This window comes from Pseudophryne corroboree, chromosome 4 (assembly GCF_028390025.1).
Source record: "Pseudophryne corroboree isolate aPseCor3 chromosome 4, aPseCor3.hap2, whole genome shotgun sequence".
Taxonomy (NCBI): domain Eukaryota; kingdom Metazoa; phylum Chordata; class Amphibia; order Anura; family Myobatrachidae; genus Pseudophryne; species Pseudophryne corroboree.
In genome coordinates, this window is record NC_086447.1 from 181915757 (window position 1) to 182036211 (window position 120455).

At 47.7% G+C, this 120455-nt stretch overlaps 1 protein-coding gene across 1 annotated transcript; it reads right to left on the minus strand.

Annotated features, from left to right (window-relative positions):
• Positions 1-3152: 3152 nt before the first annotated feature.
• On the minus strand, positions 3153-111068 carry LOC134911229 (uncharacterized). Its single transcript, XM_063919533.1, has 11 exons — positions 110996-111068; positions 83133-83321; positions 74666-74818; positions 73791-73939; positions 72830-72970; positions 69477-69616; positions 56784-56894; positions 30287-30422; positions 26755-26861; positions 22131-22246; positions 3153-3752 (listed from the first exon to the last, which is right to left on the minus strand). The coding sequence occupies exons 2-11, from the start codon at positions 83304-83306 to the stop codon at positions 3744-3746; spliced, it is 1236 nt and encodes a 411-aa protein (XP_063775603.1). The 5' UTR covers positions 83307-83321; positions 110996-111068; the 3' UTR covers positions 3153-3743.
• Positions 111069-120455: the final 9387 nt, after the last annotated feature.

Below are 120455 nucleotides of genomic sequence, written 5' to 3' on the forward strand. Positions count from 1 at the left end.
CGCCTGTTCCTCCCTTGGTCCCTGTCGAACTCGTCCATCCTCCGGTTCATTCGGGAGAGAGTCGCCGTCACCTCCGCCAGCTTTTGGTTGAGCGTTTCCATAGACTCTGAACTTGGTGAGGCTTGTGCTTGTTGGAGGACCGTTCCTCCTTGGGTTGGTCCATCAGATTTCCTGAGCGGTGTGGTTTCCCCATAGCTATCTTCTTCGCTCCACTCCAAAGACGCGTCTTTCTCTACATTATTACTCTGATTCCTCCCCAGGATCTGCAGCATCGTTTCTTTGAATTCGGAGAAGGAGCTTTCTGGTTGTCGTCGTCTCTCCATGCGCATTTGGGAACGAATCGTCTCTCCTCTCGCCCCTTCCACAAACAGGTCTGTTAATGTTTTATCTATCCCTTCAATCTCTCGTTCATCTAGAGCCCGTATAGTCTTTGCAGCTTCTTGTAGGGCCAGCGCAAAATCGCGCAATGATTCATCGGGTCTTTGTTTCCTCGCATAAAGGCGGCTCTTTAATTCCGCTACGGTCTGGCAATCGAATATGGTGACTAGTTTCTTGAAGATGCATTCGACGGTCTTCTTTTCGCTGTCTTCCCATGCCTTCACTTCTCGGAGTGCCGAATCCGTCAATTGACCCATCACGATCTCTATTTTCTGTTCCTCAGTTAGCGAGTACAGGCGGAACATGGAGTACATCTTATCTTTGAATTCTTTAAACGTACTTGAACCCGGCACTTGTTTTCCTGCGAACGTTGGTAACCATGGCGCTCCAAAATAGTATGGCATAGTCAACGGTGATGCCGCCATAGTGGTCGTGTTTCCCTGTGCGGGTGGCGGTGGTAGCATGGGAGCAGCAGGAACCTGTGGATCCGTCATCTCGTTCGTATCCTGTTCGCGGACGCCAAATGTAATAGGTGGTTAAGTGTACCTGTAGTCTCCCGCCTGTCCAGTTGCGGCCTCTCTGGTCGTTCGGTTCTTGCTGGTTGCGACGTTGGGCGGAATCTGCTTGGGAAGGCTGCGGAGGACCTGGGCAGAAGGAACGGGGATACCCCAGTATAGACAACACCCCCCTTAAAGGTGAAAGGACCACTACGGTGGGATACAATAACAAGATTTATTGTAGAAGCGATTACTCTCCATTCAGGGAAAACTAAGTCTGCAGTAGTAAACCTAGCACATTTTGGTTAAGGTCATCACCATTGCTCACATATGATTCACTAAAACAATACGAATATAGCACAACAATGACACAAATGCATTTCAGAACTTTAACATCCTAAAAGAACCTTTTAGCAAAGCAAGTTTCATGGATATACCGGCAGTACGTTGAACACACCACTAGGTGGCACTATGACTCAATAAAAGGGTCTCTGACCGAAAGGTCCATATAATCCGGAGAAGTTCATGTGTGGTTGCCCGGTAATGTCACTGGAGGTACATTTATTCCCTGACGGGGCTTGACTAATCCTGCTCACGGTGTGCAGGGCTATTGTCCATGGGAATGGCAGCCTGGAGAAATACGGGCGACTACCTCCACTGGGAGCAAATTGAACAGGGTCAGTAGTCTCGCTGGGTGTACTCCCCCTAAGTATAACATGAGAGGGGATGCAGGTCAATGGCGCTGTTCCTTTAGGGCCGGCCCGTTTTCCTGGGAGATAGTCGCGGGGGTCGCTGATAGGTGGCGCTTTGAGCCCACCCGGTCCACGTTGTCAGGCCTGTGGTGGCCCAGAGGACTCCCTCCTTAATGGTGCTGCGGTGTGCTGAGGGTGTAAATTATGCGGGGGAGGAAAGCAGTTGCAACCGGTCAGGGCTGGGGTAAGTGCGGCCGACAGTCTCTGTACCCCTGTCAGGTGCTTCGCACTGGCAGAGTGATGGGGGAGAGGTTACTGTAAGTCACTTTTTAAAGTACCTGGTTCGGTGGCTTCTCTCTGTTCCCTTGTTTGTAGTTACTCCCGGCCGGCGCAGGATCGTCCCCTGCAGTGGCGCTCGATCTGCTCACTCGGCGTCTGGCTCTCCGTCTATGCGACGATGCTTCTCCTCTCTTGTCGCTTCCGCCAGCACTCTCGGCTACCCAGTCTCCTCGTTACCCGGGATCTGTAGCGCGCGTCGCTCCTCTCCCGCTTGTCTCTTCACCTCAGCGGCGGGGCGCACACCCTGCCTCGTCAGCCGCGGCTCTCCTTCCCGCTCTCTGCCGCCGAGTCTTTTTACAGGCTCCGTCCCGCCCCCCTGTTCTCCCGCTTGCTGGGCTGCCAATCCCCTTCGGTCTCCAGATCACTGTCCAGACCGCCCTAGTTGCCTAGCAACCGGGCAGCAGCTGCAATGGTAGTTAAGAGTGTCCCGGATAGACAGATGCCAGGTATCACACATACAGGCGCGTACGTTCATGCCTGATGCCGGGAGGCAAGTTAGAGTTTGGTACCCCCACCCCTTTAAAGGAAGGAAAAACAAATATGGTGTGTGTGCCTACTTTTCAAAAAGCATTTCAGGGAGATTGTGAAAGTAACACCTATCAGTGCGGACATGTTCTGCTACAACTGAGAGGCGTGTCATGAAAATGACTTACATCCAAACATAAATGAGCCCCAAAGTTAGTATACTGTATACACATATACTGTAAGTGGCCATGAGAAACCTTATTTAAAATGCAAGTAGCCAAAGGGATGAAAGTACCTTATAACCAATACAGGGAAATGGCACTGATGATCCCATATGAATTATTTTCCCTCCAAAGAATGTAACAGCTATATAATGGGGGTAAGGTGCAATAAGGGAGATTGCTGGTCTATTCAGGGAGCCAGGGAGATTGCTACTATTTCAGGGAGTCTCCTGCAGAATGAGGGAGGGTAGGCAATTACTGTATGAGCCTGTGTCAGATGGATGGTTTGCACCCAGCATGGGGTGAGTGTAAGTGGCAATGCTGATGGCTACAGTCGAGTAAACAGGTGGATTGATGCATATGTATTATGCCGCAAGGACACTCGGAGGCGGATGGATACTGGCATTAGGAGAATATAGTAAATCTGACAGCACGGGCATTTGCATGTCAGCACTTTGCATCCAACTTAGAATGAGGTCCATAGTATGTTTTTCTCATTGGATTAGGTAAACGTAGCAAACGCTGCAGTGAAATTACTGTAGTCTTTAACGAGTTTATAGTTTAGTATTTTAATAGAACATATATAACAATATTATTTCATCACGGTTCCAAAGTCAGCATTTAAACAGCTGTAATGCAGTGAGTATAGATTGCTCAGAGGTTATACACTGTAACTGATATTACAAGCAGAGGTACAGTTCCTGTATAGTAACATGGGAACACCCCACTTATCATTTGTCAGCACCTCTGTACTGACCCCGGTCAGTGTAACGGCATACCCCCTAGTACTGGGGAGTTTTAGTCTCTGATAAGGAATACAGGCCTAGATTTATAAAGCCTTGGACAGTGATATAATGCACGGGTATAAAGCACCAGCCAATCAGCTCCTAACTGCCATGTTACAAGCTGGGTTTGAAAATGACAGTTAGGAGCTGATTGGTTGGGACTTTATCACCATGCAATTTATCACTATCCAGGGCTTCATAAATCTGGGCCATACTGTATTACACCAGGTAAGAATGTGTCTGACAGATGTATCACAAATCTTCATATCTGTCCAAGTTTTGCTCTTTGTCATGTCGTCATGGTGATAAAATGTAGAGATTTTGTAAAATCCAGAACCTCATCTCCGTTCAGTTTAGCAGCATTATTCAGGATTTCTGTGGATAATATAAAATACCATTATAATGACAGCATCAGATGTGAAATATTCTTACTGTCAATCAGTCTGCATCTTGTTGGGAGTTGTTGAATTGCAGCTCCCATAGGCCTTGATTCAGAGGCAGGGGTGGAACACCAGAGGCAACGGAGATGCTTGACTCCAGGGTCCAAGCCCTGAAGGGGCACCTGCATGTACAGCAGCACCTGTGTGGTTCACAGCAGGATCCAAGTGTTACCGTTGCTCTTCTAATGGAGCTCTGCAGCACACCTGCTGTTGCTGCAGAGTTAATCGGCTCTGTCCCAGGAGTCCTGCTAACACCAACAATAGGGCACAAGGTGGCACCCATCTGGTACCGCTCAGCCTGCTCTGCAGCAAGTGACAGTGTAACCGCTGCTGCTGTTGGACTCCGAGATTAGACTCACTAATGAATGCTGATTCTGCATGCTGCAGATGGCTGGATCTTGTGATTCTGACCCACCATCACGCCAGAACTACAGCAGGCTTTAATAGTAACATTCCCAAAGGTTCTGCTTTTTTACACAGTCCTCAAAATATACAAGACGTTAACAAATCCCCCTGCTAGACTTATTGTGTCTGCAGGGCCGTAACTAGGTGTGCGTAGGGGGCACAGCACATAGCGCTGCAGGGTAGGGGGCGCTCTTTTTGGTACTTGTCAATTATGTATTTAATTACTGTCACTCGCAGCTTCCCCCCTTTTTGATGCTCCTGGCCACCTCTGTCTCCTACCCTGACCCTTTCTGCCACTAATACCTATACATTTCAAGATGCTGACATACATAGGATTCGAACCCATTGACTGTGGCATTGCAGTCAATCTATTCATTGAGTTATTTGTCCTTGCATAGAAAGGTAGATAAGCCTAAGCTAGCGAATTCTAACTATTTAAAGCTAACCTTGTAGTTTTTGAAAAAATTATCAGCATTGCAGCTGAGAAGATCTATATAGTGTGTGGCTGCAAGAGATTGGATGTGATGCTACACACTACATACTGTAGATCTGCTCAATTGCAATGCTGATTATTTTTTTACAAATAATCAGTCCAGTCTCCTAAACTGGCGCCGGACCGCAAGCCAATCAGGGCTCGTGGTCCGGCAGCAGCGGCTCCTGATTGGCTGCCTGTCCGCGAGCTCTGATTGGCTCACGAACCGGCTTAGCACACGCCGCCACCGCCACTGACGTACTCAGGGGGGACTCGCAGGCAGGAGAGGAGAGGCACCAGTGTCTGCAAGGTGGCGGCCCTGCAGTACGGCGTACCTGCTGGGATTTTCTTACAGGTATGCCGTACCGCCCTACCGCCATACTTGCAGCACTGGCTATATAAATAACTGGTAATAGGTAATAAATGTCTGTAGAACTGACAGGGGCCCTGCTGTATGGCTGTGATGTTCACTGTATTATATGGAGGTCACTGTGAAGTCCTCTGTATTTTATGGCTTTCATTGATGCTCAGTGTATTATATGTCAGTCACAGTCATGGTCTCTATATTATATGATAGTCACTGATGCTCTGTGCATTATATGGTAGTTATGGCAATGCTCTCTGTATTATATGGTTGTCAATAATGTTTTCTGTATTATATAGAGATCATGTGATGCTCTCTGTATTATATGGAGGTCACTGTAATGGTCTCTGTTTAGCATGGTGGTCACTGGGACCAAGCAGCAATACTTACTTTTGACTCTTGAGACAGTGGAGCTTTCATGCTTCATTTTAGACACAACAGAATCCCAGAATGAATGCAGCAAGCACTGGTATATTAATGTAATAAGACTAAACATGGGTTTGCCCTTAACTTATATACAGTACATTTAAGTGTTGTCAAAGTCGAAAAATATTGTAATGCATATGCCTTGTACTAACACCATGCACATGCCCGCTGCGCGTGCACTCACTCTGCCGTGTGTGCGCATATCCGCAATTTGCGTAACGGAGCTTTTCACGGCCATGCGCCCTAGCGCGTGGTATGCACATTTACGGTAGGGTTTGTGAACGCATAAAGGGTTATTAGAACATTACATATTTATCCCTTATAGTGTACATTGTAGATATAGTTCCCCTAGACCATGTCAGCGAGTATTAATAGTTTAAACAGTTCATGGACTAAGAGATTCGCCTTTGCATGATAGGAAGGGTCAGATAAAGGTTGGAAGGTGATGTCTAGTATCCAGCTGTAGGGTATTTTGAGGGTAACATTCCGGTGTTAGTTAGAGAAAGATCGCTTGTTCCTGAGTATAGTTATGTACAAAAGTAGAATATGAACATTAACTGTATTTACAGTATATTATGTATGCGGCGGGAATCCAGAGGATACCACCCACAAGAGCAGTTGGGGAAAGCCACCCTTTCAAATCCACCTATGACCTCTTCTGTAATGTAAAGACACATCCCTGTGTCCAATGGACAATGAGATTACAGTGACCATTGTATTGTGTATGCATGTTGTGTATAAAAAGCCCATTGTTGCCTGGCCGGTCAGAAGACTCTGAACGCTTTCTATCTGACTAGCGGAGGACCAGCCTGGGTTGCGCTTGCGAACATTCTCACGTATGTACATTCTCTGTAGCCATTATTCTGTTTAGATTTATCTTGTTAGCCTGTAGTGTATGATTTGTACTGTTTACCTTTTGGAATCAACCCACGGTGGCCTTAGAACCCTGTGGTTTCAACTACAAATCTGTGTTGTGTCTTCACTTTCCTGCAAGGGTTTAAAGTGTATTTATCTGTATAAGGTGTATAGGTGTTGATAAGGTGTACGCACTGCGGGTACTTTATACCGTCAGTGCTACTTAAGGTTTAAGAGATAACATTGTTGCAGTACTTTGCTGCTAAGGGTTTAAAGTATAATCAAATCATTACAGTATATCATTAACAAGGTTTAAAGGTTATCAATTGTGTGTGCGCTCGCTGTGTGTTCTCTGTACACTCAGCGCGGCGTGTGTACGCCAAGTACGTACCACGTGCAGGACTCTGTACGCAAATAGCGTACAAAGTGCGTAGCACGTGTATTCCGCCTAGCGGCCATAGCGGATCCACGGTAATAGTGTATCTAGAGGTATAGCTTTGCGGTCTAAGATAATATCGGCATTATCAATTGGGCGCTCGTCCGGGATCTTTCTCATACCCGCAGCCTAGCAGAGTTTTCGCAGACTTTATCTATCAGCAAAGGGCGGAAAGGTATCCCCTGTAAACCTTCTCTTGGTCGGTGGATACACTAGTGCTGATTAGATAAGCGTCTGCCCTGCATGGTTTGAAGGGAGGCTGGAGGGATCCGTAAGGTAAGAACGCAAAAGCTATTTTTAAAATCTGTAAATTTCTGTTTGGCGCCAAATGCGCACGCAACACACGCATACACCTGTATTTTGTACTTTGCATATCTGCTCGCATTCTTGCCGTAAGCATTGATTACTAGATTCATTTTGACCTGTACTGAGAAAATTTGTTGCTATTTAGTTAAAATATAGAGTTAATAGTTAAGGAAATAAGTGTAAGATGCACACGCAACCTGGCCTAGTTGTAAAGGTTTATACAGTAGAAACTGTGTGTAGTGTTAAGTAAGCGATTATAGTTAAATATCGCTTACATTTATAGAAGTGTGGGATTTGTAGTACTGCGGATGTACGGCCTTTGTACACGTGTCTCGTACAGTGTAGGGACTGCGTACGCAACGTAAAGGCATACGCACGTGGCGTGTTTACGCAACATGCGTAAAAGTACGCCCGCTAAATACAAATCACACAATAGCATTGTTTTAGTTTAAGCGCGAGACGGTAGCCACGCGATAATAGCACAAATTTGTTCAGTTTCCAAAATTTAGTTTAAAAAACTTTTTTTCTGTATTACCTCTGGGGAAAGCTATCAGTTAACAGGAAAGGATTTTTCTGATCAGAAAACTATAGAATGTTAGTGTGGGCTGAATAGGGTGTGAATATATTGAACCCCGCTTGGTGATCTTGGTGAATCTTGGTGAAGCTTGGTGAAGCACGGTCTAGGTGAATACGTGCAACGGAGTGTGATAAAGTTTTCGTGGTATTACGCTCCGGCTGTTTTGGAGCACAGTGTGGAGACTCCAGTGATCCTACCACTTATAGATAGCAAGTGTCTATGAGCGGTATGATTGGACCGCACGGTTGTGTGGGCAATACACGGCGCAACGTGATACGAAGTTTTGCATATTTGTGCGTAAATCTCGTCATCATAAGCGTTCTGTGAAGCACATACACGCGTGATTTGTGTAAAGTAAAGGTTTAGGGAGTTTTCGCTGGTCTCTCAGGAAAATCTCCAGAGGCAGATATTCACTGGGTACCTAAAGGCCCAGGGGATATAGGTCGAAGTAGGGCCTGCAACGGCTACACGTGTCTGCTAAAAGGCGGATCCGTGCTACTCGGAGCAGAAGAAGTTAGTGGAAGAACTTTGAGGACTTCCACCGGTAGACTACTGTGTTTGGTGCATTTTAGGAAGTTTTCCCGTGTTAAAAAGGTCCACAATGGAAGCCAAGTGCACAACACAGGGACGTTCAGCAGTCAGGGTTCAGACTGCAGATTTCAGACCCAGGGGGTCAGCTCGGTTAGTAATGTGGGGGAAGTATGGTCCCCACACAGACCTTTTGTGATAAATGGACACGAATGACTGTGGGGGATAAAGCACCATTTCCTGGGATAGGTAGTTTTGACTCAGAGGTATTGCATAATCTAAGGCTTAGGATCTGTCTGATAAAATCTCAAAAACAAAGGATTAGACACACAAACTGTTTAAATTTATGGCAGCAAGAGGGTGATATGCAGAGGGAACTAGCTTACACAGCCGGTTCCAACCCTAGCAGGAAACTGATGGCAACCGCAACACCACCACCGTATATTACAGGGGAGAAAGTGGCTACAGACAATGACATACTGATATATGCTAAGAGTAAAATTGATAAATGTAGTAATGATAATAAGAGTGAACTTAATAAATGTATTAATGCTAACCCGTGCAAGTTGTATCCCATCTTAAACTTCCCTCAGGAATACGAGCAAGAAGCTGAACCCAGCACGATATCGGCACTTTCTCCAGCATCCACCATACAGGACACCCAGGTGGGCACGGCCTAACCGGTAAGAGCAGTAGTAAAGCCCCCTAGCAGAGGGATAAGTGAGGTCGTGTCCACAGGTAAGTACGGTACAGTGCATTTTGCAGACAATTGCACCTCACATTGTAGAAGCAACCCAGAATGATGTAATTGAACTAAATCCTGTCAGGGTGATCGCAGTCCCCAATGGGAAGACTGACGCTCAGGGAATCCCTCCAGTCAGAAACATTGCTATGCATTGTCCTTGGTCCCGGGCAGAATTGAGGACAATTATGTCTGAATTTCCCGATCCCAGAAAAGATCTAGTCGCATGCCAGAGGTTTATTAAAGAATTAGGTAATGCCACCGAACCCACAAACAAAGATTGGCGGACAGTGCTACGGGCATGTTTGCCCTCCAATATTGACCCTGTGAAATTCATTGCTGATTGTAAATTAGATGCAGAAGTACCTCTCACTGATGAATACACTCAGGAGAATGTACAACAGATCAATCTGCAGTTAGGAGTATATTTCCCAACGGTTGTCAAGTGGAATAAAATCTTCTCCATTAGACAAAAAGAAGGTGAAACTGCTTCTGAATATTTCCATCGAGCACTGCAGGAAATGGCTAGATACACTGGGGTCAAGGACATTAAGGAAAATGTACATCATAGAGAGGTAGCTGTGTCCGTATTAATGGACGGTTTGAAAGAAACGTTGAGAACAAGGGTACAAACCACTCAACCTAACTGGAGAGGTATCTCGGTGACTGCATTAAGAGAGTCTGCTATCGAGCATGACTGTAATATCCAAAGAACCAGAGAGGCACAGGGAGAGCGGTTGATGGTGATGAGCATCCAAGCACTGGAAGCATCAACTCGACCAAAACCCCAGGCCCCTGGCACATGGAGGAAGCCAAGAGTTTGTTATCTGTGTAAAAGGGAAGGGCATTATGCCAGCAACTGTAACAGCACACATAAATTCAGACCCCCTAGACAAGAACACGAGCAAAGTTATGATACACGTAATTGGGATCAGGGATCACATAGGAAAAATTTTGGCCCGCACCCATAGTCTGCAGCCAGTGAAGTTGATTGCTAGCCTTGGTAGTAAACCTGAGGTCACAGTTGATGTAGCTGGTAGATCATGCCTTGTAGATGCAGGGGTGGCCAGGTAAACTCTGTGATTTATCTTTAAAGTTTCCTCTTCATCTCTGACGTTCACCGACAGATTTACAGCTCAAACGTCACATATCTACTCTGTCTTTTCAGAGGTCTGCCCAACCCCAGTATATCTCACCAGCATCATTGTGCCTGGCCATGCACAGAGGGTGGAGAGTGGAAATACTGGTGAAGGGAGAATGTGCAGAGATACCGATAGACATGATGGTGTGGCAGCCTGATGGTGAACGCAAATCTGACAAATTTTCTTTTTATTATTCTCTCTCTTTTTTTTCATTTTCTACGGATGGTTTATTTCACACAACAGTTAAACACATGGTAATGCAAGATTTATGTTCCCTACAGAAAGGTCGCTGACTCGGAGAGAACATCGTATCACTGGAGTGTCTGTTCCAGGAAGGTTGAGAGGCAGCACTGTTGAGACGGCACCTGAGCATGGAGAACAACAAGACTAGAGGCGGTTGTCGTACCAGTTTTTCTTTTTCCTTTTTATTATTTTCTCCATTACCCTCCTTTCCTCCCCCTTCCTTGCTCCTTTTTCTCTCCCCTTAACAAGATGGATTTACCCCAAGAGACTGCATTCCGGGTTTTTCTGTTGACCCTGTTGTTGACCAGAGCAGTCGGTTTCGGTGAGAGTACCAGAGAGTTTGAGAAAGGATCTGGAATGGGTTCTGATGGCAAGGACGGATTTGTGGAATTCCAAGGGCAACACATCCATCTAGCAAAGGTGAGTATCAGAAAACGATCTAGTAGTCAAGAAACTAGGAGGCACTGTGAAGGGTTATTGGCTGAGGAAAATTGTATTTGTAGAAACTGTGAAAACATAGTTGAGGACGGGTGCATCCAGAGATGTCAGTCCAGCCTTAATATTAACATGGACCGTCATCCATTGAGCGATTATCACTCATTAGTGGGTAAGGTTTTAAACCAAACAGAATGCTGGGTGTGCTCACAAGTACCTCAAGGTCAGAGCAAGTCAGGACTAGTACCGTATCCTTTAACATTAGATGAGGTACTTGAATTAAGGGGTGGGAGACCGGTGGACAAGAAATGTAATATTTCTAGGCCCCCTAGTTTGAAGCTCCACCAATATCATGTGGATAGATCCTTAGTATGTTTCAACATTTCCAATTCCCGAAAGCCGGGAAATTGGGAAGTGACATGGAATAACCAAACCATGGCATTTTCACACAGAGCCGACAGAATGCCCGTAGACACAGAACTTATACGCCAAATAGCCGACGGTGGAAGGTATTTTCGGTACAGGTATACTCTAGGAAGTAGGACCATGCGGGTTGGAGAAGTATCACCAGGGTACTGTGCGCATATCATACAGCCTGATATGTGTACTGAACAGATGAGAGAGTTAGGGATAGGATTTTTCACTTGGAAGGTTTGCAATATGGTAATGTCATATTCTGTCCCATATGTTCTCCCCGATGATGCTTATTTCATATGCGGGAGGAAGGCGTATAAGTGGCTTGCCCCAAACTCAGAGGGATTGTGTTACATTGGAAGAGTGTTGCCAGAAGTTATGACCATAACCCATAATAAGATGAAAGATGTTCACCGCAATGCTCAAGCTCCTTACACTCACACTCACTATGAACACATCGTTAAGAGACACCTTATAGATAGGACAGAGCACGCAGCCTCTGATTTGATCCACGAATCCACCGGGATTCAATTCCTGCTCGCGTTAGATATCACCCGTACCACCGGAGGAATTATAAATTTCAGGTATATTCATGCGCTAGCGAACCTGATAGATAATATCACCGAGATGTATGATGACACCTTCAGGTATACAGGGAGGGAGTTGCAAGCTTACAAAATGGAACTGATCCAGCACAGGATGGTTCTAAATTATATCACAGCGGTGACAGGCGGGTACTGTGTCACCTTGGCAACTCAGTATGGTGTGAAGTGCTGCACGTACATTACAAACAGCACTGATGATCCAACCGAGGTCATAGATCAAAAGATGGACGATATTTTGCAATTGAAGTGGGAGTTCCGGAGGAGACACAACCTTACCCTTACTGCTGTGAGTAATAAACTGACCGGCTGGGTCTCATGGTTGTACCCACGCAATTGGTTCTCAGGATTAGGAGAATGGGCTCAAAATGTTATCGTGAGTGTAGGAAAGTTTCTCCTTTGCATCCTGGGAGTTGTCATAATGAACTACAAGAAAGAAAGGCGCCTCCTTGAGCCTATGTTGAAAATGCTGCCTGCCGCTCCCAGAGGATTAGGGTATTAGCAATCCCTAAGCAAGTGGAAAAACAAAATCTAAACAAGAGAGCGCAGGCAGACTCCGCTGAAATATCACAATTTTAATATACACAGTGATCACATAATATGGTATACATAATTAATACTAGATTAAAGCCAATAAAAATCAATAAAAATACGCACTAAAACTTCATATAATTCCACACAATTTAGTGCACTGATAACCTGATATGATGATGATGTATGGATTAATATGTCCTGAAAGTTGGCAGCTGATGTTTAGATGCTGAAAGTCTGGATATTATCCATATAGCAGACTGATATTTGAAATTGCTTTGTTCAGGTTAAAGTCAGATGAATACAAAACAAGTGCACTGTTGATTATAGATTAGACCTCTATTAATTACCCCAAGTCGACACCGCACCAGTTCTGCTCTGTTTAATGTAGCAGCATATCGGGGTGATATCGCTTACCACTTCCTCGGTGTACATGTAACACTGACAGGTGCTCGGGTGCCGCTAGCTCCGGCGGCTGAGTCCGATGCTCTCTCCTTACTGCAGCGTATCAGACCAGTGATCGCTCGCCACGTTGTCATAATGATTGGTTTGATATTTAGATGTGTTCGAGTTTTAACGCGGCGCAAGCGCGGTACCAAGGTGATGAGTTTGAGGAGCAGGGGCATTGTTGCAACAACTGATTTAATTTATGACCCATCAATAGAGACAATGTTGTGATAAGACGTGATTCCACGGTCCGTTTCTTTCACCCGTTTCTCCTTTGTTTTCCCTCAAGCAAAAATACATCCAGTCGGAAAAGACTTTTGAGGAACAATACCCATTCGGAAAAGACTTTTGATGAACAATACATCCATCCAGAAAAGACTTTGATTAACACTTTCAGCAAAGATACACCCATCCGGACAAGACTTCAACCAACACCCAAGAACGATTGAACAAATGTTATGTGAAAGTATTTGTGATATGTGTCTTATCTTCATCTCTACAACCTTCAGGTAGTGTCACACATAGTCAAAAGGATATATATATATATATATATACACATATTAGCATTCACATGTGTTCCCCCTCCATGTATTATCAACTAAATGTGCACCCCATTTGTTGGAACAAGAAGCCGAAACGAGCTCGGTAGTGTTTGTTGGCCCACTTACAGACCCTTGATACGGGATAAGAAGGATTTAATGTATACTTCGCAATACCTCGAAGCTTATCTAGAACATGTACGGCACAATGATACATGCCCCTCAGACATGGATTTCATACATAAATGCTTTTACTATCCCACTAGGTCATACATTTCCCGCCTACTCCTCTCATCTTACCATCCAATTATTTTATAGATATTGTATTGTATATTTTTCTGTTTAATGATTAGATAATGGCAGTTATTGTTGACTGCCAAAGGGTGGACTGTCAAAGTCGAAAAATATTGTAATGCATATGCCTTGTACTAACACCATGCACATGCCCGCTGCGCATGCACTCACTCTGCCGTGTGTGCGCATATCCGCAATTTGCGTAACGGAGCTTTTCACGGCCATGCGCCCTAGCGCGTGGTATGCGCATTTATGGTAGGGTTTGTGAACGCATAGAGGGTTATTAGAACATTACATATTTAACCCTTATAGTGTACATTGTAGATATAGTTCCCCTAGACCATGTCAGCGAGTATTAATAGTTTAAACAGTTCATGGACTAAAAGATTCGCCTTTGCATGATAGGAAGGGTCAGATAAAGGCTGGAAGGTGATGTCTAGTATCCAGCTGTAGGGTATTTTGAGGGTAACATTCCGGTGTTAGTTAGAGAAAGATCGCTTGTTCCTGAGTATGGTTATGTACAAAAGTAGAATATGAACATTAACTGTATTTACAGTATATTATGTATGCGGCGGGAATCCAGAGGATACCACCCACAAGAGCAGTTGGGGAAAGACATCGCCCACCCTTTCAAATCCACCTATGACCTCTTCTGTAATGTAAAGACACATCCCTGTGTCCAATGGACAATGAGATTACAGTGACCATTGCATTGTGTATGCATGTTGTGTATAAAAAGCCCATTGTTGCCTGGCCAGTCAGAAGACTCTGAACGCTTTCTATCTGACTAGCGGAGGACCAGCCTGGGTTGCGCTTGCGAACATTCTCACGTATGTACATTCTCTGTAGCCATTATTCTGTTTAGATTTATCTTGTTAGCCTGTAGTGTATGATGTGTACTGTTTACCTTTTGGAATCAATCCACGGTGGCCTTAGAACCCTGTGGTTTCAACTACAAATCTGTGTTGTGTCTTCACTTTCCTGCAAGGGTTTAAAGCGTATTTATCTGTATAAGGTGTATAGGTATTGATAAGGTGTACGCACTGCGGGTACTTTATACCGTCAGTGCTACTTAAGGTTTAAGAGATAACATCGTTGCAGTACTTTGCTGATAAGGGTTTAAAGTATAATCAAATCATTACAGTATATCATTAACAAGGTTTAAAGGTTATCAATTGTGTGTGCGCTCGCTGTGTGTTCTCTGTACACTCAGCGCGGCGTGTGTACGCCAAGTACGTACCACGTGCAGGACTCTGTACGCAAATAGCGTACAAAGTGCGTAGCACGTGTATTCCGCCTAGCGGCCATAGCGGCTCCACAGTAATAGTGTATCTAGTGGTATAGCTTTGCGGTCTAAGATAATATCGGCATTATCAGTGTGTAAAATGTTCACAACTATATTAAAGCAAGCCAAGGGTGACTACTATATATTATGTTGGAAGGGGGTGGGTGAGTTAGGCACCGAGTCTTGGGTAACAGAAAGCGTATCTTCACCCCTTATTAATGTATGTACCTTGTCACAAAGGTCCTAGGGGTGTGGTATGGCTGACCGATGGTCTCCTGACCGCCGTCAGCATACCGATTCCGGGGTCCCAGCAGAGGGGAGGGGCGAGTGCAGCAAGCCCCTTGTGGGCTCGCTACGCTGCGGGCTTGGTGGTGACCTGCGGTTGCTACAGGTTCTATTCCCACTACATGGGTGCCGTGGACACCCACGATTGGAAATAGTCCCTGTTGGTCTGCATGCCGACTGTCGGGATAGTGAGGGGGCGGGATTTTGGGGGAGGTCATGTGACCATCGGTCTGCTGACCGCCGGTCACATGAATACCACCCAGATCCTAGAATCTATTACACATTGTCACCCAAAATGTCCAATTTCACAGAAAGACAGATCTACTCATGTTCCGTCTTACTTAAAGTTGGATGGACATACTGTATGTAGAAATCTGTACATTCACATCGGTGCATGCACTGTTTTCAAAAACTCACCATTCCAGCTACTTGGGTAGAGGTGGGAGGCTGCCGCTGGCCATGCTGCCTGGTCCTTGCCATCTTGTTCCCACCACCAGCCGAGTCCCGGCACCTGCACAATGTAGAATGACAGGCACCGGGACTGGCGCATGCGCAGTAGCGCGATGGTACTGCGCATGCTGCAGCCCATAGAAGCCAGTTAGGGCTGCCCAAAAGGCAGGGAGTGGCTTCCCACAGGAAGCCAGCTCTCCCTGCTAATCACAGCCCGGTATGGCAGTCCGAGAGAAGAAAACACCTCCCAGTGGAACTGCCTTTCCTGCAGGTGACAGCACAGTAGCGGTAGGTAATCAGACTCTCTATCTATACTACAGCCCTATACAGTACAGTAGAGCTAAGCAATCGGCCCTTCTATCTGTACTACAGCCCTGGCTAGAATAGTAACACTAGGTAATTGGCCCATCTATCTGTACTACATCCTTATATAGGACAGTAGTGCTAAACAATCGGCCCATCTATCTGTACTACAGCCCTATACAGGACAGTAGTGCTAGGCAATCAGCCCTTCTATTTGTACTACAGTCCTATACAGGACAGTAGCGCTAGGCAATCGGTCCCTCTATCTGTACTACAGCCCTGTATAGAATAGTAATGCTAGGCAATCGGTCCCTCTATCTGTACTACAGCCCTGTATAGAATAGTAATGCTAGGCAATCGGTCCCTGTATCTGTACTACAGCCCTGTATAGAATAGTAATGCTAGGCAATTGGCCCCACTATCTGTACTACAGCCCTGTATAGAATAGTAATGCTAGGCAATCGGCCCCTTTATCTGTACTACGGCCCTGTATAGAATAGTAATGCTAGGCAATCGGTCCCTGTATCTGTACTACAGCCCTGTATAGAATAGTAATGCTAGGCAATCGGTCCCTCTATCTGTACTACAGCCCTGTATAGAATAGTAATGCTAGGCAATCGGTCCCTCTATCTGTACTACAGCCCTGTATAGAATAGTAATGCTAGGCAATTGGCCCCACTATCTGTACTACAGCCCTGTATAGAATAGTAATGCTAGGCAATCGGCCCCTTTATCTGTACTACGGCCCTGTATAGAATAGTAATGCTAGGCAATCGGTCCCGCTATCTGTACTACAGCCAGTGGCGTAAGTTCGCCCCAGTCGCCCGGAGGCATGATAAAATGTTGGTGCCCCCCTTTCCCCCCCACACACACATATATGCCATATGTAGATATCTGGTACTCAGGCTGAACAGTAGCAGCGTACTCAGATGCCTTTCACAATAGTAGTATAGACATACACACACCTTTCACTTACACACAAACATGCCTTTTTCACTTAAAACACACACACCTCTTCCACTTACACAAACATGCCTTTTTCACTAACTCACACGCCTCTTTCACTTGCACACACAGTTCTTCTACTTATACACACACACACACGCCTTTTTCACTTACACACATGCCTTTTTCAGTTACACACACATGCCTTTTTCACTTACACGTGCCTTTTTCACTTACACACACGTGCCTGTTTCACTTACACACGCACACACACCTTTTTCACTTACACACACGCCGCTTTCACTTAAACACACACACGCTTTTTTCACTTACACACACAATTACACACACATGCCACTTTCACTTACACACACGTCACTTTCACTTACACACACAATTACACACACATGCCACTTTCAGTTACACACACGCCACTTTCACTTACACACAATTACACACACGTCACTTTCACTTACACACAAACACACGTGCCACTTTCACTTACACACAATTACACACACACATGTCACTTTCACTTACACATGCACAATTACACACGCATGCCTCTTTCACTTACACACAATTACACACACACGTCACTTTCACTTACACACACAATTACACACACATGCCACTTTCAGTTACACACACATGCCATTTTCACTTACACACACGTCACTTTCACTTACACACAAACACACGTGCCACTTTCACTTACACACAATTACACACACATGTCACTTTCACATGCACAATTACAAACACGCATGCCTCTTTCACTTACACACACACAATTACACACACACCACTTTCACTTACACACACACAATTACACACACACCACTTTCACTTACACACACACCACTTTCACACAATTACACACACACATCACTTTCACACACACAAATACACACACATGCCTATTTCATTTATACACAGAAATTACACACACACGACACTTTCACTTACACACGCACAATTACACACACACGCCACATTCACATACACACAATTACTCACACACACACGCCTCTTTTACTTAAACACACAACTTTCCTTGAAAAAACACAGACATACACACCTCACTTAAAACCATTCACACACATAAACACAGTGTTGCCAACATTTATTAAAGATACCCCGGTAATCACCCCCCCCCCCTCCCTGTTTTGTTCATATGTTTGTAAATCCAGTCAAAAGGACACAGAGACATGTGAGTTCACTGCTGTGCTGTTTTATTCCATCACCAACTCCAGGCACACTGGACCACCCACTTCCCAGCATCCCCCTGGTCCCAGGGACCATCACTGAAGATTCAGGCTTACACATATTACTAACAAAGTGTCTACAAATATTAAGCATTCTAATACACTAACATCACATCCTCTTTTCTTTAAAGATAAGCCCTGTACGCTTCAATGCAACAATTAACAATGTCATATTAAGAACATCATCTAACACGTTTCAATGAGTCTCTCAGGTCTGCGTATTTCCCTTTTGGGTCTTTCATACACAGTCTGTGTTTCATCTACCATGTTGGACCTTTCTAGAATCGTGGTTTGTTCACCATTATGAGGATCATCATACATGTCAGATGAAGGGTATTCTTCAGTCATGTTGTCTTCATTATGGTTAGGTTGAGATCTTAAACCCACCCGATTTCTTCTTACTTCCGTTCCACGCTCTGTATGTATAGTATAAGATCTTGGTGCTACTTGTGCTTGCACAATACCTTTCTGCACCCAAATACCTTTCTCGTGATCTCTGAGACGGACTTGGTGACCTGATTTTAGATCAGATAAGCTTTTTGCTCGCCTGTCATGGAACAGTTTCTGTTTCGCCTGTTGACGTTCCTTACTCAGTCTGACCAACGCTGAGTGATGTGTATTAAGCAGTTCATCATGTATCGGGAGATTTGCTCTTATCCTCTTTCCCATCAGCATTTGTGCAGGAGAAAGTCCATTCTGTAAACATCGATTTGCAGTCATCTTCTATTTGTGATGTCACCATAAAAACTTTCTATAGCAAGCTTAGTTTCTCACAGGAACTTAATCCTAAAATCGGTTGCACATTTTTATCCACAATCAGTAGAGATGTTTTAAACTGTTGTCCCTTATATTTCAGTGTCACTAAGCATGTACCTTTCACAGGAATTTCCTCCCCAGTGTACCCTGTAACTTTCACTTTGGCTGGATGAATTTTAGGTTTTACTCTAAAAGTCTTATAGTCTTGAAACAATATTAAATTCACCTGCGCGCCAGTATCAAGCTTAAAGGGAATGACAATCTCATTCACAGTTAAAGGGACAATCCATTCTTTCTTAACTGCACTGCAAAGTTCAATGCAATCCACAAAGAATTCCTCTGTTTGTTTAATAGCATGCACTTTGGTTTCACTTTTAATTTTACAGCATTTGGCAAAGTGATTAAGTCTACCACATTTCATGCAGGTTTTACCATAAGCAGGGCACATTTTGTGAGCATTTCTACATCTACTACACATTTCCTTGTTAGACTGTGGCTTAGACTGCTTCATTCTTGAGAATGGAGGTTTGCTTGGCTCTGTTTTCTGCACCATATGTGCGTGCTGCAGGGACGTGTGGTGAGCTAAATGGCTGAGGAGGCACTGACTAACCCCAGAGCCAGATTTACATGCAATATATGAGCCAAAGGGTACATCTGGGCATTATACAAAGGTGCAGCATTATAAACTCCTGGAAATCTGGTGAGTTTTGATTAGAGATGTGTGGAAAGGATACACAGGTGAGGCACTGCCTCACCTGCCATTGACTTTTTACTCCAGAGTTTGGGCTATAAAAATTATTAGAATAATACAAAGAAGATATTTCAAACAAATTATCAGTATTTTTCATATATTTTATTCAGTCAAAACTCTGGTTTAACCGTAAGTATGACAGGAAAGGCTCTGCCTCACCTGCCTCACCCCACCGCACGTCACTGGCGTGCTGTACATCAGCTTCCTTGTGTAACTTTTTGGCTTGAAATCTAGTTATTTCTGCAGATCTGCACATAGTCACTGCCTTTTCTAGTGTTAGGTCTTGCTCTCTCAGCAGTCTCTCTCTGAGTCCATTATCAGGTATTCCACAGACAATACGATCTCTAATCAGTGAATCCTTTAAATCACTAAACTCACAGGTTTTACTGAGTGATTGCAGCTCTGTAACATACTGATCAAATCCATCTCCAGACTTCTGATCACATGTGAAAAACTTATATCTTTCATATGTCACATTTTTCCTTGGCACAAAGTAATCTTCAAACTTTTGCATTATAGAAGATAGCACCATATTCTGCCCCTCATCAAACTGAAAACTATTATAAATGTCTAGCAAATCCTCTCCTATCACATGGAGGAAAATTGATGCCTTAGTTTTGTCAGCCTCTGTATCAGCTCCACATGCAGCAAGATATATATTAAACCTTTGCTTAAATCTTTTCCAGTTTTCAGACAAGTTACCAGACATCAGCATGCCGGTTGGAGAAGCCAGTTTATCCATGGTTACTCACTGTTTGAAGAGAGGAGCACACGGCAGGCTTTGCAGACACTGAGTATCACAGCCTGACAGACTGCTGCAGGATTCTTTCACACTCTGAGAGCACTAGCGGTCCAAGTTAAACTTCTTATGACACCATGTTTTGTTCATATGTTTGTAAATCCAGTCATAAGGACACAGAGACATGTGAGTTCACTGCTGTGCTGTTTTATTCCATCACCAACTCCAGGCACACTGTACACTGGGCCACCCACTTCCCAGCATCCCCCTGGTCCCAGGGACCATCACTGAAGATTCAGGCTTACACATATTACTAAGGGAGTGTCTACAAATATTAAGCATTCTAATACACTAACATCACACTCCCCACACACACAGACATACACCACACACACACACACACACACACACACACACACACACACACACACACACACACAATGTAGCAGCTGGAGGCAGGTGGTGCCAGTGTCTACCTGTTGCTATCACCAGGACGGAGGAAGAGAGAGCTTCAGATGGCCCAGCTCAATTGGAAGTCTCTGTGAGCAGCTGTGCGCTGGAGCACCCCCTAGCTGCAGCCAGCTGCCAGCTCGTCTCTCTGCATATGAGGTGGCAGCTGCTGCTGCCGTATCATGACACTGACACGCTCCTCTGTCCAGTCAGATGCGGGGATGGATTGTCGGGCAGTGGGAGGCAATGGTGAAGAGCCCAATGCAGGTCAGGAGCCCGGCGGCAGCCGACTCCATTGCCTCCCACAGTTCCGCCTCTGACTACAGCCCTATATAGGACAATAGTGCTAGGCAATCAGCAAATACCATAATAATTACAGTATAAAGAGCAATACTTTGGGAGAAAAGCTGAGAAGTTAAACAAATAAGAGTTGGTGCCTAAACTCCAGGGGGCATATTTACTAAAGTTTCTAAAAATGAAAAGTGGTTGTGTTCCCATAGCAGCCAATCAGATTGTACAGTAGGTATGTGAAGCGTTAAAATACCACCCACCAGTCGGAATCCCGCCGGTCACAATTTTGACGTCAGAATCCCGACAGGCAATGAACCAGAATACCGGCGACACAGGCTATTCTCCCTCTGTGGGTGTTCACGACACCCATAGAGGGAGAACTTAACCTGTGGCAAGCGCAGTGAGCCACCATGCCCGCAAGGGGCTTCCTAGCGCTCACCCCATTGCCGCCATTCTGGCGGATGGGATCCCGCTATCGAGGTCATGACAGCCGGCATCCAGTCCGCCGGGGAATCGTATGTATTCTGTATGTATCGTTTCTCTATTGCACTCTAGAAAATGATAGACAGAATCTGATTGATTTCTATAGTATATGAAAAATCTCCACTTGTCTGTTGTAGAAACTTTAGTAATCTGCCCCTAAGCCAGTGGTTCCCAAACTTTTTTGAATCACAGTGCCCTAGTGTATCAGAATTTATTTCACGGCACCCGTTTTTATGCCACTATTAGGTTAAATTTTGTGGTGAAGGATAAGATTTACTTCTGTTTGTCCACATATGTTATGATTGACAACCATACATTCATTTACATTGACCATAAATAATTTGAATTGGTGCTGGACCACCAATCCAAGGCACCCCTGCAAATGTCCCGAGGCACCCCATGGTGCCTAGGCACACAGTTTGAGAACCACTGCCCTAAGCAATGCTTTAAGGTGATGTTTAAACCTTTCCAATATAGGAATTGTTTTAGTTTTTTTGTTATGATGTAAATAACTTCCATTGAATTAATACTTAATTATAACAAATGCACCTTCTTTTTTCTCTTCTTTTTCAAGACCTTCAGTTTTCCACTCTGCTTTAAGATGGCTTTAAATGTAAATGGTGATATCTGGGCTGTGACTTTTATTTTCAATCGTGGTAACTTTCCTGTGGATAGGATCCAATGTCAGATGAGAATAGAGAGGCCAAGTAAGCCTGCAATTTGCCGTTCAGACAATAATTGTCAGCCTGACATCACAAAGGCACATTATATGATTATGTAATATAGTATGCACAGTTTAATTTACTAAACTCTAAAATGTATTTGCTTGGACTATTGCAAATTTGCATATATTGTGACATGTGCAAAAAAAAAAAAAAAAGGGGGGGAGGGTACTATTTACCCAGGCCTAGGCTTGCTGTAGAGACCTGGGCAGGGACAGATTATAGGCTAGTGGAAGGGGCAGTTGCCCAGGGGCCCCCACACTGCTGCAAACGGTACCGGAACCTGGCCCACTCTGCACCACTCTGGACGACTCCTGGCAGCAGCGCAGATCAGTAATGCACAAAGGGACTCCTGTCCCTGATGTTTTCGCTTTTGTTTCGAGACGGAGACAACTTTGTCTCCGTTTCTCAGTGGGTGTCCATGGCTGATGATCGGAGCTCCGCTCCCTCGCTGATATAATGGTGTGATTCGCAAGTGAGGGGCCTAATACTGTGAAGTGCCCGCCCCCATCACAAGCCTGCAACAGTGTGTGCTCTTGGTTGCTGCTGTGTATGGAGAGAGAGTACACATGAAAAGGTGCATATGTCTTTAGCTAGGCGACAGTGTGTTATTTGATTTATTTGTTACTAGCACATGTGCAGACTCTACATGTACACATTTACACACAAATTCTACAGTTGTTTCTTTTGTAAGCTTAATATGATAATCTACTTAGGATCAGTATATTGTGCACGTGCAGTACTGGTCCTGTACGGTACACTGTGCATGCGCCTGACACGCACTGCGCATATGCAGCACACGGTCCTGCGCTATTGGCTGTAGTTAGCCTGCAGACCAGGGACGTGCGGTGAGGTAAATGGCTCAGGAGGCACTGGCTAGTACTAGAGCCACATTTACATGCAATATATAAGCCAAAGGGTTCATGTGGGCATTATATACAGGTGCAGCAGTATATACTGCTGAACATTTGATGAGTTTTGATCAGAGAGGTGCGGAAAAGGTAGGAGCCTCACCTGCCATAGACTTTTTACTTCAGAGTTTTGATTATAAAAATGATTAGAAGAATACAAAGAAGATATTTCTAATATACTCTTTGTATTTTTCATACCTATGTATATATATATATATATATATATATATATATATATATAAAAAAGGCAAATACATTACCACTGGCTCATCATAAAATCTCCTGAACCATAAGGACTAGGAACTTGAAATTTGGACAGTAGCTTGCTTTTGTGACGTAGGCACACACTAACAAGATATTTTTCAAAATTCCACCCACAAAGGGGTTAAAAGGGGTGAGATAATTCCCCGCTCACAGAGGAGAGTTAAGGCAGCCCACCCAGTCGGGGCTAATAAGAGTGCATGGTGCTACCAAGTCGCGGAGGGGAAAGGACACAATGCTCTGTTCCTGGGCTTACTTGCAGTGGCAGTTGCAGAGCATTCCATTATTCAAATGGGGGAGCCACACTAACTGCCACCCCTAAACACTGTCAAACATCGCTGAGTATGGCTTCCCTATTTGAGTAATGGACTGCTCTAAAACTGCCACTGGCAAGGAAGTGCAGCCTTATGGTTTAGGAGATTTTGTGATGAGTCAGTGGTAATTGCCTTTTATATATATATATATATATATATATTTCAGATATAAGTACTTAACCAACCTATTTCCAATCAGGAGAGGATAGTGTCTCAATTAAGTCTAATTAGTTTACCAGTATGTCCTTCAAAAGTAAAGTTATACTCACAGAAATACTTTAAATTCCGTAGCGAAGCATGGGTATTCAGCTAATACTTTATATAGTCAAAACTCTGACTTATACATTAATATGACAGGAAAGGCTCTGCCTCACCTCACCGCACATCACTGCTGCAGACATCAATTGATTGACAGTATGTAGCCATATGGGGATGGTTCTTTTGTGGGAGTGCTCAAGCCAGGGTCTCCATCTTACGACAGAGATTTCCTGACCTTACTGTCGCAGCAGAGGATCACACATACATGCATGTGGTGTATACTTATACCAGACGCCTCCTTCTGCAACAAGCAAATCCCAGTTATGATGCAACACTCAAAATGCTGTTTGCCCGTGGTGGAGTACTACATCATGTCCATGAGGAGTTAATTCTCAGCAGTGTCACGGACATGATGTTATATGATGTGGCGCTGACGGTCAGCGGTCAGTCCGGAGACGAAGAAATGGGCAAAGTATTGGCTGCGGTGGGGGGTGGCATCAATTTATTGGTGGGTGCCCTCACAACTAACTTGCCATGGGACCCCTGCAAGCCTTTAACCGGCCGTGCTCCAGGTCTTGCTGAGAGGCCGGGTCCTCTGAACACCCCCACCACCACCCCCTTATCTGCATCAGCCTCCCAGGTCAGTGGATAGTGGATAGTATGTCAGGACATAGTGGATACATAGACGATGAACATCTAGTGAGGAAGATTAGCCTTGCAGCTGCATTCAGAATGGATTATAGTGGTGAGAGTCTCTTTTTGGTAATAATAATTAATAATCAATGTGGGAGATAATGAGAGCATGGATTAGAGTTTTAGCAGTGTCTTGTGTAAGGTATGGACGTATTTTGTATATGTTTCTTAGATGAATGTAACATGATTTTGAGACACATCTAATGTGGGGAACAAAGGACAGTTCAGAGTCAAGGATGACACCTAGACAGCGGGCTTGTGGGGTAGGGCTGATTGTTTAGTTATCAACAGTGATAGAGTTATTAGGATGGTAACTATTATTGGCCGGTGGAAATATAATTAATTCTGTTTTGGAAATATTCAGTTTGAGGTGATTAAATGACATACAAGATGAAACGGCAGATAGGCATTCTGTGACGGGGACCAATACAGATGGTGACAAATCTGGGGAGGATAGGTAGATTTCAGTATCATCTGCATACAGATGATACTGAAATCCGAGAGAGCTGATAAGTTTGTCAAGGATGTGATATAGATTGAGAAAAGCAGAGGACCTAAGACTGAGCCTTACGGTACTCCAACTGATAGAGGTAGAGAAAAGGAGATGGAATCAGAGAAGCAGACACTGAAAGAGAGATTAGATACTTAGGTTGAGAACCAAGAAAGTTATGTGACCGGAAGACCTAGGGCAGGGGTCTTCAACCTTTAAGACAGTGTGGGCCACATAAAAAAATGAAACGAAGCCGAGGGCCACTAAGCTATACTGCGGTATTTAGAATCTAAATTTTAATTTATGATTGTAATGAGACCTTTTCTAGACTCATAAGACCATAAAAAAGACTTCAAAAGATAATTATTGTAATTTAATGAATGAAACATGGTCTACTTTACCTTTGTTATTATAATAAGTTCATATCAGTGGGAAACTTGGCATTGTTTTTGCTTGGCCAGCTTGTCGATGTTGGCATCAATGTTAGAAGTCGCTATGCGCAGAGTATTCTCAAGATGTTGGTCTGTAAGCACTGAACTGGACTCATACGGCAGTATCACTGGACTGGTGGGTATAATGTGGGCATGCTTTCACAATATTGCTGCTGTCTGTCTGTGATGGGGGGAGGGAGGGTATGATAGCGCCTATGTCAAGACATAGGTGCTATCATACCCTCCCTCCTCCCCATCACAGACAGAAAGCAGCATTGTCAAAGCATGCTCCCTGCCATCTCTGCTCTTAATACTTAATACACCCCCTGCTGGGTCCCCCGCCACGCCCCCTGCCCTCAATACTAATTTATTCACTGCCATGCTCAGGCTGCCGCACCCCCGTCCCCGCCGCTCCCGCACGCCGGGTTCCTGCACTGCCCCCTGCCCTCAACACTTATACACTTTTATTCTCCTGCCGCAGCCCCCCCCCCCCGCGCCGGGTCCCCGCCGCACACAGCCATGCTCAGGCTGCATACATGCTGCCGCACCCCCTCCGCTCCCGCCCGCCGGGTTCCCGCACTGCCCCCTGCTCTCAATGGTAACTTGCCGCACCCCCCCCAGCCGGGTCCCCGCCGCTCTCACCCACCTATTCAACACTGCAGGAGGAGGGAGACACAGGGAGGGAGACACAGTAAGGGTGACCAGACCACTGACCAGCCTAAGAGGAGCTACTCCCCTTCTTCACAGGCAACCAGTGACAGTGCGGGGGAGTCACATGACTCCGGGAAAGGGAAAAAAAAATTTTATTTTTTTTTGTGTTCATATGTGCGCTGCGGGCGGGCGCGTCGGCGGGCCATGGAAACCATAGCAGCGGGCCACCTGTGGCCCGCGGGCCACGGGTTGAAGACCCCTGACCTAGGGATTGTAGTGTTTGTATGAGAAGAGAGTTGTCAACTGTATTTCGCATTTGATTTTCATGTCTGCCTCTGTAAATTTGTTTTATTTATTTTATTGTTTGGTTGTAGTATTAAAATTTCAATAAAAAATGACTCAGCTTAAAAACAGACAGTACTTTGCATATTGTAAACAGCACCTTGATTTCTGTCAGTCAGGGCCTCCAGGATGTCAGCGGCTGGCAGTTCTCCCAGGCAGTTATCATCAATGTCCAGTTCAGAAAGCTGCTCAGAGTAGCGGATGAGGCTGAAATAACAACATTCAAAAACACTGTTGGGCAATAAAGCTATAATCATTGTTCTATCATCCTTCTATTCTCAGCTAGGGATAATTGTAATACATCTCAGATAATGAAAGGGTTCATCCATCAAATGTACTGTGTTGCTAGAGACTGTGGGCCTTAATCTTTTCAGGGAGTTCCACCAGGGCAAACGTTACTCCCACTAATACCCCTTTAATACACAAGCACAATGTTGTGAAATGTAATAACCTGGGAATAACCAGGTTATCACCTATGTATGAATAGGGACAAGTACAGAAAACCACAGTATAAGCCCGTGCTTAGTGCCCCGGGTCCGAGCCAGGTTGAAGCCGGGGTGTTATGTTTATGTCTGAAAGGAGCATAAAATGTTGCTTTAGCTCAGGTAATATTATGCAAATAATTAACCATCAGAAAACACTAAACTGTCCACTTAAAAAAAACTGCATGTGGTTGGCTGCAATCACCATAGAGCACAGTATTTTTTATAGTCATGGACATTTGTCTCTATGAAATCATGCAGAAATCATGCAGTTTATACAAAATGTCTTTCTCTTTCAGTTCATGTGACAAGTTTTTAAAAAAGTGCACAACTGCAGTGCTGTTACTAGCCAAAGAGGAGACAGAGGGAGTCTGCGCTGTTGCACAAGCAGAGACTTTAGGATAGATATTTTATTAGGAATATCTATCTAATTCCCTGCTGGGCGCTACAATTTGTATATTGATAGGCAAATTTGGGGGGGGTCCCATTGCTCAAAAACACCCCTTCTCTTGACAAGTGACTCATAATATGATTATTAGAGTTGCAACTACTACATCATGCAGTTTAAGGGACAGGACAGAGCTGCTGCACATGCCCAGTGGTAGCAGCTTCTTCTACGTAGTTTGCTGTGTGTGTGGATCTGAGCGCTCAATCAGTGCACTGAACCAGAAAGCAGCTGCCTTGAAAAAGACACAGGAGCCTTACCATGAGGTTGGAGAATGTGCTTATATAATGCAGTACTGGTTCTATTATCTATGTGTTCTATTATTTATGTATTATATTATGTTTATCCTTTTCCTGATCACTTATTTATATTAGTTTAATGTTTAATAAAGCCTATACTATAGACTATCTATAATGTTAAATATTAATACTGTATTCCAGTGTATAAAAGGACCAATGTTTACATTAATGTCCTAGATTCTTCTACCGATCCACCAGACTCTCGCACTTGCTCCAGTGTTCCACAGAGTGGGAGACTGTGGACTGCAGGCCTTATTCAGAGATGGATGCTGCTGCATCCCGCAGCACAGTTTGCCTATATCAGCAAACTACATATACGCAGCATCTGCATTGCGCCTGCATGGCCTCAAACATTGCGGCTGCATCCTGGCTGGTGTTCGCGGGGCGGCAACGCGGCATTGGGTGGGGGCATGACAGGCCGAACCCAGGGCGTGCTGGGAGAGTTTCTGGGGCCGCTCTGATTAAAAAAAGTGATGGCGCACCACAGGGGTCAACCAGAGTTCAATGCGTCCGCAATGTAATTGCAGATGCATTGTGAAGTGGTGTCACACATGCTGGGCAGCCCCCAACATGTGAGGAGATGGACGCAGATCTTGCTGTGTATGCAATGATCTGCGTCCATCTCTGAATAAGGTCCAGGATTTGTGAACCCCCCTCTAGAAATCCTGCGTTTGCCACTGATATTGCTCATATGTTACTATATAACTGAGGATTGATTGATTGATTTTGATATATTCCCCATGTTGTGCTAAAACCAATTTTCTTCCAGTCTCTGCCAGTTATCAATCGAATATACTAAGTAAATACATGAGAGAAAGAAAAGATGCTTTTGGATAAAAAGCGATTTTATTCACTCAAAACGGTATATATATAATCTTACATCAGAGTAAGCAATAGGAAGCATGTAACTCTCCAAAACTCTTATCTGTGCACTTGTGATTTCCTGCCTAGACTACTGTAACCTTCTCCTTTCTGACCTGCCTCTGCACTTCTATCATTAATGCAGCTGCCCATCTCATCTACTTCTCTTACCACTCTGTGTTGGCCTCACCTCTCAACCACCTGCTTTCTTAACTCCCTATCCACCTCAAAGTACATTTCAAGATTCTGATACTTACATATAAAGGTCTCAATGACTCCACTCGCTCCTACATATCCAACCTCATTTTTGGACATATTCCCGATTCTCATACTCACATACTGTATAAAGGTCTCAATGACTTCACTCGCTCATACACCTCCAACCTCATTTTTGTACATATTCCCTCCTGATCTCCTTGCTCATACACCTCACGCTGCCTCACCTCTGCTCTGTTGACCTTGTCTTACTCCAAGTTTTCTCTTGTGCTGCCCCACTGCTCTGGAACTCAATCCTTAGCCCTGTCAGACTCTTTTAAAGCACACTTTCAAACGAGCCCCTAAAAGGTGCCCATACACTTAAACGAGGTATCACATGTGCTCCGTCGCAAGCGATACCCCTTCAATCCCCCATCAGCCGCCGGCAGCTCCTGGACTCATGATATTGTTTGTGAGTCCACGTCACCTCACTCAATGTTAAAGCACATCATCGAAAGCGATAGGGCCAGATCTTACCTGCTGCAGGTAAGATCTGAAAACCCTGCTTACGACCCCCGGGAGCATACCTCAGATTGTAATCGTAAGTGGACCACACACAATGTGGTCCATTTACTCGTTTTACATCGGCCCGATGCGTTGATATCATTCTAAATGGTACGATATCGCTCTAGTGCAGGGGTAGCCAACCCTAGCCCTCTAGAGCTACTAACAGTTCACGTTTTCTCGACCTTCTAGCAGGAGCACAGGTGTACTCATTACTCACGGACACATTTAAAAGATCCACAGATGGAGCTAATTACTCCACTTGTGATTCTGTGAGGAAACCTGGAAAACGTGAACTGTTGGTAGCTCTCGAGGACCAGGGATGGCTACCCCTGCTCTAGTGTATGTGGACCTTTAGACTCGCCTCTACATAAAGAACTTATCAACCACCTAATGCACTCACAGTTACTGCTTTCCCTCTTAAATTATAAGCCTTCACGGACAGGGACCTCGTTCTCTGCTCCTACTACTATCTCTGCCATAAGCATGCCTTAATTTTCCTTCCACTGCCTCACACTTGCGGCTCTGATCGCTGCTTTCTGTCCACTACTCTAAAAGCAAGTTACTATTATATGTATATTTGTTCATACATGTATGTGTATACATATATATATATATATATATATATATATATGTGTGTGTGTATACATATACATGTGTACAGTATATGTATACATATATGTATGTGTATACATATATGTATGTACATACAAAAAAAATTATATATATATATATATATATATATATATATCTACTAATATACTTCTGATTATGCATTTACTGTACCTGCTCAGTAACTGGGAGAACTCCAGCACCCCGGTCTCTCGTTCCTTCCCCTTTGCATCAATCCCATTATCACCCAGATGTAGCTTGCTCACCCAAGGCCCGGGAAGTGGCGCAGGTTTATTCTTTTTCTTTCTTCCTGAGAAGAGGCAAAAATGTCTGAGACTATTATTATTATTGCATTTTATTTATATATAGCGCCACATGGGTTCCATAGCACATACATAGGGATGGATCATACAGCAAAATTACATAGTATATGGGTGATCAGACTGGAGAGATATAGATCAAGTTTACGACTTTACGTAAATATAACGCGCAGTTTAGAGAGGGCCGTTCTCGCAAGAGCTTACATTCTAGAGAAACTAAGGGTAGTACACATTAAACTGTATATCATCTGATCACTCAGATCAGACTGACATATCGTACATATCGTCCAATGTGTACCCACTAAAGCACCCTGCCGCCCTCTGATTTGATGTTCAGCATATCAGAAGGGATGATCCCGCACCCAACACAATACAGCTGAATGCGGCCATGAACGATATAGTTCACAATACCATTGAATGTGTACAGCTGACAGCAGAGGTGTAGCAAGGTGCCATGGTGCCTGAAATAAGGGTATGTTTCGGCACCCCCTCTCCTGTACTTGAATGGGTGCTTGTTACATTTGAAAAATGTAGCATTTCTTTTTTTTTTTAACAAAAATCCTAAATTGGTGACAGGGCCGGTTCTAAACCTTGTGGATCTCAGGAAGAAAAGTTTACTTTGGGCGCCCCATGTTTAAAATAGCGGCAGTGCGCTCTGAAAGCGTGCTACAAAAATGTGGCTTCATGGGGAATAGACATGGCCACAGAATAGTATCAATTAAGATTACACCACCCAGTATTGTATTATTCACATTACACTACACGGTATTGCCGTTATTCACATTACACCACAGTAGTGTCCGTTATTCACATTACACCACATCGTATTGCCGGTACCAGTGGCGTGCGGTGAGGTCAGTGGCTGGTGAGGCACTACAGCCATAATGTACGCCGCATCCTGCCGATGACCCCTACTGCCGCTGAGCCAATGCCCGCTGCCACCGCCAATGGCTTACAAACTCGCCCACCATCAACTGACCCAGCCCTCCGACACTAATTTGCATCTCAGTCCGATGCTGCTAATGCCCGCTGCCTGCCTGCTCATCATACTTGTTGTATATTGTACATTTTTATAGAAAAAAAAAAAAAAAATAGTGTTTGGGACTGGGAAGGGAGTGGGAGGAGGGCATGAATGCAATTTTTTTTGTCCAGGGCTTCCATTAACTTAATGGAGGAGGGTCTGAATGGGTTAAAAAAAAATGTAAAAAAAAAAATGCGTGAGGTCCCCCCTCCTAAGTATAACCTTTGAGCCGGTCCTGCTTGTTTAAATACTGGGGGGGAAATTGGACAGGGATTCCCGTATTTAGACAACCAGCACCGGGCTCTTAGTCCGGTCCTGGTTCCAAAAATACGGGGAACAAAAGATGTAGGGGTCCCCCGTATTTTTAAAACCAGCACCGGGCTCCACTAGCCAGGGACATAATGCCACACACACACCCCTACCTGCTGCTGCACACACACACACACACACACACACACACACACGCACGCACGCACGCACACACACACACACACACACACACACACACCCCTACCTGTTGCTGCACACACACACCCTCCCCCCTACCTGCTGCTGGACACCCTCCCCTCCCCCCCCCCCCCCCCCACACACACACCTGCTGCTGCTGGACACACACACACACACACACACACACTACCTCTGCTGCTGCTGGACGACACCCCCCCCCCCCCACCCACCCCTATCGGCTGCTGCTGGACGCACACACGACACACACAAACACTACCTCTGCTGCTGCTGGACACCCCCCCCCCCCATAATGACACACACACACACCCCTACCTGCTGCTGCACACACACACACACACACACACACACACACACACCCCTACCTGCTGCTGCACACACACCCCCTCCTCCCTACCTGCTGCTGCTGCCCCCCCCCCCCACACACACACACACACACACACACCTGCTGCTGCTGGACACACACACACACACTACCTCTGCTGTTGCTGCTGCTGGACGACCCCTACCGGCTGCTGCTGGACACACACAACCACTACCTCTGCTGCTGCTGCTGGACCCCCCCCCCCCCCCCCACACACACACACACACACACTCACCTGCTGCTGCTGGACACACACACACACACACACACACACACACTACCTCTGCTGCTGTTGGTCGACCCCCACCCCTCCCTACCTGCTGCTGCTGGACACACACACAACACACACAACCACTACCGCTGCTGGACACCCCCCCCCACACACACACACACACACTCCTGCTGCTGCTGGACACACACACACACACTACCGCTGCTGCTGCTGCTGGACGACCCCCCCCCCCCCCTACCTGCTGCTGCTGGACACACACACACACACAACACACACAAACAGTACCTCTGCTGCTGCTGGGGAGAGCCGCTCCGGTCAGCGGGAGGGTGGAGGAGGGGGAGAGCCGCACATCACGGCGCTTTGGTCAGCAGGAAGACGGAGGAGGTCGGGGGAGAGCCGCACTCCCGCCTACCTCCAGCGACACTCACCGCCGGGACCCGCCACCTCCAGCGCCGCATGTGTGGGATTGGACAGCAGATCCAGCACTGGATCCGCTGTCCAATCACAGGTGCCTCGCTGACATGGGGGTGGTGTCCCTGTCAGCGAGGCACTTGTAGAAGTGCCGCTTTGCCTATCTTTTTGAATGGGCTTTTACAGCCCAAGTTTGGTCCCGCCCCCCAGCTCAGTCCCGTTTCCATTATGTTTGGGAGGCACTGATAGCAGTGCCTCCCAAACACATTTAAACCAGGAAAAATAAGATTTTACTCACCGGTAAATCTATTTCTCGTAGTCCGTAGTGGATGCTGGGAACTCCGTAAGGACCATGGGGAATAGCGGCTCTGCAGGAGACTGGGCACAACTAAAAAAAGCTTTAGGACTACCTGGTGTGCACTGGCTCCTCCCTCTATGACCCTCCTCCAGACCTCAGTTAGGATACTGTGCCCGGAAGAGCTGACACAATAAGGAAAGGATTTGGAATCCCGGGTAAGACTCATACCAGCCACACCAATCACACCGTATAACTCGTGATATTATACCCAGTTAACAGTATGAAATATAACTGAGCCTCACTAACAGATGGCTCATAACAATAACCCTTTAGTTAGGCAATAACTATATACAAGTATTGCAGACAATCCGCACGTGGGATGGGCGCCCAGCATCCACTACGGACTACGAGAAATAGATTTACCGGTGAGTAAAATCTTATTTGGCTGACGTCCTAGTGGATGCTGGGAACTCCGTAAGGACCATGGGGATTATACCAAAGCTCCCAAACGGGCGGGAGAGTGCGGATGACTTTGCAGCACCGAATGAGCAAACTCAAGGTCCTCCTCAGCCAGGGTATCAAACTTGTAGACTCTTGCAAAAATGTTTGAACCCGACCAAGTAACAGCTCGGCAAGTTGTAAAGCCGAGACCCCTCGGGCAGCCGCCCAAGAAGAGCCCACTTTCCTCGTGGAATGGGCCTTTACAGATTTAGGGTGCGGCAGTCCAGCCGCAGAATGTGCAAGTTGAATCGTGCTACAGATCCAGCGAGCAATAGTCTGCTTAGAAGCAGGAGCACCCAGCTTGTTGGGTGCATACAGGATAAATAGCGAGTCAGTTTTCCTGACTCCAGCCGTCCTGGAAACATATATTTTCAGGGCCCTGACTACGTCCAGTAAATTGGAGTCCTCCAAGTCCCACGTAGCCGCAGGCACCACAATAGGTTGGTTCACATGAAAAGCTGAAACCACCGTAGGAAGGAATTGGGAACGAGTCCTCAATTCCGCCCTATCCATATGAAAATCAGATAAGGGCTTTTGCATGACAAAGCCGCCAATTCTGATACACGCCTGGCCGACGCCAAAGCCAACAGCATGACCACTTTCCACGTGAGGTATTTTAGCTCTACGGATTTAAGTGGCTCAACCCAATGCGACTTCAGGAAATCCAACACCACGTTGAGATCCCACGGTGCCACTAGAGGCACAAACGGGGGCTGAATATGCAACACTCCCTTAACAAAAGTCTGAACTTCAGGCAGTGAAGCCAGTTCTTTTTGGAAGAAAATGTACAGAGCCGAAATCTGGACCTTAATGGGACCCAATTTTAGGCCCATAGTCACTCCTGACTGTAGGAAGTGCAGAAATCGACCCAGTTGAAATTCCTCCGTTGGGGCCTTCCTGGCCTCACACCAAGCAACATATTTTCGCCATATGCGGTGATAATATTTTGCGATCACATCTTTCCTAGCCTTAATCAGCGTAGGAATGACTTCCTCCAGAATGCCTTTTTCCTTTAGGATCCGGTGTTCAACCGCCATGCCGTCAAACGCAGCGGCGATAAGTCTTGGAACAGGCAGGGCCCCTGCTGCAGCAGGTCCTGTCTGAGCGGCAGAGGCCATGGGTCCTCTGATATCATTTCTTGAAGTTCTGGGTACCAAGCTCTTCTTGGCCAATCCGGAACCACGAGTATAGTTCTTACTCCTCTCCTTCTTAGTATTCTCAGTACCTTGGGTATGAGAGGCAGAGGAGGGAACACATACACCGACTGGTACACCCACGGTGTTACCAGAGCGTCCACAGCTATCGCCTGAGGGTTTGACCTGGCGCAATATCTTTTTAGCTTTTTGTTGAGGCGGGACGCCATCATGTCCACCTGTAGCCTTTCCCAATGGTGTACAATAATTTTGAAGACTTCTGGATGAAGTCCCCACTCTCCCGGGTGGAGGTCGTGTTGTCCACATCGGGAATGAACACTGCTGACAGTGCTAACACATGATTTTCCGCCCATCGGAAAATCCTTGTGGCTTCTGCCATCGCCATCCTGCTTCTTGTGCCGCCCTGCTGGTTTACATGGGCGACCGCCGTGATGTTGTCTGACTGGATCAGCACCGGCTGGTGTTGAAGCAGGGGTCTAGCCTGACTTAGGGCATTGTGAATGGCCCTTAGTCCCAGAATATTTATGTGTAGGGAAGTCTCCTGACTTGACCATGGTCCTTGGAAGTTTCTTCCCTGTGTGACTGCCCCCCAGCCTCGAAGGCTGGCATCCGTGGTCACCAGGACAAGTCCTGTATGCCGAATCTGCGGCCCTCTAGAAGATGAGCACTCTGCAGCCACCACAACAGCGACACCCTGGCCCTTGGAGACAGGGTTATCAGCCGATGCATCTGAAGATGCGACCCGGACCACTTGTCCAACAGATCCCACTGGAAGATCCTTGCATGGAACCTGCCGAATGGAATTTCTTCGTAAGAAGCTACCATCTTTCCCAGGACTCGCGTGCATTGATGCACCGACACCTGTATTTGTATTAGGAGGTCTCTGACTAGAGATGACAACTCCTTGGCCTTCTCCTCCGGGAGAAACCCTTTTTCCCGTTCTGTGTCCAGAACCATACCCAGGAACAGTAGACGCTTCGTAGGAACCAGCTGCGACTTTGGACTATTCAGAATCCAGCCGTGCTGTTGTAGCACTTCCCGAGATAGTGGTACTCCGACGAACAACTGCTCCCTGGACCTCGCCTTTATAAGGAGATCGTCCAAGTACGGGATAATTATAACTTCCTTTTTTCGAAGGAGTATCATCATTTCGGCCATTACCTTGGTTAATACCCTCGGTGCCGGGGACAAACCAACGGCAACGTCTGGCATTGGTAATGACAGTCCTGTACCACAATTTTGAGGTACTCCTGGTGAGGAGGGTAAATGGGGACATGCAGGTAAGCATCCTTGATGTCCAGTGATACCATGTAATCCCCTTCGTCCAGGCTTGCAATAACCGCCCTGAGCGATTCCATTTTGAACTTGAACCTTCGTATATAAGTGTTCAAGGATTTCAATTTTAGAATGGGTCTCACCGAACCGTCTGGTTTCGGTACCACAAACATTGTGGAATAGTAACCCCGACCTTGTTCCTTGTTGAAGGAAGGGTACCTTGATTATCACCTGCTGGAAGTACAGCTTGTGAATTGCCGCCAGTACTACCTCTCCTCGAGGGCAGCAGGCAAGGCTGATTTGAGGTAACGGCGAGGGGGAGTCGCCTCGAACTCCAGCTTGTATCCCTATGATACTACTTGCAGAACCCAGGGATCCACCTGTGAGCGAGCCCACTGGTCGCTGAAGTTCCCGAGATGCGCCCCCACCGCACCTGGCTCCACCTGTGTAGCCCCAGCGTCATGCGGTGGACTCAGAGGAAGCGGGGGGAAATTTTTGATCCTGGGAACTGGCTGTCTGGTGCAGCTTTTTCCCTCTTCCCTTGTCTCTGTGCAGAAAGGAAGCACCTTTGACCCGCTTGCTTTTCTGAAGCCGAAAGGACTGTACCTTATAATACGGTGCTTTCTTAGGCTGTGAGGAAACTTGAGGTAAATTTTTTCCTTCCCAGCTGTTGCTGTGGATACGAGGTCCCAGAGACCATCCCCAAACAATTCCTCACCCTTATAAGGCAGAATCTTCATGTGCCTTCTAAAGTCAGCATCGCTTGTCCACAGCCGGGTCTCTAATACCCTCCTGGCAGAATGGACATTGCATTAATTTTGGATGCCAGCCGGCAAATATCCCTCTGTGCATCCCTCATATATAAGACGACGTCTTTAATATGCTCTTATGGTTAGCAAAATAGTATCCCTGTCCTGACAGGGTAATAGACCACGCTGCAGCAGCACTATCCATGCTGAGGCAATTGCAGGTCTCAGTATAGTACCTGAGTGTGTATATACAGACTTCAGGATAGCCTCCTGCTTTTTATCAGCAGGCTCCTTCAAAGTGGCCGTATCCTAAGACGGCAGTGCCACCTTTTTTGACAAACGTGTGAGCGCCTTATCCACCCTAGGGGATATCTTCCAACGTGACCTATCCTCTGGCGGGAAAGGGTACGCCATCAGTAACTTTTTAGAAATTACCAGTTTCTTATCGGGGGAACCCACGCTTCTTCAAACACTTCATTCACTCATCTGATGGGGGAACAAAACACTGGCTGCTTTTTCTCCCCAAACATAAAACCCCTTTTTTTTTTGGTACCTGGGTTAATGTCAAAAATGTGTAACACATTTTTCATTGCCGAGATCATGCAACGGATGTTCCTAGCGGATTGTGTATATGTCTCAACCTCGTCGACACTGGAGTCAGACTCCGTGTCGACATCTGTGACTGCCATCTGAGGTAGCGGGCGTTTTTGAGCCCCTGATGGCCTTTGAGACGCCTGGGCAGGCGCGGGCTGAGAAGCCGGCTGTCCCACAGCTGTTACGTCATCCAGCCTTTTATGTAAGGAGTTGACACTGTCGGTTAATACCTTCCACCTATCCATCCACTTTGGTGTCGGCCCCACAGGGGGAGACATCACATTTATCGGCATCTGCTCCGCCTCCACATAAGCCTCCTCATCAACCATGTCGACACAGCCGTACCGACACACCGCACACACACAGGGAATGCTCTGACTGAGGACAGGACCCCACAAAGTCCTTTGGGGAGACAGAGAGAGAGTATGCCAGCACACACCAGAGCGCTATATAATGCAGGGATTCACACTACCCACAGTGATTTTTCCCTTATAGCTGCTATAATACACAGATTTGCGCCTAAATTTAGTGCCCCCCCTCTCTTTTTAACCCTTTGAGCCTGAAAACTACAGGGGAGAGCCTGGGGAGCTGTCTTCCAGCTGCACTGTTAAGAGAAAATGGCGCCAGTGTGCTGAGGGAGATAGCCCCGCCCCTTTTTCGGCGGACTTTCTCCCGCTTTTTTATGGATCCTGGCAGGGGTATTTTTCACATATATAGCCTCTAGGACTATATATTGTGATTATTTTGCCAGCCAAGGTGTTAATATTGCTGCTCAGGGCGCCCCCCCCCCCCCCCCCCCAGCGCCCTGCACCCATCAGTGACCGGAGTGTGAGGTGTGCATGAGGAGCAATGGCGCACAGCTGCAGTGCTGTGCGCTACCTTGTTGAAGACCGAAGTCTTCTGCCGCCGATTTTCAGGACCATCTTCATGCTTCTGGCTCTGTAAGGGGGACGGCGGCGCGGCTCCGGGACCGGACGATCGAGGTCGGGCCCTGTGTTCGATCCCTCTGGAGCTAATGGTGTCCAGTAGCCTAAGAAGCCCAAGCTAGCTGCAAGCAGGTAGGTTTGCTTCTTCTCCCCTTAGTCCCTCGTAGCAGTGAGTCTGTTGCCAGCAGATCTCACTGAAAATAAAAAACCTAAAATAAACTTTCTTTTTCTAGGAGCTCAGGAGAGCCCCTAGTGTGCATCCAGCCCAGCCGGGCACAAGATTCTAACTGAGGTCTGGAGGAGGGTCATAGAGGGAGGAGCCAGTGCACACCAGGTAGTCCTAAAGCTTTTTTTAGTTGTGACCAGTCTCCTGCGGAGCCGCTATTCCCCATGGTCCTTACGGAGTTCCCAGCATCCACTAGGACGTCAGAGAAATTATTAGAATTACATAAAGAATAAACTTATGACACAGAATATGTGTCATAAGTATCTTCTTTATATTATTTTAATGATTAATCACAGGGGAGGCACTGCCTCCCCTGACTGCACGTCCCTGGCCGGTACTCACATTACCCTATAGTATTGCCGTTATTCCCATTACACCACAGTAGTGTCCGTTATTCACATTACACCACACAGTAGTACCCCTTATATACCACACAGTAGAGCCCCAATTACACGTTACACCACAGTAGAGCCGCATATACGTGTTACTCTGCAGCTTCATATGCAGAGAGAGGTGCTGCAGCATCAGCTGGGGCAGACAGATGTGCTGCATCACCAATGTAGAGAGGGGTGCTGCAACAGCCGGATCAGAGAGAGGTGCTGAACCAGCTGGGGCAGTACGATGTGCTGCAGCAGCCAGGGCAGAGAGAGGTGCTGCAGAAGCTGGGTCAGAATGAGGTACTGCAGCAGCTGGGGCAGAGAGTGGTGTAACAGGACAAAAGTAACCCTGCTGCACAGCTACAAGCAGACAGCGAGACATATAAAGAGGGCAGCAAAACTCCGGCATGTGCTGGCTGTCAGTGTCTCCTGCTGCCGCCTCTGACCTGCCCTGTTCCCTACCTACTGTAGTCACTGAGTTCGAGTCAGTGTGTGCCCCTATGCTTGTCCTCCTCCTGCTCTGCGGCTGCCAGTACAGCGGGCCGCGGTATAGTGGGTGGAGGAAGAGTGCAGGCGGTGGCGCGCCCACAAACTTTTCTGGCACCCGGAGCCATCCTTGCTACACCCATGGCCGACGGACATCTCGTCCCATCGGTCGAGTCGTTGGCCGGATTACATGTTGTAGTGAGTATCCGGTCTAAGGGTGGTACATTAAGGGAAAGGCAATTGCATTGACTGGAACTTTGGGGATTGCAGAAGCTGGAGAATTAGGGAGGATTGTAGGCTTGGGGGAATAAAATAAGATTTTACTCACCGGTAAATCTATTTCTCGTAGTCCGTAGTGGATGCTGGGACTCCGTAAGGACCATGGGGAATAGCGGCTCCGCAGGAGACTGGGCACAACTAAAAGAAAGATTTTGGTCTATCTGGTGTGCACTGGCTCCTCCCTCTATGACCCTCCTCCAGACTTCAGTTAGGATACTGTGCCCGGAAGAGCTGACACACTAAGGAAGGATTTTGAATCCCGGGTAAGACTCATACCAGCCACACCAATCACACCATATAACTCGTGATACTATACCCAGTTAACAGTATGAACAATAACTGAGCCTCTCAACAGATGGCTCAACAATAACCCTTTAGTTAAACAATAACTATATACAAGTATTGCAGACAATCCGCACTTGGGATGGGCGCCCAGCATCCACTACGGACTACGAGAAATAGATTTACCGGTGAGTAAAATTTTATTTTCTCTGACGTCCTAAGTGGATGCTGGGACTCCGTAAGGACCATGGGGATTATACCAAAGCTCCCAAACGGGCGGGAGAGTGCGGATGACTCTGCAGCACCGAATGGGCAAACTCTAGGTCCTCCTCAGCCAGGGTGTCAAACTTGTAGAATTTAGCAAATGTGTTTGACCCCGACCAAGTAGCTGCTCGGCAAAGTTGTAGAGCCGAGACCCCTCGGGCAGCCGCCCAAGAAGAGCCCACCTTCCTCGTGGAATGGGCTTTCACTGATTTAGGATGCGGCAGTCCAGCCGCAGAATGTGCAAGCTGAATCGTACTACAGATCCAGCGAGCAATAGTCTGCTTTGAAGCAGGAGCACCCAGCTTGTTGGGTGCATACAGGATAAACAACGAGTCAGTTTTCCTGACACTAGCTGTCCTGGAAACATACATTTTCAGGGCCCTGACTACATCCAACAACTTGGAAGCCTCCAAGTCTTTAGTAGCCGCAGGCACCACGATAGGTTGGTTCAAATGAAAAGCTGATACCACCTTAGGGAGAAACTGGGGACAAGTCCTCAATTCTGCCCTATCCATATGGAAAATTAGATAAGGGCTTTTACATGACAAAGCCGCCAATTCTGACACACGCCTGGCCGAAGCCAAGGCCAACAGCATGACCACTTTCCACGTGAGATATTTTAATTCCACGGTTTTAAGTGGCTCAAACCAATGTGACTTTAGGAAATCCAACACCACGTTGAGATCCCAAGGTGCCACTGGAGGCACAAAAGGGGGCTGAATATGCAGCACTCCCTTAACAAAAGTCTGAACTTCAGGTAGTGAAGCCAGTTCTCTCTGGAAGAAAATCGATAGAGCCGAAATCTGGACCTTAATGGAACCCAATTTTAGGCCCATAGTCACCCCTGACTGTAGGAAGTGCAGAAAACGGCCCAGCTGAAATTCCTCCGTTGGGGCCTTCCTGGCCTCACACCACGCAACATATTTTCGCCAAATGCGGTGATAATGGTTTGCGGTCACTTCTTTCCTAGCTTTAATCAGCGTAGGAATGACTTCCTCCGGAATGCCCTTTTCCTTCAGGATCCGGTGTTCAACCGCCATGCCGTCAAACGCAGCCGCGGTAAGTCTTGGAACAGACAGGGCCCCTGCTGCAGCAGGTCCTGTCTGAGTGGCAGAGGCCATGGGTCCTCTGAGATCATTTCTTGAAGTTCCGGGTACCAAGCTCTTCTTGGCCAGTCCGGAACAATGAGTATAGTTCTTACTCCTCTTCTCCTTATTATCCTCAGTACCTTGGGTATGAGAGGAAGAGGAGGGAACACATAAACCGACCGGTACACCCACGGTGTCACTAGAGCGTCCACAGCTATCGCCTGAGGGTCTCTTGACCTGGCGCAATATCTTTCTAGCTTTTTGTTTAGGCGGGACGCCATCATGTCCACCTGTGGCCTTTCCCAACGGTTTACAATCAGTTGGAAGACTTCTGGATGAAGTCCCCACTCTCCCAGGTGGAGGTCGTGCCTGCTGAGGAAGTCTGCTTCCCAGTTGTCCACTCCCAGAATGAACACTGCTGACAGTGCTAACACGTGATTTTCCGCCCATCGGAGAATCCTTGTGGCTTCTGCCATCGCCGTACTGCTTCTTGTGCCGCCCTGTCGGTTTACATGGGCGACTGCCGTGATGTTGTCTGACTGGATCAGTACCGGCTGGTTTTGAAGCAGGGGTTTTGCCTGACTTAGGGCATTGAAAATGGCCCTCAGTTCCAGAATATTTATGTGTAGGGAAGTCTCCTGACTTGACCATAGTCCTTGGAAGTTTCTTCCCTGTGTGACTGCCCCCCAGCCTCGAAGGCTGGCATCCGTGGTCACCAGGACCCAGTCCTGTATGCCGAATCTGCGGCCCTCTTGAAGATGAGCACTCTGCAGCCACCACAGCAGAGACACCCTGGTCCTTGGAGACAGGGTTATCAGCCGATGCATCTGAAGATGCGATGTCCACTTGTCCAACAGGTCCCACTGAAAAGTTCTTGCATGGAACCTGCCGAATGGAATTGCTTCGTAGGAAGCTACCATTTTTCCCAGGACTCGCGTGCAGTGATGCACCGACACCTGTTTTGGTTTTAGGAGGCCTCTGACTAGAGGTGACAGCTCCTTGGCCTTCTCCTCCGGGAGGAACACTTTTTTCTGTTCTGTGTCCAGAACCATCCCCAGGAACAGTAGACGTGTTGTAGGGACCAGCTGTGACTTTGGAATATTTAGAATCCAACCGTGCTGTTGTAGCTCCTCCCGAGATAGTGCTACCCCGACCAACAACTGCTCCCTGGACCTCGCCTTTATCAGGAGATCGTCCAAGTACGGGATAATTAAAACTCCCTTTTTTCGAAGGAGTATCATCATTTCGGCCATTACCTTGGTAAATACCCTCGGTGCCGTGGATAGACCAAACGGCAACGTCTGGAATTGGTAATGACAATCCTGTACCACAAATCTGAGGTACTCCTGGTGAGGATGGTAAATGGGGACATGCAGGTAAGCATCCTTGATGTCCAGTGATACCATGTAATCCCCCTCGTCCAGGCTTGCAATAACCGCCCTGAGCGATTCCATCTTGAACTTGAATTTTTTTATATATGTGTTCAAGGATTTCAAATTTAAAATGGGTCTCACCGAACCGTCCGGTTTCGGTACCACAAACACAAACCGTTCTTGTTGAAGGAGGGGCACCTTGACTATCACCTGCTGGGAATACAGCTTGTGAATTGCCTCTAGCACTGCCTCCCTGCCTGAGGGAGTTGTTGGCAAGGCAGATTTGAGGAAACGGCGGGGGGGAAGACGTCTCGAATTCCAGCTTGTACCCCTGAGATACTACTTGAAGGATCCAGGGATCCACCCGTGAGCGAGCCCACTGATTGCTGAAGTTTTTGAGACGGGCCCCCACCGTACCTGGCTCCGCCTGTGGAGCCCCAGCGTCATGCGGTGGACTTGGAGGAAGCGGGGGAGGACTTTTGCTCCTGGGAACTGGCTGTAGGCTGCAGCTTTTTCCCCTCTACCTCTGCCTCTGGGCAGAAAGGACGCACCTTTAACCCGCTTGCCCTTATGGGGCCGAAAGGACTGTATCTGATAATACGGTGCTTTCTTTGGCTGTGAGGGAACATGGGGTAAAAATGCTGACTTCCCAGCTGTTGCTGTGGAAACGAGGTCCGAGAGACCATCCCCGAACAACTCCTCACCCTTATAAGGCAAAACTTCCATGTGCCTTTTAGAATCTGCATCACCTGTCCACTGCCGAGTCCATAACCCTCTCCTGGCAGAAATGGACATTGCACTTATTTTAGATGCCAGCCGGCAAATATCCCTCTGTGCATCTCTCATGTATAAGACTGCGTCTTTAATATGCTCTACGGTTAGCAATATAGTGTCCCTGTCTAGGGTATCAATATTTTCCGACAGGGAATCTGACCACGCAGCTGCAGCACTGCACATCCATGCTGAAGCAATAGCTGGTCTCAGTATAATACCTGTGTGTGTATATACAGACTTCAGGATAGCCTCCTGCTTCCTATCAGCAGGCTCCTTTAGGGCGGCCGTATCCGGAGACGGTAGTGCCACCTTCTTTGACAAGCGTGTGAGCGCTTTATCCACCCTAGGGGATGTTTCCCAACGTGACCTATCCTCTGGCGGGAAAGGGTACGTCATTAGTAACCTTTTAGAAATTACCAGTTTCTTATCGGGGGAAGCCCACGCTTCTTCACACACTTCATTTAATTCCTCAGATGGAGGAAAAACTACTGGTAGTTTTTGCTCTCCAAACATAATACCCTTTTTTGTGGTTCCTGGGGTAACATCAGAAATGTGCAACACATTTTTCAATGCCTCAATCATGTAACGTGTGGCCCTATTGGAAATTACATTAGTCTCATCGTCGTCGACACTGGAGTCAGTATCCGTGTCGACATCTGTGTCTGCCATCTGAGGTAGCGGGCGTTTTAGAGCCCCTGATGGCTTTTGAGACGTCTGGGCAGGCACAGGCTGAGAAGCCGGCTGTCCTATATTTGGTATGTCGTCAAACCTTTTATGTAAGGAGTCGACACCGTCGCGTAATTCCTTCCACATAACCATCCACTCAGGTGTCGACCCCGCAGGGGCTGACATCACATTTATCGGCATCTGCTCCGCCTCCACATAAGCCTCCTCATCAAACATGTCGACACAGCCGTACCGACACACCGCACACACACAGGGAATGCTCTGACAGAGGACAGGACCCCACAAAGCCCTTTGGGGAGACAGAGAGAGAGTATGCCAGCACACACCAGAGCGCTATATAACACAGGGATGAACACTATAACTGAGTGATTTTCCCTTATAGCTGCTTATACTGCTGCGCCTAAATTTAGTGCCCCCTCTCTCTTTTTTACCCTTTGTAGTCTTGAAACTGCAGGGGAGAGCCTGGGAGCGATCCTTCCAGCAGAGCTGTGAGGGAAAAATGGTGCCAGTGTGCTGAGGGAGATAGCCCCGCCCCTTTTTCGGCTGACTTTCTCCCGCTTTTTTATGGATCCTGGCAGGGGTATTTTTCACATATATAGCCTCTAGGACTATATATTGTGATTTTTTGCCAGCCAAGGTATTAATATTGCTGCTTAGGGCGCCCCCCCCCCCCCCCCCCCAGCGCCTTGCACCCATCAGTGACCGGAGTGTGAGGTGTGCATGAGGAGCAATGGCGCACAGCTGCAGTGGTGAAGACCGAAGTCTTCTGCCGCCGATTTTCTCTTCTTGCTTCTGGCTCTGTAAGGGGGACGGCGGCGCGGCTCCGGGACCGGACGATCGAGGTCGGGCCCTGTGTTCGATCCCTCTGGAGCTAATGGTGTCCAGTAGCCTAAGAAGCCCAAACTAGCTGTAAGCAGGTAGGTTCGCTTCTTCTCCCCTTAGTCCCTCGTAGCAGTGAGTCTGTTGCCAGCAGATCTCACTGAAAATAAAAAACCTAAAATATACTTTCTTTTCTAGGAGCTCAGGAGAGCCCCTAGTGTGCATCCAGCTCAGCCGGGCACAAGATTCTAACTGAAGTCTGGAGGAGGGTCATAGAGGGAGGAGCCAGTGCACACCAGCTAGACCTAAAGCTTTCTTTTAGTTGTGCCCAGTCTCCTGCGGAGCCGCTATTCCCCATGGTCCTTACGGAGTCCCAGCATCCACTTAGGACGTCAGAGAAATGAGTGTGAAGGGCGCTTGTGAAGGCTGAGTGATAGAGGATGGGAGACATTCCATGGAATCATAGTAGACGAGGCAGTCACTGGCTTCCCTTTTTTAATGTGTATACAGCTGTACTATCTGCCACATCATTATCAAACTACAGGGACAGAGTATAAAAGTACAAAGCACAGAACTAGGACGCAGAGTAATTTACCTGTATATTTGGGATGTAGTTATGATCCCGGCGGTAGGGATTCTGGCGGTCACGGTCAGCATATCGATGCCGGGATCCTCTGACCGCTAGAATGCCGGCAGGGAGAACAGAATCTGTGGGGAGCGCAGCGAGTCACCAAGCCCGCAGCGTGGCGATTACAGCGAGTCCGCAAGGGGCTTCATTGCACTCATCCCCCTGCCGGCATTCAGGCAGACGGGATCCCGGCGTCGGTATGCTGACTGCTGGAATCCCGACCGCCGGTCAGCCGATCCCAACCCCACATTATTTATGCCATATTGCAGCCGTTTTTGTGAAAATGTCTTCATTGATAGATGAAGAGCTCAACTCTAAAGATCAAGATAGCAATAATTACAGAGGTTTCTAAATATTGTATGCAGATGGTACGAGCTGGACATATCAGGACATCTGTAGCTAAATTTGGGGTCAACCATACTTGTCTACAGTACACTTGATTCTTGAACCTGCTCTGTGAAAGTCCCGAGGGGAGATACAGCTAGTTGCTGATGATGCTCTTATCAGTAGGCTCCGCCCCATCACACTGTAATGGCATGGGTCTATGAAGTGGGGGGAATGCCCAAATAATTTGCCACATATTGACTCCACCACCTCCTCATAGACTTGTGAATCGTGGCATTATGCTCCCCGTCCTGCCCATTTCCAGTATGGGTCAGCCAGCATAGGCGTGTGCAGCACATTTTATTAGGGGGTGCACGACTGGAGCGGCATGTCTAGCCCCACCTACTGGGCGTGCCTAGCACCATATATTAGCAGTCAATGTAAACTAAATACTACAGAAAAAAAGAAAGATATGGCACACTCAGAGTCTCATATCCACCACCAGACAACATTTCAGGACAACGTCCTCTTTTCAAGACAGAACATGTGCCTTACCTTAAAGTAGGCTTGCAATTCTTGTGCCTTCTAGTCTGCCATGCGTGAATGAGCCCCAACGGCGTCCCGTGGAGATAACATGACACGTCCACAAGAATATTATAATAGACAGACAGATAGATATAGATATATATAGCCATAAATAACTGGCACTCAGAGACAGCAAAATGAATTAAAAGCAATATGTAATATCCATTCTTGACATGGATATTACTAGAGATGAGCGCCGGAAATTTTTCGGGTTTTGTGTTTTGGTTTTGGGTTCGGTTCCGCGGCCGTGTTTTGGGTTCGACCGCGTTTTGGCAAAACCTCACCGAATTTTTTTTGTCGGATTCGGGTGTGTTTTGGATTCGGGTGTTTTTTTCAAAAAACCCTAAAAAACAGCTTAAATCATAGAATTTGGGGGTCATTTTGATCCCAAAGTATTATTAACCTCAAAAACCATAATTTACACTCATTTTCAGTCTATTCTGAATACCTCACACCTCACAATATTATTTTTAGTCCTAAAATTTGCACCGAGGTCGCTGTGTGAGTAAGATAAGCGACCCTAGTGGCCGACACAAACACCGGGCCCATCTAGGAGTGGCACTGCAGTGTCACGCAGGATGTCCCTTCCAAAAAACCCTCCCCAAACAGCACATGACGCAAAGAAAAAAAGAGGCGCAATGAGGTAGCTGACTGTGTGAGTAAGATAAGCGACCCTAGTGGCCGACACAAACACCGGGCCCATCTAGGAGTGGCACTGCAGTGTCACGCAGGATGGCCCTTCCAAAAAACCCTCCCCAAACAGCACATGACGCAAAGAAAAAAAGAGGCGCAATGAGGTAGCTGACTGTGTGAGTAAGATAAGCGACCCTAGTGGCCGACACAAACACCGGGCCCATCTAGGAGTGGCACTGCAGTGTCACGCAGGATGGCCCTTCCAAAAAACCCTCCCCAAACAGCACATGACGCAAAGAAAAAGAAAAGAAAAAAGAGGTGCAAGATGGAATTGTCCTTGGGCCCTCCCACCCACCCTTATGTTGTATAAACAGGACATGCACACTTTAACCAACCCATCATTTCAGTGACAGGGTCTGCCACACGACTGTGACTGATATGACGGGTTGGTTTGGACCCCCCCCAAAAAAAAAGCAATTAATCTCTCCTTGCACAAACTGGCTCTACAGAGGCAAGATGTCCACCTCATCATCATCCTCCGATATATCACCGTGTACATCCCCCTCCTCACAGATTATCAATTCGTCCCCACTGGAATCCACCATCTCAGCTCCCTGTGTACTTTGTGGAGGCAATTGCTGCTGGTCAATGTCTCCGCGGAGGAATTGATTATAATTCATTTTAATGAACATCATCTTCTCCACATTTTCTGGATGTAACCTCGTACGCCGATTGCTGACAAGGTGAGCGGCGGCACTAAACACTCTTTCGGAGTACACACTTGTGGGAGGGCAACTTAGGTAGAATAAAGCCAGTTTGTGCAAGGGCCTCCAAATTGCCTCTTTTTCCTGCCAGTATAAGTACGGACTGTGTGACGTGCCTACTTGGATGCGGTCACTCATATAATCCTCCACCATTCTTTCAATGTTGGGAGAATCATATGCAGTGACAGTAGACGACATGTCCGTAATCGTTGTCAGGTCCTTCAGTCCGGACCAGATGTCAGCATCAGCAGTCGCTCCAGACTGCCCTGCATCACCGCCAGCGGGTGGGCTCGGAATTCTGAGCCTTTTCCTCGCACCCCCAGTTGCGGGAGAATGTGAAGGAGGAGATGTTGACAGGTCGCGTTCCGCTTGACTTGACAATTTTCTCACCAGCTGGTCTTTCAACCCCAGCAGACTTGTGTCTGCCGGAAAGAGAGATCCAAGGTAGGCTTTAAATCTAGGATCGAGCATGGTGGCCAAAATGTAGTGCTCTGATTTCAACAGATTGACCACCCGTGAATCCTTGTTAAGCGAATTAAGGGCTCCATCCACAAGTCCCACATGCCTAGCGGAATCGCTCCGTGTTAGCTCCTCCTTCAATGTCTCCAGCTTCTTCTGCAAAAGCCTGATGAGGGGAATGACCTGACTCAGGCTGGCAGTGTCTGAACTGACTTCACGTGTGGCAAGTTCAAAGGGCATCAGAACCTTGCACAACGTTGAAATCATTCTCCACTGCGCTTGAGACAGGTGCATTCCACCTCCTATATCGTGCTCAATTGTATAGGCTTGAATGGCCTTTTGCTGCTCCTCCAACCTCTGAAGCATATAGAGGGTTGAATTCCACCTCGTTACCACTTCTTGCTTCAGATGATGGCAGGGCAGGTTCAGTAGTTTTTGGTGGTGCTCCAGTCTTCTGTACGTGGTGCCTGTACGCCGAAAGTGTCCCGCAATTCTTCTGGCCACCGACAGCATCTCTTGCAAGCCCCTGTCGTTTTTTAAAAAATTCTGCACCACCAAATTCAAGGTATGTGCAAAACATGGGACGTGCTGGAATTTGCCCATATTTAATGCACACACAATATTGCTGGCGTTGTCCGATGCCACAAATCCACAGGAGAGTCCAATTGGGGTAAGCCATTCCGCGATGATCTTCCTCAGTTGCCGTAAGAGGTTTTCAGCTGTGTGCGTATTCTGGAAACCGGTGATACAAAGCGTAGCCTGCCTAGGAAAGAGTTGGCGTTTGCGAGATGCTGCTACTGGTGCCGCCGCTGCTGTTCTTGCGGCGGGAGTCCATACATCTACCCAGTGGGCTGTCACAGTCATATAGTCCTGACCCTGCCCTGCTCCACTTGTCCACATGTCCGTGGTTAAGTGGACATTGGGTACAGCTGCATTTTTTAGGACACTGGTGACTCTATTTCTGAGGTCTGTGTACATTTTCGGTATCGCCTGCCTAGAGAAATGGAACCTAGATGGTATTTGGTACCGGGGACACAGTACCTCCAACAAGTCTCTAGTTGGCTCTGCAGTAATGATGGATACCGGAACCACGTTTCTCACCACCCAGGATGCCAAGGCCTCAGTTATCCGCTTTGCTGTAGGATGACTGCTGTGATATTTCATCTTCCTCGCAAAGGACTGTTGGACAGTCAATTGCTTGGTGGAAGTAGTAAAAGTGGTCTTACGACTTCCCCTCTGGGATGACCATCGACTCCCAGCAGCAACAACAGCAGCGCCAGCAGCAGTAGGCGTTACACGCAAGGATGCATCGGAGGAATCCCAGGCAGGAGAGGAATCGTCAGAATTGCCAGTGACATGGCCTGCAGGACTATTGGCATTCCTGGGGAAGGAGGAATCTGACACTGAGGGAGTTGGTGGGGTGGTTTGCGTGAGCTTGGTTACAAGAGGAAAGGATTTACTGGTCAGTGGACTGCTTCCGCTGTCACCCAAAGTTTTTGAACTTGTCACTGACTTATTATGAATGCGCTGCAGGTGACGTATAAGGGAGGATGTTCCGAGGTGGTTAACGTCCTTACCCCTACTTATTACAGCTTGACAAAGGGAACACACGGCTTGACACCTGTTGTCCGCATTTCTGTTGAAATAGTTCCACACCGAAGAGCTGATTTTTTTGGTATTTTCACCAGGCATGTCAACGGCCATATTCCTCCCACGGACAACAGGTGTCTCCCCGGGTGCCTGACTTAAACAAACCACCTCACCATCAGAATCCTCCTGGTCAATTTCCTCCCCAGCGCCAGCAACACCCATATCCTCCTCATCCTGGTGTACTTCAACACTGACATCTTCAATCTGACTATCAGGAACTGGACTGCGGGTGCTCCTTCCAGCACTTGCAGGGGGCGTGCAAATGGTGGAAGGCGCATGCTCTTCACGTCCAGTGTTGGGAAGGTCAGGCATCGCAACCGACACAATTGGACTCTCCTTGTGGATTTGGGATTTCGAAGAACGCACAGTTCTTTGCGGTGCTACTGCTTTTGCCAGCTTGAGTCTTTTCATTTTTCTAGCGAGAGGCTGAGTGCCTCCATCCTCATGTGAAGCTGAACCACTAGCCATGAACATAGGCCAGGGCCTCAGCCGTTCCTTGCCACTCCGTGTGGTAAATGGCATATTGGCAAGTTTACGCTTCTCCTCCGACAATTTTATTTTAGGTTTTGGAGTCCTTTTTTTACTGATATTTGGTGTTTTGGATTTGACATGCTCTGTACTATGACATTGGGCATCGGCCTTGGCAGACGACGTTGCTGGCATTTCATCGTCTCGGCCATGACTAGTGGCAGCAGCTTCAGCACGAGGTGGAAGTGGATCTTGATCTTTCCCTAATTTTGGAACCTCAACATTTTTGTTCTCCATATTTTAATAGGCACAACTAAAAGGCACCTCAGGTAAACAATGGAGATGGATGGATACTAGTATACAATTATGGATGGACTGCCGAGTGCCGACACAGAGGTAGCTACAGCCGTGGACTATTGTACTGTACTGTGTCTGCTGCTAATATAGACTGGATGATAATGAGATGTAGTATGTATGTATAAAGAAGAAAGAAAAAAAAACCACGGGTAGGTGGTATACAATTATGGACGGACTGCCGAGTGCCGACACAGAGGTAGCTACAGCCGTGGACTACCGTACTGTGTCTGCTGCTAATATAGACTGGTTGATAATGAGATGTAGTATGTATGTATAAAGAAGAAAGAAAAAAAAACCACGGGTAGGTGGTATACAATTATGGATGGACTGCCGAGTGCCGACACAGAGGTAGCTACAGCCGTGGACTACCGTACTGTACTGTGTCTGCTGCTAATATAGACTGGATGATAATGAGATGTAGTATGTATAAAGAAGAAAGAAAAAAAAAACCACGGGTAGGTGGTATACAATTATGGATGGACTGCCGAGTGCCGACACAGAGGTAGCTACAGCCGTGAACTACCGTACTGTGTCTGCTGCTAATATAGACTGGTTGATAAAGAGATGTAGTATGTATGTATAAAGAAGAAAGAAAAAAAAACACGGGTAGGTGGTATACAATTATGGACGGACTGCCGAGTGCCGACACAGAGGTAGCTACAGCCGTGGACTACCATACTGTACTGTGTCTGCTGCTAATATAGACTGGATGATAATGAGATGTAGTATGTATGTATAAAGAAGAAAGAAAAAAAACCACGGGTAGGTGGTATACAATTATGGATGGACTGCCGAGTGCCGACACAGAGGTAGCTACAGCCGTGGACTACCGTACTGTACTGTGTCTGCTGCTAATATAGACTGGATGATAATGAGATGTAGTATGTATGTATAAAGAAGAAAGAAAAAAAACCACGGGTAGGTGGTATACAATTATGGATGGACTGCCGAGTGCCGACACAGAGGTAGCTACAGCCGTGGACTACTGTACTGTGTCTGCTGCTAATATAGACTGGTTGATAAAGAGATGTAGTATGTATGTATAAAGAAGAAAGAAAAAAAAACCACGGGTAGGTGGTATACAATTATGGACGGACTGCCGAGTGCCGACACAGAGGTAGCTACAGCCGTGGACTACCGTACTGTGTCTGCTGCTAATATAGACTGGTTGATAAAGAGATGTAGTATGTATGTATAAAGAAGAAAGAAAAAAAACCACGGGTAGGTGGTATACAATTATGGATGGACTGCCGAGTGCCGACACAGAGGTAGCTACAGCCGTGGACTACCGTACTGTGTCTGCTGCTAATATAGACTGGTTGATAAAGAGATGTAGTATGTATGTATAAAGAAGAAAGAAAAAAAACCCACGGGTAGGTGGTATACAATTATGGATGGACTGCCGAGTGCCGACACAGAGGTAGCTACAGCCGTGGACTACCGTACTGTACTGTGTCTGCTGCTAATATAGACTGGATGATAATGAGATGTAGTATGTATAAAGAAGAAAGAAAAAAAAACCACGGGTAGGTGGTATACAATTATGGATGGACTGCCGAGTGCCGACACAGAGGTAGCTACAGCCGTGGACTACCGTACTGTGTCTGCTGCTAATATAGACTGGTTGATAATGAGATGTAGTATGTATAAAGAAGAAAGAAAAAAAAAACCACGGGTAGGTGGTATACAATTATGGACGGACTGCCGAGTGCCGACACAGAGGTAGCTACAGCCGTGGACTACCGTACTGTACTGTGTCTGCTGCTAATATAGACTGGATGATAATGAGATGTAGTATGTATAAAGAAGAAAGAAAAAAAAAACCACGGGTAGGTGGTATACAATTATGGATGGACTGCCGAGTGCCGACACAGAGGTAGCTACAGCCGTGAACTACCGTACTGTGTCTGCTGAGACTGGATGATAAATAATGATATAAAAAATATATATATATATCACTACTGCAGCCGGACAGGTATATATTATATAATGACGGACCTGCTGGACACTGTCTGTCAGCAGAATGAGTTTTTTATTTTATAGAATAAAAAAACACCACACAAGTCACACGACGTGTGTTTAACTTTTACAGGCAGACATTCACAATACAATATAGTATACTATATACTGGTGGTCAGGTCACTGGTCAGTCACACTGGCAGTGGCACTCCTGCAGAAAAAAAGTGTGCACTGTTTAATTTTAATATGTACTCCTGGCTCCTGCTATAACCTAACTGCTCCCCAGTTTCCCCCACAATTAAGCTGTGTGAGCACAGTCAGATATTATACATAGATGATGCAGCAGCACACTGGGCTGAGTACAGATATGGTATGTGACTGAGTCACTGTGTATCGTTTTTTCAGGCAGAGAACGGATTATATTAAATAATATAAAACTGCACTGGTGGTCACTGGTCAGTCACTAGTATAACTAACTAATACTATCAGCAAAATTCTGCACTCTCTGTCTGAGTACTCCTCCTAAGCTCCAGTAAATGAAGTGTCACTGTCTCACTCTGTCACTAGTATAACTAACTAATACTATCAGCAAAATTCTGCACTCTCTGTCTGAGTACTCCTCCTAAGCTCCAGTAAATGAAGTGTCACTGTCTCACTCTCACTCTCCTATCTATTTCTTCTCTAAACGGAGAGGACGCCAGCCACGTCCTCTCACTATCAATCTCAATGCACGTGTAAAATGGCGGCGACGCGCGGCTCCTTATATAGAATCCGAGTCTCGCGATAGAATCCGAGCCTCGCGAGAATCCGACAGCGTCATGATGACGTTCGGGCGCGCTCGGGTTAACCGAGCAAGGCGGGAAGATCCGAGTCGCTCGGATCCGTGTAAAAAAAGCTGAAGTTCGGGCGGGTTCGGATTCCGAGGAACCGAACCCGCTCATCACTAGATATTACATATTGCTTTTGAATCATTTTGCTGTCTCTGAGTGCCAGTTATTTATGGAGAGATAGATAGATAGATAGATAGATAGATAGATAGATAGATAGATAGATAGATAGATAGATAGATAGATAGACACACATACATATACATACATAGTAATAATAAACCTTTATTTTATTGTGCCAAATTTTATCCCAACCAACACCCCTGCCTGGCCTGAACTGTGCCCTGGTGCACACAGAGACTGAGAGACAGTGAGTGAGTCTCTCACTCACATTCTGAAAGGCAGGCTCAGGCAGGATGATGGCCGGGACGACTACTGTCCTCCTCTCCGAGTCCTCTAGCGGTCGAAAACGTCCGGGCCGGGCGGCAGAGCAGGGCACCCACTTGAAATTAGCACGGGCGGGAGCGCAGCCACTCAGCCAGGGCGGAAAGGAAGGGAGAGAGGGCGCGCGGTGTGATGTGCTGACGTCACACTCACACCCGCGAGGCAGTCGGCTTATGACAGTGGCGGTGGGTGGGCTGGGCTGTGTGCGGCCAGCCCACCCATCCAGGAAGAAGCCGCACAGCTGACAGCCAGCTGTGTGTGAGTGTGACCGGTGGGCGTTGGTAGCGCAGCGGGACTCGGGAGGGGGTGAATCAATGCTGTTAGGGCACCGCTGAGCGATGCAGCCAGGAGGAGGTTATCCGATCATCACTGTATCAGTGTGCTACTGCAGCAGCACACAGGCAGCGATGATCGGCGTGACGTGCTGGGGGGGGGACATAAGGGGGTGCCTGTGCGCACCAGGCACCCCCCGTACGCACGCCTATGCCAGCCAGATTTATAAATATTGCGCCCAAGAATGTGGGCAACAAAGTATACAATTTACGGTGCATCCTATAACACACCAAATGCAGCATATAGAATTAAAGGGACAGACTATACAATAAGAAGAAGTGAGCATGGAGCATGGGAAACAGGCAACAGAATTATACCCCTTTTCCACTAAAATGCACGGACGCACCCGGGATTTTGTATACAGGTCCAACCTGGATGCAACCTGGCATAGACCCCTTTCAGAGTAGCGGCTGGACCCATCAGTGATGTCACTGGACACGTGAGCAGCCCGGCGCTTGGAGATGACATCATCTCCTAGCACCGGCTCTCCCTATGCTGCAAACCTGTTTACACTGCGCCACGACCCAGGTCCTTCCCGGGACCAAACCTGCAATGTAGCTGGGGTTGTATAACTTGTATTCCCTAGTCACTGGACTGGGGTTAACCCTTTTCTATTGAGCTCCTCCCTGGTTATAGCAGCAGTAACGTGGGATTTAGCAGTGGAAAAAGGGTATGAGAGGCCCAGACAGAGGCTTATGCAAAGCTGGATACAAACCTAATTTTGTCTTGTTTCAGAAAAATTGCCCCTTTAGTTCAAATGTTATTTTGATTCTGAAATACTGTTCATTCCAAATTAGTTATTGATTACATAAGAGAGTAGAAAGTGTCAGGACACGCGACCAGCGTCGGCATCCTAAATACTCACCAGTGTCTCTTCAGGTGCAGTCCGTAGGATCCACTGACAGGAGGGCTCCGGCATCTGGCAACCTATGATGATCCTCTGCAGGGTTCCCGGGGACTCCAGTGTTTGTTGTGCCTACTAGTTTCCAAACATTCCATGTTTTCCATCTGATCACCACTTTACCAACCTAAGTCTTAGTCCAACCTGCCAGTTACCCTACAGCCAATCACAGCCCAGCAAGGGGTTTAAAGGAAGTCTAGCTGTAGCATTCTGGGCCTGTGCAACTAGTTACATTGTATGTGTGACAAGTGAACCTGCATTTTTTCTTCTGTGCAGTTACCAGGTCCAGTATCATCTCTTCAGCCGGTAGCCAGTCCAGTTCAGCTGTATTCCTCAGCCAATAACCAGTACAGTCCAACAGTATCTCTTCAGTGTGTACCCAGTCTGGTTCTGCTGTATTCCCCAGCCGGTAACTAGTACAGTCCAGAAGCATCTCTTTAGCTGGTAGCCAGTCCGGTTCAGCTGTATACTTCAGCCAGTAGCCAGTTTGGTCCAGCAGCGTCTCTTCAGCCAGTAGCCAGTATGGTTCATCTGTATTCCTCAGCCAGTAGCCAGTCCGGTCCAGCAGCATCTCTTCAGCAGGTAGCCAGTCCAGTTCAGCTGTATTCCTCAGCTGGTAACCAGTCCGGTCTAGCAGCATCTCTTCAGCCGATAGCCAGTCCAGCTGTATTCCTCTAGCCAGTCCGATCCAGCAGCATCTCTTCAGCCGTTAGGCAGTCCGGTCCAGCAGTGTCTCTTCAGCCGGTAGCCAGTCCAGTCCAGCTGTATTCTGCAGCAGGTAGCCAGTCCAGTTCAGCTATAATTCCTCAGTCGGCAGCCAGTCCAGAATAGAGCCACTTGGTCGTTCATTACCTGAAATATATACCAATGGCAGTTCTCACTGCTACCCAAGTCCCGTGCAAAATAGCTATATACAGCCTCATCGGTTGCAGCTGCTGGACACCAGTCATCACCTGAAGCAGGTAACACTGTTCATGAAACCGTGACAGAAAGTGTGTGCTGTCTGTTAAATATTTCACATTTTTATTTAGTAATACTCTTATTAAATTGGTATTCATGTACACATAGGGCGGTATTCAATTCTTTTCACCCCCTTCCACACCCATTCTGTTTCTGCTGATGGGTGTGGTATAATCATTTCAGCTCGCTACCCCCCGGGGTAGCGAGGGCTCTCAACCCTTTGCGCAGCTAAACCTGATTACTATGGGCGCAATATGTGCGATAACTGGGATCACTTTAGAAAGGAGATTGGGCGTGATATAAAATTTGAATACCACCCATAGGGTTTAATTTACAATTAGAAGCAAATCTAAAAGGAGCAAATCTGCTCCTAGACACAGCACTGTAGGACACGACAGTGTGAAAGAAACGTACCCTTTTTTTTGCTACTTCTCTTTTCAATACTTCTGGCAGCTGGTACTGCAGATCCATCTGTGGTGCTTGGCTGCCCAGAGACCGCTGTGTGGATGCCAACTTGGTCTTGTGCTGCCCAAGGGAACCAGGACAAAATTACCGTTAAGTGTAAGTGTAACGAATTGTGTAATTGTTTTGACCTACTTTTGTCAAGGGTGTGGATTATAATGTATTATTATTATTATTATTATTATTATTATTTTTTAACAGTTTCTTATATAGCACAGCATATTCCGTTGCACTTTTCAATTAGAACAGTAATAGAACAAAACTGGGTAAAAACAGACAGACATAAAGGTAGGAAGGCCCTGCTCGCAAGCTTACAATCTATAGGGAAATAGGCATTGATACACAAGGATAGATGCTACCTATTGCATAATGGTCCACCAGATTGCTAGGTTCTTAATGGGTTATATGATATGATCACCCAGCAATGTTGGCCAAGTGTCAGGAGGGTGTGAGAGTAAAGAATGACAAGATATGTGATGTTATGTGTACTGTACAGAGAGGATGTAATTAGATAGGGAAGCACTGAAGGTTATGTGGGTGGGTCTGGAATTTGATAGGCTTGTCTGAAGAGGTGAGTTTTCAGGGAACGTTTAAAGGTTTGGAGACTAGAGGCGAGTCTTATTGTGCCTGGGAGGGCATTCCACAGAGTGGGTGGAGCCCGGATAAAGTCCTGTAATTTTGAGTGTGAACAAGTAATGCGTGTAGATGAGAGACGCAGGTCTTGTGCAGAGCGGAGAGGTCCGGTAGGGAGATATTTTGAGATGAGTGAAGTGATGTACGTTGGTGTAGTTTGGTTAATAGCCTTGTATGTCAGTAAAAGTATTTTATATTTAATACGGTAGAATACCGGTAACCAATGGAGGGACTGACAGAGCGGGTCAGCGGGTTAATGGGAGACATGCATTTAGTCGACAGGGTAAAAAGGTCGACATACAAAAGGTAGACAGAAGAAAAAGTTGATGGGGTCAAAAGGTCAACATGGAAATAGTCGACACAATAAAAACGTTTTGGGGGGTGTTTTGTCACTTTTCTGCCACAAACAAGCCCCATTAGTGTACCACGTCCCCTCACATGTCTCGCCATGCTTCGAGCAAGGTGCCTCGCTCAACTACCGCTGAACACAGGTTATTATTCCCAGTCGTAGTCCACGTGGATGGTAAACTATGAGAGAGTTGAAAAAAGCAAAGAAGAAAAAAACATTGTGTCGATCATATGTGTGTCTACCATTGCCATGTTGACCTTTTGAACTGTCGACCATTTGACCCTGTCGACCTAATGCATGTCTACCATTAGTGGTAGACCTATTGACTGTAGACCTTTTTAGTGTAGCTCTATAGACTGGATACTTTTTGTCACTGGGCCTAATTCAGAGTGAGGGGGGGAGGGTAGATATAACATTTGCAGAGAGAGTTAGATTTGGGTGGGTTATTTTGTTTCTGTGCAGGGTAAATACTGGCTGCTTTATTTTTACACTGCAATTAAGATTTCAGTTTGAACACACCACACCCAAATCTAACTCTCTCTGCACATGTTATATCTGGCCCCCTGCAGTGCACATGGGGGGTAATTCCAAGTTGATCGCAGCAGGACATTTTTTAGCAGTTGGGCAAAACCATGTGCACTGTAGGGGAGGCAGATATAACATTTGCAGAGAGAGTTAGATTTGGGTGGGTTATTTTGTTTCTGTGCAGGGTAAATACTGGCTGCTTTATTTTTACACTGCAATTTAGATTGCAGATTGAACACACCACACCCAAATCTAACTATCTCTGCACATGTTATATCCATAGCCAGATTAAGGGGGGGTCACAGGGCATACAGTACCCCAGGCCCCCCTTTGTTAAGGGCCCCCCCAGACAGAGCACACAGAAATCGCTAGCTTTCCCTCTCACGCAGTAGCAGAACCAGACAGCCAGATTGCAAGGAGGGCAGTATGCATTGCAGGCAGAGTATCAGGTTTTATGAGCTACCGATTAAGCTTTCCGACCAGAGGAGAGATAGGAGGGTGGAGAGAGCTGTAAGTGACACAGAGATCCCATCTTCTCCTCCTCCCTGCCTGGGTGTCTGGGTCCTATGCAGTGGTGCAAGTAGAAAAAATGTCTTACGGGTACTGTGTGCGCGCGCCGAAGGCGCGCGCGCAAAAAAATGGGTGTGGCCAAATGCCACATGGGGCGTGGCCAATGAAAATGGGGGCGTGATACACATATGGGGGAGGGGCAGATACACGTATGACCCCAATAGTGTCAGATACACGTTGCACCACAGTGCTAGATATACATTGCCCCACAGTGCCAGATACATATAACCCCACAGTGCCAGATACACATTGCCCCACAGTGCCAGATACACAAATGTCCCCAGAGTGCCAGATACACAAATGTCCCCAGAGTGTCAGATACACATTGCCTCACAGTGCCAGATACACATTGCCCCACAGTGCCAGATGCACATTGCCCCACAGTGCCAGATACACAAATGTCCCCAGAGTGCCAGATACACATTGCCCCACAGTGCCAGATACACATTGCCCCACAGTGCCAGATACACAAATGTCCCCAGAGTGCCAGATACACATTGCCCCACAGTGCCAGATGCAAATTGCCCCACAGTGCCAGATGCACATTGCCCCACAGTGCCAGATACACATTGCCCCACAGTGCCAGATACAGAAATGCCCCCAGAGTGCCATACATTGCCTCACAGTGTCAGATACACATTGCCCCACAGTGCTAGATACACAAATGCCCCCACTGTGTCAGATATACATTGCCCCCCGTGCCAGATACAGAAATGCCCCTACAGTGCCAGATATGCCCCCAGTGCCAGATATCCCCCAGTGCCAGGTATATATGCCCCCCTGTGCTAGATATGCCCCCAGTGCCAGATATCCCCCAGTGCCAGGTATACATGCCCCCCCAGTGCCAGATATCCCCCAGTGCCAGGTATACATGCCCCCCCAGTGCCAGATATCCCCCAGTGCCAGGTATACATGCCCCCCCAGTGCCAGATATCCCCCAGTGCCAGGTATAACATGCCCCCCCAGTGCCAGATATCCCCCAGTGCCAGGTATAACATGCCCCCCCAGTGCCAGATATCCCCCAGTGCCAGGTATACATGCCCCCCTGTGCCAGATATCCCCCAGTGCCAGGTATATATGCCTCCCTGTGCCAGATATGCCCCCAGTGCCAGGTATACATGCCCCCCTGTGCCAGATATCCCCCAGTGCCAGGTATATATGCCCCCCTGTGCCAGATATGCCCCCAGTGCCAGGTATATATGCCCCCCTGTGCCAGATATGCCCCCAGTGCCAGGTATACATGCCCCCCTGTGCCAGATATCCCCCAGTGCCAGGTATATATGCCCCCCTGTGCCAGATATGCCCCCAGTGCCAGGTATATATGCCCCCCTGTGCCAGATATGCCCCCAGTGCCAGGTATACATGCCCCCCCAGTGCCAGGTATAACATGCCCCCCTCCCCTACTCACCGCTGCCGTCGCTGTCCTCCTGTCTGTCATGTGAGGGAAGGAGAGTGCAGCCTGCGCCTCTCGTTCCCCTCAGTCTTCGGCGGGTGTCTCAGTTTAATTCAGCGCCGATCCGTGAGCCAATCAGAGCTCGCGGGTGCGAGCTCTGATTGGCTCACGGATCGGCGCTGAAGTAAACTGAAACACCCACCGGAGACTGAGGGGAACGAGAGGCGCAGGCTGCACTCTCCTGCCCTCACATCAGAGGCGTGTGCGGCGGTGCGGCGTGGGGGAGGGAGGGAAGGAAGAGGAGCGGCGGCCCGTCGGTGTGGGTACGGCGTACCCACGGCTAAATTCTTACGGGTACGCCGTACCCACCCGTACCCGCCCACTTGCACCACTGGTCCTATGTAACCTGGCATTATTCAACTATTAGTTTAAATCTAATATACCCCATTGGATTAAATTTAATATACACTATCCACACATCCATTCCTAACATGATTCAGTCCTGGAGGGATAACATGCTATATTAAGTTATGATTGCAATCACCTGTGTTGAAAAACCATTCATATCTATGAAATTGTTCAACACAGGTGACAGCAATCATATATTAAGAAGGAAGTCCAGGAAAAAAGCATTTTATCCCTCCTGGAATGGGTCATGTTGGGGAGTATGCACAATCTAAAATACACTCCCCCGCCTTCCACCGGGGCCCCCTTGTCTTAAGTGCCCCGGGCACCCCCAAGGCTTAATCCGGCCCTGGTTATATCTGCCACCCCTGCAGTGCACATGGTTTTGCCCAACTGCTAAAAAAATTCCTGCTGCGATCAACTCAGAATTACCCCCATGGTTTTGCCCAACTGCTAACAAATTTGCTGCTGTGATCAACTCTGAATTAGGCCCATTGGGCTGCTAACTACAACACGATGCACTACAGTGCACTATTTATCTGCAAAATGAAATGTATCATAACAAAGTAAAATTTTCAAAGTAATACGTTTTTGTTCAAACATCATTAACGCACTAGCACGTGAGCTGATTTGTCTGTGTGGAAGATGTACATACCTTGGAGTGATATAGTGGAGAGATATAAAGTGCCAGCCAATCAGCTAACTGCCATGTTACAGGCTGTGTTTGAAAAATGACAATAAGGAGCGGATTGGTTGGTACTTTATCTCTCTCCACTTTATCGCTCTTCAAGGCTTAGTACATATGCCCCTATGTGAGCTGATGTCTTCTCCTAACTGTTTAAGAATAAATAGTCCACAGCAGTTTGCACAATTCTAGCCTACCACTGCCATAACACACCTTAATAGGACATATACAGTGCATCCGGAAAGTATTCACAGCGCTTCACTTTTTCCACATTTTGTTATGTTACAGCCTTATTCCAAAATGGAATAAATTCATTTTTTCCCCTCAAAATTCTACACACAATACCCCATAATGACAATGTGAAAAAAAAATTTTTTAGATTTTTGCAAATTTATTAAAAATAAAAAACTAAGAAATCACATGTACATAAGTATTCACAGCCTTTGCTCAATACTTTGTTGACGAACCTTTGGCAGCAATTACAGCCTCAAGTCTTTTTGAATATGATGCCACAAGCTTGGCACACCTATCTTTGGGCAGTTTCACCCATTCCTCTTTGCAACACCTCTCAAGCTCCATCAGGTTGGATAGGAAATGTCAGTGAGTGCACAGCCATTTTCAGATCTCTCCAGAGATGTTCAATCGGATTCAAGTCTGGGCTCTGGCTGGGCCACTCAAGGACATTCACAGAGTTGTCCTGAAGCCACTCCTTTGATATCTTGGCTGTGTGGTTAGGGTCGTTGTCCTGCTGAAAGATGAACTGTTACCCCAGTCTGAGGTCAAGAGCGCTCTGGAGCAGGTTTTCATCCAGGATATCTCTGCACATTGCTGCATTCATCTTTCCCTATATCCTGACTCGTATTCCAGTTCCTGCCACTGAAAACATGACGCCTGGCATTCACACCAAAGAGTTCAATCTGTGTCTCATCAGACCAGAGAACTTTGTTTCTCATGGTCTGAGAGTCCTTCAGGTGCATTTTGGCAAACTCCAGGTGGGCTGCCATGTGCTTTACTAAGGAGTGTCTTCTGTCTGGCCACTCTACCTTACAGGCCTGATTGGTGGATTGCTGCAGAGATGGTTGTCTTTCTGGAAGGTTCTCCTCTCTCCAAGAGAAAAATGCTGTAGCTCTGACAGAGTGACTATCGGGTTCTTGGTGACCTCCCTCACTAGGACCCGTCTCCCCGATCGCTCAGTTTAGACGGCCGGCCAGCTCTAGGAAGAGTCCTAGTGGTTCCGAACTTCTTCCATTTACGGATGATGGAGGCCAGTGTACTCATTGGGACCTTCAAAGCAGCAGATATTTTTCTGCACCCTTTCCCAGATTTGTGCCTCGAGACAATCCTGCCTCGGAGGTATACAGGCAATTCCTTTGACTTCATTCTTGGTTTATGCTCAGACATGCACTGTTAAGTGTGGGAACTTACAGGGGCGAAGGGGGCAGCAATGGCGCCGCAGCGGGATAAGGAGGAGGGGTGCTGGGCGGCCCGAAGGCGTGAACGCTGGGGGAGGGGGGGGTTTGCCGCAGGGCGGCGGGACCCCCTCCCCTTTTCATCACCTGCAGGGAGCCCTGGGACAGTAAAAGGTGCGGCCCAGAGGCGGGAGGGGGCGAGGGGGGAGATGCAGATAAAAGCAGCAGCCGGGGGGGGAGGGAGTTAATAGCTCCATTTTCCCCACACATAAGAGGCAAGAGCGGTGGAGAAGAATACAGCGGAGGCCGGTGCCGTGACCAGCCCGGCCAGAGAAGACGTCTCCACAGCATCACTCAGGAACAGTGAGATGAACCATGTGTTTAATATGCAGAATGTGAATGTTATGCCGTTGTATAATAGCAATACACAAAGTGTGAGGGGTTGTACTGAAAAGGGGCAGAGCCAGGGGTTGCACCAAAACAGCGCGAGCAGCACAAATGGCGGGGGGGCCACCTTAAACGAGGTAGCGAACACACAAAGGGAGGGTAACAGCGCCGCAGATAATCAGGCGGGCAAGCGGGGCAATAACAGCGCGTCCGAGTCAGATGACGACGAGTCATGCAAGGTATTGAAAGAGCAACTGCGGTTGGCCAGGGCCAATCACAAGAAGAAAAAGTTGTCAGCCCCAGGGACAGATACAGCGTGGAGTAAGCTAGGTCAGACCGGAGCAGCTAAGCCAGTTTTCTAACAGCAGGGAGGCGCACTGGATCACGAGCTAGGCGCATTGGCAGGGCATTTGCCTAAAGAAATTAGGAAGGAAATTGTGAAGGGGGATTTCATCGACATATGCTCCCTTACAGAGGAAGGTCTCAGGGACAAGGAGAGGGGCATCGAGAAGGGAGTAGGGTGTGGGGAATCCTACAAGACAATTGACAATTGGATGACCGGGATGTTCGCATACTCTGGTTGCTACGTAGAAGCTTACCCAAATATGGCAATGAACATGATGAAATACATCAATCTTGTTTATTCAGTGTACAAGGATTATGGGGGAACTGTGTGGCGCAGATACGACGAGTCCTTCAGGTTAAGAGCGCAAGGGCAGCAACCCATCAAGTTTGGGACAAAGGATATCGAGCTGTGGCTCAAGGCGCAGGCAAGAGGGGCTAGCGATAAAGAAGCGACAGCGCAAAGGCAGGGGACAGGGAGGCCTAGCACTCATAGACAGGATATGCTCAAATGCTGCGCCTTCAATGATACCCGATGCACACGGGCTTTTTTGCAAATTCAAGCACGCATGCACGCACTGCAGCGGAAGTCACCCGGCAAAAGACTGCTTTAGAAAAAAAGGCAGACAGTGAGAGAGAGGGGAAAAGGTATCCGGAGCGCTTGTGCCTGTCAAAAGCAAGTAGCCCAGTGAGGCTGGAGGGTATGCAGGCATGGCTAGCCAGGTACCCCAAGCGTTTAGAAGCCCAGCGGTTGCAGGAGGGTTTTAGAGTAGGGTTCAAGATCCCAATAAAATGGGACGTCCTTCCGGGCAACCGCAATAGGAACCTTCATTCCATCAGGGAGCAGCCGCAGGTGGCGCAACAGAAAATTGGAAAAGATTTAGAGATGGGCAGGATGGCCGGGCCATTCGCGGCCCCCCCAATAGAAAATTTGGTAGTGTCACCGCTGGGGTTAGTTCCCAAGAAAGCACCGGGAAAATTCAGACTTATTCAACACCTATCTTTCCCGGAGGGGGCATCAGTTAATGATGCCCTGGACGTGGAACAGTGCTCGGTGCAATATCAGTCGTTTGACCATGCGATAAAAATAGTTAGGAGGCAAGGGAAAGGGGCCTTGTTGGCGAAGCTGGACATCGAGTCAGCGTTCAGGCTACTCCCCCTGCATCCGGACAGTTTTTACCTTATGGGTTTCCAGTTTCAGGGCCAATATTTCATAGACAAATGTTTGCCTTTGGGATGCGCAATATCTTGCGCGTTATTCGAAATTTTCAGGTCCTTCTTGCACTGGTGCTTGAAAGCACGGACAGGCTGTAGGGCAGTGGCGCACTACCTGTACGAATTCTTGCTGGCAGGTCCAGCTCAGTCTGGGCATTGCGCGCAGTTGCTGCAAGAGCTTACAAAGATGCTGAATGAGTTCGGAGTCCCCATCGCGGGGGAGAAAACTGAGGGCCCAAAACAGGTCATCTCTTACCTAGGTATAGAGATCGACACAGAGAAGATGGAGTGCCGGTTGCCAACAGAAAAAATCGAAAAGTTGGAGCGAGAGATCAGTGCATGCGCCCAAGCAAAGTCAGTTACCTTGGGCCAGTTGCAGTCATTGCTAGGGTCGCTGAATTTTGCTTGTCGCGTAATCCCTATGGGGCGGATTTTCAAGCGACGTATGGAAAGGGCAACAGCGGGAGTGAGGAAGAAACATCACTTCATCAGCATCAGCAGGGAATTGAAGGAAGATTTGTTAGTATGGCAGGATTTCGTGAAACAGTTTAATGGGGTGCGCATGTGGCCGAGCAAGATATCGCCAAACCATGCACTGCAGCTGTTCACAGACGCAGCAGGAGCCATAGGCTTCGGAGCGTACTTGCAGGGAGAGTGGTGCGCAGAAGAATGGCCGCAAAGGTGGAAGGACAGCGGTTTGACTAAGAACTTGGCAGCTTTGGAGTTGTTTCCTATAGTGGTAGCCGTAGAGGTTTGGGGCCGCAGGCTAGAGAATAAGTTCATACAGTTTTGGTGCGACAATATGGGCGTGGTACAGGCCATAAACAGCCATTCTGCCTCGTCCGCACCGGTGATTAGGTTGCTGAGGACCTGAGGTGGTTGGTAGCGGCATGCTTGAGGCACAACATCACATTCAGGGCAAAGCATGTACCAGGAGTCGAGAACGTTATCGCGGACGCGCTGTCACGTCAGAAATGGGAGGTGTTTACTGTTTAGGGCAGCAGCGCCGTTCACGCGGGGCCAAGGTTTAACATGCCCTTCTCATCTTTGGCAGATAGCCGAGCCTGTTTGAACGAGCTGGTGGAAAGGTCCCTGGCGCCAAAGACCTGGAAAGCGTACGTGGCAGCATGGGAGAAATGGCAGCAGTTCCAGGGGAATGTAAGCTCAGAGGGCCAGACGCCCCTGCAGCAATTGTTGGAATTCTTAGGCAAGAGTAAGGAGGAGGGAGCATCAAGGGCAGTGGCAAACACCAGGCTGGCAGGGGTATCTTTCTTTTCAAAGTTGCTAGGGAAAGAGGACCTAACTAAGGCATTCGTAGTGCGCACAGTGATGAAGGGATGGGCCAGAGCGGAGATACGGAGACCGGACTCCCGGGAGCCAGTAACCATAGAGAGGCTTAAGAGCATTATTCACATGGTGGCGAAAGTATGTAACGGAGAGTACGAGGAAAAACTGTTTAAAGCAGCGTTTATCATGGCGTTTAGCGGAGCATTTAGGGTTGGGGAGCTAGTAGCGCAGTCAAAAATGGCCGCCGGAACAGGCCTGTTGGTAAAAAACGTAGTGGCCTCGCAGGGCGCGGTCTTGTGCAAAATTCACAAGTCAAAAACAGACCAGATAGGTAAGGGAAGATGGGTCCAGTTGGGCAGGCACCCGGACACAACAGCCTGTCCAATTGAGGCGGTACAAACATTTTTGGAGGTCAGGCCAAAAGGGGGCGAGAATTTCCTCATTCATGTGGATCGGGCGGCACTTACCAGGTTCCAGTTCACAGCCATATTTAAAAAGTGCATCGAGGAGTTAGGCTTGAACCTGAGGAAGTTCGGAACCCACTCATTTGGGATCGGCGCGGCGACATCCGCCGCCAGCCAGGGATGCTCAGCCGAAGAGATAAAGGGGAAAGGGGGGTGGAAGTCAAACAGTTACAAATCTTACGTCAGGCCGGTGGCCAGGGCACCGCCGCAATAAAGGGAATTGACGACTGTCCTAACACCTCCCCCCCCCCCCCCCCCCGCTTCCTCTATTCTTCGCAGGGATCGCCGGGAAGCGGTGTTGGATCTTCGGCCATTCATACATATTCTGGGCAGCGGCGCGGGCCGCAAAAAGGCCATGCGGGCGCCAGCTGGGGATGAGGCGAGAAGAGGCAGCAGTTTTTTGGCTGGGCAACAGGGGCATGGTAGGGGAGCAGGCCAGGGAGGCCTGGCTCAAGGCCGAGCAGGCATTGGGAAAGCCCGACGTTTTGGTGTTGCACCTTGGAGGAAACGAGATCGGGAAAACAAAGTCGCTAGACCTGTTCAGGCAGGCCAGGGAGGACATCGCCTGGATAAAAGGGCGGTGGAGCAACGTGCGCATAGTCTGGTCAAAAATCATCCCGCGACTAGCCTGGAGGGGGGCTAGGTCAGGGCACGGAATAGACAGAGCCAGGAAGAAAGTCAATGCGGCCATCGGTAAAGTGGTCACAGCCAACGGGGGAAGCGTTATACACCACAATGACCTTGCAGGGAGATGTGAGGGGTTTTACAGGCACGACGGGGTGCACCTGTCGGACATAGGCCTCGATATCTTCAACAATGCGTTGCAGGATGCGTTGGAGGGTTTGCGGTGGTAGCGCAGGGTGGGGCTTCGGTCCGCAGGTCGCTGGGACCTTGTGTGGCGGGGAAGGAGCGGTGCACAAGGCATGGTAAGGGGGGGATTGTCAGAATGCCTCGCATAAGTCACCAATTAGTAGGCCGTACGCCTGGTTCCAGCTAAATGCGGCAGGGGCCATACGGGTTGCGCGCCGTGGTAGGGTGTTATGCGCATGGTAGCTGGTCCCCCAGCGCAGGGGGCGTGGTCCGTCAGCCCGCAAGGGCGGGCCGGGTACGCCTCAGGCGGGGAGGAGGCGTGGCTGTCGCCGGTAAGGCGGCGTAAGGCACGCCCCAGTCGTTTCTCTAAACAGCGGGAGAGCCGTGCACCGCTTCCTCTCCTTTTTTACCCTGCAATGGTGTGTTTTTTGGTATTAGGTGGAAATAAAGCTGTGACCATTTATTCTTTGCACAAAATTACCAGTCTCGTCTCCAGTTATTTGATAAGAGCAAGCCGGCGGGGCGCCGGAAGGTCACCCTCTCCATCCTTATATAGACAGCTGTGTGCCTTTCCAAATCATTGAGTTGATCGCAGCAGCAAGAAAGTTAGCAATTGGGCAAAACCATGTGCACTGCAGGTGTGGCAGATATAACAGTTGCAGAGAGAGTTAGATTTGGGTGGGTTATTTTATTTCTGTGCAGGGTCAATACTGGCTGCTTTATTTTTACACTGCAATTTAGATTGCAGATTGAACACACCACACCCAAATCTAACTCTCTCTGCAAATGTTATATCTGCCCCCCCTGCAGTGCACATGGTTTTGCCCAATTGCTAAAAAATTTCCTGCTGCGATCAACTTGGAATTACCCCCCATGTCCATTCAACTGAATTTACCACAAGTGGACTCCAATTAAGCTGTAGTAACATCTCAAAGATGATCAGTGGAGACAGGATGCACCTGAGCTCAATATTGAGCTTCATGGCAAAGGCTGTGAATACTTATGTACATGTGATTTCTTAAATTTGCAAAAATGTCAAAAAAACTTTTTTCATTTTGTCATTATGGGGTATTGGCTGTAGAATTTTGAGGGAAAAAATGTATTTATTCCATTTTGGAATAAGGCTGTAACATAAAATGTGGAAAAAGTGAAGAGCTGTGAATACTTTCCGGATGCACTGTATCATACTTGCCTACCTGACCCTCTCCATGAGGGAGAAAATACTCTGTTCCTGGACTTTACTGGTAATGTATATGTATGATTGCCATCACCTGTGGTGAAACACCTTTCTTACCAATTAACTAGCTCACCACAGGTGATGGCAATCATACATTACCAGAAAAGTCCAGGAACAGAGCATTTTCTCCCTCATGGAGAGGGTCAGGTAGGCAAGTATGCACTGTATGTTATTGTCATTCATCAGAAAATGCAAAAAAATAAAAAAACAAAACCTGGGTCCAACATCTAATAAGCCTGTACTGTACAGTTCTTGTAAATGTATGCTGTATGTTGGCGGATGTTGCATCTTTGCCATCCACTGTGTCATGCAGAAAGGAGTGATGGCCATCGATTATTGATGATTCAAAATTATCAATGGTTTTTGGCAGTTGTTGAATATAACCAATGATGGTAGCTGTATGCCCGATAGTATTTTTTCCTGTCATTTTCAAGGCTGCTATTGCTAAACAGGGCTGGTAGGCTGTCAGCCAGCAGCCCTGCGCCTCCAACTCATATTAAACTGTGTGTAAGAGCAAGGAATGGGATGTCCCGCCTCTTTCACAGGCTGAGCTGTCAGTCACAGCTCAGCCCCACCCACGGCTCTCACACAGAAGCCAGAATCCGCGCATGTGCATCGACAACGTTGGTAAAACCATGATAGCAGTGCACAGAATAGTTACCTGCCATCAATGGTTTGTGTCACAATTGCCATTGATGGTAACAACCGATGGAGGTATTAACAGTGGCCATCCCTAATAGGAAGTGTTTGTTAAACAGGAAGTGCCTCTGCAGCCATTCTCTCAGAGACAATACTTCTGCAGTGATTTGCACACAGACCACTTTATAGCCTCTTAAAAAAACAACTGATAATACAAAAATATTATCTCTCAATTGTAATAAAACACAGAGGGCGTGCTTCACTCTGGGTGAGGGAAAGGAATCTTGCCATGTACCTTCTAGAATCTGATGGGCTAAGCTTGTTGTCTCCTCAGCTGACTGTACTGCAGACAGTCCCTGAGCGTATTCCGCAATAGCCGTAATAAGAGCCACTGCCCCAGAGCACTGCAAGAAGTTTCCAGTGAGGTACAGTTCACTGCAAGAGAGAAAGTTATTATTAGAAACAAGGAGACAATCTGCAGAGTCAGCTGTACTACCAGCGGTTCATCCTATGGCAGCACTGCTGCTGCGAGAAATGGAATCCGCGGGAAAGGGTGACCTGTATCTTCTCAGTAAGAGGAGGAAGAAGTGGGGCATTTGTGACTGGGTATTTTCCAGGTGAATAGTTAGGGACAAACAAGAGGGACAGGCAGGGCCGGTGCTAGGGTGTTCGGCGCCCCCCTGCAAACTATAAATTTGCGCCCTCCCATATTCAACAAAGGGTCAGTGCACGCCGGGAAAAGGTATGTGGTCTCACAAGTAAGGGGCATGGCCACACTATAGTACCCCCATTTAAAATTATGCCACACAGTAGCACAATCTTATTAATCTTATACATAATGTCCCACCCGTAGTAGTAGCGTCCTTATATGTTATGCACCCCAGTAGTAGTAGTATCCTTATACATAATGCTCCCCCAGTAGTAGAAGCATCCTTATCTGTAATGCCCCCCCAGTAGTAGTAGCAGCAGCGTCCTAATACGTAGTGCACCCCCAGTAGCAGAAGCGTCTTTATAAGTAACTCCCCCCCTAGTAGTAGTAGCGTTCTTATACGTAATGCCCCCCCAGTAGTAGTAGCGTCCTTATACATAATGCCCCCAAGTAGTAGTAGCTTCCTTATACGTAATGCCCCCCCAGTAATAGTAGCGTCCTTATACGTAATGCCCCCCCCCCAGTAGTAGTAGCGTCCTTATACGCAATGCCCACCAGTAGTAGCATCCTTAAACGTAGTGCACCCCCAGTAGCAGAAGCATCCTTATAAGTAATTCCCCCCTAGTAGCAGTAGCGTCCTTATACGTAATGCCCCTCCAGTAGTAGTAGCGTTCTTATACATAATGCCCCCAAGTAGTAGTAGCTTCCTTATACTTAATGCCCCCCCCAGTAATAGTAGCATCCTTATACGTAATGCCCCCCCAGTAGTAGTAGTAGCGTCCTTATACATAATGCCCCCTAGTAGTAGCTTCTTTATACGTAATGCCCCCTCCCAGTAGTAGTAGCATCGTTAGACGTAATGCCCCCCCCCAGCAGTAGTAGCTTCTTTATACGTAATGCCCCCCAGCAGTAGTAGTAGCGTCCTTATACGTAATTCCCCCTCCCCCAGTAGTAGCGTCCTTATACGTAATGCCACCTCCCCCAGTAGTAGCGTCCTTATATGTAATGCCCCTTCCCCCAGTAGTAGCGTCCTTATACGTAATGCCCCCCCAGTAGTAGTAGCGTACTTACATGTAATGCCCCCCCAGTAGTAGCGTCCTTACATGTAATGCCCCCCCCCCAGTAGTAGTAGCATCCTTACATGTAATGGCCCCCCTGTAGTAGCGTCCATAATGAGTGCACACACAGACATAACTCACACACACAATTCACACATGTATATACACACATACATCCCCACCATATATACACACACACATTTCTACTTCACCCTCCACTTACCTAAGTCTGGCTGTCCCTCGCTCTACAGCATTTGGGTCAGTTTAGCTCCGCCTCTTCCGGTCCGTTTAGCTCCTCCCCCTTCCATCCCGTGTAGTTCCGCCCCCTCCTCTGATCCTACACAGCCGCTGTCACAGGTGATTGGGGGGGGGGGGGGGGGGGGGAAGGAGGCTTTTCATGCTGCCAGCGCTGCTACCTGTCATACAGTGACAGACACAGCAGCTGGCAGCAGCAGTAGGGGGGACAGGACGATGCAGCAGGGAAGGGATGCAGAGCAGGGAGAGCGCCTCTGTCCCAGTGCCTCCCTGCACTGCATCCCTTCGCTGAGCGGGTAGTGCTGGGCCTGGAGACAAGCACCCTGAGCACAGGTAGGAGTCCTGCGGCTCTCATTACAATAATAGTTTTAGACCAGAATAACGTCAGGAGTCCATATTTTGAGCTTAATAACCCACTTTCCTGTTACAATTTCACGTTTTGAGACATTTTAAAAGTACATTAACAGTGTCTTAGTCAGAATTGTTGGCAGTTTTTCAATCTTAAATAGTAAAACAATAAAACATTGGCCTTGTTATTAAAAATATATTTTTTCATATATTAATAACTTCTCAAATCTTTGTGGTCTATTCATGAAGCAGTGAAAAGAGTGAAGAAGTGAGCCAGTGGAGAAGTTGCCCATGGTAACCAAACAGCATTGAGGTAACATTTATAAAGTGCATTCTATAAAATTATACCTAGCAGCTGATTGGTTGCACTGGCTCACTTCTCCACACTTTTTACTGCTTCATGAATAGACCCCAACGTACTAACCTTTGGAGAGAGATAAAGTGGACTGAGATGAACTAGCAGCCAATCAGCTCCTAACTGCCATGTTACAGGCTGTTTAAAAAAAATGACAGTCAGGAGCTGGTTGGCTGGTACTTTGGGGCAGATTTATTATAGTGGCACATATCGTGCCGCTTTAGCACTTGCTGCTTTGCCTCATTACCGAAGCAAAGCAGGAAGCTACACTAACAAGATATATTAACATCCTGTCTGCCGAAGCGGGGTAGTGAAAACCCCCCACAGTGCATCAGCTTAGTGCTGATGGGCTGTGTCTCTCACCCCCGGCTGGTTCCACTGGGCATGCGCGAAATCTCACTACTCTCGAGAGATGTCACATGCAGCCCAGAGCCGGCAGCGACTGCAGCCAGGGACAGTGATGTCCATGGTGTGGTGTATGAGCTGCAGGTGTCGGAACAGTCAGTGCAACTGACTGTTTAAACATTGTCCCGCATATCATGCTATCTTGTAGATAGCAGCGCCGGTATAGACAGGGGCGCATGGCACCTCTGTCATACAGCGCACACCACCAGAGTCATACATGGGCGAGAAGCCGTATCAGCGCATGCCAAGTCTCCCCCATATTGGAGGATTATACATCTACCTAACTATCTCCATCCAGTTTCTCTCTCTCTCTCTCCAAGCTTAGTACATAGACCCCGTCGGAAAAAATCGGCCCCAATTGAATAGGTCGGAACCCCTTCCGACCTATTTCTGTCGGAAGCTGCCGTCTTTCCGACAAGACGGCTGCTTCCGACAGTTATTGAATACACCCCTTAGTCTGTAAGTTGCTGGGAGTGCATATCCCATTAATGTTATTTATGCCTATTCCTACAAACTAAAATTACTTCAGTATAAATCATCTTTCCGCAAAGGTGAACAACAAAATTAGGATAAAGTACCTGACTGCCGACTCTGCCAAAAGTTTCCCCAGTATGGTTCCACTGGCAGGCCCAAGATTACAGTAACACATGCTAAGAGAGACCAGCTTCATGTTTCCTTCCAGTGCATGAACAAGGCGTTGGATCCCTTCATCTTGGAACCTAAAGAAAGGGGTGTTCTGTTTATATAGACAATGATATCCAGTGCTGCAAGTATGGCGGTATGGGGCAGTACTGTGTACCGGTAATAAATTGGCAGCCGGTACGCAGTACTGCCGGGCCACCACCTTGCAGCCACTGTGTCGGGGAGAGGAGAGCGCAGCATCCGCCTCTCCTCTCCCTCTCCTGCCTGCCCAGTCAGTCCGGTCTCTCTCCCTCCGGCGGCACCGGCAGCCAATCAGGGGCTGCCGGACTGCGAGCTCTGGTTGGCTCACGGACCGGCGCCTGATTTGAGATACACTACGCCACCACTGCAGGAGACTGGGCTGAGGGCAGGAGAGGCACGTGGTACCCTCTCCTCTCCCCGACACAGTGACACTGCAGAGCCGGTCCCAGGCAGCAGCAACGGTTTCACTGTGGGGGCATATCTGGCACCGTGGGGGCATATTTGTATCTGGCACAGTGAGGGCATATATGGCGCTGTGGGGGCATATTTGTAGCTGGCTTTGCACTACTGGAGGCATATGTGTATCTTGCACTATTGGGGGCATGTGTGTATCTGGCACTGCACTATTGGTGACATATGTGTATCTGGCACTACTGAAGGCATATGTGTATCTGGAACTGCATTATTGTGGTCATATATGTATCACACCCCACATATGTGTATCTCACCCCCCATTTTCATTGGCCACACCCCATGTGGCATGCGGCCACACCTATTTTTTTGGCGCGTGCACAAAGTACCACTAAGAAATGTTTCTACTTGCACCACTGGTGATATCACCCAGAATCCTTAATGTACTGTAGGTAAGTGTCTTACTCGTTGTAATCCAAGATAACAGACGTCAACTGGCTGTATCTCATTGCTTTCCCCAGCCTCTCTGCCGACCAGACATCTATCCCACAGTCAATAGCTTCCAGTCTCATGAACGGATAAGAGGTTCTCCCACTCAGCTCCAGCAATATGGCCTATATGTAGAGGAGACAATTCCCAGCTGGCTTCAATCAATGAGGAACTAAAAGCGTTACATTTATAGTAGAACTGTATAACATTTGCAGTTGAGCACAATATTGTTCTCTGGTATCAGTATTTGGACAAATGCAGCCATATTTACTATTAGTAACTGGCTGCTACTGCTTTCCTGTCTCTCTGCTTTTAGGTACTGCTGCATTCCAGTAATGATGAGGTGTGAGGTGTCACTAGATGTCAGGGGCTATTGACAGATTGACAACCCTTATGAAACACTGATGTCACAGAAATGTCGATAAAGAAAATAATAGAGTTTAAAGCATTTTCGCAATCAAAACAATAAAATATTTACTAGAGTTGTATCTGATATTTACAAGGTTAGCTTTCATCTCAACGAGTCTTCTCTAACAGTCCAGGGTCAGTGAGCAGGGTACAGGTTCCTGGCCTGCATGGGCTCAGATATTAGCACCAAGCTCAGTGTGTTAGATATACTGTATACATCTGTACTGAGGATGGAATGTACAAAGCTTAAAAGGTGTACGTCACAGTGCCAAAACAGCATTGCACCCACCGTTGTGTCTCTTATGACAGTTGTTCTACCATCGATTGCAATAGATTGTCTGCTTTCTGAGACAATCATTTTGTTAGCATTTTTAATAAAAGAATGAAGATGGATGCAGTTCACACATTTGTGTGTATGGGTGTGAATTTATAGTCAAACTTACAAGACTGGCAACGTCCTGGTTACTGAGGGAGATTCCCCATATGCATAAGTCTGTCCCAAGCATGTAACGTTCATCACGGATTGTCATCAATAGCGGCCTTAGTAATATCGGAGCAGAACTAGCCGAGGAACTCTCAGGACAGGACAGTATGATCTGCAAGAACACAGAGTCCAGTATTACCCTTTCTACACCGTAATACTGTAAGCAGCTGATCTTTACAATTCTGTTCTTTAAACTAGGTAAAATGTATTCACAAGGAATGAGAAAAGTGCTGGTATATGGCAAAGAAATGGTCTTTATTTTTTATATTTTATATAAAAAACAATAATAAAGATGTGAAAAGATCTCTGGGTTTCACAATTTATGTATGAGCATTAGCCGGCCAGCTTGCTTATTATTACAGTCATAAAAGGTTACCATGACTAAATTTGACAAATATTAAGATCACTGGAAATTATCCAGCAGAGACAGTATTAAATCTCTGTCTTTTGATTAGAAACAATTAAAAGCAAACATATATTAAGCAGAAAAAATTTAGATATTTCAGCATGGGGCAAATAGCAGCGAGAATTAATATGATTATTGCTGATAGACGTGAGTAATGGAAAGTTTTTTTTGTAGTAATGTAGTTGCAACGCTCTGAGAATTAATTAAGCATTTAGCAGCATGCACATGAGGAGAAAATAAGAATTTACTTACCGATAATTCTATTTCTCGGAGTCCGTAGTGGATGCTGGGGTTCCTGAAAGGACCATGGGGAATAGCGGCTCCGCAGGAGACAGGGCACAAAAAGTAAAGCTTTAGGATCAGGTGGTGTGCACTGGCTCCTCCCCCTATGACCCTCCTCCAAGCCTCAGTTAGGATACTGTGCCCGGACGAGCGTACACAATAAGGAAGGATTTTGAATCCCGGGTAAGACTCATACCAGCCACACCAATCACACTGTACAACCTGTGATCTGAACCCAGTTAACAGTATGATAACAGCGGAGCCTCTGAAAAGATGGCTCACAACAATAATAACCCGATTTTTGTAACTATGTACAAGTATTGCAGATAATCCGCACTTGGGATGGGCGCCCAGCATCCACTACGGACTCCGAGAAATAGAATTATCGGTAAGTAAATTCTTATTTTCTCTATCGTCCTAGTGGATGCTGGGGTTCCTGAAAGGACCATGGGGATAATACCAAAGCTCCCAAACGGGCGGGAGAGTGCGGATGACTCTGCAGCACCGAATGAGAGAACTCCAGGTCCTCCTTAGCCAGGGTATCAAATTTGTAGGATTTTACCAACGTGTTTGCCCCTGACTAAATAGCCGCTCGGCAAAGTTGTAAAGCCGAGACCCCTCGGGCAGCCGCCCAAGATAAGCCCACCTTCCTTGTGGAATGGGCATTTACATATTTTGGCTGTGGCAGGCCTGCCACAGAATGTGCAAGCTGAATTGTATTACACATCCAACTAGCAATAGTCTGCTTAGAAGCAAGAGCACCCAGTTTGTTGGGTGCATACAGGATAACAGCAAGTCAGTTTTCCTGACTCCAGCCGTCCTGGAACCTATATTTACAGGGCCCTGACAACATCTAGCAACCTGGAGTCCTCCAAGTCCCTAGTAGGCGCAAGGCACCAAAATAAGCTGGTTCAGGTGAAACACTGACACCACCTTAGGGAGAGAACTGGGGACGAGTCCGCAGCTCTGCCCTGTCCAAATGGACAACCAGATATGGGCTTTTTTGAGAAAAAAACCACCAATTTGACACTCGCCTGGTCCAGGCCAGGGCCAAGAGCATGGTCACTTTTCATGTGAGATGCTTCAAATCCACAGATTTGACTGGTTTTAAACCAATGTGATTTGAGGAATCCCAGAACTACGTTGAGATCCCACAGTGCCACTGGAGGCACAAAAGGGGGTTGTATATGCAATACTCCCTTGACAAACTTCTGGACTTCAGGAACTGAAGCCACTTCTTTCTGGAAGAAAATCGACAGGGCCGAAATTTGAACCTTAATGGACCCCAATTTGAGGCCCATAGACACTCCTGTTTGCAGGAAATGCAGGAATCGACCGAGTTGAAATTTCTTCATGGGGCCTTTCTGGCCTCACACCACGCAACATATTTTTGCCACATGTGGTGATAATGTTGTGCGGTCACCTCCTTTCTGGCTTTGACCAGGGTAGGAATGACCTCTTCCGGAATGCCTTTTTCCCTTAGGATCCGGCGTTCCACCGCCATGCCGTCAAACGCAGCTGCGGTAAGTCTTGGAACAGACATGGTACTTGCTGAAACAAGTCCCTTCTTAGCGGCAGAGGCCATAAGTCCTCTGTGAGCATCTCTTGAAGTTCCGGGTACCAAGTCCTTCTTGGCCAATCCGGAGCCATGAGTATAGTTCTTACTCCTCTACGTCTTATAAGTCTCAGTACCTTAGGTATGAGAAGCAGAGGATGGAACACATACACCGACTGGTACATCCATGGTGTTACCAGAACGTCCACAGCTATTGCCTGAGGGTCTCTTAACCTGGCGCAATACCTGTCCCGTTTTTTGTTCAGACGGGACGCCATCATGTCCACCTTTGGTATTTCCCAACGGTTTACAATCATGTGGAAAACTTCCCGATGAAGTTTCCACTCTGCCGGGTGGAGGTCGTGCCTGCTGAGGAAGTCTGCTTCCCAGTTTCCATTCCCGGAATGAAACACTGCTGACAGTGCTATCACATGATTTTCCGCCCAGCGAAAAGTCCTTGCAGTTTTTGCCATTGCCCTCCTGCTTCTTGTGCCGCCCTGTCTATTTACGTGGGCGACTGCCGTGATGTTTTTCCCACTGGATCAATACCGGCTGACCTTGAAGCAGAGGTCTTGCTAAGCTTAGAGTATTATAAATTTACCCTTAGCTCCAGTATATTTATGTGGAGAAAAGTCTCCAGACTTGATCACACTCCCTGGAAATTTTTTCCTTGTGTGACTGCTCCCCAGCCTCTCGGGCTGGCCTCCGTGGTCACCAGCATCCAATCCTGAATGCCGAATCTGTGGCCCTCTAGAAGATGAGCACTCTGTAACCACCACAGGAGAGACACCCTTGTCCTTGGATATAGGGTTATCCGCTGATGCATCTGAAGATGCGATCCGGACCATTTGTCCAGCAGATCCCACTGAAAAATTCTTGCGTGAAATCTGCCGAATGGAATTGCTTCGTAGGAAGTCACCATCTTTACCAGGACCCTTGTGCAATGATGCACTAATTTTAGGAGGTTCCTGACTAGCTCGGATAACTCCCTGGCTTTCTCTTCCGGGAGAAACACCTTTTTCTGGACTGTGTCCAGAATCATCCCTAGGCACAGCAGACTTGTCGTCGGGATCAGCTGCGATTTTGGAATATTTAGAATCCACCCGTGCTGTTGTAGCAGTATCCGAGATAGTGCTACTCCGACCTCCAACTGTTCCCTGGACTTTGCCCTTATCAGGAGATCGTCCAAGTAAGGGATAATTAAGACGCCTTTTCTTCGAAGAAGAATCATCATTTCGGCCATTACCTTGGTAAAGACCCGGGGTGCCGTGGACAATCCAAACGGCAGCGTCTGAAACTGATAGTGACAGTTCTGTACCACGAACCTGAGGTACCCTTAGTGAGAAGGGCAAATTTTGGACATGGAGGTAAGCATCCCTGATGTCTCGGGACACTATATAGTCCCCTTCTTCCTGGTTCGTTATCACTGCTCTGAGTGACTCCATCTTGATTTGAACCTTTGTAAGTGTTCAAATTTTTTTAGATTTAGAATAGGTCTCACCTAGCCTTCTGGCTTCAGTACCACAATATAATGTGGAATAATACCCCTTTTCTTGTTGTAGGAGGGGTAATTTGATTATCACCTGCTGGGAATACAGCTTGTGAATTGTTTCCCATACTGCCTCCTTGTCGGAGGGAGACCTTGGTAAACCAGACTTCAGGAGCCTGCGAAGGGGAAACGTCTCGACATTCCAATCTGTACCCCTGGGATACTACATGTAGGATCCAGGGGTCCTGTACGGTCCCAGCGTCATGCTGAGAGCTTGGCAGAAGCGGTGGAACGCTTCTGTTCCTGGGAATGGGCTGCCTGCTGCAGTCTTCTTCCCTTTCCTCTATCCCTGGGCAGATATGACTCTTATAGGGACGAAAGGACTGAGGCTGAAAAGACGGTGTCTTTTTCTGCAGAGATGTGACTTAGGGTAAAAACGGTGGATTTTCCAGCAGTTGCCGTGGCCACCAGGTCCGATGGACCGACCCCAAATAACTCCTCTTCCTTTATACGGCAATACACCTTTGTGCCGTTTGGAATCTGCATCACCTGACCACTGTCGTGTCCATAAACATCTTCTGGCAGATATGGACATCGCACTTACTCTTGATGCCAGAGTGCAAATATCCCTCTGTGCATCTCGCATATATAGAAAATGCATCCTTTAAATGCTCTATAGTCAATAAAATACTGTCCCTGTCAAGGGTATCAATATTTTTAGTCAGGGACTCCGACCAAGCCACCCCAGCTCTGCACATCCAGGCTGAGGCGATCGCTGGTCGCAGTATAACACCAGTATGTGTGTATATACTTTTTATGATATTTTCCAGCCTCCTGTCAGCTGGCTCCTTGAGGACGGCCCTATCTATAGACGGTACCGCCACTTGTTTTGATAAGCGTGTGAGCGCCTTATCCACCCTAAGGGGTGTTTCCCAACGCGCCCTAACTTCTGGCGGGAAAGGGTATACCGCCCATAATTTTCTATCGGGGGGAACCCACGCATCATCACACACTTCATTTAATTTATCTGATTCAGGAAAAACTACGGTAGTTTTTTCACATCCCACATAATACCCTCTTTTGTGGTACTTGTAGTATCAGAAATATGTAACACCTCCTTCATTGCCCTTAACGTGTGGCCCTAATAAGGAATACGTTTGTTTATTCACCGTCGACACTGGATTCAGTGTCCGTGTCTGTGTCTGTGTCGACCGACTAAAGTAAACGGGCGTTTTAAAACCCCTGACGGTGTTTCTGAGACGTCTGGACCGGTACTAATTGTTTGTCGGCCGTCTCATGTCGTCAACCGACCTTGCAGCGTGTTGACATTATCACGTAATTCCCTAAATAAGCCATCCATTCCGGTGTCGACTCCCTAGAGAGTGACATCACCATTACAGGCAATTGCTCCGCCTCCTCACCAACATCGTCCTCATACATGTCGACACACACGTACCGACACACAGCACACACACAGGGAATGCTCTGATAGAGGACAGGACCCACTAGCCCTTTGGAGAGACAGAGGGAGAGTTTGCCAGCACACACCAAAAACGCTATAATTATATAGGGACAACCTTATATAAGTGTTTTCCCTTATAGCATCTTTTATATATTTCTAACGCCAAATTAGTGCCCCCCCTCTCTGTTTTAACCCTGTTTCTGTAGTGCAGTGCAGGGGAGAGCCTGGGAGCCTTCCCTCCAGCCTTTCTGTGAGGGAAAATGGCGCTGTGTGCTGAGGAGATAGGCCCCGCCCCTTTTTCGGTGGGCTCGTCTCCCGCTCTTTAATGGATTCTGGCAGGGGTTAAATATCTCCATATAGCCCCCGGAGGCTATATGTGAGGTATTTTTAGCCAAAAAAGGTTTTCATTTGCCTCCCAGGGCGCCCCCCTCCCAGCGCCCTGCACCCTCAGTGACTGCCGTGTGAAGTGTGCTGAGAGGAAAATGGCGCACAGCTGCAGTGCTGTGCGCTACCTTAAGAAGACTGAGGAGTCTTCTGCCGCCGATTCTGGACCTCTTCTTGTTTCAGCATCTGCAAGGGGGCCGGCGGCGAGGCTCCGGTGACCATCCAGGCTGTACCTGTGATCGTCCCTCTGGAGCTAATGTCCAGTAGCCAAGAAGCCAATCCATCCTGCACGCAGGTGAGTTCACTTCTTCTCCCCTAAGTCCCTCGTTGCAGTGATCCTGTTGCCAGCAGGACTCACTGTAAAATAAAAAACCTAAGCTAAACTTTTCTAAGCAGCTCTTTAGGAGAGCCACCTAGATTGCACCCTTCTCGGCCGGGCACAAAAATCTAACTGAGGCTTGGAGGAGGGTCATAGGGGGAGGAGCCAGTGCACACCACCTGATCCTAAAGCTTTACTTTTTGTGCCCTGTCTCCTGCGGAGCCGCTATTCCCCATGGTCCTTTCAGGAACCCCAGCATCCACTAGGACGATAGAGAAATACATTTGTACAAAAGAGGAGGGGCCTTGGTAAAAGGGGGCATGGCTTCGCGGGAATGCTGCGAACGCCTGCCACACCTCCCGTTTTCGTCACTTAGGAGGTATGCCCAGCGCACAGTGTCTATTCACCGCTGCACTGCAATCTTACCGCATGTCACTGGAGCAGGGGCAGATCTCTTTTCTGTTTTGTTTCAAAATACTTTGCCTAGTGCTATCATGGCAGCTTACAATAAAGGCTATAAAATGCCTAGTGGCCAGCACTGTGTAGATATTCCCCTCTGTATCTGGGAGCAGACAACTGCAATGTAATTGTGTGCTGAGCATATATGCTGGGTTAGGGACTTGCAGAGAATTGGGGTCACTTGACGATGGGCTTAAATGTTTTGACCATACCCCTCTATTTTATCTGCTACATACACACAGATTTGCAGCATATTATTGTTAGCGCTGATAGCAAATGTCTTTCTAATTTGTATTTATGGCATTAATATTGCCACGCAGCTAGTACCATGTACATACAATATGGGTAAACTGAGCTCGGGCATATTTATTTACTGTAACATTTCACTATTACTGTATTAGGGACTTGCGGTGAGGTAAATGGCTCAGGAGGCACTAGCTAGTACCTGAGCCAGATTTACACACAATATATGAGCAAAGGGTTCATGTGGGCAATATACTCAGGTGTAACAGTGTAAACTCTTAGAAATTTGGTTAGTTTTGATGAGAGATGTGTGGAAAAGATAGACAGGGGAGGCACTGCCTCACCTGCCATAGAATATTTTACTCCAGGGTTTTGACTATAAAAATGATTAGAATTATACAAAGAAGTTATTTCTAACATATTATTTATATTTTTCATATACTCTACATAGTCAAGACTCTGGCACAAATGTTAGTATGACAGGAAACGCTCTGCCTCACCTCACCGCACGTCACTGTACTGTATGTACCCATATTCCAGTCCTTTGAACTACACACGCACAGAAATTAATACAGGGACATAGAATCTCCTCAAGACCGTCCTCTCCTCCCTTGGATACCAGCCCAATTCATTGTCCTATCTAAGCTGGATTGGAAAGTCAGGGGAGAATGACTGTTTGGACCAATAGCTCCCTTTAGGTCTGCATAGTAACACGGGGTGCACAATGGCTTTTGCTAAGGCTATGTATGCAGTTTAATAGTGTTCCCCTAGTAAACAGTTAAAACAGGGCCCAAGGTTTCTGTCAGAAGCCCTGAAGGGTTTGGTACGGGATCCTGGCGCTTAGAATGCCGGTGGTCATATGACCAATAGCGGCATCCCGACGCTCAGAATCCTGACACCAAGTGGGTAAGTATATTAACCCTCTCCCCACCCTAACCCTCCCTTCTTGCAGCCTAACCCTAACAACCCTCCTCGCAGCCTAACGCTTATCCTTCCTACACGCAGTCTAACCCAAACCCTTCCCTCCAACAGCCTAAACCTAACCCTCCCCATCATACTTGCATTCGGGATCCCGGCATCAGAATTTCTGATGGGTGTCGGGATTCCGGCACTGATCTTCTGCCCGCCGGCATTCTAAGCGTTGGGATGCCCACTACATCCTGCCCTGAATCCTAACAAGCCCAGATCCAATAATCGCCTGGAAGGAGTTGGTGTAGCTCCCTGACAGAACTGCGCATATATCTGTCTGCAGCCTAGGTGTATCCATTCCTGGCCCCTCAGAGAGGTGGGCAATTCTCCCGCAACGTCGCTGCCCCATGCAGCCCCCCTCAGCCTCCCATTAAAAGAGTACAAGTGGGCAGTCCGAAGGGGCCCAATGACGCGATTCGTGCTGAATTGCATCATCAAACCCCCGCCCCCTGTTATGCAATGCATATATTATCATCATTATATAGCAGGGGCGTGGTCACAATGACGTGAGCACCATGTGGCCTCCTGTCCTGAGCCATGCCCACGTTCCACACCCTATGCTACATCATGCCTGCCCGCTCGCCACCTGCGTTGCCGAGCTGGCTGCCATCTCCCGGAGGAGGCAGCTGAATGTCAGCAACCCTGATTTAGAACAAAAATTCTACAATACTGTAAATCAAGCGGAAAATGTCTAATGTTGAAACCACAGTAAGATATGGTCATCATATTCACTTAATAGCAAGGCCAAAGTCCAGCCACCATTTGTGTGTGTTTGCAGTCAGATGATGTGGGGTTTTCACATATAAAAAAATTTCAGTACTGGATTTGTGTCTTGTTTTTTGTTTAACCCAAACTTACCCTAAGGTAGCGGGAGCCATTTTGGATACTCTTTTTGAGGGCACGAGTGATGGTGGAGCTGGCAGAGGACTGGCACTGGGCACAGTGATTCTCATATGTTTTCATAAACTTCTTCAGCACTGATGTATCTATTACTTTAACTCCTTTTCCCTTCTTCTTGCTTTTCAGAGGCATGTCATCTATACCATTCTGCAATGGATCAGACATACAACATTTACACACATACCATAGTAAGCATGGCCCACATGGAGTATTTATGGCAGCAGAGGGCAACATGATATTTTTTAGGGGCTTCACAAGTGGATCTTCTTCCCACAAGGCAGCTACACCTCTGAACTTATGGGCCCTACACACTTGGCGATTTGGCCTATGTAACAGACCAAAGATCTTATCGTTGGCTGATTTTTCAACAGCGATTTCTAGCATACACACTGGATGATATCTATTGCCAATTTGGACGATATGACATTACATACATCGATATCGTCCAAATTGGCTTGCATGCATAAATAATGATCGTCCAACGATGAACGATTGCGGGCACATGCATCGTTCATCATTGTTGCATACACACTGAACAATATGAACAATTTATGGTTTATTTTTGAACTATATCGTTCATATCTTTTAAAGGTATCGCCAAGTGTGTAGAGCCCATTAGTTGCAATGTAAGGATAGATAGAAGCTTTGTGATGTATCTCTGATTTGGTGTAAAAGTCACTACTTGGTATAGAACTATAACTTATCAGCTGTATCTGCTGATATGAATTTTTCAAAGTAAAAAGCAAGGTTATTTTTGTTTCAAAAGAACACTTAATTTGGGTGCTGTATTATAAAAACTATTAATATGTTAGTAATAATATTTACCCTCAGCTGCTGTATCATCATAGAGAATGGCTGCCAACTGTACAAATTAAGAGTAAAAGCCAGAACATAATAGTACTTTAAGAGGCAAGAGAAAGAAAAATTACTAAAAATAAAGATTTATTCAATCTCTTACAAGTAACACAAAAACATAATTGGTATAATTATAATAAAGAGTTAGATTTGGGTGGATTATATTGTTTCTGTGCAGGGTAAATACTGGCTGCTTTATTTTTCAGGTTGATCACACCCCACCCAAATCTAACTTTCTCTGCACATGTTACATCTGCCCCCCCCCCCCCCCCCCCCTGCAGTGCACATGATTTTGCCCAACTGCTAACAAATTTGCTGCTGCGATCAACTCTGAATTACCCCCCATGTGCACTGCAGGTGGGGCAGATATAATATTTGCAGAGAGAGTTAGATTTGGGTGGGTTATTTTGTTTCTGTGCAGGGTAAATACTGGCTGCTTTATTTTTACACTGCAATTTAGATTTCAGTTTGAACTCACCCCACCCAAATCTAACTCTCTCTGCACATGTTATATCTGCCTCACCTGCAGTGCATATGGTTTTGCCCAACTGCTAACAAATTTGCTGCTGCGATCAACTCTGAATTAGGCCCAATGGGAGCCAGCGAGCAAGAGCTGCACTGGTTGGGAGCTACTCCTACAGTCAGGGCCGGTTCGACCCCTTTTTGCTCCCCGGGCAGGACATAGGGGCGTGGCTTCATACAGGGGGTGTGGTCAGTTACGCCCCCTGTACAGTAGTAGCGCCGCTGAAATGCTGAGCGGTGCGCGATGACGTCATCGCGCACTGCACAGCAAAGGTCCTCTCCACGAAGGGAAACTAGACGCGTAGCGTCTAGTTCCCTTCACAGGGGGACACAGCCGGGGGACACAGCGGGCAGCGGAGGGCACAGCAGTAGCGGATCTGGCCATGGTGCGGCGCCCTCCGGAAGGTGGCGCCCCGGGCAAAAGTCCTGCTTGCCCGTGGCAAGATCCGCTACTGCCTACAGTACAAAAGCATCGCTGCTGTGCGATGCTTTTGTACTTATACGACGGGGTAGAGCCTGACATGCGGGGCGGACTATCCCTGTGCTGGGGCGTCCCCACGCATGTCAGGGAAGCTGATCGTAGATGTGCTAGATTTAGCACATCTACGATCAGGTCGGAATCACCCCCAATGTACATATACAAACAAAACAATATTAAAATGAAATATAAAAAAGTTACTAAAATGAATCAATATGGTTCTATAATGACTCAGGTACTTATATCATGGCTTGTTCCACTCTGCAATGATGCACAATGTATTGCTGAGATTTGTAGTACAGCAGCAGTAATGATGTAACAAAGTTACAGCTGGATATTTCAGTTCTCCCTTCGAAGTGTAGCAAGCACTACTGTAGATGGTATATGTGCTGGAGTTCTGGACTCCAAATGTATCCCTCTTTGCCCTCTGAAACTCCTTCAGATGTGTCTTCATACATCTAGCCTCAATACGCCATGCAGTACGAGATGCCTGGCGTGAGTGATCCGCAAGGTTCTGTGCAGCTCTGCTAACGCTGGGTGTTGTTTTTTTTTTTTTTGCTGAAAATCAGGAGACTGTGCTGATTAATTTGATATATGACATTTGTGTATTGTCTGTGACTGAGGGTCAGATTTATTAAGCTCGGTGAAGTGATAAAGTGGAAGGTGATAAAGTACCAGCCAATCAGATCCTAACTGTCATGTCACAGGCTGGGTTTGAAAAATGACAGTTAGGAGCTGACTGGCTGGTGCTTTATCACCTTCCAATTTATCACTTCACCAAGCTTAATAAATGTGCCCCTGAGTATGTAAATGGAGTAGAACAAAACTCATATTGAAAGAAAAAAAAAAAAGCTACAGCTGTTACATTGTAACACTTTGTTTACAGATTCAGAAACTCTGTTTCTAACAGATATACAAGTGTCATAAATCAAATGAATCAGTCTCCTCATGCGTTATTGTCACATTGCTTTGAAACTAAGAAGCATTTTCGGCAACAAAAAGATGCCAGATGCTAGAAGATTCTCATGCAACCTGGCATGCCTAGAGGTTTTTTTTGGTGTGACTGCAACAAAGTATGAGAACACAACTCAACATAGCTGGATAGTTAGAGAGAGTGAGATGAAGATAGATATGAGGGGTGTGCAATAAGTTTCTGGATGAACAAAAGTATTACAGTATATTTACAAATAAAGTGAACATTACAATTTTTTTTAAGTATTTGCCAAAGGAGTCTATGCGAAGTTGCATGCGCTCAAAACACTTGGTGAAGCAGCTGGACCAATCTGAAGCAGGTATTTTTTCTACATATTCTTCATATTATCTCACAATTATTTTTTATTTTTGTCCACCTATTATCTACAGATGATGGGGACGGCCATGGGGACCAGGTTCGCCCCCAGTTATGCTAACCTCTACATGGGTGACCTTGAGGATTCACTTGTGTGGGGGAGTGGCTGGGAGGGGAACCTGGTCTTCTATGGCCGTTACATTGATGACCTTTTTATTATTTGGGATGGGGATCTATCCAGTATTTCTTCTTTTATCTCGCATCTTAATAGCAACACTTATAATTTATCTTTCACTACTGATCACAGTAGGGAGCGTATAAACTTCCTGGATGTGACCCTTGAGATTGTGGACAACCAAATCATTACATCAAATTATACTAAATTAGTTAGCACACTTTCATATTTACACTATGAGAGGGCTAATTTTGCCCTTTGAAAACGTAATATTCCCAAGGGGCAGATGATGCCACTCAGACGTAATTGTTCCAACAATGACACCTTCTCCCGGCAGGCGAATTAACTAATGGACTCCCTAAGACGGAGAAAATATCCCGAGCGTCTCCTTCAACAGGCCTTTGGTGAGGTGTATCACATGGACAGGACCAAACTTCTCACTCCCAGAACTAAAGATAAAACTACTGGGGATGAAAAGGAAAATAGCATGAATGGTGAGAGACAATTAGCCTTTGTCTGTAAATATAATAACTCAGCCCAAGAGATCCGATCTATCATTTCTAAGACAGGACCACACTCTCAACCAAATACTTCCTTCCAAACCTCTAGTGGTTTTTAAGAAGAATCAGTCTCTAAAAATCATACTAGCCCCTACCTATTTGGATCCTACAGAGCAAAAAAAGGAGATACCCACAGGATGTATGTGGCTGTCGACCAAACCCAATGGGTGCTTTAATTGCCTGAAAACCTGATGCATTACGTGTACACATATGCCTAAAAAAACATGTTCCCTGACTATACCTGGGAATAATGAACAATATAAACTGAAAATATTTATGAACTGTGGCACCAACTATGTAATCTATCTCCTAACTTGCGGTAGCGGCCTTAATTATGTGGGGAGAACCACAAGATATTAAAATTTGGCTCCCTGCACCCAGATGGGTTGAATGAGACGATTGAGTTAAACACAATACGATAATATAGATCTGGGGTACTGCGTGATATATATCTCTCTCCCCCCCCCTTCCTCTGTTGCTCTCTTTAAGAACTTGTGTTCCTCTTCCTAAATTTGATGTACACATTTAGTAAAACAGAAACAACATTAAAATAAAATATAAGATTATATGTATTAATCTCTATCTTGTAGTAATATGATGGAAGACAGTTATAGTACTCAATCAGATCTTTGGAGTATGATTTCTATTTGTATGTATAATCTCCCAATTTGGAGAATGAAAAAGATGGTTCTCTGCATACTAAAAAAATTCCTCCATCTGTGTGCAGGACATATTGGATAGTTGAGGACTGTGAGAATATATCTAATCTTTTATAATCTCCTATATCATCATTTTTCTATTATTTTTTATTTATTATATTTTTTAACTAATGATGCTTCAGATGTGTGGTTTACTGGAGCATATGTAATTAAAGCCAGCCATGGAATATAATATGTGCTCTAAATCTAGCATATGCATATGTCTCTCTATTTACCATTCACTAGTATGTTTTGTAACAATTTATGTTAAATACAATTGAATTAACTAGAAATCACATATGTCTCATTGATTGAGGTCTTTTGAGTATCTCTGTATCAATATGGCTGGACCATTTATCTATGTGTTTCGTTTAAATACAAATTATACTAAAGTGAATAATATTGGTGCTTGTCATCCAATCTCCTATAAAGATATATGTCCCCACTTACTATTGTGCTCTCTAATGATGCATTTATAATTACTCTTCCATTGCACAATCAGTGCTGCGTCCCATAGTTTTTGGAACACAGCACCTACTTCCTGATTTCCACTCGTGCGCTCCATTGAACGATATGACCTTTCCGGGTCTGTGAGCCGCATAACACGCCTGCGGGATCACGTGATCAGAGCCGGTCACGTGGTCCCGGGCGGGATATTACAAAACTCGAGATACTGGGTCCATTGGCTATCAAATATCATGTGATCGGTCGCGATCACATGACATTAATTCCAGATCGTATTCTTACACTTTTATAGTGTTTATAGAACTCGTTTTTATAAATAAAGGTGATTCTAATGTATATTTTTAGACTGATTTCCTTCTGCTGTGACTAAATATTGGATTTGTGAAATAGATATTAATGTGTGTTAGTAGGGCTAACAGATGTTCTTAACTAATCCTTAATTATTAAGGGTATATATAGTCTGCTAGCTGGACATTGGACTTATGCTCCTGAGGAAGCTGGCACCCATCAGACCAGCGAAACGCGTTGGTATTTACCCTGTAGGACCACAAGTACCAGCACCCACATCCACCTCCTGGCGATATTTGGACTCATTAGCATCCACTGGATCAAATTCTGACACAAGTTTTCTACAGACCCGGACTCATCCCCATCTGCCATCTGGTCCCTATTTGCATGGGATACCTAGGGGACTCTTATCCGGAATCAAGTCTGGTAAAATGCTCTTACATCTACTAAACTTGTGGGCAAATGTGGAATAGTGTCCTAGCCAGGAACTGTGGACATTTTATTTGAAAGGGTTAACCTTTGTGGCATCCTACAGATTTTATCCAATTGTTTGTGTTTTATTCTTGAGGGATAGGAAAAATCTCTCTTTGATGAATGCTCATTAAAAGATATTTTTTTACATTTTACTTATTGAGTTTTGAATCACAGCCGGCGCCAGTACTCCTTTTCTCTTCATGTTTTCTACATGCTGGATGAAAGGTCTCCACTGCAGCTTCCAGTGACGTAAAATGAAACCCACGCATCTTGTGCTTGATTGTGGGAACACAAAGAATTTGCAGGAGGTCAGGTCTGAACTGTACAGTGGATGACCAAGCTCCCAGATTCATTCATGGGCCAAAAATTCCAACACTTTGCAGGTCTTGTGAGCAGGTGCATTGTCGGGTTGGACAGCACCTGAAAAGAGCACACAGCACTTGCGGCAGGCAGTGGCATACCAGTCCCCAGTGATCGTGCGCTGCTGAACGAGTGGTGAGGTAGCAACATGACCAGACTTGGCAACAAAACCAACCACCAATTGCTTGGTTACACTGCGCACACTTCTGTGGTGGTGCAACTACAACTGGGGTCTACTGGACCAACTGTTGTTTGGTCTCGGGGTTGAAACTGTAGATCCAGGATTTATCGCCACTGATGACCTCCCAGACAGAATTTGAACGACTGCCATCAAACCTGGCCACCATGTTCCAGGGTCCATCTCCCATGCCAAAATTCTGCAAACCACTCAGTGCAGCTGTTCAAAACTCTCCTGCTGTTGCAGACCACTCTTGTAAGTCGTAGAAGATCATGGCTCTCCAGTGGCTTCTGTTGAGCTCCATAAAGAGTTTGTAAAGAAAGTGAACATGGTAACTTCTTCAGTGTGCAATGCTGCTTATGTACGGGTATGTCCCTCGACATTTCACAAGAACTTTAGTCAGAGATTACAGTTCACAACCAGACAATTAGATTGTGTCTTCTCTACCTATTCACTGCACATCTGAAAATGTACTGGACTCCCCTGGTAGATAGATAGACTTGCAGACATATGAGAGTCTCACAGATGTCCCAGGAGAATGAGCAGATATGGAGTACCCACATTTTTTTAAAGATGGTTTCCTGGGACATCCTCCTTCCACCTACACTAGACTGAGGCAGAGTCCTCCCCCTACCACCTACAATACATTGGGGCAGAGTCCTCCCCCTTCCACCTACATTAGATTGGGACAGAGTCCTCCACCTACACTAGACTGGGACAGAGTCCTCCTCCTCCACCTACACTAGACTGGGACAAAGTCCTCCCCCTTCCACCTACACTAGACTGAGACAGAGTCCTCCCCCTTCCACATACACTAGACTGGGACAGAGTCCTCCCCCCTACCATCTACACTAGACTGGGATAAAGTCCCCCCCCTTCCATCTACACTAGACTGGGACAGAGTTCTCCCCCCTTACACCTACACAAAACTGTGACAGAGTACTCCTCCTTCCACCTACACTAGACTGGGACAGAGTGCTCCCCCTTCCACCTACACTAGATTGTGACAGAGTCCCCCCCCCCCCCCCCCTTCCTTCCATCTATACTAGACTGGGACAGAGTCCTCCCCCTACCACCTACACTAGACTGAGACAGAGTTCTCCCCCTACCATCTACACTAGACTGGGACAGAGTCCTCCCCCTTCCACCTACACTAAACTGGGACAGAGTACTCCTCCTTCCACCTACACTAGACTGGGACACAGTACTCCCCCCTTCCGTCTAGACTAGACTGGGACAGAGTACTCCCCCTACCACCTACACTAGACTGAGATAGAGTCCTCCCCCTACCACCTACACTAGATTGGGACAGAGTCCCCCACCCCCTTCCATCTATACTAGACTGGGACAGAGTCCTCCCCCTACCACCTACACTAGACTGAGACAGAGTTCTCCCCGTACCATCTACTCTACACTGGGACAGAGTCCTCCCCCTACCACCTACACTACACTGGGACATAGTGCTCTCCATTCCACCTACACTGGGACAGAGTCCTTCCCCTTCCACCTACCACTAGACTAAGATAGAATCATCCCCCTTCCATCTACACTAGACTGAGACACAGTACTCCCCCCTTCCACCTACACTAGACTGGGACAGAGTGCTCCCCCTTCCACCTACACTAGATTGGGACAGAGTACTCCCTATTCCATCTACACTAGACTGGGACAGAGTGCCCCCCTTCCATCTACACTAGACTGGGACAGAGTAACCCCCCCTTCCATCTACACGGGACTGGGACAGAGTACTCCGCCTTCCATCTACACTAGACTGGGACAGAGTACTCCCCCTTCCATCTACACTAGATTGGGACAGAGTACTCCCCCTTCCATCTACACTAGACGGGGACAGAGTGCCCCCCTTCCATCTACACTAGACTGGGGCAGAGTCCTCCCCCTTACATCTACACTAGACTGAGACAGAGTCCTACCCCTACCACCTACACTAGACTGGGACAGAGTACTCCCCCTTCCACCTACACTAGACTGGGACAGAGTACTCCCCCTTCCACCTACACTAGACTGGGACAGAATAGTCCCCCTTCCACCTACACTAGATTGGGACAGAGTTCTCCCCCTTCCATTTACACTAGACTGGGACAGAGTCCTCCACCTTCCACCTAAACTAGACTGAGACAGAGTCCTCCCCCTACCATCTACACTGGGACAGAGTCCTTACCCTTCCACCTACACTAGACTGGGACAGAGTCCACCCCCTTCCATCTACACCAGACTGGGATAGAGTCCTCCCCCTTCCATCTACACTAGACTGGGACAGAGTCTTCCCCCTTCCACCTACACTAAACTGGGACAGAGTACTCCCCCTTCCACCTACACTAGACTGGGACAGAGTGCTCCCCCTTCCACCTACACTAGATTGTGACAGAGTCCCCCCCCCTTCCATCTACACTAGACTGAGACAGAGTTCTCCCCCTACCATCTACACTAGACTGGGACAGAGTCCTCCCCCTTCCACCTACACTAAACTGGGACAGAGTACTCCTCCTTCCACCTACACTAGACTGGGACACAGTACTCCCCCCTTCCATCTAGACTAGACTGGGACAGAGTACTCCCCCTACCACCTACACTAGACTGAAACAGAGTCCTCCCCCTACCATCTACACTAGACTGGGACAGAGTCCTCCCCCTTCCACCTACACTAAACTGGGGCAGAGTCCTCCCCCTTCCACCTACATTAGATTGGGACAGAGTCCTCCACCTACACTAGACTGGGACAGAGTCCTCCTCCTCCACCTACACTAGACTGGGACAAAGTCCTCCCCCTTCCACCTACACTAGACTGAGACAGAGTCCTCCCCCTTCCACATACACTAGACTGGGACAGAGTCCTCCCCCCTACCATCTACACTAGACTAGGATAAAGTCCCCCCCCCACCCTTCCATCTACACTAGACTGGGACAGAGTCCTCCCCCCTTCCACCTACACAAAACTGGGACAGAGTACTCCTCCTTCTACCTAAACTAGACTGGGACAGAGTGCTCCCCCTTCCACCTACACTAAATTGGGACAGAGTCCCCCACCCAGTTCCATCTATACTAGACTGGGACAGAGTCCTCCCCCTACCACCTACACTAGACTGAGACAGAGTTCTCCCCCTACCATCTACTCTACACTGGGACAGAGTCCTCCCCCTACCACCTACACTACACTGGGACAGAGTGCTCTCCATTCCACCTACACTGGGACAGAGTCCTTCCCCTTCCACCTACACTAGACTAAGATAGAATCATCCCCCTTCCATCTACACTAGACTGAGACACAGTACTCCCCCCTTCCACCTACACTAGACTGGGACAGAGTGCTCCCCCTTCCACCTACACTAGATTGGGACAGAGTACTCCCTGTTCCATCTATTCTACACTAGACTGGGACAGAGTGCCCCCCTTCCATCTACACTAGACTGGGACAGAGTAACCCCCCCTTCCATCTACACGGGACTGGGACAGAGTAACCCCCCCCCCCACCCTCCTTCCATCTACACTAGACTGGGACAGAGTACTCCGCCTTCCATCTACACTAGACTGGGACAGAGTACTCCCCCTTCCATCTACACTAGATTGGGACAGAGTACTCCCCCTTCCATCTACACTAGACGGGGACAGAGTGCCCCCCTTCCATCTACACTAGACTGGGGCAGAGTCCTCCCCCTTACATCTACACTAGACTGAGACAGAGTCCTACCCCTACCACCTACACTAGATTGGGACAGAGTCCCCCACCCCCTTCCATCTATACTAGACTGGGACAGAGTCCTCCCCCTACCACCTACACTAGACTGAGACAGAGTTCTCCCCGTACCATCTACTCTACACTGGGACAGAGTCCTCCCCCTACCACCTACACTACACTGGGACATAGTGCTCTCCATTCCACCTACACTGGGACAGAGTCCTTCCCCTTCCACCTACCACTAGACTAAGATAGAATCATCCCCCTTCCATCTACACTAGACTGAGACACAGTACTCCCCCCTTCCACCTACACTAGACTGGGACAGAGTGCTCCCCCTTCCACCTACACTAGATTGGGACAGAGTACTCCCTATTCCATCTACACTAGACTGGGACAGAGTGCCCCCCTTCCATCTACACTAGACTGGGACAGAGTAACCCCCCCTTCCATCTACACGGGACTGGGACAGAGTAACCCCCCCCCCCTCCTTCCATCTATACTAGACTGGGACAGAGTACTCCGCCTTCCATCTACACTAGACTGGGACAGAGTACTCCCCCTTCCATCTACACTAGATTGGGACAGAGTACTCCCCCTTCCATCTACACTAGACGGGGACAGAGTGCCCCCTTCCATCTACACTAGACTGGGGCAGAGTCCTCCCCCTTACATCTACACTAGACTGAGACAGAGTCCTACCCCTACCACCTACACTAGACTGGGACAGAGTACTCCCCCTTCCACCTACACTAGACTGGGACAGAGTACTCCCCCTTCCACCTACACTAGACTGGGACAGAATAGTCCCCCTTCCACCTACACTAGATTGGGACAGAGTTCTCCCCCTTCCATTTACACTAGACTGGGACAGAGTCCTCCACCTTCCACCTAAACTAGACTGAGACAGAGTCCTCCCCCTACCATCTACACTGGGACAGAGTCCTTACCCTTCCACCTACACTAGACTGGGACAGAGTCCACCCCCTTCCATCTACACCAGACTGGGATAGAGTCCTCCCCCTTCCATCTACACTAGACTGGGACAGAGTCTTCCCCCTTCCACCTACACTAAACTGGGACAGAGTACTCCCCCTTCCACCTACACTAGACTGGGACAGAGTGCTCCCCCTTCCACCTACACTAGATTGTGACAGAGTCCCCCCCCCCTTCCATCTACACTAGACTGAGACAGAGTTCTCCCCCTACCATCTACACTAGACTGGGACAGAGTCCTCCCCCTTCCACCTACACTAAACTGGGACAGAGTACTCCTCCTTCCACCTACACTAGACTGGGACACAGTACTCCCCCCTTCCATCTAGACTAGACTGGGACAGAGTACTCCCCCTACCACCTACACTAGACTGAAACAGAGTCCTCCCCCTACCATCTACACTAGACTGGGACAGAGTCCTCCCCCTTCCACCTACACTAAACTGGGGCAGAGTCCTCCCCCTTCCACCTACATTAGATTGGGACAGAGTCCTCCACCTACACTAGACTGGGACAGAGTCCTCCTCCTCCACCTACACTAGACTGGGACAAAGTCCTCCCCCTTCCACCTACACTAGACTGAGACAGAGTCCTCCCCCTTCCACATACACTAGACTGGGACAGAGTCCTCCCCCCTACCATCTACACTAGACTAGGATAAAGTCCCCCCCCCACCCTTCCATCTACACTAGACTGGGACAGAGTCCTCCCCCCTTCCACCTACACAAAACTGGGACAGAGTACTCCTCCTTCTACCTACACTAGACTGGGACAGAGTGCTCCCCCTTCCACCTACACTAAATTGGGACAGAGTCCCCCACCCAGTTCCATCTATACTAGACTGGGACAGAGTCCTCCCCCTACCACCTACACTAGACTGAGACAGAGTTCTCCCCCTACCATCTACTCTACACTGGGACAGAGTCCTCCCCCTACCACCTACACTACACTGGGACAGAGTGCTCTCCATTCCACCTACACTGGGACAGAGTCCTTCCCCTTCCACCTACACTAGACTAAGATAGAATCATCCCCCTTCCATCTACACTAGACTGAGACACAGTACTCCCCCCTTCCACCTACACTAGACTGGGACAGAGTGCTCCCCCTTCCACCTACACTAGATTGGGACAGAGTACTCCCTGTTCCATCTATTCTACACTAGACTGGGACAGAGTGCCCCCCTTCCATCTACACTAGACTGGGACAGAGTAACCCCCCCTTCCATCTACACGGGACTGGGACAGAGTAACCCCCCCCCCACCCTCCTTCCATCTACACTAGACTGGGACAGAGTACTCCGCCTTCCATCTACACTAGACTGGGACAGAGTACTCCCCCTTCCATCTACACTAGATTGGGACAGAGTACTCCCCCTTCCATCTACACTAGACGGGGACAGAGTGCCCCCCTTCCATCTACACTAGACTGGGGCAGAGTCCTCCCCCTTACATCTACACTAGACTGAGACAGAGTCCTACCCCTACCACCTACACTAGACTGGGACAGAGTACTCCCCCTTCCACCTACACTAGACTGGGACAGAGTACTCCCCCTTCCACCTACACTAGACTGGGACAGAATAGTCCCCCTTCCACCTACACTAGATTGGGACAGAGTTCTCCCCCTTCCATTTACACTAGACTGGGACAGAGTCCTCCCCCTTCCACCTAAACTAGACTGAGACAGAGTCCTCCCCCTACCATCTACACTGGGACAGAGTCCTTACCCTTCCACCTACACTAGACTGGGACAGAGTCCTCCCCCTTCCATCTACACCAGACTGGGATAGAGTCCTCCCCCTTCCATCTACACCAGACTGGGATAGAGTCCTCCCCCTTCCATCTACACTAGACTAGGACAGAGTCTTCCCCCTTCCACCTACACTAAACTGGGACAGAGTACTCCCCCTTCCACCTACACTAGACTGGGAGAGAGTGCTCCCCCTTCCACCTACACTAGATTGTGACAGAGTCCCCCCCCCCCCCCTTCCATCTATACTAGACTGGGACAGAGTCCTCCCCCTACCACCTACACTAGACTGAGACAGAGTTCTCCCCTACCATCTACACTAGACTGGGACAGAGTCCTCCCCCTTCCACCTACACTAAACTGGGACAGAGTACTCCTCCTTCCACCTACACTAGACTGGGACAGAGTGCTCCCCCTTCCACCTACACTAGATTGGGACAGAGTACTCCTCCTTCCACCTACACTAGATTGGGACAGAGTGCTCCCCCTTCCACCTACACTAGACTGGGACAGAGTAACACCCCCCCCCCCCTTTCCATCTACACTGGACTGGGACAGAGTAACTCCGTCCCCCCTTCCATCTACACTAGACTGGGACAGAGTACTCCACCCTCCATCTAAACTAGATTGGGAAGAGTACTCCCCCTTCCATCTACACTAGACGGGGACAGAGTGCCCCCCCCCCTTCCACCTACACTGGACTGGGGCAGAGTACCCCCTCCCTTCCATCTACACTAGACTGAGACAGAGTCCTACCCCTACCACCTACACTAGACTGGGACAGAGTACTCCCCCTTCCACCTACACTAGACTGGGACAGAGTACTCCCCCTTCCACCTACACTAGACTGGGACAGAATAGTCCCCCTTCCACCTACACTAGATTGGGACAGAGTTCTCCCCCTTCCACCTACACTAGATTGGGACAGAGTTCTCCCCCTTCCATTTACACTAGACTGAGACAGAGTACTCCTCCTTCCACCTACACTAGACTGGGACAGAGTCCTCCCCCCTTCCACCTACACAAAACTGGGACAGAGTACTCTTCCTTCCACCTACACTAGACTGGGACAGAGTGCTCCCCCTTCCACCTACACTAGACTGGGACAGAGTAACACCCCCCCCCCTTTCCATCTACACTGGACTGGGACAGAGTAACTCCGTCCCCCCTTCCATCTACACTAGACTGGGACAGAGTACTCCACCCTCCATCTAAACTAGATTGGGAAGAGTACTCCCCCTTCCATCTACACTAGACTGGGACAGAGTGCCCCCCCCCCTTCCACCTACACTGGACTGGGGCAGAGTACCCCCTCCCTTCCATCTACACTAGACTGGGACAGAGTACTCCCCCTTCCATCTACACTAGACTGGGACAGAGTCCTCCCCCTTCCACCTACACTAGATTGGGACAGAGTACTCCCTGTTCCATCTACACTAGACTGGGACAGAGTGCCCCCCTTCCATCTACACTAGACTGGGACAGAGTAACCCCCCTTCCATCTACACGGGACTGGGACAGAGTAACCCCCCCCACCCTCCTTCCATCTACACTAGACTGGGACAGAGTACTCCGCCTTCCATCTACACTAGACTGGGACAGAGTACTCCCCCTTCCATCTACACTAGATTGGGACAGAGTACTCCCCCTTCCATCTACACTAGACGGGGACAGAGTGCCCCCCTTCCATCTACACTAGACTGGGGCAGAGTCCTCCCCCTTACATCTACACTAGACTGAGACAGAGTCCTACCCCTACCACCTACACTAGACTGGGACAGAGTACTCCCCCTTCCACCTACACTAGACTGGGACAGAGTACTCCCCCTTCCACCTACACTAGACTGGGACAGAATAGTCCCCCTTCCACCTACACTAGATTGGGACAGAGTTCTCCCCCTTCCATTTACACTAGACTGGGACAGAGTCCTCCCCCTTCCACCTAAACTAGACTGAGACAGAGTCCTCCCCCTACCATCTACACTGGGACAGAGTCCTTACCCTTCCACCTACACTAGACTGGGACAGAGTCCTCCCCCTTCCATCTACACCAGACTGGGATAGAGTCCTCCCCCTTCCATCTACACTAGACTGGGACAGAGTCTTCCCCCTTCCACCTACACTAAACTGGGACAGAGTACTCCCCCTTCCACCTACACTAGACTGGGAGAGAGTGCTCCCCCTTCCACCTACACTAGATTGTGACAGAGTCCCCCCCCCCCCTTCCATGTATACTAGACTGGGACAGAGTCCTCCCCCTACCACCTACACTAGACTGAGACAGAGTTCTCCCCTACCATCTACACTAGACTGGGACAGAGTGCTCCCCCTTCCACCTACACTAGACTGGGACAGAGTAACACCCCCTTCCACCTACACTAGACTGGGACAGAGTACTCCCCCTTCCACCTACACTAGACTGGGACAGAATAGTCCCCCTTCCACCTACACTAGATTGGGACAGAGTTCTCCCCCTTCCATTTACACTAGACTGGGACAGAGTCCTCCCCCTTCCACCTAAACTAGACTGAGACAGAGTCCTCCCCCTACCATCTACACTGGGACAGAGTCCTTACCCTTCCACCTACACTAGACTGGGACAGAGTCCTCCCCCTTCCATCTACCCCAGACTGGGATAGAGTCCTCCCCCTTCCATCTACACCAGACTGAGATAGAGTCCTCCCCCTTCCATCTACACTAGACTGGGACAGAGTCTTCCCCCTTCCACCTACACTAAACTGGGACAGAGTACTCCCCCTTCCACCTACACTAGACTGGGAGAGAGTGCTCCCCCTTCCACCTACACTAGATTGTGACAGAGTCCCCCCCCCCCCCTTCCATCTATACTAGACTGGGACAGAGTCCTCCCCCTACCACCTACACTAGACTGAGACAGAGTTCTCCCCTACCATCTACACTAGACTGGGACAGAGTCCTCCCCCTTCCACCTACACTAAACTGGGACAGAGTACTCCTCCTTCCACCTACACTAGACTGGGACAGAGTGCTCCCCCTTCCACCTACACTAGATTGGGACAGAGTACTCCTCCTTCCACCTACACTAGATTGGGACAGAGTGCTCCCCCTTCCACCTACACTAGACTGGGACAGAGTAACACCCCCCCCCCTTCCATCTACACTGGACTGGGACAGAGTAACTCCGTCCCCCCTTCCATCTACACTAGACTGGGACAGAGTACTCCACCCTCCATCTAAACTAGATTGGGAAGAGTACTCCCCCTTCCATCTACACTGGACTGGGACAGAGTGCCCCCCCCCTTCCACCTACACTGGACTGGGGCAGAGTACCCCCTCCCTTCCATCTACACTAGACTGAGACAGAGTCCTACCCCTACCACCTACACTAGACTGGGACAGAGTACTCCCCCTTCCACCTACACTAGACTGGGACAGAGTACTCCCCCTTCCACCTACACTAGACTGGGACAGAATAGTCCCCCTTCCACCTACACTAGATTGGGACAGAGTTCTCCCCCTTCCACCTACACTAGATTGGGACAGAGTTCTCCCCCTTCCATTTACACTAGACTGAGACAGAGTACTCCTCCTTCCACCTACACTAGACTGGGACAGAGTCCTCCCCCCTTCCACCTACACAAAACTGGGACAGAGTACTCCTCCTTCCACCTACACTAGACTGGGACAGAGTGCTCCCCTTTCCACCTACACTAGACTGGGACAGAGTAACACCCCCCCCCCCTTTCCATCTACACTGGACTGGGACAGAGTAACTCCGTCCCCCCTTCCATCTACACTAGACTGGGACAGAGTACTCCACCCTCCATCTAAACTAGATTGGGAAGAGTACTCCCCCTTCCATCTACACTAGACTGGGACAGAGTGCCCCCCCCCCCTTCCACCTACACTGGACTGGGGCAGAGTACCCCCTCCCTTCCATCTACACTAGACTGGGACAGAGTACTCCCCCTTCCATCTACACTAGACTGGGACAGAGTCCTCCCCCTTCCACCTACACTAGATTGGGACAGATTACTCCCTGTTCCATCTACACTAGACTGGGACAGAGTGCCCCCCTTCCATCTACACTAGACTGGGACAGAGTAACCCCCCCTTCCATATACACGGGACTGGGACAGAGTAACCCCCCCCCCCACCCTCCTTCCATCTACACTAGACTGGGACAGAGTACTTCGCCTTCCATCTACACTAGACTGGGACAGAGTACTCCCTCTTCCATCTACACTAGATTGGGACAGAGTACTCCCCCTTCCATCTACACTAGACGGGGACAGAGTGCCCCCCTTCCATCTACACTGGACTGGGGCAGAGTCCTCCCCCTTACATCTACACTAGACTGAGACAGAGTCCTACCCCTACCACCTACACTAGACTGGGACAGAGTACTCCCCCTTCCACCTACACTAGACTGGGACAGAGTACTCCCCCTTCCACCTACACTAGACTGGGACAGAATAGTCCCCCTTCCACCTACACTAGATTGGGACAGAGTTCTCCCCCTTCCATTTACACTAGACTGGGACAGAGTCCTCCCCCTTCCACCTAAACTAGACTGAGACAGAGTCCTCCCCCTACCATCTACACTGGGACAGAGTCCTTACCCTTCCACCTACACTAGACTGGGACAGAGTCCTCCCCCTTCCATCTACACCAGACTGGGATAGAGTCCTCCCCCTTCCATCTACACTAGACTGGGACAGAGTCTTCCCCCTTCCACCTACACTAAACTGGGACAGAGTACTCCCCCTTCCACCTACACTAGACTGGGAGAGAGTGCTCCCCCTTCCACCTACACTAGATTGTGACAGAGTCCCCCCCCCCCCTTCCATGTATACTAGACTGGGACAGAGTCCTCCCCCTACCAACTACACTAGACTGAGACAGAGTTCTCCCCTACCATCTACACTAGACTGGGACAGAGTGCTCCCCCTTCCACCTACACTAGACTGGGACAGAGTAACCCCCCCCCCCCTTTCCATCTACACTGGACTGGGACAGAGTAACTCCGTCCCCCCTTCCATCTACACTAGACTGGGACAGAGTACTCCACCCTCCATCTAAACTAGATTGGGAAGAGTACTCCCCCTTCCATCTACACTAGACTGGGACAGAGTGCCCCCCCCCCTTCCACCTACACTGGACTGGGCAGAGTACCCCCTCCCTTCCATCTACACTAGACTGGGACAGAGTACTCCCCCTTCCATCTACACTAGACTGGGACAGAGTCCTCCCCTTTCCATCTACACTAGACTGGGACAGAGTCCTCCCCCTTCCATCTACACTAGACTGGGACAGAGTCCTCCCCCTACCATCTACACTGGGACAGAGTCCTTACCCTTCCACCTACACTAGACTGGGACAGAGTCCTCCCCCTTCCATCTACACCAGACTGGGATAGAGTCCTCCCCCTTCCATCTACACCAGACTGGGATAGAGTCCTCCCCCTTCCATCTACACTAGACTGGGACAGAGTCTTCCCCCTTCCACCTACACTAAACTGGGACAGAGTACTCCCCCTTCCACCTACACTAGACTGGGAGAGAGTGCTCCCCCTTCCACCTACACTAGATTGTGACAGAGTCCCCCCCTTCCCCCTTCCATCTATACTAGACTGGGACAGAGTCCTCCCCCTACCACCTACACTAGACTGGGACAGAGTTCTCCCCTACCATCTACACTAGACTGGGACAGAGTCCTCCCCCTTCCACCTACACTAAACTGGGACAGAGTACTCCTCCTTCCACCTACACTAGACTGGGACAGAGTGCTCCCCCTTCCACCTACACTAGATTGGGACAGAGTACTCCTCCTTCCACCTACACTAGATTGGGACAGAGTGCTCCCCCTTCCACCTACACTAGACTGGGACAGAGTAACACCCCCCCCCCCCTTTCCATCTACACTGGACTGGGACAGAGTAACTCCGTCCCCCCTTCCATCTACACTAGACTGGGACAGAGTACTCCACCCTCCATCTAAACTAGATTGGGAAGAGTACTCCCCCTTCCATCTACACTAGACTGGGACAGAGTGCCCCCCCCTTCCACCTACACTAGACTGGGGCAGAGTACCCCCTCCCTTCCATCTACACTAGACTGAGACAGAGTCCTTCCCCTACCACCTACACTAGACTGGGACAGAGTACTCCCCCTTCCACCTACACTAGACTGGGACAGAGTACTCCCCCTTCCACCTACACTAGACTGGGACAGAATAGTCCCCCTTCCACCTACACTAGATTGGGACAGAGTTCTCCCCCTTCCACCTACACTAGATTGGGACAGAGTTCTCCCCCTTCCATTTACACTAGACTGAGACAGAGTACTCCTCCTTCCACCTACACTAGACTGGGACAGAGTCCTCCCCCCTTCCACCTACACAAAACTGGGACAGAGTACTCCTCCTTCCACCTACACTAGACTGGGACAGAGTGCTCCCCCTTCCACCTACACTAGACTGGGACAGAGTAACACCCCCCCCCCCCCCCCTTTCCATCTACACTGGACTGGGACAGAGTAACTCCGTCCCCCCTTCCATCTACACTAGACTGGGACAGAGTACTCCACCCTCCATCTAAACTAGATTGGGAAGAGTACTCCCCCTTCCATCTACACTAGACTGGGACAGAGTGCCCCCCCCCTTCCACCTACACTGGACTGGGGCAGAGTACCCCCTCCCTTCCATCTACACTAGACTGGGACAGAGTACTCCCCCTTCCATCTACACTAGACTGGGACAGAGTCCACCCCCTTCCACCTACACTAGATTGGGACAGAGTACTCCCTGTTCCATCTACACTAGACTGGGACAGAGTGCCCCCCTTCCATCTACACTAGACTGGGACAGAGTAACCCCCCCTTCCATCTACACGGGACTGGGACAGAGTAACCCCCCCCCCCACCCTCCTTCCATCTACACTAGACTGGGACAGAGTACTCCGCCTTCCATCTACACTAGACTGGGACAGAGTACTCCCCCTTCCATCTACACTAGATTGGGACAGAGTACTCCCCCTTCCATCTACACTAGACGGGGACAGAGTGCCCCCCTTCCATCTACACTAGACTGGGGCAGAGTCCTCCCCCTTACATCTACACTAGACTGAGACAGAGTCCTACCCCTACCACCTACACTAGACTGGGACAGAGTACTCCCCCTTCCACCTACACTAGACTGGGACAGAGTACTCCCCCTTCCACCTACACTAGACTGGGACAGAATAGTCCCCCTTCCACCTACACTAGATTGGGACAGAGTTCTCCCCCTTCCATTTACACTAGACTGGGACAGAGTCCTCCCCCTTCCACCTAAACTAGACTGAGACAGAGTCCTCCCCCTACCATCTACACTGGGACAGAGTCCTTACCCTTCCACCTACACTAGACTGGGACAGAGTCCTCCCCCTTCCATCTACACCAGACTGGGATAGAGTCCACCCCCTTCCATCTACACTAGACTGGGACAGAGTCTTCCCCCTTCCACCTACACTAAACTGGGACAGAGTACTCCCCCTTCCACCTACACTAGACTGGGAGAGAGTGCTCCCCCTTCCACCTACACTAGATTGTGACAGAGTCCCCCCCCCCCCTTCCATGTATACTAGACTGGGACAGAGTCCTCCCCCTACCACCTACACTAGACTGAGACAGAGTTCTCCCCTACCATCTACACTAGACTGGGACAGAGTGCTCCCCCTTCCACCTACACTAGACTGGGACAGAGTAACACCCCCCCCACCCCTTTCCATCTACACTGGACTGGGACAGAGTAACTCTGTCCCCCCTTCCATCTACACTAGACTGGGACAGAGTACTCCACCTTCCATCTACACTAGACTGGGACAGAGTGCCCCCCCCCCCCCCCTTCCACCTACACTGGACTGGGGCAGAGTACCCCCTCTTTTCCATCTACACTAGACTGGGACAGAGTACTCCACCTTTCATCTACACTAGACTGGGACAGAGTGCCCCCCCCCCCTTCCACCTACACTGGACTGGGGCAGAGTACCCCCTCCCTTCCATCTACACTAGACTGGGACAGAGTACTCCCCCTTCCATCTACACTAGACTGGGACAGAGTCCTCCCCCTTCCATCTACACTAGACTTCCTGTCCTCCAGTTTAGGGACTCAAAATCAGCTTACTTCCAGTGGCATCCCATCCCTCCAGGCTGGCAATGCAGACAGCCTTTACTTGGAGAGAATAACAGCCTCCATCTGACTGGAAAACAGTGTCCATGTCCAGACAACCTATAAATACTATGAGTCCCGTTTTCAGGGGTTAGCCGCAAATATTAGGTATCTCCTGAATGTATACAGGAAGGAACACAGCAGGTCACTGGTGTATCTATAATGGATGCAGTTTGTGTGGTGCACATGGGTCCCTGGGTTCAGAGGGGACCCACACCGCACACACTGCACCCATTTCTTCTATACTTACCTTTCCGGCATCCATCGGCGACTGTGTGTGGGCCCCCTCCTCTCCCGTAGCCGTCACCGCCACTTCTAGCGCACTGAGTGCTAGAGACTCTGGCACAGTGCCAGAGTCCACAGAGCATGCACAGGACTCTGGAAAAATGGCGCAGCAGCCATTTTTCAGAGTTCTGCGCATGCGCTGTAGACTCTGGCACTGTGCCAGAGTCTCAGCGCTGAGAGCACTAGCAGTGGTGGTGACGGCTACAGGAGAGGAGGGGGCCCACACACGGAGTCTGCACACGGGTCCCCTCCTCTCTAGAAATGCCGCTGCAGCAGGTATCTCCTATACCTGCTACGATTCCTCCATTTCCGCCCTAAGCCACAACCCCATAGGTTTCTATGGGGTATGCATTACTGCCCAATGTATCAATAACGGGAATGCGGAACATTCCCAATATTGATCCCCACTGCTACCGCAATCTTTCGATTTTGGTAGCCCATTGTAGCCTATGGGCTACAGATCACGGAAAGACGTGCATTCGTGGTCACGTGGTCAAAACCCCCGTCCACCTGCAGAGCACACTGCAGGGAAGTGCTCCTTTCGGAGCCCCCGTCCCTGCGGGTGCGGGTGATACATTCACCCAAAGGGATTGTCCTGGGTTATAAGATCCCGCCCAGGTTGCATCCAATATGTGATCGTTACAAATGGGCCTCAAAGACCTAAAATTGTATTTATGATTTCCTCACAATGCAATTTTTCCATATTTAGGTCAAATTTATCAACAATCAGGGGTTCCCAAGCATGGTCCTCAGGGCACACGAACAGACCAGGTTTTAAGGATAGTCAAGTGACTTAATTAGTACATAAATTATTTTGATTTGACGATCTATGCTGAAGCCTGGATATCACTAAAACATGGACTGTTAGTGTGCATTGGGGACCAAGACTGGGAAACACTGGTGTAGAGGGTGTACATGGTCACTTGGCACTGGCCATGCGCACACAGCACCTCCTCCACTTCTCACAATGATTTTCAGCTCCATACCCATGTGTGCCTTAATCTTATCCTGCGGTCAGCACAGTGGCATAGTGGTAAGCTACTACACAGCCCTGCATTTCATTCCTCACCAGGCAGCCTTATGGGGGGATGTGTAAGCTGTGCCATCTGCTTGGATGCAGTGCCCTGGAGGAGAAACTGTTGCTGCCCCAGGGCCCCTGCATTTGACGAGAGGGTTGCCTGGAATGACACACTGTGGCCAGTAGCACTGCTCCAGTGCTGCCCAGAGTGTCCAAAGGCTGCAGTGTGTAGAGCCATCTCCAGGGTTCGGCCAGCCCTACACTTTCTATTATCATCAGCCCCGTCCATCTCGTGTTTGGGTGCGGGCCGGCATAGGGTGTTGTCACCAAGTGGTCTATTTAAAAGCAAATCGAATTTATTAAAATTTTTTAATTATCCCCTTTAAATATAGTGCCAGCCATAAGATTCTGCACATCTTTTGCACTCACAAAAGGTGTTTGCATTCTCCGCACATGCACTAATCCGCATCATGACATCAAACCAATGCTGATCGGGAAGCCAGCCAATGGGAACAAAGTCGAATGAGCTGGTGGTAGGAGAAGAGGAAGCCGGTGGGGGTGGGGTGCAGCAGAGAAATACAGGAAGAGAATGCCTCATCCCTGCTATTCTCAAGGTAAGAAGAGGGCTTATTTCGATGGTTGCCATGGATGGTGAAACGGAGAGTGGCCATCGATGGTCACTAACTATGCTATGGGAGACCATTGATGGTTTCTCTCATCGATGGCCATCCCTGTTATTTCTGTAAAAGACCCGTATGCCAATCACAGCCTGGAGGCAGGGATTCATGGGTGTCAGGGGCGAAGCTATGCTCCGTGTCCCTGCATCTTGTAAAAAAATAATAATAATTATATATATATATATATATATATATATATATATATATATATGTTCGCTTACGCCTAGCCATCGATGGAGGGAAACCATCTGATTCTCCTCCATCGATGGTAAAAGTATGCGACATCGGTCATAGACCATCAATGATTTCAAATCATCGATGGTCGATGGTCATCCCTAGGGCATATGTTTCTCAAAAAAATGAAAAGGGAAGCTTCGCTTCTTTCATCTACATAAATACCATTCTTGAACAGCCCCCTTTAAGACCTGTGGGGGATGCAGGATCAGAATAGAGAAATCAAAAGGCAGAGAAATCAGTGATTGATCCACATTTTTAAAGTAAATCAATTTAGAGAACACAATAATGTGGCTTTTTTCCAGGTACAATGCACTATCTCAGCGGTGGCCAACCCGCACCTCTCGAGCCACATGCGGCTGTTTCTTTACCGTGATGCGGCTCCCGCATACGAACACTGAATGCATGGTTCCTATTACCAGTGACGTGCGGTGAGGTCAGATGCTGGGGAAGCACTGACAGCTAACCAACCAAATAAAAAAAAGTGTAGTCCCCCATGTATCACTAAAACCAGCACCAGGCTGAACCAGGAGGGGTAGTGCAATAGCAGGGGAGACACTCAGTGTGGGGTCCCTGTGCCATAATATTAGGCACCCCCCAAACCAGTCAGCCCAGGGCTGGAATTCCTCGGAAAGTGGGCCCCCCTGGTGGCGGTGGGTGCGGGGTTCATTGTATGCTAATACTGGGGCAGATGTATTAACCTGGAGAAGGCATAAGGAAGTGATAAACCAGTGATATGCGCAAGGTGATTAAGGCACCAGCCAATCAGCTCCAATATGTAAATTAACAGTTAGGAGTTGATTGGCTGCTGCCTTTATCACCTTGCACATATCACTGGCCGTCTCCAGGTTAATACATCTGCCCCATTGTTCTCTACAGGCAGCCTACAGATCCCAGCATGCCTGCCCCAGCATGCCGGCACTTGGAGAACCACAAGTGCCAGCATGCCTGGACATAAAGAGCCCGCTGGCATCTATAGTCCGCCTGTAAAGAAAATATTAAAATAAATGACACCACACTTTTTTTTTATTTTAAGTTTTATTATTCGGGGCCTTTGAGCTCTTTTGCATTGCCGCCGCCTTCCCAGGGCTTCTGGCGTCTTCACCTGGGAGGCGGCAACCTTTAAGTTCTTTTGCATGGCCGCTGCCTCCTCCTCAGGTCTTCTGGCGTCTTCAACTGGTGGGCGGCGGCTGTTAAGCTCTTTTGCATAGATGCCGCCCATCCAGGACTTCAGGCGTCTTCTATCTTCAGGAGCTCTGCACTGCTCCTCCGCCGCCGTCGGACTGATGCCGCTGCCTCGCGCTGACTTATATAAATCAGCCAGAGGGTGCGGGGCAATGACACGGCGAGCCGTGATTGGCTCGCGGTGGCCATCTTGAATTTCAAAAATGATGCTGAGGCGCCATTTTTTAAACCGGTACCGCTCCGCTGCCAAACTCTGCAAAATGGCAGGCAGGGATCTCGGATCCCTGCCGGCCACTATGGCTACCTTTGTAACGTCCCGCTCCGCCGTGTACCACCGCCAATGTCGCCCGCACCTCCGCCGCCTCTGAAGCTCACACCCCCGCCGCGTCCCGCTGCGCCCAAAGTGATGACAGAAGATCCAGTGACAGATCCACTGGCTAATCACTGTGGCCTCACTGACTGGGGCGTGCTTTCATGGGTTGAAAACACGTCCCTGTAGCAAAGCGGCACTTTAGTAGGTGCCCCTTTGTAATAGATTTTGAATGGGCTTTTACAGCCGTGGCTTGACCCCGCTCCCACACCTTTCCCATTCACAACGGGAGGCACCACGATCGGTGCCTCCCTACCCGATTAAGACAGTACTAATGATTAAATTAATATAAAGGAGATACTTATGACACAGAATATGTGTCATAAATATCTTCTTTATATTATTTTATTCATTAATGACACGGGAGGCACTGCCTCCCCTGCCTGCACGTCCCTGCCTATTACCGATTTTGACAGCCTGCCTCCTCTCTCTGACAGGTGCACCGCTGTTCAGAGGAGGCTTGGCTGCGCTTGCACTGAGAGGCAGAGACGGAGCTGAGGACACGTGGAGGACGTTGACGCAAGCGGCCAGATGTCTCCTTCCCTGGACCCCGCAGCATTCATGGTTAGAGCTATGTGTTTTGTTTTGGGTTTTTTAACAAATGTAGTGCTGTCTGAGTGGTGACGGGGGGGAAGGGGGTTCCCATCACTGTTTGGCCCCAAACCACAGAGGTATTTATGGTGCCGGACTAATAGGGGGCTGCTCAGTCTCCCTGTATATGTCTATTTATATAACACAAAGGGGGGTATTCAATTATCCATGGGGTTTACGGTATTTACGCTTGGTATTCACGAGCGGAAACTCACTGATTCCGCGTATACTGCGGAATCAGTGGGTTTTTCCCACGTGCAATCCAATTTTGTGGGTTTTTATGTGTACTTTGCCTCGCAGCTCCATGAGCTGTAAGGTTCAGTCCATCTGCAGGGACTTGCGCACGGGACTGCGGGGGCTCACGTGTGGGGTAAACCTTGCTGATTAAATTACTCTGGTTAATTTAATTCCCCCCATAGAGACAGATTGATGAAAGCAGAAATCTGGTGGCTGCCACAACTGACCTATGTAAGGGCGCATCACATATAGGACCTTATTCAGAGATGGACGCAGATTGCTGCATATGCAGCCAGATCTGTGTCCATCTCCTCACATGCTGGAGGCCGCCCAGCACAGGGCATGTGTGACGGGCCACCTCACGATGCCTCCGTAATTAAATTGCGGACGCATCGAATTAAGGTTGAACTCCGGCAGTGAGCCCGCAAGGGGACTCTTAGCACTCACCCTGCCGGCACTGTGACAGATGGAATGTCGCTGTCGGGATATTGAATAGTATGTATTCTAATATAACAATGTACTGCCTGTGTTATAAAATATATATAAAAATATTGCGCTATGTATATGTTAGCAGCCCCGTATAAACAGTAAATGATAAAAAAAAATATAATAAAGTGGAGTGTTTTGTTAAATGAAAGCTCATACCTGTAAAAAAAAAAAAAAGGGAGTTATTTTGTATAAATGTTACAGCTCTTTTATGAATGTTTAAAAGAGGTGAATGAGGGTTTTTAAAAGTCCGGATTATATCCACAGTTTTTAGGTGCGGGTTAAAACTGTCCCTGTTATCCCTACCTGTGGTGCCCGCGGCTTGATGTTAGATCAGCCTGACCAAATAAAAGAAAGAATTACGTGCGACACAAAAGGAGTCATTTTTCTCCTCCAATGTCCGTGTGGACATCAATACATCGGACAGACAAAAAGAAAATGACGAATAAGGATTTCTGAGCATACAGTATATATAATATACTAAGAGGATTGGAGACGCACAGTGTCTCCAAACATTACAAAGACTGTCATAATAAAGATCCATCCAGCCTGAAATTTATAGGTGTACAAAAAATACAATGTAACTGGAGGGGAGGAAATATATGCCTTGAACTCAGAAAAAAAAAGAAGCAAAATGGATATACTACATGCGGACCCTACAACTTCAGGGGTTAAATGTAGAAATTGATGTACTGTAAATGCGTTTTTGTTAGATGATTAAACATTTTTTTACATATCCCCCTTTTATACATAACATTTCAGACCTTTTTTTAACGCCATACCATAAATTAACATGGAGATATAAAAATGAAAAAAATAATATTTTACTATATTTTGTGAGCTCTATATAGGCTACCATGGGAACATGGTTGCCGCTTTTTATTAAAAACATCAGTTTTTACACTTCCTGTTTTTTAATGGAAAATAATAAAGTTGTTTAAAGTTTTTTAAATATAAAAAGGAGGTTAATCCTAGAAGCAGAATCCTAGATAAAGGGTGCAAAACCCGAAACGCGTTGGAGACTATACGGAGGACAACAGAGTAGACGCGCTAGTGTGTACAAGCACTGGCACACTCTGAAACTGTGTGGCAGATGTATTAAGCCTGGTGAAGTGATAAAGTGGAAGGTGATAACGCACCAGCCAGTCAGCTCCTAACTGTCATTTTTCAAACCCAGCCTGTGACATGACAGTTAGGATGTGATTGGTTGGTCATTTATCACTTTCTACCTTATCACTTCACCGAGCTTAGTAAATCTACCCCTGTGAGCCGTACGAGGAGGAGGAAGCCGGAGACGCAGAGAGACGGGAACTGTGAAGTCCGTGGCAGTCGGTCAGGCTGATCTAACATCAAGCCGCGGGCACCACAGGTAGGGATAGCAGGGACAGTTTTAACCCGCACCTAAAAACTGTGGATATGATCCGGACTTTTAAAAACCCTCATTCACCTCTTTTAAACATTCATAAAAGAACTGTAACATTTATACAAAATAACTCCCTTTTTATTACAGGTATGAGCGTTCATTTAACCAAGCGCTCCAATTTATTATAAATTTTTTTCGTTTACTGTCTGCGTTATGTTACTTCCATTTTGAGCTGGATAATATTGCACATGCTATGCACTGCATTACTGCCTTCTTACAAGGCAGTAATGCCTTCTTCTTTTTACTATCCCAGAGTTACATAACACATCAATATTTTAATAGTTCTCATCTGTAAAGATACATAAATGTTTGTGTTCAGCCCCAGTAAGACAGCACTTACAGTACCTGGTAGAAGAGAAATCTAGGAAGTTCTTGCAGACTTTGTGTTCAGTTGTTGTTTCCATGGTGCCCACAAACTTCTCAACAAGTGTTAACAACAGTGATCTACAGCCTGAGTGTTGGGTGTTGTTCTCAGCCAGCCACGCCTGTTGCCCTCTGTACAGTATATAACATTGAATACAAGGGCGTAGCTACCATAGGTGCAGGTAGTGCAGCTGCTATGGGGCCCAGAGATGAGAGGGGCCCACCTTCTATGTCAAAGTTACATGTGTTATATACATTTTTCGTCATTGGGTGATACGTAGGGGTCCTTTCAAACTTTTTCCTTGGGACCTTCAATATATCTGGTATGCCACTGGATCTGCTCATTGCAGTGTGGTAACAAATGAACTGGAGGGCATTTTTTTAATACTATATAATATGAACCGGGGCACTGTGATGAGACACAATATGAACGGGGAGCACTATATATCATATTGTGAATTGGGGGTACTGTGCGGCATAATGTGTACTGGCAGCTCTGAAATGTGTCATAGGAATGTACTCAATAAAACTGATTTAAGGACAAAGGAAACAATATATATTTTGCACCCGCAACTATATACATGATATATATATATATATATATATATATATATATATATATATATATATATATATATAATATATATATATATATTTATTTATTTATTTTTCTTAATAGATCTTGTTGGTTGTGAATAATACACCACAAAGTTTGTACATGTATCTCTGTTTTATAAAAGTTTATGATATTTTGATCACACTTTGGATGCTCTTTCATATATATAGCTCACAGAGCGAGTAATAAGTTCATACCTTGTTCTAAGCTTCACTTACCTGGATTAGAGTCAGCAATATTACCTGGGGTTTGGTATGTTTTACCGGCGGTCAGCATCCTGATGCTGGGATCCCGGCCGCAGAATGCCGGCGGGGCGAGCGCCATGAAGCCCCTTTGCGGGTTCGCGCAGGCTTATTATTTCAGTAATTTAACTCACAAACTATTTTTCTAAATTTACTCGTTAGTTGCTATTATTAGTTTCTTCTAGATTTCTCCAGTGTAGGACTGTGGCACGCAGTGAGAGGGGACAATGCTTAGGAATTGTGGACAGCTATCAGAGGGGGGGTGTCACCATATAGGCTTGGCTAACCATTACAAATGCATGGGCTGGACCCCTTTAAAAAAAAAAAAAAAATTATATATATATAGGGGCACCAGAATGGTTTGTGGTTGGGGGGGGGGGGGGGGGATAGTATAAAATAAATTGCATAAAAATGTAATTATTTAAAGCAATATTAAAACAGTATAGACATATAACAATAATGTAGTATTATTGGACACCCATAGACACCCATAGAGGGAGGAAAGCCTGTGGCGCTGGAATTCCGGCGTCGGTATTGTGACGTCTGGGATCCCGACTAGCGGTATGGTGACCGATTCCCGATATAGATTCTAACGGCCGGTGATTCTCTCAATATAATACAATATTATTGTTATTAGTGATGAGCGGGTTCGGTTCCTCGGAAACCGAACCCCCCAAACTTCACCCATTTTACACGGGTCCGAGGCATACTCGGATTCTCCTGTATGGCTCGGTTAACCCAAGCGCGCCCGAACGTCATCATCCCGCTGTCGGATTCTCGCGAGATTCGGATTCTATATAAGCAGCCACGCGTCGCCGCCATTTTCACTCGTGCATTGGAAATGTTAGGGAGAGGACGTGGCTGGCGTCCTCTCCGTTTATTCATTGTTGATGCAAATATTTGTGCTTGCTTATATCTTAATTGTGGGGACTGGGGAGCAGCTGTATTATTAATATAGGAGGAGTACAGTGCAGAGTTTTGCTGATCAGTGACCACCAGTATTATACGTTGTCTGCCTGAAAAAAACGCTCCTTATCCGTTATCTGTGCTCAGTGAGCTGCATATATCTGTGCTCACACTGCTTAATTGTGGGGACTGGGGAGCAGCAGTATTATATAGGAGGAGTACAGTCCAGAGTTTTGCTGACAGTGACCACCAGTATACGTTGTCTGCCTGAAAAACACTCCATATCTGTGCTGCATTGTAGTATATAGTAGTGATGAGCGGGTTCGGTTTCTCGGAAACCGAACCCCCCCGAACTTCACCCTTTTTACACGGGTCCGAGCCATACTCGGATTCTCCCGTATGGCTCGGTTAACCCGAGCGCGCCCGAACGTCATCATCCCGCTGTCGGATTCTCGCGAGATTCGGATTCTATATAAGCAGCCGCGCGTCGCCGCCATTTTCACTCGTGCATTGGAAATGTTAGGGAGAGGACGTGGCTGGCGTCCTCTCCGTTATTATTGAACTTGATTGTGCATTATTGCTTAATTGTGGGGAGGGCTGGGGAGCAGATGTATAATATAGGAGGAGTACAGTGCAGAGTTTTGCTGATCAGTGACCACCAGTTATCCGTTCTCTGCCTGAAAAAATCCTCCATATCTGTGCTCAGTGTGCTGCATATATCTGTGCTCACACTGCTTAATTGTGGGGACTGGGGAGCAGCTGTATTATATAGCAGGAGTACAGTGCAGAGTTTTGCTGACAGTGACAACCAGTATACGTTGTCTGCCTGAAAAACACTCCATATCTGTGCTCAGTGTGCTGCTTTATTGTGGGGACTGGGGACCACCAGTATAATATTATATAGGAGGAGTTCAGTGCAGAGCTTTGCTGACCAGTGACCACCAGTATATAATATATAGCATTACGGTACAGTAGGCCACTGCTGTACCTACCTCTGTGTCGTCATTAAGTATACTATCCATCTAGATTCTATACCTGTGGTGCATTTAAGTTGTGCAGTTTGCTGACACAGTGACCACCAGTATATATAGCAGTACGGTACGGAAGGCCACTGATGTACCTACCTCTGTGTCGTCATTAAGTATACTATCCATCTACATTCTATACCTGTGGTGCATTTTAGTTTTGCAGTTTGCTGACACAGTGACCACCAGTATACTATATATAGCAGTACGGTACGGAAGGCCACTGCTGTACCTACCTCTGTGTCGGCATTAAGTATACTATCCATCTACATTCTATACCTGTGGTGCATTTTAGTTTTGCGGTTTGCTGACACAGTGACCACCAGTATACTATATATAGCAGTACGGTACGGAAGGCCACTGCCGTACCTACCTCTGTGTCGTCATTAAGTATACTATCCATCTACATTCTATACCTGTGGTGCATTTTAGTTTTGCAGTTTGTTGACACAGTGACCACCAGTATACTATATATAGCAGTACGGTACGGAAGGCCACTGCTGTACCTACCTCTGTGTCGTCATTAAGTATACTATCCATCTACATTCTATACCTGTGGTGCATTTTAGTTTTGCAGTTTGCTGACACAGTGACCACCAGTATACTATATATAGCAGTACGGTACGGAAGGCCACTGCTGTACCTACCTCTGTGTCGTCATTAAGTATACTATCCATCTACATTCTATACCTGTGGTGCATTTTAGTTTTGCAGTTTGCTGACACAGTGACCACCAGTATACTATATATAGCAGTACGGTACGGAAGGCCACTGCTGTACCTACCTCTGTGTCGTCATTAAGTATACTATCCATCTACATTATATACCTGTGGTGCATTTTAGTTTGCAGTTTGCTGACACAGTGACCACCAGTATACTATTTATAGCAGTACGGTACGGAAGGCCACTGCTGTACCTACCTCTGTGTCGTCATTAAGTATACTATCCATCTAGATTCTATACCTGTGGTGCATTTTAGTTTTGCAGTTTGCTGACACAGTGACCACCAGTATATATAGCAGTACGGTACGGAAGGCCACTGCTCTACCTACCTCTGTGTCGTCAAGTATACTATCCATCCATACCTGTGGTGCATTTCAGTTGTGCGCAGTATATATAGTAGTAGGCCATTGCTATTGATACTGGCATATAATTCCACACATTAAAAAATGGACAACAAAAATGTGGAGGTTAAAATATGGAAAGATCAAGATCCACTTCCACCTCGTGCTGAAGCTGCTGCCACTAGTCATGGCCGAGACGATGAAATGCCATCAACGTCGTCTGCCAAGGCGATGCCCAATGTCATAGTAGAGAGCATGTAAAATCCAAAAAACAAAAGTTCAGTAAAATGACCCAAAAATCAAAATTGAAAGCATCTGATGAGAAGCGTAAACTTGCCAATATGCCATTTACGACACGGAGTGGCAAGGAACGGCTGAGGCCCTGGCCTATGTTCATGGCTAGTGGTTCAGATTCACATGAGGATGGAAGCACTCATCCTCTCGCTAGAAAAATGAAAAGACTTAAGCTGGCAAAAGCACAGCAAAGAACTGTGCGTTCTTCTAAATCACAAATCCCCAAGGAGAGTCCAATTGTGTCGGTTGCGATGCCTGACTTTCCCAACACTGGACGGGAAGAGCTTGCGCCTTCCACCATTTGCACGCCCCCTGCAAGTGCTGGAAGGAGCACCCGCAGTCCAGTTCCTGATAGTCAAATTGAAGATGTCACTGTTGAAGTACACCAGGATGAGGATATGGGTGTTGCTGGCGCTGGGGAGGAAATTGACAAGGAGGATTCTGATGGTGAGGTGGTTTGTTTAAGTCAGGCACCCGGGGAGACACCTGTTGTCCGTGGGACGAATATGGCCATTGACATGCCTGGTCAAAATACAAAAAAAATCAGCTCTTCAGTGTGGAATTATTTCAACACAAATGCGGACAACAGGTGTCAAGCCGTGTGTTGCCTTTGTCAAGCTGTAATAAGTAGAGGTAAGGACGTTAACCACCTCGGAACATCCTCCCTTATACGTCACCTGCAGCACATTCATCATAAGTCAGTGACAAGTTCAAAAACTTTGGGTGACAGCGGAAGCAGTCCACTGACCACTAAATCCCTTCCTCTTGTAACCAAGCTCCTGCAAACCACACCACCAACTCCCTCAGTGTCAATTTCCTCCTTACCCAGGAAAGCCAATAGTCCTGCAGGCCATGTCACTGGCAAGTCTGACGAGTCCTCTCCTGCCTGGGATTCCTCCGATGCATCCTTGAGTGTAACGCCTACTGCTGCTGGCGCTGCTGTTGTAGCTGCTGGGAGTCGATCGTCATCCCAGAGGGGAAGTCGGAAGACCACTTGTACTACTTCCAGTAAGCAATTGACTGTCCAACAGTCCTTTGAGAGGAAGATGAAATATCACAGCAGTCATCCTGCTGCAAAGCGGATAACTCAGGCCTTGGCAGCCTGGGCGGTGAGAAACGTGGTTCCGGTATCCACCGTTAATTCAGAGGCAACTAGAGACTTGATTGAGGTACTGTGTCCCCGGTACCAAATACCATCTAGGTTCCATTTCTCTAGGCAGGCGATACCGAAAATGTACACAGACCTCAGAAAAAGAGTCACCAGTGTCCTAAAAAATGCAGTTGTACCCAATGTCCACTTAACCTCGGACATGTGGACAAGTGGAGCAGGGCAGACTCAGGACTATATGACTGTGACAGCCCACTGGGTAGATGTATTGCCTCCCGCAGCAAGAACAGCAGCGGCGGCACCAGTAGCAGCATCTCGCAAACGCCAACTCGTTCCTAGGCAGGCTACGCTTTGTATCATCGCTTTCCAGAAGAGGCACACAGCTGACAACCTCATACGGAAACTGAGGAACATCATCGCAGAATGGCTTACCCCAATTGGACTCTCCTGGGGATTTGTGACATCGGACAACGCCAGCAATATTGTTCGTGCATTACATCTGGGCAAATTCCAGCACGTCCCATATTTTGCACATACATTGAATTTGGTGGTGCAGAATTATTTAAAAAACGACAGGGGCGTGCAAGAGATGCTGTCGGTGGCCCGAAGAATTGCGGGCCACTTTCGGCATTCAGCCACCGCATGCCGAAGACTGGAGCACCACCAAACATTCCTGAACCTGCCCTGCCATCATCTGAAGCAAGAGGTGGTAACGAGGTGGAATTCAACCCTCTATATGCTTCAGAGGATGGAGGAGCAGCAAAAGGCCATTCAAGCCTATACATATGCCCACGATATAGGCAAAGGAGGGGGAATGCACCTGACTCAAGCGCAGTGGAGAATGATTTCAACGTTGTGCAAGGTTCTGCAACCCTTTGAACTTGCCAAACGTGAAGTCAGTTCAGACACTGCCAGCCTGAGTCAGGTCATTCCCCTCATCAGGCTTTTGCAGAAGAAGCTGGAGACATTGAAGGAGGAGCTAAAACAGAGCGATTCCGCTAGGCATGTGGGACTTGTGGATGGAGCCCTTAATTCGCTTAACCAGGATTCACGGGTGGTCAATCTGTTGAAATCAGAGCACTACATTTTGGCCACTGTGTTCGATCCTAGATTTAAAACCTACGTTGTATCTCTCTTTCCGGCAGACACAAGTCTGCAGAGGTTCAAAGACCTGCTGGTGAGAAAATTGTCAAGTCAAGCGGAACGTGACCCGTCAACATCTCCTCCTTCACATTCTCCCGCAACTGGGGGTGCGAGGAAAAGGCTAAGAATTCCGAGCCCACCCGCTGGCGGTGATGCAGGGCAGTCTGGAGCGAGTGCTGACATCTGGTCCGGATTGAAGGACCTGCCAACGATTACTGACATGTCGTCTACTGTCACTTCATATGATTCTCTCACCATTGAAAGAATGGTGGAGGATTATATGAGTGACCGCATCCAAGTAGGTACGTCAGACAGTCCGTACGTATACTAGCAGGAAAAAGAGGCAATTTGGAGGCCCTTGCACAAACTGTCTTTATTCTACCTAAGTTGCCCTCCCTCCAGTGTGTACTCCGAAAGAGTGTTTAGTGCAGCCGCTCACCTTGTCAGCAATCGGCGTACGAGGTTACTTCCAGAAAATGTGGAGAAGATGATGTTCATCAAAATGAATTATAATCAATTCCTCCGTGGAGACATTCACCAGCAGCAATTGCCTCCACAAAGTACACAGGGACCTGAGATGGTGGATTCCAGTGGGGACAAATTAATAATCTGTGAGGAGGGGGATGTACACAGTGAAAGGGGTGAGGAATCGGAGGATGATGATGAGGTGGACATCTTGCCTCTGTAGAGCCAGTTTGTGCAAGGAGAGATTGATTGCTTCTTTTTTTGGTGGGGGCCCAAACCAACCAGTCATTTCAGTCACAGTTGTGTGGCAGACCCTGTCGCTGAAATGATGGGTTCGTTAAAGTGTGCATGTCCTGTTTATACAACATAAGGGTGGGTGGGAGGGCCCAAGGACAATTCCATCTTGCACCTCTTTTTTCTTTAATTTTTCTTTGCATCATGTGCTGTTTGGGGACAATTTTTTTGAAGGGCCATCCTGCCTGACACTGCAGTGCCACTCCTAGATGGGCCAGGTGTTTGTGTCGGCCACTTGTGTCGCTTAGCTTAGTCACACAGCGACCTTGGTGCGCCTCTTTTTTTCTTTGCATCATGTGCTGTTTGGGGACAATTTTTTTGAAGTGCCATCCTGCCTGACACTGCAGGGCCACTCCTAGATGGGCCAGGTGTTTGTGTCGGCCACTTGTGTCGCTTAGCTTAGTCACACAGCGACCTTGGTGCGCCTCTTTTTTTCTTTGCATCATGTGCTGTTTGGGGACTATTTTTTTGAAGTGCCATCCTGCCTGACACTGTAGTGCCACTTCTAGATGGGCCAGGTGTTTGTGTCGGCCACTTGTGTCGCTTAGCTTAGCCATCCAGCAACCTCGGTGCAAATTTTAGGACTAAAAATAATATTGTGAGGTGTTCAGAATAGACTGAAAATGAGTGTAAATTATGGTTATTGAGGTTAATAATACTATGGGATCAAAATGACCCCCCAAATTCTATGACTTAAGCTGTTTTTGAGGGTTTTTTGTAAAAAAAAACACCCGAATCCGACAAAAAATTTTCAGGGAGGCTTTGCCAAAACGCGTCCGAATCCAAAACACGGCCGCGGAACCGAATCCAAAACCAAAACACAAAACCCGAAAAATGTCCGGTGCACATCACTAATTTTTTTTTTTTGTTTTACTGTTTTTAATATTGTTTTAAATAATTCATTTTTTATGCAATAAAAAATCTCTGCTTCATACCAGCGCCTTTCATCATCTTTGTGAATCTTTTTTTGTTATATACGGGTTGAGTACACCCTTTGAAAAGCAGCAGGTACAGTATCTACACTGCTCAAAAAAGTAAAGGGAACACTTCTGTGAAATCAAACTGTCCACTTAGGAAGCAACACTGATTGACAATCAATTTCACATGCTGTTGTGCAAATGGAATAGACATCAGGTGGAAATTATAGGCAATTAGCAAGTCACCCCCAATAAAGGAGTTGTTCTGCAGGTGGTGACCACAGACCACTTCTCAGCTCCTATGCTTTCTGGCTGATGTTTTGGTCACTTTTGAAAGCTGGCGGTGCTTTCACTCTAGTGGTAGCATGAGACGGAGTCTACAACCCACACAAGTGGCTCAGGTAGTGCAGCTCATCCAGGATGGCACATCAATGCGAGCTGTGGCAAGAAGGTTTGCTGTGTCTGTCAGCGTAGTGTTCAGAGCATGGAGGCGCTACCAGGAGACAGGCCAGTACATCAGGAGATATGGAGGAGGCCAACAACCCAGCAGCAGGACCGCTACCTTCGCTTTTGTGCAAGAGGAACAGGAGGAGCACTGCCAGAGCCCTGCAAAATGACCTCCAGCAAGCCACAAATGTGCATGTGTCTACTCAAACGATCAGAAACAGACTCCATGAGGGTGGTATGAGGGCCCGACGTCCACAGGTGGGGGTTGTGCTTACAGCCCAACACCGTGCAGGACGTTTGGCATTTGCCAGAGAACACCAAGATTGACAAATTCGCCACTGGCGCCCTGTGCTCTTCACAGATGAAAGCAGGTTCTCACTGAGCGCATGTGACAGACGTGACAGAGTCTGGAGATGCCAAGGAGAACTTCTGCTGCCTGCAACATCCTCCAGCATGACCGGTTTGGCAGTGGGTCAGTGATGGTGTGGGGTGGCATTTCTTTGGGGGCCACACAGGCCTCCATGTGCTCGCCAGAGGTAGCCTGACTGCCATTAGGTACCGAGATGAGATCCTCAGACCCCTTGTGAGACCATATGCTGGTGCGGTTGGCCCTGGGTTCCTCCTAATGCAAGACAATGCTAGACCTCATGTGGCTGGAGTGTGTCAGCAGTTCCTGCAAGACGAAGGCATTGATGCTATGGACTGGCCCGCCCGTTCCCCAGAACTGAATCCAATTGAGCACATTTGGGACATCATGTCTCGCTCCATCCACCAACGCCACGTTGCACCACAGACTGTCCAGGAGTTGGCGGATGCTTTAGTCCAGGTCTGGGAGGAGATCCCTCAGGAGACCATCCGCCACCTCATCAGGAGCATGCCCAGGTGTTGCAGGGAGGTCATACAGGCACGTGGAGGCCACAC

Excerpts from the sequence above, each read along its gene's own strand:
- LOC134911229 (XM_063919533.1), bottom strand. The coding sequence starts at position 83,306 with ATGCCTCTGAAAAGCAAGAAGAAGGGAAAAGGAGTTAAAGTAATAGAT. Across the intron at positions 69,617-72,829 it reads TTGGCAGAGTCGGCAGTCAG|TGAACTGTACCTCACTGGAA; the intron begins GTACTTTATCCT and ends TCTCTCTTGCAG. Across the intron at positions 30,423-56,783 it reads GAGAAGTAGCAAAAAAAAGG|GAAGAAAGAAAAAGAATAAA; the intron begins GTACGTTTCTTT and ends GCCTCTTCTCAG.